This window comes from Phaethon aethereus (assembly GCF_964289735.1).
Source record: "Phaethon aethereus genome assembly, chromosome: 6".
NCBI lineage: Eukaryota > Metazoa > Chordata > Aves > Phaethontiformes > Phaethontidae > Phaethon > Phaethon aethereus.
In genome coordinates this window covers 41,769,056-41,913,234 of record NC_138580.1, presented here as the reverse complement: position 1 = coordinate 41,913,234, position 144,179 = coordinate 41,769,056, and the positions used below count along the sequence as shown (strand labels likewise).

The 144,179-nt window shown below is 46.2% G+C and overlaps 2 protein-coding genes across 2 annotated transcripts; both read right to left on the bottom strand.

Annotated features, from left to right (window-relative positions):
* Positions 1–76,594: 76,594 nt before the first annotated feature.
* SPP2 (secreted phosphoprotein 2) lies at positions 76,595–82,456 on the bottom strand (the record flags this gene model as incomplete). Its single annotated transcript, XM_082001739.1, has 6 exons — positions 76,595–76,853; positions 77,224–77,278; positions 78,967–79,077; positions 80,654–80,776; positions 82,179–82,303; positions 82,408–82,456. The coding sequence occupies 6 exons, from the start codon at positions 82,454–82,456 to the stop codon at positions 76,756–76,758; spliced, it is 561 nt and encodes a 186-aa protein (XP_081857865.1). The 3' UTR covers positions 76,595–76,755.
* An 18,987-nt stretch (positions 82,457–101,443) lies between these two features.
* On the bottom strand, positions 101,444–143,186 carry TRPM8 (transient receptor potential cation channel subfamily M member 8; the record flags this gene model as incomplete). The annotated part of the gene is made up of 24 exons (XM_082001878.1): positions 101,444–101,999; positions 103,926–103,959; positions 105,307–105,406; positions 107,690–107,880; positions 110,589–110,766; positions 111,008–111,179; positions 112,577–112,718; positions 113,741–113,832; positions 117,454–117,670; positions 118,143–118,255; positions 119,008–119,153; positions 121,681–121,810; positions 122,661–122,756; positions 123,899–124,189; positions 124,533–124,651; positions 125,429–125,531; positions 127,914–128,111; positions 130,728–130,795; positions 131,844–132,018; positions 133,195–133,367; positions 133,725–133,902; positions 138,596–138,752; positions 141,428–141,501; positions 143,088–143,186. 24 exons carry the CDS (start codon positions 143,184–143,186, stop codon positions 101,949–101,951), a joined length of 3,297 nt encoding a protein of 1,098 aa, XP_081858004.1. The 3' UTR covers positions 101,444–101,948.
* Positions 143,187–144,179: the final 993 nt, after the last annotated feature.

The window sequence follows — 144,179 nt, the reverse complement described above, 5'->3', positions numbered from 1 at the left end:
GAAAGTCGTGCAAAGAAAGGTACTCAAGGGTTTGCAGAGAAAACGGGGCTCATCAGAGCTTCACCGTAGCCCACGTCCCCCACCCTTGAGCAGGAGTCTGTAGCATTCAGGCAGCAGCGAAAGCAGGGAAGAGCTCTTACAGAGCTGCAGGAGAAAGGGGGTGGTTTCTTCCATGACACATAGAAGGTGGGATGCTCCCAGATCTGGCCTGGTGTGAATGGCAAGTACAGAATGGAATGCTTGGGTGAGGAAGAGATTACAGCTCTGATGGCACAGAAATGTTTTTGGCATGACTACTCCCATCGCACGGGAACAGCAGCTGCCTAAAGACCCTGGGAATAAAGAGCTGGAAGAAAAGCAGGACAAAAAGATATAGAGCTGCATATGATTAATATGCAGCCTGGCTCTGAAGCAGAAAATTCATGGCTGACCTTCACTCATAAGCATGGTAGACACCTCGAAGAACTATTTGGCCTGGCTTTTACGAGAAGCTTTAGTTACAGCACAGCCTTCGTAACAGTTTTCAGTGGGGAGGAGAAAGTGCCTTGGTAACCTCCAGAGCAATGACACTGTTCAGCTTGCCCGTCTCGCTTCCTGAAGGCCAGGGAAATTGCCACGGGCGTTAAATAGAAAAGGGTGGTCTGGCGGTGTGCTCCCCAGCGCAAAGTCCGTCGTTGCAAACTGGCAAGGAGATGCTAATCTGTCTGTCTTGGTTTAGCACCAAAAAACACGGATACATTTGAAGTGGTTGTACTTAACAAGCCCACACTGAACACAGCCCGCTCTTCCCTCCGATACAAGCCTTCTTGGCTTTGATGTGTCCCCAAGAAGCTGCGCCCAAGCTACCGTTCCAGCCTGTGAGGGTAGCAGCTCATTTGCCACCTCAAGAAGAAAAACAAACGTCTAGGTCTGAGCTCTCCTTGGACCACCTAAAATTCACACCTACTAACCACACACGTGCAGGAGCATTCACGCTACACCTGTACATGCCTTCGCACAAGAGAGCTGCTCAAAAGGCTTTACAGCTCCAGAGCCCAGTTACCTGTAGGTTCCCAGATGCTGCTGAACACGAACCACCAACGCGTAGCTCAATGCAGGAGTAGCTCTCGGCATATCCCTGTTGTACAGAAGATATGAAGGGCCAAGCGGGGTTTCTCAAGCTTTGTCCCACTCCTCCAGTTCTCAGCAACATGCCCTATCTATGACATGAGACTGGTTCCTCAGGGAGAACTAGAAAGCACCCGAGCAGGGGGTTCCCCAGCCACAAAGTGCTCTCGTTCCCCCCATATCGTGTCCCTGGGTTCCTGCGTAGGAAGATGTGGAGGCAGAGGAGCCCACACACGGTTTCCCAGAGCCAGCCTAGATTTCAGGCTGTGTCCCCAAGACAAACCAACCTGCAGCCGGGCAGAGAGCCCTGCCACACCTCCAGGCAGCCGTTTCAGGTTCCAGCAATACCTCCAGGATGCAAATGCGTCGTCTGCTTTTCACAAGCAGGAAAACCACGTGCCCCCTCTTCACCCAGCAACTCCCTAGTGCCGACAGGGACGGCCTGGGACAATGCGCCTGGTGCTGGGGGAGGATTATACACCACTGCTGGCAGGTATCCGTCCATCGGAAAGCAGCAGAGCAGTTACACAATTACTGAACAGGCGGCTCTGTACAGCACAGGAAAAATAAAAGGGATTAATTAAGCTATTAGCAGCACAAAGAAATCACTGACACATGCCAAGTCAAAGTACAGGACCGTGGGGCTTTAACTTTCACTATAAAGCACCCTTCACCTCTCAGTGGGATGGCAGGGCTAGCTGAGTGCTTTGCTAGCTTTTAGTAGATAGGAGACACACTTAAACAGTGTTCCCGCACAATGACGCTTTTCCAAAGGTCCCCATTTTGACTGGAAATGGACCTGAAGGTTGCTCTTGGTGTCTACCAGTCCCTCCATGGTGCCATCACTGTGCTGGATGAGTTTTCTCGTCGCTTAGGTGAAAAGTACATGTTTTGGAGCACCTTCCTCAGCTGTTCTCAGGATTAGTTTAGTTTTGTCAACACACCCAATCCTTGCGAGTGCTGACAGCCGGGACATGCCCCCAGCCACAAAGTATTTCACCTGCAGAACTTTTTCCAACATTACTTGCTCATTACTGATCCTGCTGAAGCCCGTAGATGTCTTCCTCTCTTTCTGTGAGATAAGGTTGACAACCACCTTCTTTCTTTATGTGCATTCCACCACTCCTCTATTCCTGACCTTTTCCCCTCTGTTGTCCCAATTCCATCATCCCTCATTCATACCGGAGCTCATGAAAATGGGACATAACAGTAAGCAGCACTTGAACCATGGCCCAATACTCGATATAAAAATCTAAGTCATCTGCTGTAACATCAGGCCACCTTACATTTCATCTTAACTCGAGAAGTTTAAACCCATAAACACCTAGTAGTACACTAGCTAATGCTACTAAAGCACCAGTAAAAGATCAAAACCTTGATTCCCCCCCGATCCAAGTTATGTGAACGCAAGGAAAACACGCTCTGGTCCAGGCTGGTTTGAGATGTTTTGAAAGCAGGTCCACGCAGAAAGGCTGGTCTACCTTAAAGCCTCCCCAAAGGCAGCCTGCATTGAGACTCTGCCTGGTTTTAAATTCAACTTAGCTGAATTAGTTTTAAGCCAGCTGAAGAGTGTCACAACAGCAAATGTGCCTTTTAGTGAAAATTATAACCCTGCTACTCTTCATCTGAGGGTTTCACTGCCTCAGCACGCCTCGAGTGACTCAGAAGTTGCAAAACGCCGGAGCCGGTTCAGGTTTTGCTCCAACATCCTAGAACCACCTGCCAGCGCTCGGGTTGGACTTTGCTTAACCAGGGTCACTCTCGGGAGGAACAGGCTTGATTAGACCATGCATCATCCCAGCGAGGACGCGAGTGCCCCCGATCAGACCTTGTCGTCAGCCCCAAGCAGCACCATGGATTTGTGGCACAGAGAAAAAGGCGCATCTGGAGGAAGCGTAGCTCCGTCTCATTAGCGAGAGCTACATTTAAGCACAGCAGTGACAACGCTGGTAGCATTTAAGGCCCGTGAACAGTGCTGTGAAACTCTCCTGTCCCCTCAGCCGACTCCCTAGACCTGCAGGAGGGAAAAGCCTCCTCTGGAGCCAAGCTGGCAAGATGCTCTCTGGCGCGTTAAGCATTTAACAGCCTCTGTTTATTTATTGCCCTTAAACGCGATCCGGGAGGGAGGACCTGGCCCATTTGCTCTCATTGTGCTTGCTCTTTGCTAGTCTCCCGACTGCAGCGTGGGCAAAAACGTGCCTTCATTAAAATAAAGACGCAAAGCACAAACACAAAGGTCTCTTTGTTTGAAGCCACTAGAGCGGAAACGCAACAGAGGTCCTTCGGCGTTCCACGCTGGGCAGCAACGCTGGGGCAGCCAGCGGCAAGACCCCGCAGAGTTCCTTGCTGTTGACGGCTGCTTTCACAGCGGGAGCGGAGAGGGATTTATGCCTGGCCAAGGGACACCCAGCCTGTTTTAGTCCCGTGGGGAGTCAGTCAGCAGCGATGGATGAGCGCGTGGTGTCCTTTGCAGCGAGGCATGAGAGGAGATGCTCTAGAGCTGGGCGGTGGCATCCCGGGGACCTCATGACGGTGCAGCGTGCTCTAGATTTGGGTCCAGCAGACCCAAGGCTGCTACAGAGCGACACGGGGTGTTATACCGAGGGCATGTGTGCTATCACAGCGCCCAACGCAGCTGGGCTGTGTGATTAGTGAAGGTCCGGCACCCGAGACCAGCCCTCTGCTTGCTGACAGCATGAGAGCTACCAGCAGACAATGGCTTTTTCAGCTCCTTCTAGGACAGACGTTAAGACGTGCGTGTCTTTCACTACCTTCAAATACCGTATTTTAGAGAGTGCTGCTTAATGGGTGTAGCCTGCAGTGTTTCATGATAGAATGTACAGTAAAACCAATGCAAGGAGGAGTATCGCTCAGCAGAATTGTGCCTAAATTAACGAGACTCGGAGTAGCCTCACTCACTGAAGCTGTACTCCTCGTGCACAGAAAGTAAGCTGGGGGTGGAGTTCAAAGCTATAGGCTCGGTAGCAGAGGAAAGGCTAAGATAGCTGGTTGAACACCAGCACAACTCCAAAGCGTGTCACCTTCTGCAGCACAGGCAGGAAATCACACAGAATCACTAGGTTGAAAAGGACCTTCAAGATCATCAAGTCCAACCATTAATCCAGCACCACCATGTCCCCTAAACCATGTCCTGAAGCGCCACATCCACACGGTTTTTGAACACTTCCAGAGATGGCGACTCCACCACCTCCCTGGTCAGCCTGTTCCAATGCCTGACCACTCTCTCAGTGAAGAAATTTTTCCTAATATCCAATCTAAACCTCCCCTGGCGCAACTTGAGGCCATTTCCTCTCGTCCTATCACTAGTTAGTTGGGAGAAGAGACCAACACCCTCGTCGCCACAGCCCCCTTTCAGGTAGTTTTGGAGAGCAATAAGGTCTCCTCTCAGCCTCCTCTTCTCCAGACTAAACAACCCCAGTTCCCTCAGCTGCTCCTCATCAGACTTGTGCTCCAGACCCCTCCCCAGCTTCGTTGCCCTTCTCTGGACACGCTCCAGCACCTCAACGTCCTTCTCGTAGTGAGGGGCCCAAAACTGAACACAGTATTCGAGGTGCGGCCTCACCAGTGCCGAGTACAATCACTTCCCTACTCCTGCTGGCCACACTATTCCTGATACAGGCCAGGACGCTGTTGGCCTTCTTGGCCACCTGGGCACACTGCCGGCTCATGTTCAGCCAGCTGTCAACCAGCACTCCCAGGTCCCTTTCCGCCGGGCTGCTCTCCAGCCACTCCTCCCCAAGCCTGTAGCGTTGCATGGGGTTGTTGTGACCTAAGTGCAGGACCCTGCACTTGGCCTTATTAAGCCTCATACAGTTGGCCTCTGCCCATCGATCCAGCCTGTGCAGATCCCTCTGCAGAGCCCTCCTACCCTCCAGCAGATCAACACTCCCACCCAGCTTGGTGTCATCTGCAAACTTACTGAGGGAGCACTCGATTCCCTCATCTAGGTCGTCAATACAGCACCACGGTTTGAACAGGGCTCAAGAGAGGTGCTGTGGGGTCCTACTTTGAAACAGACACATCATTGGTGTTGAAGATCCAAGATGCAGAGCTTCATCTATTAGTATCTGTAGTCATCCCTACTCGGAAGAGGCCTGCAAAGTCAGAAGGATGCTGCTGCAAGGCAGAACAGCGTAAGGGCCTTTCGCCCATATCATCTCTGTCTGCCTTTCTAGGGAGCACCACCAATGTTTTAAGATCTCAGAGGGTTTTGAGGCCAGTAGTCTTAAACACAACCTCAAAACACTGCTTTAGTCCTCAAAAAGACATGCTAGGCTGCACAAGGGCATGGAAGCCTCTGGACATTGACCTTCTTCAGGAAATAGGGCAAGGGAAGAACCAGCTAACTGAACATCCATAACCTCTCCTTCCAGCCTAGCGCACACAAAACGCCCAGGGCAACCAAAAACCTAGGCAGGAGCTGCAGCCCCATCGCCTCCTTGTCCAAGCAATGGTGGCAGTGAGGGATGCTGGTGCAGGTCTTCCCCGGGCAGAAGATGCTGTGCCCAGCTTTCCCTTCCACCAGCAGGGTCAGGAGTTGGATGTGCAGGTCTTCACTTCTTCCTCCCATCCCAGTTTTCCACATCACCCCTGCTACTTGCATTCATCTACCTTTTCTCTAAAAAAAGAACCACCCAGACATACTGCCTTGTCTTTCAGATGCCGAGATTCAAACCTGTAAGCCTACTCAGCTCTACCTTGACACATCTCCTGGTCCCTGATGGAACATTAAAGCACATGTAGAACCCCAGTCTTACAGTGGAGTTGTATAGACATCTACACTTGCAGAAACATAGCGTAAAGACCACCATTCAAAATACTATGCCAGACAAAAAGAAGTAAGAGTTCTGCAAAATCAAGGAGTGAGGGTCTTGTACTTCCTACCTAGACTTATACCAAAACGATTTTCTGGAAGAGAAATTTTTGTTGGATGATAAAATCTGAAAAGTGCTTTTCTACCTGAAAGAGCAGTTATCAGTTAAAAAATAATTTTTAAAAATTTTACTTTTAAAATTTAAAAAAATAAAATTTAAGAAAAAACAGTGAAATTTAAGCACTTCCATTGTTAACAAACTGTTTAATATAGTCATATTAAATAGGATATCCTGGTTCGCAGCACCCTTCTGAAGGCGAGGATGTCAAATCATAGTGAATTAATTTCTGAAGCTATTCAGGAGCTGGAAATGTCACAGCAAGAGCCAAGAAAATTATGGTAGAGGTCCTGCAGGAAAATCAGAGCAGTTTTCCTGCAGTAAAACTGCAATAAAATCCCTGTGCATGAGTAAAGGAAGCGCTAGCTTTGTTTTGAGATACTCGATCACTGCAATTTGTAGATATTCTTCCATCCTCACGCATTCTGCTTCTACACTGTGCAGTCTTAAAACCCACTCATCTCCATAATCCCTCTTGACTTAGAGCACAGAAATAAAACTTCTGATACCTTAAGGCTGCCCTGTTTATAGTCAGTTCACATTTGCTATAGCTGGCTATAAAAACGACAGCTTTTTTCCCACTGGATAAACAATTCAGCTGTCAGATGGTGGATATGATGATAAAAAATGAGTACTATTTTTTGCACACACAAGCTTTTAAAACCTGGCCTCTAGTTTAGGATCCTGAATTAGCGTTGACCCCAGTGACGACTGGGGAATTGCAAACATTCTATGTGCTCTAGTGAACTCACACTGCAGAGTCCTCATTCACGCCTTTCTACAAAGCACCGCCTGAAACTTCTGAAAAGGTACGTTTAACTTAGCCGGACACTCTACACGCTTACAAAGGAACAAGAATGGTGCAGATTTCAAGAGGAAGGGAAAACTTCTTGGCCTCAATCTGGAGGATACTGACTCTAATAGTCAACAGTCAAAAGCACGTTAGCCAAACCTGGACCTTGGGCAAGGACAGCAACGGAGTATTGAAGTTCAAGAAGTTACGGCTGTAGGCTTGGCTTCCCATGAAAGGCAACAGCCAGGTTTTCTTTGGAAGAAAGTTCCCTCCGTGCTCTCTTTCTGAGCTGCAGCTGTCTTCTCGGAGGGTGCACCGAGACCCAAGAACATGCAGAAGTTTAGCTCAACCAAGGGTGCTTCTGTAAAAGGAGGCTACATCACTTTATGGGTAAGTCGTCATAAACGCACCTTGAGTGCCTTTGCGTTGAAATATGATCAATCCCCAAGGAAAACTACTGATCTGTATAATTAGAGGGAACTGACACACAAGTCCGTGGCTGATGGCAAACTGAACACACAGGAATTCTTGCTCGTTCCTGCAATAATCACAGCACCACTACCATGCTGGTGCAGAACTTTAATACACAAAAGACAGCTTCTTAATGCCAATTAAATTTAGGATTAGATTTCCCCCCCTTTTTTTTTCCCCTCCCTCCAGAATCTCTTGAGGCTTCAAAGGCACCTTTCACATCACACCAGGATGTTTTCTCATTACAGGGAGAAAGCTTATCAAACAAGTGCTACTTAATTCCACACTTCAGCCCATAAGCAGTGACCCAGATTTCTGGTCTCTCTTAGGAGAAGTTGGCCCATGAGTATTTCAGGCTGGATACAAGACAGCAAGCCTGCCAGAACAAGGACATGGCACAGATCAAGGCAGAACCATACGAGTCTGAAAGAGCCCAAGAGCTTGCCTTGCGTGCTGGTCACAGCCAAGTCAGGCACATAGAGATGGGCTCATTCACTTCACTCCAAACCCAGGCAAGGGATCCTCCATACAACAGAGGAGGCACCCCTTCCTCCGAGGCTGCTGCAAGCTAAGACCTAGTTTACGAGGGCTGTAGTAAAAGCGTGTGGTGACCAGCAGACTGTTTGAAATGGGCTGGGAATGGCATCAGTTGCCTTTGGTTGGCTAAGCCCCCTCAGAGCCTAATTTCCAGGTTGACAGGCTCAGCAGGGGAACGTGGAGCCATGAAATAAAACATTGAGAAGTTGTAAAGAAACCCTAGGAGATGAGTATGTACGCAGGCAGCCAAACAGCGCAGTCACGCTGGGTTGTACAAGCTTCATCATAAATCACAATTCATTTTCCAAATGTGCATTACATACTCGAGCCAGAATCCAAATGCAGCGTTTCCTCTGTGCTGTCTCACACGAACAAAGCCAGGCTATTAGCTCTCAGACCATAACCAACATCTCTCGCTCCCAGAGAGGACTTGAACTCCACAGAGATTCAACCACACGTAACAGATGCTCCTACCTGTTGTTAGGAGAGTTTTGCAAGCCAGGTTATACCTCATGAGCCAGGTAAGCGAAGCGCACGGTTGGGCGGCCAGCGAAGGCATCTTCACGCCTGCTGTAGAACATCTTGGTTTACTCTCCAGAAGGTCCTGCTGAGCAGGTTACTGCCTTCTGTCTGTGTCAAAGCCACCTACTGCATCCCAGAGCCTGGGTCCTAACAACCTCAACTCTCCTCTGCTTCTGGCTTCAAATGAAACTAGATTTTATGAAGGCCAACACAGTATACATGTGCAACACGGCACCCAGAAAGCCAGTGACAAAGAGACCGAGTGCATAGAAGAGGCTGAACGTCAGAGGCACTGGAGTGCTCTCAGAATGTCCCCAGAAATGTAGTCATGCCCCCACCCAACTGGGCTATTTTCACCTACCTCAGCTCAGAAACTCAGAAGTACAATGCATACAAGGTGTCCTCATGTGAAGAAGAGAAGCTCTAACGACCCAGAGCAGTTTTGGTTTTTTTTCCCCTGACAGAGTCCTGGCTTATGCTCACACACACACAGAGGTTTTGGGGAAAGAAGTTTGTTATCCAGAATTAAAGGAGAGCAGTCATCAAGACTTAATAGGCCTTGATGATAGGTCACTCCAAGTAACAGGACACATGCAGAAGTACCCAAGGAGACCCCATGGGAAGGCTAGGACTCATTTTTTTCTCAGAGCAGAGATGTTTTTCTCACAAACGCATGCAAAAACACAAGAGCACGGGGATGCACTGCCCTACGCAACCCCGATGCAGGCCCTTGGTGTGGGAACTGCCTGTTTCATGCAGGGTCTGGCACAGGGGTGCCTGAAGAGAGCTGCTCCATGAGTGCTTAAAGAGCAAAAGACTGGGGACAGATGCCGCATATTTTGGGGCTTCCTGGGGGAAGAGCAGACCGTTGGAAGAGCAGACTATTCAAAGCCGGCAGATCACGGTGTTCAGCGAATGGTGAGCAGAGCCCTGTCGCATCTCCTGAGGTCCAAGCGACCCATCGCAGCGAATATAGCCATGGTTGAAATCTCTCCAACTCAACTGCTACAGGCGCCTCACCTCTCGGAAAGCAGGTCTTCAAAGTCCACACAGCCTCTTTCCACAACGCAACTGCCCTGCACAACTGGAGCATCTTCCCTTACCTTGACAAGCTGTCGTGAAGCCACTGCGACCGCAGCATCTCAGCCCTGCTGCTCGCTTCTGGACCGGGCACTGGTACCAACCAAGCATCTGTTCTACTGCGTGACCAAGCACCTCACCTCTGTCACGCTGAAAAAGGAGAAGTTCTGAGCCGTATTTTCTCCCCAAGTACCAGGCGTTACTTACTTTGAATCTATATGATCATAAAACATAGCTAGCATCAAAATATTTACCACAGTCCTTCCTAAGTCACAACAGACACGATCCTCGCCCCAAGTCACACCACATTTGCTCTCCCCTCTCGCATGCAGCGTTGCTGAGCACAGCACTGGGCAGGGATTAGAGAGGGTTTGGGACCAGTGGTATAGGGTACTGGTGTCACCTGTGCCGCACGTGTTCATGGAGGGTCACTGTTTTGGCAGGCATCATTTCAGGTAAGTGCAGGTGTGTTGAAAAAGCCACCAACAAACAGGTAACAGCCCTAGGAGTCTGCCAGCATCCCTGGAGAGGGAAGCAGGGGTGATGAGCAGCCCATCATTTCCCCTGTCTACTCCAGAGCATGGCTATAAATTCATATTTCAACAGGCAACGCAAGGACCATGAGGTCTCACAGAACATGTCACACCAGCATCCAAGACAATGAAAGCAACCACTCTGTGGTCTCTCCCAACACCTGGGGAAGTGCTAAACAAGCTGTTCCATGCATGGAAACACACCCATGGGGCTCTCCTGCCACCTTCTCTACTTAGATTTTGCTCCAGCCAGTAATTCAAAAGAATTAAAAAAGAAGAAACAAGAAATATTGGTCAAAAGAAGAAATGCCACTGCCTTTTGGGGAGCTTATCCTTGCCTTTTGAGCTGGCTTAAGAGTTTCTTAAGGAAAGAAAACAGCCTTGTGCTTAAGGACCCTGAAATAAAACTCCAGTGACAAGAAAAAAGTCCAGGAGTGGAAGGGCAGGACGCAGGCGAGCGGCTCCGTTGGGTGCCCCTCTCTCGGAATTAAATGCAAACTCGTTTTGCCCAAGACGGGGTGTTGCCCACGTGTGTCCCCCGCATACACAGGGAATAATTCACGCTAACACACAGCGCCCGATGCTCCTGGCTTTGACCCCGTAGCTGCAGAGCTGGGTCTACCAGGCAGGCACGGCTGCCCCTGCCCCAACACGCGGGCTGGAGGCATCGCAGTAGCGGTGACCCCGACTCGAATAGATCACGTCAGCCCAGCCAGGCCAAATAACAGCCAGATTTGTCAGCACAGCTAGAGCCAGGATCTAAAGAAACTAAATCCTGAATGTCCACCGTGGATCAGATCTGGGCCCTGCAGCGCAACAGATGTACGAAGCTTGGTGCAAGGGCAGGCAAGGCACATCAAAGATTTAAACGCTGCTTTTTTTTGGTTTTGTTACAAACCCAGTCAGCTGCCTAATGCCACAGGCAGCAGCATCTGCTCTGAGGCACGGGCAGTGAAATCCACCTCCCAAGAGCCAGCGGGCACAAGCTTCTCCATCCCACAGCCTCGCTGCTCATCATACTTGTATGCGTAACCAGGAGGAAAGACCCTGTTCCTTTTTAAGGTCAGGCCAAAATTGAGGGGCGGGGAGAATAAAAAAAATCTGAGCACCACAACTGCTCATGCAAAACAAAGAGGCAACTCTATTCTTGGCATCGCTTCCCCGAAGGAGCAGGTACTCCAGCTATGGTATCCATACATCAACAGAGCACACCTCACACCTAACAGCAGGCACATAAGCTCACAGCAGCGCTTCCAGAGATACTAACACTACCTGGCATTAGCCTTTAGGACTCCATCGCTTCGACCAGGCTGGGCATCCCTTGTATTAGCTGCTGTTAGAAATCTGCAAGGGGGAAACTACTCAGCAGCTCCAATTGCCCGGTTCAGTGTGGACGTAACGATACCCGGGTGCATTTGTACCAGCAAACCTTGCAGCCCTGCTCCAAGGAGAGCCTCTGATGTATCCCAGACACTTCAAATCCCCAGAAAGGCACAGATACCAGTTTCTGACACTTCATGGCTAATTTCACAGGAAAGCTGGATTTCCCTGCAGAAGGGGCTACACAGGAGGGGAGCAGGGACCAGCAATTGAAGGACTGGTCTCTTCATAACTGAGCCCCAGAGCATTTCATCCCCTTCCCTAATGGCTTGTCTACAACAGCATTTTCTATGAAGACTGCTCACTGAAAGAAGATAATTGTTTTAAAGCAGCCAAAACTATTTATTTTGAATACTCAAGTGCATAAGCCCCCTTTGAAATTTATAAAATAAAACATAAGGGCAAGAACATCATCAAGAGTAGGCAGCATGGCTTCACCAGAGGGAAGTCATGCTTGACCAGCATGATAAACTCCTACAGTGAAATGACTGGCCTGAGAGACAAGGCTAGAGCAGTGGATATTGTCTACATGGGCTTCAAGCAAGGTTTTTGACACTCTCTCCCATAAGATATGCTGGGGGCTGAGCATCCAGAAAGGAATTTTGCAGAAAAAGACCTGGGGGTGCTGGTCAACACCAAGTCGAACATGAGATAGCAGTGTGTCATCGTGGCAAAGATGGCTAATGGTATCCTGGGCTGCATTAGACAACATATTGTCAGCAGGACAATGTGTAAACTGAAACACAGGAGGTTCACTCTGAATATTAGGAAACACTTTTTTTACTCTAAGGGTGACTGAGCACTGCAACAGGTTGCCAAGGGAGGTTGTTGGGTCTCTCCTTGGAGATATTCAAAAGCCAGCTGGACATGGTTCTGGGCAACTGGCTGAGGGTCACCCAGCTTGAGCAAGGGGCATTGGATCAGATGACCTCTGGAGGTCCCTTCCAATCTCAACTATTCTGTGACCATCCAATTCCCAGCAATGGCATATCACCGAGATGGAAAAAGTAGAACCAGATCTGCCATATCTTGAACGGGGTTCTTAAGAAGAGAAAACATGCACTAGCTCTTTGATCTTCATGCATTCAACTTGCCAATCTACCAGCCAGTGTAGTTATCAATGGCGAGACATAAAAAGACAAACTGTTCAAAAGCGTGACACTTCACGCCTAGAGGCAAAGTCAGCCAGGACATCAGAATTTTCTTCAACAGTGGATTTACCATGTTTTCAATGGTTGCACTAAATCATTAACGGAGGTTAGTGCTGAATTCATCTGAGGAGTGCTGAGCTGAGTCAGTGTTATTCTCCCACTTAAGTTTATCCTTGCAAATCAGCTCAACTTGAATGGATCCCTTATTCTGCACCCAAAAATAAATCACATGTAGTGGCTCATTCTGGGACTTTGTTGAGCAGGTGCTGATTTGTGGAATCAAGTACATTCAAGTCAATATGATGCATTCAGCCCTTTGCAGGCAAAACACTCCATGAGAAGCAAAGGTTTCTAAGCAAGAGGGAAAATTTCATATTGGGAATTAACTTCAGCCTCTGGAATTCACTTTGAGTCATGCAGCTCCCTCCCATCCCCACTGGTGCCAAGGAAGGAATAACTCCCTCTTCAAGGAGCTCCTAAAGGGCTTGGCATTACCCATCCACACTCCATGGCCAATGAAGAGGGCCCTCTCCAGGAAAAATCCACTCCAGATGATAAAAGAATGGTGATGAACACCATAACAGTTGATGGAACAAGTTAACCATTGCCCTCCCTGTATGTGGGGACAGGTAAGTTCATCTGGAGAAATCAGCCATAGATAGGAAAGGAGATATGAGCCGAGGCATTAGCCCACCCCTGTAAAGCCAGCTGTGAAATGCAGACAGTATAGTTGATGCAACCAAAGCCAACAAATAGTTCTGATAGGGGAGAGTATGGCGTAATACGAATTCCCTTAGCTGCATGCAGTTACTGCAAATTAAGCTACCATCCATTGTGTCCTGCAAAGGACTCATTGCATTTAGCCTTTCAACATTGCTGATGTAGAGGCTCTGCCCCCCGGTTTACGCATCTCTCCCTACCCCAGAGACAACTTCAACGGCCTGAAGGGCGGAAATCACAACAGCTTCCCCAATAATGACTTTACAATCCCTTGAAGGCCTGTGGCCCACGTGGGAAACAACTTATCATTTGCGCAGCTGGAAGAGTTGTCCCACCAGGAGAGTGGCAAGGCTGCAGAGAAGGGGTGCCCAGCACCTTCAGGCAGATGTCACACTGCCCATTAAGGGCAGGGGGAAAGCCTTGGAGTAAGGCTAGAAGGTCTCCCCTACTTACTTTCGGGATGGAGAGCTTGCTTGCAAAAAGCTGGGCATTTCAAAACACTTTGGTAACTTTCCCTTAAACCCAGATAAATGACAACTATGTGATGGCAGGTCTAATCTGGAAACGAGGTTTTGCTGTAAAGCACCAGAGATGACATTAAAGAGATAAGCATCAACAAAACTATCACCAGTCTCAGCAAAAAGGCGGTAACCCTTGGCATCCCCCAACAAAGAGCAAATCAGACTGAAACAGAAACCTCCTCCTCCGTGTTCCAGCACAAAGCTTCATTGCAGCAGGCTGCTGTGGGCAGACAGCAAGGCAGACTGCCTGGTTATCTACTGCGGTTTGAACCTGGAAGAGCCCACAGCAGCTTGCAGGCTCCAGGGACAACAGCTGAGAACTAGTACAGACCCATTCGTTCATGCAAACGTGGGCTCCTGCTTCTGCACAAGTTGCTCTGAAGAGGACCAAGTCCTTTTCCCACGGGGAAAAAAAACATTAAAATTAAACACAAGGACTTGTAAGAGAAAGGCATGCCAGATTTGTCCCAAAAATTCATGTCGTGACATGGATCATCTTACATCAGCATCATTTTGAAACGCTGCTAGGGAGCAGCTGGAGCTGCTTCGGTTGTGTTCAGAACACACGGCAGACTAGCTCTAGTCCTTATGACTTGTCAACCTTTAAACAGCTCCAGCGAGGTCGTGTTGCCATTGCTCCTTGACTGGAGTCCCGACTCGGCACAAGGCAACCCACCAGCAGATCCCGCTCTTTCAGCGTCTGTCAGGGGCAAAGAGCCTTTGGGGGGGGGGGGGGGGAAAGAGCTTTAATATTCCCCACAAGAAAATCCAGAAGGATATCTTGCTGTGAAATCACTCCCAGCATGAGTGATATTATGAAATAAGCAATCCGAAGCCAAGAATTACCGCATGGAAGTTACTGATTATGCAAATATCCTGACATTCTCAAACAGTATTTGTATAGACGCAGTTACACGTAGTTTTCTCTATGAAGAGCAGCTCTGCAGTTTTCATAGCTGCTTCTCTGTCACTTATAAGTTTCTCTTTTGTGCAGCTGTCAGAGCAGGAGTCTGTAGCAGGACAAAGACAAAGATCTGCCTTCAAAGACTTGTAAGAACAGGAAACAGCCCAGCGATGGGGCAGATTGTGGTAGCCGATAGGCAAGCAATCCTGCAAACTCCGTCCTGTTTGTCTGACTCACCCTTCTGTAAGCCCAGCTTATTTTTCCACTCCTCATAAAACAAAAAAACCCAACGCCAAAACAAACCAAGACAAGCAAGCTTCAAGTGATTTTTCCCACCAGGCAAAAGCTCTTAAGACACGGAGGAGTTGATGAGAGCCCAGCAGCAGGATGCCTGTGGCTCCGCAAGCGAGCTCCTGTGCCTGGAGAGCTCCTGCGCCTGGAAGGACGCGCAGAGGACCATCCGCTGAACAGATGGAGCGCAACTCCAACCCCACCGTTGAGTGGTCTGGCCTGCAGGCAAGTTCACAAGGACGGAGTCGCAACAGAGTCCACCACTCTCTGCACGGTCCTCTGGAAGCAGGGTCACGGGAAGGGAAAGCTTTCCAGGAAAACGGGCACTGCTGGAGGGTCAGGACAAGCGGTTCTTCTTCTTCTCCACAATCTCCACCTCCTGGCTAGCGCGTGTTCTGGAGCACCATCTGCTGGCATTTCCTCCGTGAGCTAGCTGTTCGGAGACCCAGGCGGCTGTCGCCCAAGGTCAGGGGATTTGGGCCGCGGGCAGCAGCCCCGGCACAGCACAGTGTGAGCACGACTCCCGTATTGCACAGGCAAGTCCGCACCAAGAGCGGCTTCACCTGCTCTCCAGCGGAGCTGAGGCCAACGTGCTGCGGATCCGTGCAGAACCAGCCCAGACGCTACAGCCCCAGAGCCATGAGCCGAGGTCTCCGCAGAAGCCCCTGGGTTGGGACAGCTTCCGACAGCAGCGACAAAAACAGATAGGAGCACAGCCACTGGGGAACCCTAGCAACTTAAGAAGTCCCACGTAGACATCCCGAGTCCCTGTGACTTTGGCTCACCTTGTTCCCCAGGCTCAGTATGACACCAGTTTCATTAATTTTAAAATCAGCCCATCATTAATTTGAAAAAGGATGAGTAGCAGGATAGAGTTTGCTGCCTTGGAAGGTGGGAGCCTGTTCCCTCCACCCTCCCTGAAGCCCATCTCCACGTAGCACCCACACTGCCCTTGGAGGACAGGCTCATACCAAGCTTCTGCAAGGAAGCTCTGCTCCCTGCCTTGGCTGCTGGACGGTTGCAGGAGCAAAAGACATCCCTGTGATGCAGGAAAAGAAAAAACCAACCCAAAACCCTGTGCTCAGCCTGGCAGTGCAATCGCCGATACGCTGCTCTGCGCAACAGCCGGAGTTAAACCACAACCAGGCGCTTCCCCGTTACAGCCAAAGCTGCTGCTGCTTTCCACCGAATACAGCTGCATTTATTTTTATTTTCTTTGAGAGTGATGCTCAGAATTCAGCGCACGGTGCAGATGAAGAGCCCGCTGCATGACTACGTGTGGGCCTCTGAACCACACAGAAGCGCCGGGGAATCTCTTCTCTGCGATTAACCAACACAGCCTGGGAGAACACCAAAATATAAGCGTGTTCCCAAAGGGAACAAGTAGCCCCGTGTTTCAGGAGTAAAACACCTTTGAGAGGTTGCAATAAAAGAAAAAGTCAGGCAGCCTGAAGGAGGAAGGGGAGACATGCTTCCTTTCCTGGTTGTCTTGACTATTTTAATCGTGATCCTACTGAGATAATTCAGAACTCCTAATTAGGATATTTCGGGACTACAATTTATACAACGGTTGGGTTTTTTTTTCCAGATGACTTTCTGAATATACCCAGCTGATTACTGCCCTTTGCGTTCGGTGTTCCCCACACCCACTAGGCTTACCCCCAGCCTCTTCCTTTTACACACCCACGTAAGGTTGTTGTCCAAAGAGAAGAGACCTACAGCCTGCAGGATTACGGCCTTGGGGACTGCTTATGAACAAGCCAAACATCACCAGCTTTCCAGCAGACTGTTCCACCAGCAAGGCTTCTGCTGCCATGGGGGAGCAACACGAGGACAGAGACAACAGAGAACGCACCAATAACCATCTCCTCCCCCACGTTAATTGCCCATACAGCCAAATTGCTACCGAGACCGGGAAGTTTTAGTTGACTTCGCAGTAGTCGTATCGGAGAGGCTCATCAGAGCAGCGTGGTCCTTGCCTTCCAAACAGTGTGGTCCTTGCACCATGAGGTTACCCATCAGGGGCTTCTCTCCATCAGCCTTTGGGGGAACAGTTCGTGCCTGCTTCACGCATCCCGAGGCTCCATTCCTCTTCACACATTTGTTTTCTGGAAATACGCCTTTGTGAGGCAGAGTCTGCTGTGCCTGTTCCCTTGTGATCTGCATGTAGTGCTAAGACCAAGGCAGTTAAATGCAGCTTGGACTTGCCCAGCCATAAACATCCTCCCTTCCTTTGGAAGGCAGAGAAGGTCCTCTCCACCCTCCTCACCTCACACACTTTACTGACAAAACCACAAGCACCTGTTGAGGTCTGAAGCAGCACCCACAGATTTGAGAGCACATATACAACCCCGGCCCAAGTCCTGCTGCTCCAGCAGCTCCATTGTAGACTTCCGTGCTCCCACACAGACAGTGTTCCCCTGGTTTTTGACCCCATTGTGTCCTCTGGATGGCATGAGGCTGCTGAGGCTGGAGCAAAACTCTGTACGCTATAGCTGGTTGTGCATCTCCCTCCACCTCAGCAATAATTCACAATCCTTGGCTTGTATCTTGTGTCATAGCAATTATTGATGAAAAGACAGGTAGGTGTGTGATGAGGAGGTTAAGGTCTCAGGAAGAACCACAACAATCACAGACCCTGTATTTTTTCCTACCATTGTTCTAATTCCCCAGGCATTTACCATACATCCATGGCCAATAAGGTCTTGTATTCCAGTTCTTGTCAACTCTTGTTATTGACTTGAGGCAAACCCATGTGTGAATGGGTGTAACCTAAGTAACTGAAAATCACTGCGCTCTCTTGTGGTGATTTCCACAAGATACCTCTGAACTTCCATAAAAAGAATAAACGAGCCATCCAAATGGAAAATATTGCTGAATGACTGCTACATACAATAAAAATAAAGATAACAGAATTTAAATTGCAGAGCAGGAAAACCTGCACATCTTATCAGCTTCTAGAAAGCTCTAGAAACAAAAAAACCCACAACTCTAGAAACACTACCCTAGAAACATATAAAAATGGAGAAGTATTGTGATCCAAATGATCACACCAGTCAAATCTGAGCCACACTTGCTGGGTGCTTGTCCTCTCTGCTGAAGCCGTGTGGGAAAATATTCACCTGTCAACACTATGAAAAAGCTGGAAAGAGACCCTGTGAGAAGAGCTCCACTCGCACTCCCTGAATAAACAACGGCCCCGAGCAAACAGACCTGGCCTCGGTTGCTAAATGATACATCTTGTTCATCAAATGGAAAGAGGCCACGAGAGAAAAACATTGCTTCCAGCTCATTATTTCCAGGCTGTTTCAGCTGTCAAAACACTGTGCAATATCCCCATAACCTGGGAAAAGGGCTCGAGAGTTTAGATCCGAGGTCCAGGCTCCCTAGCCATCCAAAGCCGGAGCCCCAGGCGTCGGGAGCATCCCGTCCCCTGCGCCTCCCTGGCTAGCAGGGATGTACTTGCCTACATGCTAGCCCTGGTAATGCTTGTTCAGTAGGATGCTCGATTTCCTGCCCCGGAGGGTCACTGCTATAACATCTCTCAAGGTCTCAGCAGAGACAATTTCTCAACAAGAAAAAAAAAAAAGGAGAAAAACTCGAAAGGATGCTTAAGCAACACATGATTTTCTACAAATCCACCGAGTTATTTTTAGTCTCTCCTTTAGGATGGTATCACAACAGCCAGATTCAGTGCTGAGTCCTCCTCCTCTGTTGGGAACAGGCCTGCAAGGTACAGGCAGGTAAGAGTTTTGTGAGCTGAGAGCTAACAAAACTTGGGCTCTGATAGATGGTCTTTCACAGCTCGTTACAGATGACAGCTTCACATGGATGGGGTGCTTCTGGTCTCTTCTCTGTACGGACTTGCAGGCATGGAAAAAGAGTGGAGTCAGTAGGAAATCAGGGAAGGATTTATTCAAGGGTGGCAAAGACAAGCAGCACGGTTATCCTGAGCTCGTTCATTCAGACTCTTTAGTTATGAAGTTCTCTGTGGATGGTACCAGTTTTCTGCAGTCAGGAGAGACACCAGGTGGGATGAGACCCACAACCTTCTCAGTCTTGCAGCCTGGTGCTGTTCCTAGAGCAGCTCCCCACCACAGACAGGAGCTTCTCCATCCTCCCCTGCACCTAAGTACCAGAGTGGGCACAAACAAGATGGTATTCGACAGCTACCTGCCTGACCCAAAGGTGTGCTGCTCTTCCCACTCCCCACGCTCCCGGAACACATCTGGAGCCCCCAAAGGCACGCTCTGCTCCCCCCATGCTGCACTATGAACCGTGCCTACGCCAAACACGGGTGCAAAACAGCGACAATGAGCATGGAGCAAGCAGAGCAGCTACCTCAAATGGAAAACACCACTCAGCAAATATTTGCCAGGCTTGAGGAAAAAGAGAAAAGTGAGTTTCTCAAAGCAGCGAACCAAAAACGCAACCAGGGAGAGGAGATGTACTGCACTCGCCTTCATTAGCTTCTACAGGCTGATCACTCTCCCAGGACTTCCAGGCAGCACGAGCTGCCGCAGTCCTCCAACAGCACATGGAAGGAGCCTTGTTTTTCCCAAGGACTCTGCGGGAGAAAGGCAGGGGTGTCGTGGGATGAATGCTGAGCACGTCTCTTCCCAAAGCTATAACTGTGAATCATTTCTCCATTATCATGGTCTGAGGGAAGTAAGTGTGCCCGCCTGGAATTTATGTCGCCAGATCTCTGCACCAGAAAGGCTCTGAGCAATCATCTGCCAGAGCACAAGCTAGGAAAAAGAGATTGTAAAGATACAGAAGGGGTTGCATTTGACCAGTTGGTTCTTCCCCAGATCCATCCTCTTTAGGCTGTGATGGCACCAGCAGTAAGAGTTGGCAAGGATCAGGGAGATCTCTAGGGAAACAGCGATGCAGCAGGAGGTTGACTCCAGCTACATGATAGACACAAGACTATAAAAGAAGGGCTCTGGGATAGGAATTGCAGGCATTTACTCTTTCCCACTGGTGAGAAGGGCAATAGTGGACCATCTGGAGAGGGACATCTTAATTTGTGTTTCTAGCTCAGAAATCATCAGTTCAGGAGGTGTTTACTCCCTGGAAATACGTGTCTGAAGTTTACACCCAGATGTTGAGACACAACAAGCCTTGTATTAGCTTAGGATTAACGTGCACCATTTGTCAGAGAGCAAAACAGCAACTGTTCTCCCATCGGGTTGGATTGCTTCACCACTGGTCTGGCTGGATTGGTTTGCCGAAGTGAAAATCATGGTCCTGTATCATGAGTATTTCTGATAGCTCCAATGAAGCAGCCAATCCATTCTTTAAGAGGTCTTCAAAGGCTTCATCTCTTACATATAGCTACTTTGACAGGAAGGAACAGAGGAGCAGATGCCCGGACGCAGAGCAGCATTTACAGACTTCTGACTTCAGGTTCTTGCAAGGAACAGGGGCAGCCATACCAGGCTTTTCTATGAACAATCCTCCCCACTGAAGTGGGGGGACTAGAGTTAAAATCTCAAAACACAGATGAAGATCTTGTGTCCTTATGGAGCAAGAGGGATGCCTAGAAGGTTTTCAATCCATAGGACCTACTCAACAATTCCCATGTCCCACCTCAGTCAGTTTTCTACCAAAGAAAAGGGAACCCTACAAATCTTCCAGCACAGATGGCTCTAAGCCATGTGGGCCTGGAGAGAAAAAGTGAGCAAAGAGGTCAGGTAACAGCAAAACCAGTCCCTCTCTCCTGACAAGCATTCTTGCCACAAGAAAAACAGCAAAACCAAGCTGTTCCATATGGATACCGAGATATTCTTGCCCTTCTGAGGGCTCTGGACCCAGGACCTCCTTATCTGCCAGTGTTTCTCCTCCAGGCAGTATCCAGCCAAATCCACCTATTAAAAGCAGCTATTTTAGGCTTTATCACCTTGGATTCACAAATGCTTCCACCAGCCTCCTTCTCCCACGAATCTGTCCTCCCCTGAACCGCTCCATCCATACTTCAGGACATCATCCTGAAATGGCAACCAGCTGCAAGACCAAGCTATCTGCATCTCCCTGCATGTCAGCCAACCATAGTCACAGTGCGGGTCCGAAAACGTCCTTCAAGCATCACTCAGCAGGTTACTCATCTCTAGCCGCAGACCTGCATAGCATTTCAAGCAAGGCAGCCTCCAACTGGGTTCTGTGCTCCCTGGCTGAAGCGAGAGCTCCTATTTCTATGCTTGCCCTAGTTTCTGGTCATAATTCAGTGGTGCGTTAAGATCAAGGCTGCTCTGACTACCTGTATGCGTTTAGAGGGAGGATTTCTCCAGAGAAATCTTTTAAAAGCAGCAGTTCGCTTGGGTCAGAAGCCAGTTCAGGTGTTAAAAAAAACATAAAATCTCAACCACTAAGTTACAAACCAGCAAAATAAAAAATTGGAGGAGGTTGTAAAGAGCAATGGAAACATTTCTAGTATTGGTCAAGTTGAAGACGTTCCTGAATCTAGTCGAAGATGTCCCTGCTCATTGCAGGGGGCTTGGACTCTGTGACCTTTAAAAGGTCCCTTCCAACCCAAATTATTCTATGATAAGTGCATACCAAAAACTGGCTGGAGTTCTCCAAGCAGTTTAAAATGCCAAGATCAGCACGGGGTACTGCATCGCATGTGACTGCACCCTGCGAAGTAATTTGAACAGAAGAAAACAGGAGGAAGGTTCCAGCAACCTGCCGGTAACTCGTCCTGCGCAAAGACACGCTGGTGTGGGGTTGTGGAGGACAGGCTGGGCTCGTGGGCCCTTCTAGAGGACTGTCAAGCTGCTTGAGGGAGGAAGGAAGATTTTTAAATAGTGAGAAGCAAGGAATAAAAAGAGGAGGTGGGGAGGGGAGGGGAAGGAGGAGGAAGAGACGAGACAACAAATGACTATTCATTCAGCACAAAGAAACCAAGATGTCAAGAACAACATTAATCAAGTCACCAAGGGATGAGACAAAATTCTGTAATCGCCTCTACACTGATGCGAGAAACCTGGGTAGTAAACAAGAGAAACGGGAACTGCTCATTTACAGAGCATAAATCTGACGTAGTTGGTATCACTGAAGCCTTCCGGGAGGAATTTACATGATTGGAATATTTAAGAGTAGTCAGCGTTCATAACCTGTTTGGGAAAGGGAGGGGTGCTCTGCGACAGCATTATCTGCGGGAGTCACGGGTGGCTGGAGGGACATTACCACCAGCGCGTAGGGAGAGCAGAGCTCCGTCTGCTCCTGAACTGACGGGAGGGTCATTAAGCTCCTTTTCTGCAAAATGCAAAGTAAATTCTTACCAGGGGAGCAGTCCGAGTGATTCATCCCGACATTTCCAAAGCCTCCCCAGAACTAGAAGTCTTATCTAAAGATTTTTCAGAATTTACCAGAAGCATCTCTAAGGCTGGCCCCCCTGCAGAGCCATGCCAACGCAGACCTTTGTCTGGGCAGAGAAATACGGGAAGACAGCTGAACTGAAAGGCAGCCTTTGCTTCAGCGCAAGCCATCACGCTAATCTTTTAACGCACAGACAAAGCAAATGCCAAACTAATGAAATACCGGCTTACGTGTTCAAAGGGGAAAATTTCAGGCTGAACATAGTCAAGGGAAAAAAGTTGAGAGAAGTTAACAAAAGTCAAAGTGAAGATATTTTCCCTAAAAAAAAAATGCTAGATAACCACAAATATCATCATTCAAGGAAGACTGGTGTTTTAAAAAGCCTAGGGATGAAAGACCAGTGTAAGTGATGTGAGACATGTAATCTTCATGAAGGGAGGGAAAAGTAAGGAAGGATTTGATGCAAATCAGTTATTTCATTCCTAGTTTATATTCATTGGGAAGGGAGGGGAACTCCAGTAATCCAACGTCCAGCCGACTTCACATGAGCTTAAAGAATCCTAGCAATAGCAGTGCTATTTCTGGTATGCCAAGAATACTACAGAGATTAATTACTTGTTCTGCATTTGAGAAAAGGCACAGGCATTGCCTTCTACCTTACCTCCTTTTGGCTGACATCCCTGGGAATAGCCACCATGCTCTGTGCCTTTCGCACCCTCCAAAGAACAGCCACAGGTTTTCTACTTACTTTGGGGTCATTTCCATCCCACAAACACCATGCAATTTCTTGGTAGGAACCAAACTCACTTTCTGCACCACAGCCTCAGGGTCCCAAGCCTGGTACACCACATACAAACACTCCCAGCTTTTCAAGAAAGTCCACAGAGAAACACCCCCCCCCCAACATTGACAGGTCTGAGGTACAGCTCAAGCATTTATTAAGCCTTTGTGTCGAAAATCCATCTCTCAGCAGTTTCTTGCTATCTCCATCTCTCAGCAGTTTCTTGCTATCTCCATCTCTCAGCAGTTTCTTGCTATCTCCATCTCTCAGCAGTTTCTTGCTATCTCCATCAGAAACTCCTAAAGGTCTCCACCACAAAGGTGTCTTTCTCTGGCCAAAGCAGCTCCCAGTTAAGAACCTCTGAATTTCTTTGCATTTCTTTTTCCCAGTCTATTTCATGGAGAAAAAAGAGCTGGTAGGTTCTCCCAGCAACCTCCTATCTTAATCTTCGTTGTGGCTTAGTAATCAGGAAGCCACCTCTTCTGCTAATTTCCCCTCCACTCTCTCAGAAGGGTAAACAGGCAAGTCTGCTCCAGCTCCACGTTCCCCTAAAATTCTTGCAGTTCTCCAGCAAGGTCTTATCTACTGATAGAAATCTCCCTCTGCTTCCCCCTTAGCTTAAGAAACTAGTAGCGATGGATTTCAGTCTCATGGTTGAATTCTGCAGAGATCTAAAGAGAGTCTGCCTAATGTCTCTCATGCTTGGAGCATGCCCAAACCCACTTTGGGTTACATTGTGTGGGAAAGTGCATCTCAATGGTGAGCCCACACCACAGTTCCCCTCTGTGAAAGTTACTTGATAAGGTTTTCCTCCTCTACACAGGAGCCCAGGTTCACAACACCGGAAAGACATTCATGTCTTGGAGAAAACAACTTTTCTAACTAATTTTGACTTGACAATGGTTTTGAAAGCTATTAGTGTATAAGGAAAGGAGACAGCTTAACCACATATATCCTTAGAAAACCAGGCTAAAGGAAGCATTCAAGTCATGTTGAAAACCTTTCCATTCCATGCAGTAATGTTAAATGAAAACTACTAAGATCAGATAAGTTGGGAATCTTTCCAAAAAAGAATCCTCTGGACTGTTCAGATTGGCTCTTGAAAAGCCTTTGAACAAAGGTAGTCCTAAGATAACTGGAAGATTACATTTTTCATGTGGTCTTCAGTTCAAGGTTTTATAGATTCTCAGAATCAATCCTGGATACACTGCAGTAGTTAGGATGAAACCAAATTAATAAGTGTTTAAAGGATGGTAGTATTTATTGACATTAATTACACGAGTTCTATTAGGATAACATGTATTTTCTAAGTTCTTATAAGTTTGATTGAGATTTCTCATGTTGTTCTGAGCATCAAAGGTCTGGGAAGAATGACAGAGTCAGGTATCATCTTTTCAGTTACTATTATGTTACAACACTAATGCTAACATAAGCCACAGAACAAATTTAAATTGGTTAATCAACAGGTCTCAAAGTTTAATGATCAACAGGGAATTCGTACTTGCAAGGAATATGTCCAGGGAATCTTGTGGGATTAACCTGTGTTATGATAACCAAAACCAAGGTACAGCTGAGTTTGCAGACAATGGAAACCATTGGAAAAGGCTAAATAGCAAGAACAATTTCAAAGAGATCAGACTGCTAGACAGCAGCAAGTTCAAATACAGCCAGATAAGGTCATATCTATAGGAACTAGAAAAGCAGACCTTTCTCACAAAGTGAGACTGTCCTAGCCACCATAACAGAAGAACACACAGGTGTAAATCGTCAGCCAAAACCAAGTTCTCCATAAAGCTCCCTAGCTAAAAGAGTTTTTAGTCATTTCACACATAACCTCAGCACAAGGAAGAGACAGCTCTCTTTCCCCGCCCCATGGCATAACTGTCCCAAGGAAGCCATGCCCGAGAGTGACAAAGTTTGGAGAAGAACTTTATGAGTTATTGGGAGACCTGGAAAACAAGCTGCAGAATAGCAATGTTAAAGGGCATCGCTGATAGAGCACACATTGATAGGAAGAAGAGACGGAATTATTATATTGAAGATTTTCTCAATACAAAGCAGCAGCAAAAGCCATCAGATAGAAGCTCAATAAAGGAAAATGCAAGACTAGGGAAAAATATGTGTTGATGACATCTCAGAGATAAGAAAACCCACACCAGAGCAAGTCATCTCAAACCTGTGCTTTATTTTCCGCTGCTTGACATCTACAATGCGCTCTAGCAGAACCTCAAGGCACAAGTTTGACAACGGCCAGTCAGACCGAGCTGTCCAGGCTATGTAAAAGAGGTGCCTGTGCTGGAAGATGGCAGTTACAGATATTCCCAGCACACAGCACGTGAAACCTTAACAAGAACTTGGTCATAAACCCTGGGCTGGACTCTGTGCCACAACAGCCAGTTCCCCTGTATGCAGCTAGCCATCACCAGACAGAAAATAATTTTAGGTTTCAGCCACCCTTTAGTAGGGGAAAAACCCACCAGAGAGACAATTGACCAAAGCAAGGACTCATACATTCATCACAGAAGCTACCTAGACTGTGAGTTATCTGGCTTAAGATGCATCTATACAGGGACAAGCTCTGCACAGTAAAGCAATTCCAACCATCCCGGTAAAGCTGCACAACTGCAAGACAGTTACATCGTCAAGACTGCCTTCTCTCCTGCTTTCCAGCCTTTCATTAGAGCCAGGGTGACAGACCAGGGAACCCCAGCACGTTCATGGGACTTGTGAGCTTGTCAGGTGCAAGATCTTCTTTCTTAACCATCAAACTGATTTCACTGTGAATCTACTTTGCTTCCTCTGAAGCTTAAGACCAATCTAAGATAACACTGTGTCATAGTCATTCCAAGAGCAATCAGAAATCCTTTGATACTTCCATTCAAGTAGGAATATTCTTAGAAAAATGCTGGCTTTAGCTTAAAAAAAAAAGTCCAGCCAATATACTAATAGTGAACTGATCAGATAGTATCATAGTATCTTATCTCTAAATAATGCTGATCTGCAGAGAGACTCCAACTTTACAAAAAGACTCTTGCCAGCAGATTTAAAGATGCAAAAGTGAACCCAAGCAGAACTAGCTGAAGGAAAGACAGACAACTACATCAGCTCAAAAGAAACAACACTAAGAAAAAAGCAAAAGCTCTGCGTGTCAGAGGGAAAAAAAAAAGTTCTCATAGATTCATCAAGCTAATATACCACAGCAGAGAAGCGTGGTTTAAAGTTTTAGAGTGGCTTCTGAGTCTGGATCTCCCAGGATGGAGAGTTCCTATTTGGCAGACAGCTGTTAAAGACCGGGGTACCGCAGGTTCCCAAAAGAATCAACTGTAAAAGAATATCCCCATAAAAACTGAGCCCAGGTCTTGGTAGCTGGGCCACAAGTGTCCCACAGCTGTAAAGGAACAACTGAAGACATGCTCTGGAGAAGCACCAGAAACGACAAAGGAAAACTTAAAAATATTTGGCCCCATGCGCTAGACTTGGCACAACTGACATGAGGCATGCTACAACTAGAATGAAACATCCCATTGATAATCAGGATAACCTCCACAGGTAATTCAGGCATATCTACCATGTCTCTGGAAGATGCACGTTTCCAAAACTTACTCATGTTCTTGTGGACTCTGCAGCAGGCACACGGAGAGCATACCTTAAACCTAGCTGCATTTTCGGGATGCATTGAGCTGGTCGCTCTGGTCTCTTGTTTTGGAAGGGTACTGAAATGCTGCCAGCCACAGACTCATTGCAAAAATACAAACTCAAAGCCTTCCACACATCAGACTGTGACGCCAAACATTATTCACCCCAAAACACCCCGTCTCACATTTAAGCATTTCCAGCAGGGACGACCCTGTTGCCCACGTCATCCTAGGACAGACTTTGTTACAAGCAGAGGAAAATTTATTTGCCCCTCTCCCAAGAACAGCATATGCTAGAGTCCGCTTTAAAAATCACTCACAGCCTCTACACTCATGAGCCACCCTCGCTGCAATCACATCCTGTCTTGCTGCAGACTTTACTCAGTGATGGGTGGGCTGTAACTTATGTTGTCCAAGGGATCAAACTAGATTCCTTAGCAGCTTCAGAACTGCAATTTAGACACCCTCCTGGCCTGAAGATTTTCCACTGTAGAGTCAAGAAAAAGAGCGAAGAGAATACAGCAAAGACACTCTCCTTTTTCCTTCAGGTCTCTCTCATTATGCTGTTACTGCAGTTATATGTTTGGTGCTTCATTGTTCGTCTCCAGAAAGACCACCTACTGTCTCCTCACATAAAGAGCCAATGACATCAAGGAGGTCTATTGCTTTAATGACTTGTAGAAAAAAGTTACTGCACATGCCCTTACTACTCAATTTGTATTATGCAAGTTGTCTATGAGCTTGATCATCTCTTTCATCTACAAGCTTGTTTAAAGTGCACTTATCTCTTCTACTCCAGTTGTTTTTTTTTTAAATTCTATTTCAGTAACACTGTCAAAGATGTTTACTCCCAGAAAGCTTAGCAAGTGTTTTTCTACAAAGCCATGCAGTGTTCAGCCTCTTAACCACATTCATTCATTTGAAGAAGAAACAGGGGTGCAGTTATTCCTGGACGTGACCCATAACGTTGTTACGTATAAAGACCAAGCTTCTCTATTAACAGGCAGCACATCTTAAAACATTTGTCCCAGAGAATTATATGTAGAATTACCATAAATTTGTTACAATGCAAAAGAAAAAAAAAATCCCTTAAACATGTCAGACAAGTACACCTTTTTCTTTGCATGCAGGCAAGGATGGTCCCACATTGGCCACCGGGCATCAGAGAGGAGTGATGACTTCTGAGCAAGAGCAGCAACATCTTTTGGCTTCAGTAGATTTACTTGCAATCACCTATTGCTCTCCAACTCTACACTCACATCCTCTGCTACTGCAAAAAGTCTTTCCTTGCAGGTTGGACTTCTCCCAGGTGTAAAAGGTCACATTATGCTGAGGCTAGAGACTGTGCTAGGCAAATTTAAACGGCAGAGCCATGTGTTGTGCCTTCTTTCAGGAAAAGAGTACCCCATCACCCCCAGGCAGAAGGCTGTAGGATAGCAAGATGATGACACACTATTTCAAGTAGAAACGCACAGTCACTGTGGCTTGTGGCACAAAGACCCACAAACTTATTCAGCACACAAAGCTTTCCAAGTGCATGATAACTATGATTAAAGATGTCAGCAATGCAACAATAAGGTCTGCATCATGAGCACCCATAGCAGGGCAGCCAGGAGAAAAAGATAAATACATACTTGTCATGATCTCTAATTCAGGATATCTGCTTACTAAGAAAATGTGGAAGCAGTTAAAAAAAAAGGGACAGGACAGGGAAAACAAAAAAAACCTCAAGACACACAGTGGCTTCAGGTGGAAGACAGAGAGATTAAACCTACTCAGGTGCCGCTCTGCCAAATTGGCTGTCAAAGAAAGTTTTAGAGTAGTTTCTAATGCTGGTCTGCCAGACATGAAATGAAGACCAGGGAGCTACACAGCTACACCCGCTTCCAATCTTCCCAGAGAAAAGGCCTGATCCATTCCCTAAAAAAATTGTTTTCAAAAGTGCTTTGCAAAGAGAAAGGTCAAGGAAGAAGCAAGCACTCCTAGCAGGAGGAACATAAACATGCTCACCCAACTTTTATTTTAGGCACCCATGTTCAGAGGTAAAGGAAGCGCAGAACTGGCTTTTCTTTGACCACTACACAGAGCCAGCAGTCTGATCTCATAGCTGGAGGCAGGTGGCAGATCTCCTGAAACTGAGGGGCACATCCAACGTGCCTCAGATGAGGCATCTGTCACGAAGGATTGTGCTGATGAGTTTGAGGTGCTTGCGCTAATTATCTCATCATAGTGACATTCACCACGCAATGCATTCAGCTTCCAGCTAATTGCAGAATATCCCCGATGACTTCAATAACAACACAGAAGCCATGTGAGACAAAGCATTTCCATTAAAGCCCTCAGGCAGTACAAGCCCCCCCATCTTTGAACAGCTGGAGGGTGGCCAGGCAGGTCCTTGGGGAAGGGGCAAAGAGTGGAAAAGTCCCCAGTGGGAAGGGCAGAGCCTTGGCCAAGTCCAATGGGTGCCGTGGCACAGAGAGAAGGATGTAAGAGGAAGGCTTCCCAGAAATACACCCCTCCTCGGCATTTTGTTAGAGAGCTGACTGGCTCCCCGCTCACTGCACCAACTCTTACAATTCCTGCTCACAGGCATTGCTGGTAGGCACTCAACTCCATCCTTGGTGATGGCAGTTCCCCAAGAGAACAAAGAGTAGTTCAGAGGCAGCAGCAGCTTTTTGGGGATCTCTTGCGTCTTAGGGTGGTGAAACCCTGGCCCAGGTTGCCCAGAGAGGTGGTAGATGCCCCGTCCCTGGGAACATCCCAGGTCAGGCTGGACGGGGCTCTGAGCAACCTGCTCTAGTTGAGGATGTCCCTGCTCATGGCAGGAGGGTTGGACTAGATGGCCTGGAAAGGTCCCTTCCAGCCCAAACTATTCTGTGATTCTTACCAAAAAGACAACTAAGAGAATGAATCCTGAATTACTGTCCCTGTTACCCTGCTTGTCCTGGGAATGCTACTGACAGACCCCTAACTCCTGCAGTTTATCATCAGCATCACAGTTTCTCAGCTCCTGACAAGTAATACCCAGTTTCTCTGATGCCTTTATACCATGAATGCAAGAGGATGAGGTGAGTTCTTCTATTCTAGTCATCATACAGCAAGTCAAATTCATCCGTGCATCAGCAGCTGATAACTCTGTGCCTTTCCCCCTCCCAAGACAGTGTTTGGCTGTATACTCATTTCTCCATCAAGACATAAAATGAAATAGTGAGGTTTTTGGATATGTAATGCATGTTAAATTCTCCCACTGAAATTCACTGCTCCCCAACCCCACCTCTGTGGTGTTTTATGGGGCAGTTGCTTTGAGATACAGCGGTGTAGAAGCAAGCACAGCACGACACCAAGATTTACAAAGAATTAAAAACAAATCTCAACAAGAAAGCTCCTTAGAGGAATGCAATTGATTTTCCAGTCCTTCTACAAGTCTTTCCGACCAAGTATTTTAATTAATATTTATCCCATCTACTTAAATGCAATAATCTGTTGCAATGTTAAAATGGCAGCATTCAACAGTCGACGCTGTTAATTCTACCCACCATGGCATCTCCCTCTTCCAGGTGCAAAGTAAAGCACACAGCAGAGAACGGATATATTTTTGCAACCTTTCACACGTGCTGAAAAGGCAACAACAGCTGCAATAATGTGCTGAAGCAGATAATCACAACACAGGAAAGCTTCCCACATACAACAACGCTTCTTTAAAGCATCAGTTTTGTCTTCCCCTCATTTGCAAGAACCTGCTGTCAGCCTAACTCAACAGCTATTTAAGTCAGCGCTTTGCAGAGCAAACAGCTAACAGGCCACCGCAAAGAGCTCTGAAGAGATTCAGCTTGCAATGGTCCACAGCTGAGCTGAAGCCCTATCATCCCTGGAAATACGGAGCTAGCATGATCTGTCAAACCGTCCGTCCTCAGAAAGCACCGGCAGCCATTTGGCCATGGCGTGCTGACCACAAAAAGACAAAAGAAGAAGTTATATTGCCACAGGAGAAGTTTCAGTAGAGAACCAGCTCATTTGGGAACTATTAAGAACCAGAAACATTGACTCTGCTTTCACCGGCTGTGGCTGTAGGTCAAAACTGGCGGAGGAAGCAGGTTTCCACATAGACCGAGCAGAGCAGACATGGGGGACGGAACAGCAAAATTGTACTTTGTGCACCCAGGGAGACCAGACCCCTCCAGCATCCTAGGAGAGCTGACAGGAGACAGCCATTCGCGACAGCAACCTCCATCCCTGACAGTGGCTGCAAAGAAAAAGGGTCAACCCAAAGCACCAAGGATCAACCCTTAAATTTGATAGGAAACGGGACTCAGACAGAAGCATCCCTCAACCCTTCCTCAAACTCCCTGGGGCAGCAGGGGATAAAGTAAAGGAGGAAGAGCCCTTTCAAGCCCCTGGGGGGCTGCAGGCTGCCAGGTGCAGGACCGCTGCTCTGGTCCGTCAGCTCCTACCCCATCACGTACAGCAAGCTCCAAGGTACAGCAGTCCACAGCTCTAGGACGCAGCACCTCGTGGGCTGCTGGTTAAGGAGAGGAGCTTCATCCCACAGGAAGGGAATTTGCTCCTCTAACCTTTCATACAACACTTGCTTTCTGTCTCAGCCAGGTCAGCAACCTAAGCCGTACTGGGTGCTCATGGCAAAGAGCCATCTCCGCCACGGAGAAATAACATGATTTCTGCCTGGGAAAGACTTGGGGAGGATGAAGGGTTAAACTTCCCCATCACTGCACAGCTTTTGCAGCAAACTCACCTTTGAGGGAAGGTCTTGTCTGACTCAAATTCAATTACCCTACACCAAGAGGTGGTCATCACTTGGCGGAAGGAAAAAACCCCACGAACCTTCTTCCAAGCTTCAAGCTGCAGAGCATTAGAAATGGAAGAATCCCGATAGGTATCAGGGGGCCCTATTAATATCATTATTTGCTGTCAGCCAGCGTGCAGCCTGTTCCAAATATAGACCCATTTAGAGCTTTTCTAGGGAAAAAAGGGGGGAAAACCCAAAGTAACTTAGAGTGAGGCATGGCATGAGAACAGACCCACAGCAGAGAGAAGACTCTATCAAGGTCATTTTCAAAAGCAAACCTCTGCCCCTGCATGCAGAAGACCTGCACACATGTACTCCGCGTGACGTGAAGATTTTTCAGTAGGGAGCTATATCTCCAGTGCTCCCTTGCCTTGGGTGACATACGCCTGGCACAAAAAGAGGTTCCTGGCTTTCTGCACTCCCTACCAATTCCTCTGCACCACGGCAGTGCCAACAGCGGGTGCCTACCTGTTACAGCCGAGCCTGCAGGAGCGTGAAGTCTCATGGACTGCCCTTGGAGGCAGTTGTTATAGGGAGAGGACAGCAGACCGCTGGCAGGGAAGTTAGGAAGGGTGTCAGCAAACATTGCCAGAAAGCCCCAGTCCCTGAACTACTGTGCTTCTTCAGAGCTGCGGCACAGCCAAGGGCATTGCTGCACACGCAGCAGATGCGCAAGAGACTGAAGATGCACAACACAGAACAGCCCCCTCCACCCACAAACACCTTTCTCTCCTTGGGTAGCTACAAGAGCCACAAGCTTGGGTCTCCAGGGCCTTCCCTCCCTTTCTGGGACAGAACCAGCCTGGTCATCCAGCCTTAGGGCAGCAAAATTCAGTGTTGCTCAAGCTGCTGAAAGGCATCGAGCCAGCTCTGACATGCTGGTGCCGAAGGACGAGCCCCACATTTCAGACACTGAAGAGAGACCACCCCGCAGCCAATGTGCTACAAAGCCACGGGTTCCTCCCATTCCCTTCGGGCCACAAACCATGACCTTCAGGCTGGAAAGGACCATTTTGGGCGAGATCCAGCACAAGCTGTGCCGACTGACGGACACTGCCATCCAGGCTTGGGCAACCAGCCCATGTGGTCCCCAGTCCCACCAGCAGCCGCAGTCCATCCCAGCCCTTCTCGTTTCGAGAGGCTGGTGTCTTGTGCATGGAGAATTCCCATCAGTCTGCTTATGCACGGGCAGTTACAGGTGGCAGAGCCCCAGACATGAAGGCTTATATCCTTTTCAAAACCTCAGCTCGCTTTAATATTTACTCCGGGGAATGTTGTCATTTGTGCACATAAACCCCTCGGGAATCCTGAAGCCCCAGCTTGTCAGAGATTCTTACAGCAATAAATCCCTGGGGCTGGTTATAAAATGCAGAAGTGCTTTTGATCTCCAGCATGCAATGGTGAGTTTGGGCTCTTTGTTCTCCTGGCAGAAGGGAATACAAACACAGAATTCTCTTTTCCTTCTCTAAGCTGTTGACGGCGCCGTAGACTTTTTTCCGCACTCGTTAAACCGAAGGCGTAGAGGAGATGACCTCCCCGCGTCGGGGCACCGAGAACATCTCCTGTGCTCCCGCTGCGGAGGAATGCGTTGTCTGCAGCGGTCACCTCGTACAGCATCCCGGCTGAGCGCCAGCCCGCGGGGCAGGTCTCCTCATTGACGCGGTCCAACGCTGTCGATACAGCTCCGTTCACAGTCAACTCTAAAGGAGAGACAGCGGAGGGTTTGTTCAGAGCATAGGCTTCCATGGACAGCACTGGTATGAACACCCTTTCAAGAACAGCCACTTAACTCCTGTAAGCCAATTAAACTAAAATCAAATAAAAAGCTACTCTGAATCCCAAAGACTGACTTTAATCATGTTTAGTTTCATCAAATTAATCCAGATTAATTTCCACTGCACGCATAAGATACAGTATTCTTACATCAATATATTGTCCCTCCTAGCAAAAAGGTCTTTGTTAACATGTTCATGGTAAAGCTCATTCTTTTCTCGCATCTACGTAACCGTTTAAGCTCTTCCTGGGTGTTGGGAACTTGCAGAGAGGCTGTAACTGGACTCCAACCCCTTGCATGCTGAACATCCACCCAGCTCAGAGACACTGGGGCCTTCCTCTGCATACCCACCTGCTGTTTGTTTTTAAGTCCTGTAAAAATCACCTGGCATTCCAGCAGCCACCTCTCTTGCAGAGGGCTGTTTGTTTTACCTTTAAAAACACACGCACACCCTGAAACGAGCAGGCTTGCCTGCCCTCAGGCTAGCAGAGCACATGGTGTGAAGTTCACCCAGAGCTCTACCCCAAGTAGAAACATAAGGAAAAAAAGAAAAAAAAAAATCATCAATATCCATTTGACCCAGCACCAAACAGAAGTTTAGCAGCAGACCAAGCCACCTCGCACCCATCTATGAGGCTGGCTCCAGCGCAGGACAGACTTGCAGCGGGATTAGCGATGCTCTGGAGGGCTTTAGGAAGACAGAGTCAGCTCTCGCCTCTTCTGAGGGGGACAAACAATTCTGATTCGGAAGCTGCTTTTTAATACAAGTTGGTTTTTCTCCTGCTTTTTAGAAGCCTGTTTTGAGGCTAAGCGAAAGCTTTGAAGCGGCACTGAATCTTAATCGGCCTTGCACATGCACGGGCAGCTGCTCCCTGCCAGGCTATAGCTGCTTTTGGGAGCTGCTCAGAAACGTGTGCATACCCTTTTCTACAAAAGATAGTTAAAGCAGCCTTAAATGCCCTTTTTTTTCTTGTTGTTGCATTTGAAACAACTAACTCCAGCAGATGCTGTGCTGCTAACACTGCAGCTTAGGAGATGCCTCCCATACGCAACCCTATGGCTCCATAGGTCTCCTGAAGGATTCTGGCACACGGTTGCTCCAAGGAGCTGCGAGGAGCCTCTTCTTTAGCCCCAGTCCCCTGGAAACAGCCGTCGGCAAGTAAGACGGTGAGGGGACACCATGCACCTTAGGCTGAGGTTAAGTGCTCGTACAGGCAGAGGGGTGCCGCTGGCTAGGCAGCTACTTCTCAGCTGGGTGGTGGAGGAAGGGGAGAAGTCTGGCTGGAGGTCTAGGCAGGACACATGGCTCTATCTACACCTAAACCAAGCCAAATCTGGCAGAGCTAAACTGAAGAAAAAAGAAACAATTGTATTTTTGGTTTCTGACATCAAGGTCTGCAAGAGACCACACAATGCTACCGAGCACCTACCTGCCCCACAGCAGGATGCCTTCCACTTTGAAGTGTCCTGGCAAGCATTTCTCCTAAAACTGTTCTCCTAACGGTTCTTACAAAATGTCCTAACGCAATGTTGGCATGCTCTCACCAGGAGTCGTTCTAGTACCATACTCTCACTACCATACTATTACAACCCAGTTTTGAACTTGTTTTGGCAGCCTGATCTATGTTGTTGGACGTTTTGGATTCTCTTGCAGTCAATCAAGCTTAGCTAAAGGTACTGGGGGCTCAGCGAGGCAGGGGGATACTGCAGCATGAGCAGCGCCATGACAAGGTACCACCACCGCGCTCACTCCACGTGCAGGGACCGTCCACACCTACGCACAAGCAGATTTCCATTGTCCAGTCACTGAAATCTGGATGACTATGCATTTATCACAGCCTTCATCTCACTCATGAAAACCTCAAAAAAAACCCCACAACAAAAACCACACCAACTTTTAAGATCCCTCCAAAACAGCCCAGTAGTGCAAGAAGTTCGTTTCGGCCAAGTATGTTAACGTGACTGACGCTAAAGATCCACCTTGCTATACAAGCCCACAAAGACTCTTACAACCACGATCTCCATCTCCCACACAGAAGAAACTGTTCCCCAGATGACAAGTGTATCTGATTCCACCTCAATCAAAAAAAACCCAAAAGGTCTTCTCTTGCCCATCTCTCAACAGGCACAATGCCAATCCATAGACAGGCCAAGCTTTCCAAGCAAACACCGTAGTTGTTTAAAAGGAAGAATTTGGACAGATTTTTTCTCCCCAAGAGCTCGGACACCACCATAAGTTTAGAACAGAAATGCATACAGCATCTGTTGCTCAAACTAACATATTCAAGGCCATCGTAAAACTATGTATGATACACGCTGACCAGCTCTTTTTTCCTGGTACCACCTTAATGGAAAGTGTCTATAGTCACATAGACTAGTATAGGGTGCTTCTTGGTTTAAAGAAAAATGCTACCTTATAAGCTAGATGTAGGGAAGAGATCAGGTGATCCAAGAAATCATAAGTCCACTCTTCACACTGAACACAACTGCCAAAGGTTGAAGAAGCAAGTGGCAGCTCAAGTTCAAAGCCCCCTGCAAGTCAACTTGAGTGTAAATGACACCCTAAGCTCTATTTCTGAGCCAAATCCCAGAGCTAGTACTGGATGACATTCAATTCATCCTCAGAGAAAGAGAGTCTAATATCACATTTTAAAACCCCCAAAATATGAGATGACTGAATATTTTCTAATACTTGTACACAGTAAAATTTATGAAACAGATAACAAAAGCCATCCATCTTCATTTATAAGTCACAGCTTTTGCCTTTGTTAAATTTAATTGCCTCCCCTGTGGCTTTAAATCAAGGGCAGATTCTATTAAAAGTAATTACTTTGCCATGCAGCTGGCACAGCAAAGTTGCTTGATAAAGGTTAATCTACTAAGTGATGGCAGCTACTAAATGAGGGTGATGATTTCCATTAATAACTTCATGGTAACAGTGATGCTAGACTTTACGCATACATTGACACGATAGCCACAGCGACAGCTCCAGAGTGTCTTGTCAGCTCTTGTATCCAGAGGTCACGGCCCCAGCTAACCACTGAATCGGGACACACACGACACTTACCATGGGGGTCTTGCTGCAGACGCCAAGCTACCTGCTGAGGACAACCACGGACCAAGTACTGGCAGCTTGCTCATTGCCCACATGGTTGCCACTCACACTTAGTCCCAAGGATGTGCAGACTGGTCCGTAGTCTGTCGGGCTAAGGGATTAGTACCTTGCTGCTGGTCCAGCATAGAAGGAGCATGACGAGTTCGGTCCGAGGCATTTGGTTTTTGGGTGGTTTTTTAATGGGACCAAGTCAAGTTTCTGCTGCAAGGAGGCTCCTAATAATCATGAGATGAAGTGGGACAAAAATGCAGGAGGAAAGGGGAAGTTATACTGCTTTAAAAAAAAAACCACACAAACACAACTAATTTTTCTCTCTGTTCTTCCTCCCATTTCATGTCTTCTCCCTACAGACCAACAGCCCTGAAATACAGCCCATCCAAATGCTGCAGCATTCTGGGCAGAAGGCCACTCATGGTGCACAAATAATGGGAGAAAGGCTAGAAGACCAAAAAACGACACTTTTCCTAATGCCAACTTTTGGCAGTTCGACTCTCTACTGGGGGATTTTGCCACTTCTCCCACTCATGACCAGAGCGTCCAATTATGCACCCACAATACTGCCATTCACTCCGGACTAAGTCTGGATTAGTTCATCATCAGCATTCAACCCAGGATATAGTTGTCCAGTGTCCACTCTGGCAGTTTTAGAATAAGTCAAGCCTCTTCATGATCACCTCCTGAAAACACCGAACCCTGTTTTAGAAGAAAGCTGTAGACATTTCATAGAAAGCTCTCCCAACCACAGAGAAGTTTTACACTGTAAATCACTAATTACTCTGAAATCAGGAGTGCAAGCAAAAAGGTGAGAATTAGAAGCTTCACAGTAGCTATTTTTAATATAATACTGAGTGTAACACCCTGTGACACATACACACCTTCTATGAATAAAGTAAAAATACAGCCTTATGCACATGCCTGCCCCTTTGCAAAGGGAGCCGCCATCTGCATGTTGAAAGAATTATTTTCTATGTGGGAGGCCAGAGGAAGAAAAAAAAAAAATCGCAGAAACCTGCTAGCAAATGCAGTCAAAAGGGCAGGTGGTCACCCGTCTCAGCAAGCAGAGGTGGTCTGCGGGGAATGGCTCTGGCAGCGGGAAGCGCTGGCTTTCCAGGCGTATGTCCCTCACTGCCCATCCAGCGCCCGCTCCACACACCCCAGCGGCTTCCCGACAGCACCCTCGGGCAGCGCGTGACTCGGGAAGAACAGGGAGAGTGCATCTCCCGCTCAGACTTACCCAACGCTCAAAAGCGCAGGTTCCCACCATGGGTCAAGCCCTTGTACAGGTGGCCATAGACCTCCAGAAGTTGGACTGAAGAGCAAGGAGTGCTACCAAAGAGAAGGCAGAGCCTCTCCACAGGGATCATGTTCTCCCAGTCACCCCAAGGAAACAACAAGACTTACAGACCTAGAAGTGCCCATGAGCTTTTGTAGAAAACCAAGCGCTCCCCTGAACTGGAAGTGCATGGGGGGGTTTCTTGGGTGTTTTTTTTTTTTAGGGGAGCACAAGGAGTGCAAGCACAGGTGGTCTTGCACCTCCCGAAGGCAGAGAAAACAAGCGTATCTAAACCAGCAAACACTCATCTGTTCTTGAAATGCAAGTTCCAGGATTAGGTGCACCTTCAGGGCAAGGGTTGGGGCTGCAGAGACTGAAAGCAACCTTGCCAAGCCACTAGCTCCCTCGTGGAGACCCCACTGAGGCCTCCTCGGTCCTTGGTTTCCCCACAGAAACAAACCTCTCTGCCCTTGCGACAAGGGATGAGCCGGGACTCGTGTGCTGGGGGTTTCAGTTTCCCATTGTAGTTACCACTCCAGAGCAATAAAAACCTCCTCAGGTCAGACGCAAACACCTGGTGACAACTACCCACAGATCAAGTTCTACTGAAGAGTCATGGGAAGCTCAAATATTCCTGGGACCAGAAAGAAAAAGCAGTTCTTCATTCCTGCAGTTACACCAAGCGGGAGCCGAGGAGGTGTCACATCGCTGCCAGCTTAGCTACACATTCAAAAATAAATCTGTTTTCTTGGTGGTGGCGAGAGGGCAAGTCACTGGGGAAAGCAGGAGGAGAACGGAAAGCTGGCGAGGAAGAGAGATTTAGTCAGACTACGGCTGTCAGAAGGGTCTATTCTGATTACGAGCCGCACGGTTGCCCACGGGCCACCCGGGAGACGCGAGTGGCCCCGTCTGCAACCAGCAGGAGTAAAAAGCACAGATGCTCGCCAGGCGAAGCGGCAACTCGCTTCCAGCACGCGCGGGACACCCAGGCTCGAACCTCCGCTTGTGCCGCCCGGCGGCGCTTGCTAGCGGCCTCAAAGGGCTCCCGACGAGCACTTGGCTGCGTAATTACACGCGAGAACAAGAAGCAATTTCACCAGGATCCTCTCGAGTTTAACTGAGCCTCCAGCAGGTAAACGAAGCGGCCGCCACCGTCCCGCCGCGGTGCCGCTGCTCTGGCGCGGCTGCGCCGGGGGAGACTAGTAATTGCTTGGGGAGGCGAGAAGAGGATGTTTTCAGAGGGAAAGGATCAGGGCTCATTGCGCCGGTCAAGCGACTGAAGCAATCCTCGGTGCGGCGATTGAGTTTAAAGGCCAGGCAGAACGGTCAGGTCAACGTATAGGCTGAGTCAAGCTGCAGCCTCTGGAAATAGTAAATAGGTATTTTTAAGCCAGAGTTTTTGTGTGGCCAGTTGCATGGCTAAGAGTCACACCATTAGAGTCAGCACACAAGTATATCCCACCACCCTGCCCAAGGTTTGGGTTTTGGGTTGGGTTTTTTTTCCTTTTGGTTTTTTGTTTTTTCTTTCCTTTAGCAATAATGCTAAGAAAAATCAGCCCCTGGGCTTCTCAAAACAGAGATCCATAAGAGACAGGAGGAGGGAAGTGGTAGAATCACCATCACTGGAAGTGTTCAAAAAAACATGTGGACGTGGTGCTTCAGGACATGGTTCAGTGGGCATGGTGGTGTTGGGTTGATGGTTGGACTTGATGATGTTAAAGGTCTTTTCCAACCTTAGCGATTCTGTGAAAGCAGGAGCTTAATTGCTCCTGACAAATGCAAGGAGCAGGAGCAAAAGCACAGAACAGCCTACACCGCGCATTTCGCCTCGCTGCGGCAGCGTGCAGGAGGTAAGTGGCCAAAGAAGGCCAGTGGAGCAGAAGTGCTTCTTTTCTGCCAGGCTGGGGAAAAAAAAAAAATTTAAAAAATCGATGTCACCTTTTCAAGCTCAGCTGCGCGTTCAGGTCAAAAGGCAAATCACAGGACAACAGGGGAGGAAGAGGAAGATGAGTTGACCCACCGCTAGTAACTCCTGCGACACTGATGAAAGCTTTCCCGAGGACTGTGGGGTCGTACTTCTTCCTCTCCTCCGGCACTGCTAGAAGCAGGAGTTTGAAACTACGCAGGCTGGGACCAGGCTGAAAGTAGCTGCAGAAGCAGCTGGAGTTTGACTGAACCAAGCCAAGGCTGCCGTAAGCTCTCAGGTGCTGCCAGTGCGAGCTGGCGACGCCGGCTCAGCTGCACAGCTGCCAAAGGCATTCGACCGGCACGCGGCAGAAACGCCGGACGCCGCGCTGGGCTTCGCGTACGGCTGGGGAAGCAAGCCGCCGTAAAGAGGCTCCAGCCTAGCAGCGCGTGCCCTTCCGCAGCGTTTCGGGTTCGCAACGTTGCGTTACGACTCACGCCGGTGCGGTGCTGCCAAAACTGAGGCACACCGGTTTTCTTCTCGCAGTCACAAATATACCAAAGAACTGCCGCGCGCCGGATCTCGCCCCAGCTTCGTGGGTCCAGGAGTTCACCCCGCCTCAGCACATCCCAGACATCACTTACCAAGAGGATGCCTTAAAATATTCTCAACTCTCTCTCAGACTCCAGTTTTCTGTATGCACGTTGTCTAAAAGGTAGAAGATCTATGGGAACTATTCCTAGTGCCTCAAACCTGAAGAGATTTTACATTTTCAAAGGAATCTGATGTTAAGACCTTTAACATAAGAGGGAAAAGCTAAAAAAACCTGAACTTTGTTTTTTATTTTTATGGCCACTTTATCTTTAAAGCTCTTGGAAGGCCTATTAATGAAGAGCAATCACTAGTAGGAGTGGAATATGATTTTTGTACCATTTACCGTGTCCCGTATATTTCATCCCACTGTTCCCTAGTGCAGAGAGTGAATTGCTGTGCCTGCACGATAGCTGGGGAAGGGAAGGCAAGAACTACAACGCGTTACTGCAACCTCCAAAATAAATACCTACATTCCCACACAGTATTCCTAGCAAGAAGGAAACGGTCTTGTTCCAGTGCTTATGGGGGCATCTGCTGCTGCCCTCCGATTCCACTGGAGATCAAGTAGGGACTGACTTTAATGCAGGAGTAGACCCCAAAACCAGCAGTGCTGGGCGTATGGTATCCACATGAGCTTTGACATTCTCCGTTTGTAGATACGTGTTAAACCCTCTCTGTTTCTACAGCCAGAACAAGCTACACCAAGACAATGCCTCTTCACCAAGGTCTCCTAGGGACAGGCTGGAGGCTTCTGTAGCTGCACACAGGTTTGCAGGACTGCAGCTCCAGCCAAGCCCTGCAGATGGACAGCCAGCCCACCCAAGGTCATGCCAAAACACGAGCAGGTCCAACTCCATTTTCTCAACACGCCCAAGGTCACCAAGGGCTGACTGGAAACCAGCTGCAGATGTCAGAGAAGGAGGAAAGGAATTCAGAGGGGAAACAAGTGCAAATACTTGAAACAAAACAAACTACATTATTTCATGCAAAGAATAGCTCCATTTCCTGACACAGGCATCCAGTTTAAAATCTCCCTGGAGAAAATGTAAGACTAATTGCAGCCCAGTACTTCAGTCTCTCTAACAGAGCCCTGAGGCTGGACCTCACCAGGGAAGCGTCAGCAAAAGATGACACTTTAGTAGTGTCTACCACAGGAAAAAACCCACTACACACAATAACGCAACAACCCTTCAGATCTTCAGCTAGAAACAGAATATTAGATGTCAACAGAGCTCCGTCTCTGTAAAAATGAAAATGAGGAAGAATACAACCAACCTCACAGTAACCTGTGAGGTGGGACGCTCACGAACGTGAAGCCAAAGTTTAGAGCTAACCCAAAAACAGAACCTCTAATTTTTGACAGTTTTAGTTGTTTCCAATCCCAAAAGAAATACTTCAGTAAGTGTGACCTGAACCTGGCAGCCACAGAGGGATAGAAAAGAGGCACACAGCAGTTCTGGAGAAAGATCTTTAAGCCACAAGACTAAGCCTTGGACACTTGAATTGGTTTCTGTGGAAAAGCAGTAATGAAATTTTATGGCTCCTTTATGGCCACAATAGGACTGGTTGAATTTGAGCAACCTTCAGCAAAAAACATACATAAAACAATTTTTTTTTTCCCCTCCTTTTTAAAATAAAAAGCTTTCTACTTTAAAAATGAGGCAGGGAGGAGAAGTTAAAGAGAAACCAGAATAAATGGCTCCTCCCTCCCCCCCCTTTTTTTTTTTTTAAATCAAAGGGGTTTTTCCTCCCTCGAGGCACCAGAAAGTACAGATAATTCTGAAAAAGCTGAATGAAGCAAAAGTTTCATGGAGGTTCAGATGTGAATTTGACCTAGATACAGTTAACTTTCTTGTGATTAATTCATGGGTTATAATTTTATACTACAGTGCTCAGACTCTAGCTCTAAAACAAACTGGACAGTGCCATTTTACGCTCATACACTTTGATAGATCACTAAATATCTGAACATTTCAATTATTTGAAACAGACCACAATTCATTATTTTCCCTCTGAATCCTGCCACGAAGCTGGGTTTTCTTTCACACCCTGCAAACCGCATTAGACTATAAAGGGACTGGGATACTAAAGGAATATTAAAACCTTTGCCAACATGTGAAAGCCTGCGGGAGGCAGCCAGGTGCTTATGCCCACACTGCATGCTCCACTCCACCTGAAAGATTGTTTAAAGCTTAAAAAATAACCAGGTGAACAGGGATTTAAAAATAAAAGGCAGGTGAATAGGGATATTGCTTCTTGAGTTTCAGACCCATGGGTTGCTTGTCCCAAAGCAGGGCGTCAAAGTAAAAAATCTCCAAAAGCTCACCGAGACCCAAATTGACATTACTTTTCCACTTCTGCTCCCATCCAGAGCTGGGTTTCTTATTTTCAACAGGCTGCTTCTCATCTCACACCCCTTTCCTATGCCACCTCAGATGCCCCCAGGACCTCCTACCCATGAGAAGGCATCTCCTGGGTGTCTCTGTCCTGGCCTAACTGCACCTTAGCTCACCGGTAAACAGAAGTTACAGCATTTAAGTGACGACGTATGTCTTCATGACATGAGTTGGCACGTGTACCCTCACAGGACATCTCCCAGCACCTGAATTTATTTGGCTCCTAACACAGCTACACAAGATAGGCATAGCCAGCTTCTCTTACCAAGAGGACCGGCAGCAGGCCAAAGATAAACGCCTGCAGTAGACTGAAGAAGTAGGAAGAAGTGAAGTAGGTTTTTATTAGAAAAATTGAGCCTCCTTAGGCATATATTGATTTCCTAAAAGACACAGTCTCCAAGACCTGAAAGTCGGGAAAATGCTCTGCCCTCCCCAACAGGGAGGATATGTTCTTGCCCCACTTTAGGCAACCGTCTCACTCAATTAGATAAAAAAAAAATAAAGTTACAGCATCTCTGCCAGGGCAGAGCTAATCTGAAGGCTGGTTTGAAGATTAAAAACCCTGCTCTGGCTTGACAGATGTGAGCATCTAATCACACTGTGATTCTTAACCCTACTTGAGCTGGCTGCTGAGGTTCCCTTCATTTTCACCAATTAAACTTTCCCAGCTGACCTTTTCTCAGCTTTGATTGCTTCATGAATATTCTCCCAGTTACCTGAGCAGCCAGGGCTAATTTGTGATTGCTTGCAGATTTCTGCAGGCAATTAGTCCTCTGATGCCAGCCTCAACAACCAGGAGAGCCAAAGCCTGGACAGCCTTACATTATAGGCTCAGCTAGTTCCCTGCAGCAGATCAGTGTCGTCACTGCTCATCTTCCAAACACACTCACTTACTCTGATCACTGAACATGCCAGCAAGGAAACAAGCCTCTGCCCAAGCGCTGACGGCAAGGGGGTCTTCCCTCAACACATCGGTTCTTCTGGCAACCTTAGGTTTGATAAAACTCAAGGTTTTCCTTGCTAGCCCAGCCATTTCAGTGGGCTGGGCCACTTGCAGTAGTGCTAGCAGAAAAAAACAAGCGAAATAAAAAACACAAACCAGATGCTAGACTCACAAGCATCTCTTCTTCCCACAGCATCCCAACACCCGCTTTGTGAATGGGGCCTCCCACTGGCCAGAATGACACTGCTTCTGTAGCGTGAAAAATAGGGCAGACGACTTCACCTCCAGATACCTCTTGAGTGGTTAAGAGTAAGCAGCTGTAGACAGGGCTCATCCCTACTCCTCTAGCAGAAGGCAAGAGGGAGAAGAGTCCTATAAAAATTAATGTTATGTTAATGACCTTAGTGGCTCTGGTTCAGTTACCACCAGCCTCACCCTCCAGGTCTGCACATACCTGCCTGATCTCAGTGCAGTCTCACACAGCCCTATCTGCTCTGCCAACATACCGCTGAAGTCATCGTTGCTGCCATTTCAAAGCCCAGACATTATTTTATGTGGTCTAGGAAGTGCGAGCCAAAGAAGGGGAATCCAAAAACTTCTACACAGTGAAGCAGTAACACAGCTCTCCGTGGTTTCCCGAGCCTTGCCTCGGTGTTTGAGCTTGCCTTTTGCAAGATGCTGCACGCGACCCTCCTCAGAAAACACTGTACAAGGAGTTTAAACAAGTTTCTGGCAAGTGTCTGCTAGCTTAGAGAGTGCCACTCCACCATGTCAAGCTGCTGTAAAAAGAGTCTTAAACACAAGAGCATTTGCAGATTCGTTTCAAAATCCCTCTTTCCCAGCCCAACAGTTTTCTCATGGCCATTTGTGGGGACAAAACAAGATTTCTTTGGGGAGAAGGAGGCAACACAGCACCTTAGCAACAGGCAAGGTACGTAAACATCTATAGTATCTCCTGGGTGCTTCGCAGGACCAGCTGGTACTGCTTAAAAACACCACAGCCACCACCTTTGTCCACTTCGGCTGTTGTCACCGATGAAACAAGACAGGGCTCATTCCTACCACTGGCTGAAGCTCTGAAGTTTTTTCCCTGTATTATGGCTTGATTATTTGCTCAGCCTCAAGTAGAGGTTCCCGAGCAAGAAATGCCACAGAAAGTCCATAAGGCCAAGGAAGATTTTGTCCTGCAGTTAGCAGCTTCAATTACGAAGGCACTCATTGCAAGACACAGGAGAAAGGAGAGGTGATGTTCTCTGCTGCTGACTCCAGCACAGAAAGCGGTATTTCCTTCTCTACGCTGCCTCCTGCGCTGCTTGGCTTTCCTTCTTCAGGTCAAGAGCCTGGTGGCTATCTCCCCCCCCCAAGGCTCTAATGGTAAAGGTTCTTCAGCACTACTCTCCCTCTTTCCATGGGGAGCTCAAAGCCTTTCTAATCCTCCTAGCCCACCACCTGCACTGCTATCTGGCTGGGAAAGAGAGGTCTCCAGGCAAGACACAAAGGTCTCCAGCTATTTCCTTAAGGAGGGAGGAAAGCAATGGGGAGGAGACACCGATATCAAAGACAACCAGCTCACATAGGCATCTCCCTCCATTTCATGCTTTAGGTATTCACCCGATACAAATTTGTTCAGCATTTTCAATAGAATAGAGGAGAAAGTTTTTATTCTTACTACTTTGTGCCCAGAAGGCCAAAATCAACATATCCCTGAAAACAGACTGGGACAGGTACTAAACAGCTGAAGACTGTACTTTTCCCCTAGGCTATATACGTCTAAATGACATTCGATTCTACTAATGGCAGACTCATTAGTATTTAGAAAAGCAAGTGTGGAATGTGAGCTTATTTTGAACAGAATCAGCGCTGTGGTAGCCAGTGCTCATTAATTATGTATTTTATCAACTGCTCACTGCAATTTGTCTGCTAGCACGGTGTAATTGCCTGCAAAAGCGATGCTTTTGACTGAAGAAATACCACGCTACGAAATAACCCGCACCCTGCTTTTTCCAGCAGATATCCTCTATTCATTCCAGAAGTACCGGGAGAATCCTCGAGGATTCTTTAAGCATCTCATCCAAGTAACCATTCCAACAGGAAAGGGCATCGTTTGGCAAAACGTGAACACGGAGCACGGGAATGAGCTTCCCCGGTTGCAGGGGAACTGCTGCCCAGATGTGCCGCACGCAGACCCTGCGGGGAGCCGGGGTCTCAAACACAGCGCTCCGAGGAACTCCTCCCTCAGCCCTCCCAGATTTTAAGCAGCAGGGGATATTTTCTGCCGCTCTGCCACAGCTGGGCTTTGATACAAGGACCATACGCAATACCACCCTGGGCTAGGGACAGCGAGTTAGCCACCACTCAGAACGTCACGCTCGCTCCTAAGACTCCTGTTCAAGTGCTGAACCGACAGAAAGCATCAACTGACAACCCTGCAGGGCACAGGCAAGCATTTAACAGTAGAATTATTTATAGACACTGATTTTCATCAGCAAGCAAACCCTCTCTGCTTAATTTCATTTTACATGCACACACAGAGGCATATACACATACACGCACAAACTTACCTTTACAAAAGGAGATCAGCATTTTAGTACCAATGAAGAAGATCGCCCTTACAGAACAGCATCCTTACATCAGGTACTTTGTAAACACACAAGTACAGAGCTTACACATATACATGCTCTTTAGGTAGTTTCAGTTGAACAAGTTACCAGCACCTAGAAACTCTGCAGTAAAGCTATCTCACCAAACCCTTGTTCCTTACACACAGGCCGCTAATATATTAGCTTTTTTCACACCCCCTCACTCCCCACCCCTCCAGCCCTTACTGCTCTCTGGTGTGGTTGCCCTTGCTTAAATACCATTTTCCCAGAGGTGCCCCACCTGTGGCTGATGGGCTCGGCTGTGCCCTGCGATGGGTCCATTGGAGACAGCTGGGACCTTCACAGAGACCCCCCCTGCAGCCCCCCCACCCCGGGCCAGCTCCTGGGCACCTGCACCCAGTTCTAATCGCTTATCACAAAGGGATCAATAAACGATTCATCTGTATTTGAAGAGCAGCTGTTGGGCTAAAACAAACTACTTCCACCTGGGAAGCAACAAAGGACATTAAGGGTTATCCCAACAGGTGCCAGTGAATTAAAACTAACCTGGGTGACGATGACGTGGGAGTCGTGGAGGAGCTGGCCGAGACCTTCATTGTCCATGTAGGGTCTTAACACCAGGAAAGCTCTGAAGTGCCTCGCTGACGTTATAGCACCGTTCGATTAGGCAACAGAGATGATGACCTTCGCAGTTACACTTCTGTTAGAGACACTGAAAATGTGCTGTGAGATTTGACTTGCCTCCTTTGTTACCCTGATGAAAGCATTAACACAGCTGATTATTAGAGAGGCCTCAGTCAGGTATGTTAATGACTATGTAAAGAGCTTCTGTTAATTATTGTCAATAAACAATAGTATTTCTAGGATCATTTCCAGATGCAAAGCTGTTAAAGAATATTTTCATCGATGATGTGCATTACATTTCCTCCTAACCAAGTTCCCAGTGATATTTTGATTGGGATGAAAGGAGATACACAAGTATTACTCAAGCTGAGAGAGATCTGTTTCTCTTGTTAAGCAGAGCCCCTTCAAATAAAAGACATTTAAATGGGATGGGATGCCAGCCACAAGGACCCACATCCTACCCCAACATGGGAGGGAAGTGCAGTGGGGAATCAAATCGGAGCTGCTGGTTCAGTGTCACTGTAGAGGAGAACTATGGCAGTCCTTGCCTGGAGAGAGCATAAGACATAAAACGTGCTAAAATGAGATAGATTCACAAGATACCACCAAGCTACAAATAATGGCAAGTTCCTACTTGAATGGAGCGACTGCAGAATGGGCAGCCATCTGTGCTTGGCTTCAAATACCCAGCCTGCCAAAGACTCTGATTAACGCTGCCCGGACAGATCTTCTCCCGTCTGCTGTCAGCAGCGCTGTCTGTTCCAGAGCCTGCCCATGGCACTAACAACAGACGTCCCTAGCAGTTCAAAAGCTCACACGAAGCTCCAAGTTTGCATTTCCATTTCCATGGTGTAAGCTGTATCACTGGAAGGTATCAGAATGCTGCATCAAAAAAAAAAAAAATTATAAATCCTCTTCCTAGTATTTTAATAAATAAGCTAAAAATGTCCACTTGGCAGCTTCTCTACACTGGAGAAAACCTCAGCAGAGTTACCACCAGGTGAGACACTGAAGAAAGCGGCACAGAAAGGCAGACATGGCTAGAGCCGAGCCATCATCTTGAAGCCCGGATCTGGCACGCGTTGGATCCTCGCTCGCAGACAGCTCTCGGCAATGCTCCCTACTGCTATTTTGTTAAGATTACAACAGTTGTGCCTCTGCTTTTCCATCTAGGATTTCTTGCAGTTATTCCTATAAGGTACCGTACATCCCATTGGCATTGCTGTTAAAATATAGGAAGCATTCTGAAAAATCTCCCAGGACATATTTTTCTAACTACAGTGCTTTCAATTAGTGCTTTCCAGTTTGTTGACACAGAGCTGTATTTGTTGACACAGCCTCAAGCCCAGCCAGGTTAGATGACTTGTTCAAGCCCATATATTGAGTCAGGGATGGGCAGAGTTAAGATTCTCCACTTGCTCTTTTCCAGTGAGAATTTCACAACCTCCCAAATAAATAAAAAAGACGACAAAGAAAAAATCCACCACAAAACAGACAGTTGAGTAGGAAATAAATAGCCCAGAAGTACGGCAACAGCTTATGCGTATTTGAAATACCCAACAGCTACAGACTCCAAGTTGCGTGAACGGCCTCGGAAAGACCTTGGGGAAGACTCGCAGTTGTATTAGCTCAGAGGAGCAATCATCACAGAAGCGTGACCACAAACATTCACACGAAAAAGCCTCTACAAAGCCACTGGTAGCTGTCAAGTTGGAGAGAAAGCAGCAGGAAAACCAGGGGCAAGCTAGAGTTGATGTAAAAGTTGAGAGTTCCTGGAAAGTGTTTTGTTATTGGGCAAAATAATTATCTTACCGTGCAATTGGTTATTGCTGTTAATTAATACTTCATAAGTAGTGCACCTAATATAAAGCTCTAATTTGAGGAGCAAGTCAGAGCATTAAACAATTATTTGGCAAGTGGAAAAGCATCTCTAGCCACTTGCATTACAGAGGTGTCATTCTTCAGGTACACAGATAGGTGGCCACGTTAATCTCATCCCACCCAGGTCCTCAGTAGATACTATCATTTTGGTGCTAAATTAATTTGAAAGGACACAAAGAGCGCCAGGGATGCTGAGTTTTGTTCTTTCCTTAGTGATGTCTCTTGGAAACCTGCTGCAAATGATATCAAAACCCTGGTTACTGTCTGCCAAAACACCCACGGGACACACAAAACATCTTCCCATCATTTGCGAGGTACCACACTAGAAGACAACTGTAGGAGGCAAAGGTCTCAATATTGAATGAAATGAAGGAAAGAACAAGGATCTCCAAAACTCTTACTGAAAACTGTGGGAAAGGCTGGACTTAGGCATGTAGTCCAGAGGTTTCTACTCAGCAAGTGCTTTTCCTAGGTAGGAAAGAAGGATTTGTGGACCATGAGCTGACTTTGTTCAATGCTCTTTGGGGATCCATGCCTTAAGCATGCAACTCCCACTGGGATTTGTTACAGCCCACACAAGGTGACAAGAGCATACAGCATCCTGCCTGCTTGCCAAGTTCCGCTTGGAAAAACTGCACTGCCTTAAAGATCGGCACAGCAGGTTCGCAAAGCAAGCTTAATCTTAAAAACAAAAAACCCCCAAAAAACCCAAACAAAACAGGTTGATGTCTCAGGAAGATTTTGCAACCTTTCAAGTAGAAGGAGCCCTAGCATATCAAAGATTATTTCAAGACCCCTTGCAGGCTGCTCGGCATTCGGGTCCTGCAGAATCCACGTTCCCACCATTCCTGCTGCAAAGAAAGCTTTCAAAATCCCTGGCCAAGCACATTTTATCACCTTGGCTGAAAAGCGACAGGCAGCAAAGCTGACCCTGATTTTGGAATTGCTAGTCAAGTTTGAAGTGTAAAACTAGGGTAGCTTTTTTTCCACTTCACTGTGACTTACTGGAAAATCCACATTCAGTCACATAACCCAAAGTAGAGAGTTTACATGTGGCAAAAAGTGATTTGCTTTCAGAAAGCTGAAGTGGAATTGGGACTGTAATGGATATTTGACAGTCACCCCTCAACAGCATTTCCAGATAAGAGTAATGATAAGTATTACAGCTGGTTAAAGCTTGGCTTGACTCATCCTTCACAGTCAGACATGAGCCAGGCATGTCAGCATAGGATGGTGTTGGGTTTGTCCACAGGAATCAGCATCTCTGCCACCACACCACCATTACTGGCTTGCATTGCAAAGTCCTAGCGTTTCTTGGTTTATAGAGAGGGAAACAAGCCTGGTTTTGCAGAGGTAAGTTTTAAGTGCTACATCGCTGCGTGGTGAAAACAATTCTGGGAAATGAACTAATTAAAGGGTGAAACAGGAATTTCAGAAACTTCTGTATGCATGGTTACTCTCCGTATGATCTTGACACTTTACAGAAAGTCTCCTGCCAGGAGGATGGGGAGCCCTGGCAGCCTCCCCGTACATCCCTGAACCTCCCAACAGGACTAAACTGAGCAGCAGGGCTGGTAGATGCAAGGGATGTTTTGCCCCATCCGACAGCCACTCGTATTGGCCTTAGCAGGAGATGACCGAAGGCCAGGAGCGATGACTCAGATTTTGTGGGTTTGCTTGCTTTTTTAAGGCTACAACTGATGCACACTCCAAGATAAAAATTTATCTTGGGGCAGAAAAATCCTGAAGGTTGCTGAAGACAGACAACCCGTATACTTGATAGCTCTAGTGGTATTCTTCCATCTCTGTCCCAGCTATTTCCTGAAGTCACACCATTTACAGTAGCCTCTATCATCCACCCCCAAAAGTTTGAGACACGACCACTATTTAAACAGACTGTTAATGCTATGAAGAGCGTGGAGAAAATTAACTATGGCAGGAGACTTCTGGGGGCTGTACTAGGTCAGACCCGAAACCCACCCATTGCTGCACACATTTGGTGTGAAAAGGCTGGAAATAAGAGACGCTGCTACTGTGCAGTTGGAGACCAGCAGCTGATGCTCACTGCCATCGACTCTCACCGAGATGGTGAGCGGCAGTTTTCCAAACACAGGGCTTCCACAGCGTCTCCCAAGCCACATCCCACACCCACATGCAACCAAGGTCAAGCAGACACACTACGCATATAGCCCAAATCCTCCTGCGAGCACAGCAGATCCTTTCTCAGGTCACAGGCTGAACTAAATATTGGAAAAAGTGAGTCCTAGCAGCCCTGGTTGGCAACGCCGAAGTAAATGCCACTGTTCACACTGTTACAATCACGGTCTCTCATTGACAGTTAAGGAAGGGTGAGGGGAAGAGAGGGTCCTTCTCTCCACTTCTGACTCAAGCAATCAACAAAATTTCCACTTTCATGCGAGACTGTTCAGTTTTTAACTCTGATGAATGCAGAGAAAGTTAAACACACACATTTAGGCTCATCTACTTCTGAAGTTTGTGAGCCATGGGTCAAACTGTATTGTCTGCTTAAGTCATTCACAGGGTAATGAAACAGGAACCAAGGGGTCTGGAGCACAAGTCTTATGAGGAGCGGCTGAGGGAACTGGGGGTGTCCAGTCTGGAGAAGAGGAAGCTGAGAGGAGACCTTATCGCTCTCTACAACTACCTGAAAGGGGGTTGTGGTGAGGTGGGTGTTGGTCTCTTCTCCCAAGTAACCAGCGATAGGACGAGAGGAAATGGCCTCAAGTTGCTCCAGGGGAGGTTTAGACTGGGTATTAGGAAACACTTCTTCACCGAGAGAGTGGTCAAGCATTGGAACAGGCTGCCCAGGGAGGTGGTGGAGTCGCCATCACTGGAGGTGTTCAAAAAACGTGTGGATGTGGCGCTTCAGGACATGGTTTAGCGGGCATGGTGGTGTTGGGTTGACAGTTGGGCTTGGTGATCTTAAAGGTCTTTTCCAACCTTAATGATTCTGTGATTTCTGGATGGGCAGGAGTGGTAACACTGCAGCAGCAGTGGTTTCTGCTAGAGACGGGCATTGATTGCTCCAGGGGAGCAAATGGGGGAAGGCTGTGGCAAGGATGTGGACAGCCTTGGACCTTCACAATTCCACCCCATGTCCTTGTACCAAGGTCAGGATCAAAGCCGTTTTAAGGAGCCAACACAGCTCCAGCCGTCCTCTCCCTCTGCCTCCTTCCAAGCACATCTCGCTTTCTAACAGGCTCCTTGTTTAACAAGCTGCTATTCCAGTCAGCCTGAATAATTTAAAACCAGAGAACACAAACAGCAGCAAACACACACAGGCAAGGTAGGATACACGCTTCAAGCCTCTCTATTTCGGCAAAGGCTTTGCACGCGTGCTCAAACGATAAGGTGGGAGCTGTTTCCAAAACTGTCACCTCACTTCAACTTTCACCAGCTTCCCATCCCTGCCCCGTGAGCGGCTCTGGATCAGCGGCATTCTTGCACGCCACATTCATTTCAGCATCTCATTAGCTCATTCATTTCCGCTTTTCAGCTGGATGCCAGCGATGCTCAGCCTTCGTTTACATTTGGCATGACGAAAGGGTATTCTTGTTTTCCTTCTCCACGTTCCTCCAACTGCTGGCTTCACCTTCCCTTGCCTCGCTCTGCCCTTACTCTCTGAATTCCAGGAGCCTCCGGCGACACCACCAATTCACAGTTGCTATTACCATCCTCCTAACACATTAGCAGGGAGAATTTTCCTGTGGAAATCCTAAGAAATCTCCTTCGTCACAGCTGGTGCAAAGTGAAGTGTCAAGTTTCCACCCAGCAAAAAAACCCCCACCAAACTTCTTGAAGAGTATTGAATCTGATATCGGCTCAGCAGGATATTTTGAGGGCGAGATTAAGCTAAAGTGTCTCCAAAAATAAAAGGACTGGTTTTAAAAGAGCTCTCGGAAAGATTTTTCACAGGTGGGAAAATTGTCAGGAAACAAGACTACAAATGGGCTCTATCAGCGGTGTTCTGACTGGGCACCCGCTGTCTCCTAGAAATAAGCTAGCAACTAGAAGAGTTTAAGGAATCTGCCTTACAGTAAGAAAAGTACCTATACATTTGCATCAGAAGACCAAATAAAAATGATTACTGTGGATTTTAGAATAACCTAGATAAGACTAGTTACATCAATAGCAATGCAGCATAGCAAGAGATAACAGGGACGGGGGAAAGAGGGCTGTACGCTTCTAAAGCTCACGGCTGGGTAGTCAGGGCTTTGGGAAAGAAGTTCTTCTCTAAGGTTTAGAAACCAGCTTACAAAGGAGATCTTGGGACAATTACAGATGAGAAAATCTGCATGAACAGGAGCTCAACATCCGTTCCGTCACCGAGGTCTTTTTTCATCATCTTCTGGCAGGCAGAAGGCATCTCAGGCTCTGAGAGACAGACGTACCCCTGCGTCACTGTTTGGAGTCCAGCTTCTTTTGGACTCTGGCTATGAAAACTCCCAGTTGACTTTGCCTCCAGCATTTTCCTGGTATTCTACTCCCTGTTATTTCAGCAGTACTACTGACAAGCTGAGCACTCTGTGGTCTCATCCAGGCTCCACCAAGAAGTAATTACAAATTGTTTTTTCTGCTGTCTAATATGCTTTTGAAACCTTTGTGCAATTTGAGATGCCCAGAGTGTGCATCTTGCATTGCATATGCCTGGTTTTTGTTCTATGCGTTTTCTGATTTTAAATCAGGGCACTGTGTGGTTATTTTAGGCGTTTACAAATCTTTTGGAAAAGGAACCTCAGACAGTTCTGACTGGCATATCCAAAAATCTCCTTCCAAACCAAAAGCTAGGTCTATATCCAAGATATCGCAGACTGTGTTCTTAAACCACATTTTCCTGAGAAAACGTGGCTGACGGCTCATGGGGAACAACAAAAGCAGGAGGAGGGCAAAAAGGTTCTTTACTCCAGATACCCAACTGACGTACTGGCGAGTTGCAGAGACTTGGAGGTTTCGTTCAATGAGCCATCCAGCTCAACGCGCTATGATGCGACGTGGGGGCATTTAACACAGATGATGGATTGGGCCCAGATTTTTTCTGTTCTGGAACAAGATCTCAGCCGCCTGGACCGAAGCAGCAGCTCGTACAGCTAAGGCCCATCAGCAGCTGTTACTGCTGTACGAGCTGCCAGGAAAGAGGAGAAGTGGGAGGACCGCAGATCTGAGTTTGCTTCAGCTCCGCCAGCCTGGCTGAACTAAAAGCAGCCTATTTCTACCAGCATGGAGAACGCTCCTGCTCACCCCACAAGAAAACCAACCCTTGCAATCTACCCCCAACCCTGCTTTCTGTTGCTGGGTGAGCCAAGAAGCTAGAACTTCTGCGGTGGCTTCTGGTTAAGTGCCAAAATCATGAATGCAGTTATGCAAATGCTAAAGTAACATAAACTTGAAGTGACAACCTATTAAATTGTCTTTAATTCTCAGTGTTGTAAAGCATTTATTAAAGAATACATTGCAAGGCCAGAACGAACAGGGAAGTAGGAATTTTAAGTAACTTGGCAATCTCACTACACCCTCAATTAGAACAGTTATCAATTAAGCCCCAAATATTTCACAAGAGAAGGTCAACGTTGTTTCCTGCATTGGACTTAGAAATTAAAGCCCCAAGGACAGATTCATTTGCCCACCGTCCAGATTTCTGATGTCTCAGACCATCATTCTCCGCCGTTGTAGCTGCTCTACTGGCCTCTACCCAGTACCCAGCAAGCGCAATTGTAAGAGCACGTCGTCTGGGTCAACAACGCGACAGAGGCTGACATGCAAAACCATTTCAGTAAGGCTGAGAGGCCGTCACTGATGCAGGTGCAATGGGGAATCTTGCACTGAAGCAATTATTGCAGCTACGGTGTATTGGGTGTAAGCGGCAAGGCACTCGACCCGCTGCCGGACACAGCTCAGCCCGTCGGCAGAGCTGGTGGTGCCTCTGGGATGACATATTCACAAATGGGCAAAAAAATGTCAGAGAGCAGCGAGGAGTGAGGAAAAAAAGCATGTGAACACCAGGGCCAGAGAATAAGGAGGGCGAAAAGGTGCAGCCCATCGAGAGACCACAGGGGAGCAGGTAATTCCCTGCAGGCCACGGAGGGGGCCTTGGTGGAGCACGTGTTCACACTGCAGTCCATGGAGGACCCCACGCCAGCGCAGCTGGATATTGCCTGAAGGAACTGAAGCCCACGTAGAGGCAAGTTTATCCTGAAGGACAGTGGCCTGTGGGAATGATCAACACTGGAGCAGGGCAAAAGCGTGAGGAGGAAGGAGCAGCAGAGAAGAGCTGTTACAAGTTGACCACAACCATCCCCAGCGCCTCGGGGGCCAGGGGAGGCAGAGGAGTAGGGAATGAAGGAGCCAAGTTGAGTTTGCAAAAAAGGGGGGTGGGGAGAAGGTGGTGTTTTAAGTTTTGTCTTTGTTTCTCCCTACCCAAATATATTTTAATTGGCAAGAAATTAAATTAATTTTCCCCAAGGCCCACGACAGTAACTGGTAAACGATCTCCCTGTCTTTATCTTGACCCATGAGCTTTTCCATCTTATTTTCTTCCCCTGTCCTGCCAAGGAGGAGCAGCGCACGAGCATCTGGGAGGGTGTCTGGCAGCTGGCCAAGGTCAACCTACCACATGTGGCGAGAAAGGGACCCCTCGATCAGAAAACCACTTCCGGAGGTAGGCCTGCCTTTGGCTCGGAGCTCAGTTTTTGTCTGTCCTATCTTACCCCCCCACCCCCCGCATATTATTTCATGTAAGGTGAAAGCAATGGCAGTTGATTTTTCAAGTCTTGAGATACTCTTCTGATATTTGCACAACACCTTTTACCTGGGAATCTGCAGGCAGCAGAACTGGCTCGTTTGCTGCCGCTTTCCGGGGAGCAGTCATTCACTGCCTTTCACTTACACCAAGACAAGACAAGGTGCAGCATGCTGCAGTGAAGACACCTTTCACTTGGAAAAGCTTCTGGGGTTTTTTTGATAAAAAAGTATACGCTTATTGTGAGAGCAAGCAGCTGATGAAACCACCCTGTCAGTCTCTTTCAGTATGCCGTTTTATTTTGCTCTGCATGATTTTCTTCTTATAAAATATCCTTTAAAAAAAACAATTTTTTTTTTCAATCCTTCACTTTACTCCAAGAAACACCAAGTCGCAAGTACAGTCCTGCTTCTGAAACCGAATTCAGCAACTGTCAGGATTCCCAGTGCCCCGAGATGGGCATGTCATATCCAGCAGAATGAAAGGAGGACAGGCATGGAAAGGAGCATGAAGAGCAGCTGAGCGTTACCCGCTGTATTCCCAGCACGCCAGTAAGCCTGCAAGATGTGCCCTTGCGGAAGCCAGTGGATGGTTGCAGATGAGTCTGAGAGCAAGAAATCGGGCTATAACATTTCTCCAAACGCTTCCCAGCTTCTAAGACCTTGAAGGAAAGTAGTCCTGGAAAAAAGGAAGAAAGATGGCTTTCTTGTGTCACAAACTCTCTACGGGTACCATCCAAGAAGACGCCAGTGCATTTGGCTTCTTTACAGCTCTTTTTTCTCTCTCTGTCTCGTGATGGCGACACATCTTAGAGATCTTTGGACTCAAGGGCTTTCCAGCCTACTCAGCAGGGCAAGACAGCAATCCAACATTAGACTGTTGGTCTTGATGACATGGCATTTGGTAACTTTCCATGCCCTGGAGGTTTCAGTTGAAGGCAGTTACCTGGTTGTTTCAGCAAGGAACACCTTTGCAGCAAAGGAAAGCCTGCAAGGTCTGGCTTTCCTGAGGACAAAAGTAAGTCACACAACTCCTCTGCAGCATCAAGGACAGCGCAGACTACATGGAGTGACCACCCTGAGATCTCATTTCTGCTTCCTTGTTTTAATCCTTTCATTTAAAAAAGATTTAGATTGTGTACATGGGAAAAAACTTGACATTTGGATGCGTGCCTCTTGATGTTCAGCCAAAAAGAAGCATAGCCGCAGTGCCCCACCGCTATTTAACCATAACATAGCCTAAGTGTACGGCAGGAATCACAGTAAGTTTCCTCAGAGGTAAACCAATATGGGTAATTGCTCACAAAAGTCCCACAAAGTTTTGTAAAGGGGCCACCCAAACAGCCTTGGTGTCAGCAGGAGCAAGAGAAGGCAACGGCTCTTGTGCAACACCTCAATGGTTTCACAAGAGGTCCTTATCTCCTGATGTCAATGCCTCGCAGAAGGTCAGCCAAATTCACTGGCTCATGACTTTGTGCTTGCCAAATTAACAAGTGCCTGAAACCCACCTCAGCATTTAAATGGTGATGTCACCCAGCCCAAGAGTCCCATCCAAGCCTTTTAAAGAGAGTGCGTTCCCCAAAACGCGGTCTTGCTGCTGAGAAGAAGAAAAAAATGAGCAAAGGACAGACACACAGAAATACTTTTTTTTTTCCTTAACCTTTCTCCAAGTCAGACCAGAGCTTACATCTTAGCCGAGCGAGTAACCAACACTACAAGCTCTCCACCCGCGCAGTTACGAAAGACTGAGCACACCTCATCTCTGCAGCACAACTACCCAGAACTAAATTTGGGACTGCTTAAAAATCCAACTTCTAGTCCTTTGACAACCCATTCCTTGTACGTTTATTGCCCTTGGAGAAATAAAAATGACCTTCATACAGAGCTGTTTTTCCCTGTGAAGCTCTTGGAGTCAATACTGGGCTGCAAAGTTAGCTGCCTCTTTATTTAGCAGCAAAAGCAGGAACAGAGCCCAGACCTGCATTGCTCGGAACACCACCTCAGCTGCTAGGCTGTGCTGAAGAAGTCGCTTATATCAGAAAGCAAAAGGTGAAGAAATCTGACATTTCTATACTGTATGCTTTCTATACGACGGGCTCCTAATCAACAACAGCTGAAGAACTGCGCAGCAAAGGGGGAGAAGATAATCTTCTAGATATCAAAGACAACCACATTTCTATCTACATATACATATACGTGTATGTGTGTACAAGCACATACATATTTAGTCTCCAGCCATCCCAGTCAGTCGCCATTAAGTGGCCAGAAGGTGCTGCAATGTCTGGGAGAAACGGTATCTTCCCAGTACGGCTTTTGCTGTAAGCTTGTACAGTAGGAGGTAGCCATTTGTTAGGACACGCTAGCCATGGAAAGCCAATGCATGTGTCTGCAGTTCTGGAAATATAGAAGTCATGTGATGGGTCCAAAGAGACTGGTTCTTCAAGCTGACTCCTAATGAACAAGAGTTTGATTGGCAGTATTTTGCACTGTAAACATTTGGATTACAGCAACAGTGATGTATTTGTGTTTTTAACTAGCAAAAAAAACCCTTGGGGGCATAGTTATGTCATTCCAAAATCTGAATCTATTAATCTAACGGCAGATGCAACGAGTTCCCACAAGCCACTCTCCAAGCTCTGAAATCTTCCATCTCCAAGAAGTTGGCGGGGAGGGGGGGGTGTAAACATAGATCGATCTCTTCTTTAGACTGCACTGACACAACTATCAGTATGACAGATTAGCTGCTGTTTGAACAACTCACACCAACATTCTGCTTTCCTGACATAAGTATCTGCCAGGAAAAAGCAGAACGAGATCTGAACCCCCAAGGTTGCTACTGCCCCTATCCAGAAAGCCTTTGGAAGCCCAGGAGACCCAATACACACCAAAAAAACCTGCTCTGCCCACGTGTTCGGTGGATGGCAGCGAGGGTAAGAGCAAATACCACTGTGTAAAATGAAATGCTTTCTTTTGGAGCCACCTGAACAGAGAAAGGATCGCTGTGCAGATGGTAAATCCCAATACCAAATGATGAGTCAATCCACTCAACAGGGTAGTTGCGAGGGGCATGTTTTAGGCCCCGCGGAGGTGCAATACAGCCAGCGTGAGGTTGCCTTTGAGAGATCTACTTGCCTTCTGGGGGATGCTGCTCTTGCACTCTCTCCTCCGCATCATTCACACCCACATGGCTCCTCTCAGTTTCTGTCTTTGGGATCCAAACAGTAATGCAATCCCGTGATAGGCTAATCACACCATTTCATTAATCATTTATTTCATCAATCATTTTGAGCCATTTCCCTAGGGCCACCCAGCCTTGCCTACAGCTGCCAAATTTCAGGCTCGTTTCATCTCTAACCTAGTTTCAGAGCCGCCTTGTCTCCCTGCCTTTCATGTTTTCAGCTTGCATTTTACTTGCACATTTGAACTGGCTGTCCCTGATCAGTGAAGAGTAGGATGAGGGGGGAGAAAAGAGAGGAGCCAGACTCTTCTTATTGTTTTTGCTAAACTCAGTGTTTTGGAACCAGATGGTGGCTGACTTGTTTAATTCTACTCTAAAAGTGGACTCAAAAGAGCAAGTAACCACAAACCGGGCAGCACTCCACACTAGCAAGTATCTACGGGTCCCGAATAATTGCAAAGTGTTTTCATGCAACAGCATGTCCTGTGGTTACGTTATATGGGATTAGTGCAAGGGAAACTGGCAAAGAGTGTTGGCCCGCGCTAGGCTCAGCCATTCAGAACATCATTTCCCAACTCTGTAATGAGTAGCTGCAATATTTTTTAACACATTAGGGGCTGGGGAGGTGTATTTTCAGGACATCGGCAGCACAGCAGTTACGTCATACACCCAGGGATGGCAGGTAAGAGATAAGACATTTGGAGAAGGACAAGAGAAAGTGCTTACAAGGTTTTCAGCTTAGCCTTTACTGAACTCTGCCATATGTCGTGGGCTGCTAAAGAGTAGATTTCCCACTTGGGCAAACCACACATACGAGCAGAGAAAGCCTTCATGCCTTCCTTTAGTTGGGATCTGAAAAGCAGCTCTTCCATGCAAACACAGATCTCTTCTGTGAAAAACAGATCCTTCTCTCTAGAAGGAAAGAAGAGGCACAAGAACGAGAATGAGAAACCCCTTCCTTTGCCAAATTGGTCCTTGGCTCCGACAGCTCCTAGGTGGAACAAGCCCACTTCCTTCCACCGCTGCTCTATGGCAGATCCAAGAGCACTCAAGGTTGGAAAAACCCACTAACACACAGATGCCTTAACCTTAAATGAATAGCAGGACTTGATGCCCTGGCATTCAAGTACCCTAGACAAAGAGTCTAGGCCTGAGTCTTGCAATTTCTAGACTAGACTCTAGTCTACCCTAGACCTGCATCTTGCAATTTCTCTGGCTGCTCAGAGGTGCACATTGCAGAGATCACACTCCACGCCTATAAGCCAGGCTCCTGGGCACTTTGGCTTTTGAAGCCCCTGCAGAGCTGGAGTGTCATCAGAGCATGGGTACGAATACAAAACAGATGGAGTCTCCTGCGTCGCCGGCAGCAGACTCCAGCCCACCAGCGTGTCCCTATGGAACTCCAGCCCTCTGCTCCAAGTTGCTCTTCTCCAGGAGAGCCAACACCGCAAATGTCAATTGACGACAGGCATGAGCGCCCACACTGAGTACCTGTGCTTTTGTTCACAGTGGGACCCTGCAACATTTTCAATAAATAGTAAGTTCTCCTAAAAATAGGATTTTTAGGGAAACTAGATTATTGGCAACTTTTTGCACAGCTGTTTCAGCCAGAAAGGGACAAGAAATTCCGAAGTGTCAGAACGTAGCCGGTTGTGCAAAGGCAGATAGCAACAAAATAGTCATTTCATTATGAAATAGTCATAATGAATAGTCATTTTAAAGAAGATTCAGTCATGCAATTGGGGCAGAGAGCCAAGGCTTAATGTTTCAGCTTCAGGCTTTTGTTCCATCCTCTTTCAGTGAAAGAACTAAACCTGTGACACTCTTCGAACCACGGGCGAACAGCACCCAACCATGCACTTCTGGTCTTTCCCCAAACACCCCCACTTCAGAAAGTGTATTTGCAGACTTGGCCTGCAAGCTTTCCGGAGAAAAGGCTGTGTTCTGGTTCACTGAACACATTGCAGATGCACAAACCCTTTGAAAGAGGCAGGCTTCAAACGCTGCTCCTGTTCTTGTGTCTCGATGTAATAACCTCATCTATTTGGAACATTTTATTCCTCCTAGGAAAAATGATGTGGGGCCTGAGTTATCTTTTGATACTGCCTGTCCCAGAAAATTCACCATCAGGACCTGGCACTCCTTTAAAAGCATTTAGGAGCTCAAGAAGCTCAGAACAATTCCATGGAAAAGTGTTTGTTTCAGTTCCTTCCAAGAGGATAAAAAGCTTGCAATCAATAAAACAGTTTTTAACCCACTTGGAAAACCAAACAGGTCAAAGGCTTTTGCAGTCAGTTCTAGCATTTCCTATAGTCAGTGCTTCTTCCCATCAAAATACCCTGCAAGACCATTCCACTAAGCAGGAAAGGTATAAAAATATCCCTAGTAGTCCCTGCATCCAAGACCGGCCCAGAGTTTTCTGGGTTTTTTCCCCCTCTAGATCTCACACAATATCTGGCAGGCCTGCTCAATGGAGATTTCTCACCGTTGAACAAGACTGCCTTCAGTATTCAAATAAGAAGGAAAATTAAAGACCTTTAAAGCAGGCACAGAAAAAATGGTTGGGCCTTCCCTGCCCCACCTCAGTAACCCACAGGTGTCATGTAGCCCTTTTCTAGAAGCCTGATGCTTGTAAGGGCATCAACAAAACTATTCACCACGGTCTCAGAGGTTGTCGGCAACAACCAGCTCTGCACCAGCTGCACTCGTTGAGTGCCGTCCACTCACTCTGTAATTTTGTCCGTGACGGTTTTTGAGCTGTGACACTTCTTCACCTTGCGTCATGCCCATTTCACTCCTCTAGTATTCTCTTTAGGAAGGCCCGTGGAAGGGTTTTGGGAAGTCTAGATCAGACCTCTACTTTCCTGACGCATCCCAAACGCTTCTGCACTTTCCTCTGCAGAAACAGCACTGGCGAGACGCCACCACATTGCTATACTCCGAGCACACTTTCAAGATCATATCAATTGATATGCTTGGTGTGGACATGAGGCTTACTGCTTTAATATTTCCAGATTTAAATGTTTCTGGCCCCCAGTCCTCTGCATAGTGCCTATTTTTTATAAGGGCTTTTTTTTCATTTAAACCAACAGCCTTCAATTTGGGAGGCTGTTATTTTTTTCTCCATTATTCATTCCAGATCAGGAGGCTTAGCCAGCAGCACCTCCCCACTGCTCAGAAAAAGATTCAGTCTCCAAAAGCACATAAGATTCTTTTTAAGTTCTCATTAATCATGGCCTGTAATCCCTGGGATCCTGCCAGGCACTGCGGTTTTCCTGGTGGTCTCCTTCTTCAACTCCGTCTCACAGATAGCTAATGCCCTAAACCAGTTCGGTCTGTAGGGCCAACAAGAAATCCCAATTTCCTTCTTGCTCTCCACTTCTTCCAGCTTCACCTCCCTCCAACTTAATCTGCAGTGAACATCTAGATCAATTCCAGAAGCCTGACAGCCTTCAAAGAGTTGAGACTCATGTTTTAAGCTTCCCTTTCTAGCACCGGTCTAACACTGGTTTTCTAGCACAGACTCCCTGCTTGTCACAGAGAACAAGCAACGCCCATAGACACACCACCAGCACCTTTTCGGAAGCTTTCACCACATGGAGGATTGCCAAGTGCGCTATCAGGCATCTGATGTTGCCTGGATTGAAGCTGCTGCCACACATGTCAACAATCAAGGCAGATACGCACAGCTGGATCTGGCTTCAGTATCAAACTCTGAAAAACAAACACTATTTGGAAGATGGGGAGGGACACGTGCCTAAGTACTTCGTGATCAACAAATCTGGTAGGAATCAAACAGGACTAGAGCAACAAACTGAGAAAAAAAAAAAAGATAGAAAAGTGTTCTCCTAATGCTATTAGCCTCTCGGTAAAGGACTGACTCCTAGTTTGCTGCTTCCTCATACCCAGAAAAACGTTTTGTTTGGCTGCTTCTAAAGATTCAGACTTACAGCTCAGTCAGAAAGAAGTAACAAAATCAGGGCTGGACTCTGAAGTGCTGCAAACATCGCTGATGGTAACTTCTTGTTTCACCAAGCACGTGAGACAGAGACAGTATGAAGAAAACCCAAGGTAAGTGAGAAAGGAACATCACATTCTGGGAAGAGAAGAACCAGCTAAGGCCAAGACAAGCACATTCAACAAGTCACTCAACATAGTGCTTCCTTCCATGAGAGATGTTTTGAGCCACCCTTGGCTGAGACCATCAGCCAGCAAGGCATGTAAGAACATCATAAAGGAGAATGAGCTTTCCCCACCAATGCCACAGGAAGAAAACTACAAGAACACGTCCCCTTGGCCAAGAGCTGACGGGAAGACCTTCTTGGGTCTTCACCTGGCAGCTCTGATTGCTGAATCACCAAATCCCACCAGCAGTATGCACAGACGCTCATTCAAGAAAACCAGTCTGAGGTTTCAGTGATCCGATGATGCTCTGTTTCCTGCAGAGTCCCCGCTGCACCGTGGGACCGAGGCAACAATTTGTCCTGAGAAGAGGGGAAAAAAAAAAGAGGATTTTAAAGCCAGTAAAAAGTCTGAAAGGAGAAAATGCAGTGGCAGCCGTGAAGTGTCAGACAGCAGCAAATTTCTTCCTGGTTCTGCAAGCATTATTTAGTGCAACTAATCTTCAGAGCCATTATGATGTCCTTGCTAATGTTAATCAGCTGCAGTGAATGAGCTGAGCTCTTGAATGAGAGGAGAGCTAGGAGCAGGGCTGAGGGGGACAGGCAGCAAACAGGGATACTCAGAAGGAGAGGATACGTGAGCAGCTCTGAGGTATTGCAGCAGGAGTACAAAGAGCTCAAGGTTAGTAGCGATAAGGGGTCTGTAGATGCCTCTACAGACTGCAGAAACCTCCACCAACCCGTACGAGAAAATCTCCAAGTCCTACGGCTCTATATTAAACTCACTGCACTAGTAACTACAACAATAAAGTTAAATCCTCTCCACAACCAGCATTTCTCTAGCTTTCCTCTTACCAAAGGTACCTTACAGCCGGTAGTCCAAGGCAAGGGATGGCTGGGAAATTTGATTAAAAGCCATTTTATCAAAAAAGATAAATTTGTCATGCAGGAGGGAGAAAATTCTACTGTCCCTACGAGTAAAAAGCAAAATCATCCTTGTGCCTGAATTTAAGCTCTAGGCTCCCACGTGTAAAACAAGCACTCTAACCTGGCCAGGACTTTTTTCTCTCTGTTATTTCTCCTCCTTGTCCCCTGTTCCCCTAACCATTTAAACAAACAGATCCTCCTTCCCCAAAAGTCATTTTATTGCAAGCAGACCAGAAAAAAAAAAGCAGAGTAATTTGAAAACTGGGATCCTGTCTCCCCTGTGCCAGCATTTGCATTTATTCAATTCTGACACCTAGTGGGCATCGCCACCAGTGGGAAGCAGGAGCAGAAGTGGCCAGCCACGCTCACAAACAGCCCTAGCAGTAATGCTGATGCTCAGCGTTAGCTACTGGCTAATTTGGCCACGAAGGATGTTCTCCACCCTTAGCACAGCAGGATGTCTCCTTAAAACACTCCCAAGCCTCCATGCTGAACTTGCACTTGCAGACATACCAACAACTGCACGTTCTACGGTAGAGTCAAGACTGGGAAACGCTCAGGTCCTGATCCCAACACCTCACTACTCTGAATCAGGACACGGGTTTGGCAATTAAGGCCTATCCTTCATTGCGGAGAGATCATCCAGGGGTCAGTCCAGTTTGTCACCCACCTGAGATTAGGTTGCTGACAGGAGGGTGTATGCCAGGAAATCTCCACATTCCTTCAGGATGAGCAATAACCTTCTTTCTAACATGGGCTAGGCTCCATCCAGCTTTCACTCGAGATGATCTCTGCCCTTTGAGAAAATTTTTAGACTAGTTTCACATAGCACTGTACCCCTCTTAGTCGCTGGTAGCTCTACCCATTGGTTGGGGCTACCAAAGCACCAGCACGCTTCCCATGGTAGCACAAACCATACCAGCGTCAAGCACTATATGCACCAGTTACCACTGAGCACCCGTGGCGCGATGGCAAAGAGAGGGTCTGGGGACCGAAACGCTGTGGCACCCTGGAGCCCAAATACTGCCGTGTTTCCCCAAGCATTGACAGAAGGGCAAGAAGGGAACTGGGCCCAGTTTTTCTGCAACACCACTGTACGGTGGTGTCCTTCATCCATACCACACCATGGGAATTCCCGCTTAGGCATTGCAAGCTTAAAAAGTGTCGGGATGCAAACAAAAAAAGAGAAAATGCATATAAAATGACTGATTCTGCCATGAATGCAGGTTTTACTACCTTTTCATAGAGAGTAAGAAGTCAGCAGTTTCCCTCCTGCCATAGGGACAAACTGAGGTGCTGAAGGTCTGCGTAGGACACGCTCTCCGTGTGCGGGGACGGATCTCCCGACGCCGCCCCAGCCGCAGCGGGCAGCTGCAGTTACTCCTACTTGTTCCCAAATTATTGTACGAGTCCAAATCAATATAAGTCCTCGCTTCTTTCCTCATCCTACAACTACTGCAGATGCTCTGCACTGAAAGGGTGACTACATTTCTACCTTCTAGTGAGGCAAGGCTCAAACAAACTGCCATGAATCCCTGTATGGAGCAAGCCCCAGTCTAATACCTCATGGTTTCGCTGTCTCCCTTCAGACATAGCTCCCTTTTTTTCTGTCTCAGGGATTCTGAACAACCTCAAAGTCTACAAGAGGAGAACTTCTATGCTGCACGTTCCTCCCACTGCAAGTAGTGTCTCTAAGCGGTGCGGGCAAAGCTCCCTCCCTGTCCCTGCTGCTGCATAGATCTTCACTCTCCAAGCAAAATCCAACAACAAAACCAGTGGCCCGCTTAACAGAGCCTGCCTCCTCCTGGGTGTAGTGCTCTGCATCTTGCTCTTCGCAGCATTCCTCCTTTCCGCGCTGAACGCAGGATGCCGATGTCCCTCGTCCAACACAGAAGGAAGGCGGTATCTCACCTAACGAAGCCCTGGTTCTCGCTTAGCAAAGCTACTGTAACTCACAGCTCCAGGAGAGTGGCCATGGAGAACACAGCACGCAAATGGATAACGAATCAAAGTATTTCTCAGCGCAGGAGTGCAAAAAGGGTTTGATGACAAGTCTCCATTTGAGCTTGCTCCCTCCAAGAAAGGCAGTTTTGGAGCCTGGCAGTGTGCTTGGAGGCTGGGAGTCCGTAAGTGTGAGGACGTGGCTGAATACGAACAGAACCAGGATTTCAGGCTTCAGTCACAGTGAGGAGAGATTTGCTCTTGGATGCGGTAGTGCTATTTCAGTCCAAACTCCCAAACATGGGAGTTGGAAGGGAACATCCGTAGCAACTATCATCGGTATGTTGGAGCAACAAGTGCTCGAGTCAGCGATTTGAGACCGCAAAAGACTTGAGTAATGCGGACAAAGAAAATACTGCTCCCCAGCGCCAGATAAACATCTGTACAGCAGATGCCACATCAGCTTCTAGGTGTGAAGGTACTTGCACACATGCAGCAAGGAGCTTAAAGTACTTGTAATCCATTTTACTGGTGGGGAAAAAAAAAAAAAAGAGTTTTCTTTGCCTTTTTTTTTTAAGAGAAGTGCAGGTGTGATTAGCATAGAGGTGTCCCAGGCATACTGGAGAGGCCTGGCCTTTCACTGCATTCACTGTGTCTATCAAAAGGAGATGGTACAGCCCACGTATGCGCTACAATGGTGCTTGCCTGCAGACACGCTCCTGTCCTCATTCCCAAGTGACATGACTGCAAAGTCCTGCCTTCTGAGAAGTTTTTGCTTGTGGGACAACTGTGTTAGCAATGCTAGGAGATCAGAAGATCTTTTCTATACAAGGGTCACAGCTGGGGGTCAGAGGCAACCCCAGTTTTCACTCTTTAACAGTAGTAAGATTTTTTTAGCTCAGACAATAACTATGTATGTATAATAATCTAAACGTCCAGGCATTGCTAGTGACAATGTACTGGCCGCGTATCCCGTGAGCGATGGAAATCGCTGCAGGGACAGATCCCCGCCACTGAACTTCTGTCTGCAGAGGGCAGATAAGGTAAACTAATGATGATGAAAGTAGCCTCCTGAAGGAAAGCGGTGCTCCCCTCTTGCTTGCTTCACAGATGGTTGTTTCCCCAAGCACACTGCACCCGAAAGAGCAACGGACAGGCTCTGTTCGTCATTCCAGCATCACTAGCCCGCCCTTAGCTCAAAGACAAGTTTTCTTATTCAGGTCTTGAAAGACCCACTATCAAACTCAGTGGTCTCTTCTCTCCCAGACATACAGAGCCTCGATATAAGGATTTTGTAGTGAACATGCTCCCCTCCTCTTCAGCTGATGCAGAGGCCTGCCACTACTCTCAGCCAGCAAAACAAGACTGCTTTTAGGCCAACAGCACTGTCTGTTGGGAACTGGGAAAAGCAAGAGTGAAATAGGAAGAGTATAAGCACAATTGAAGCTGTATCAACCCACCTCATCCCTTCCAGGAGAAAAAGTCAGGTCTTAGAGGAACAGTCCAAGAAGTTCTTCTGCTCACCCATGCCCTTGTCTAGGACAGGAAGACATACATATCTACATGAGAAGACAAAGGCCACCGTTGGTTTTGCTCAGGAGTTTCAGAAAGCAGCTACGCTTTCTTTCCACCAGCTTTTGAATGAAGAGTCGTGGTTCTACCTAAAATCAGCACAAAGGTGTGAAGTCACGCCTATTAGGAAGAAGATGCTCAGCAAAAATTAATTGACTGCAGCAGAGAAACAGATTATGCAAGTGTGCTGGGTCCCAAGAGCTGTGGAAACAAAGGAAGGAACAAAAGAAGAGGTGATTTTCCCAGTCCTGTTGACACAGGCAAAGCAAACGCACCATGAGAAAGGAAAACAGCCCTTCTTCTGCTGGACCTCTACACCTAATCAGCACCTTCCACTCCCTTCTGCTCTCCACTCCTGCTATGGGTAATCGTCAAGGGCTCCTCTGACTACATGCTGTCACACTTACAAGAGAGAAATCCCTACAAATCAGGTTACCTTGCTGCAGTCAGTAGGGAAAATGAACTGAGAGTCAAACTGGGTGGGAGAGTTGTTTTAGAGAGAAAAATCAGTTTAGTTTGAAAGGACAGACAGTTGCATAACTGACGAAAAGCCAACGATCAATTCTCCAGCTCCCATGAGTACAGCAGCTGAGTACTAGGGAGTGCAGCAGCAAAACTGCAAACCAAGCCAGTGGGCTCTGTGGTGGGAATGAAGGGATGGAAATAGATTTTAAAACCCAGCTGATGCTTTTAGCTAAAGACGACAGCTCTATGATGTCCATGTGTCTTAAGGATTTCTTTGGCACTAAATGGCACTGTTGTATTCCACCAGATAGCCAACTAATTTGACTTGTTCTGTCTCAGAAAACACATCTGTTGCTTTGATCCAGCTTGGCACAAATTCATCATGAGCATGCAGAAAACACCTATCTGGATCTCCAGTGCTCAGGCAACAGGCACCTCTTCCCCAGAGGCCTCTTCGCCCTTGTACCAGAAAAACGGAGCTGTAAACAGGGAAGGAAAGGCATAGAGGAACACAAGGAGAAAAGCACATTTGGTCCCAAAACTGCAAAGTCCTCACCTCGTTTTTTTCCATGGCAACCAGAAGCAGTGCCATGCTTCATCAAGTGCTTGGTAAGAGAAAAACTATTTCACTGGGATCTTGGATCAGGTAACATGCAGAGAACCAAGTAATCCAAAGAAATCAGCTGCAACAAGAGTCTCCAGTGCACAGTTTGAAGCAGGGTCTGCAGCTCAGTTGGGAGCGACGACCCGCACCGCAGCGGAGCTCAGTCCTTATAACCCTGCTGATCCTGGCACCAGCATGACCAACCCAGCGCAGGGATGAACCTTCACTCTTACCCCACCTATACAGAATCATAGAACAGTTTGGGCTGGAAGGGACCTTTCAAGGCCATCTAGTCCAACCCCCTGCCATGAGCAGGGACATCTTCAACTCGAGCAGGTTGCTCAGAGCCCCGTCCAGCCTGACCTGGGGTGTTTCCAGGGATGGGGCATCAACCACCTCTCTGGGCAACCTGGGCCAGGGTTTCACCATCCTCATAGTGGAAAATGTCTTCCATGTATCTAGTCTAAATCTCCCCTCTTTTAGCTTAAAATCATTTCCCCTTGTCCTATCGCTACAGGCCTTGCTAACAAGTCTGTCCCCATCTTTCTCACAGGCCCCCGTTAAGCCCTGGCAGTGGCACTAAGGTCTCCCTGGAGCCTTCTCTGCTCCAGGCTGAGCCCCCCCAGCTCTCCCAGCCTGTCCTCCCAGCAGAGCTGTTCCAGCCCTCAGAGCATTGCTGGGGCCTCCTCTGGCCCTGCTCCAGCAGGTCCGTGTCTCTCCTGTGCCGAGGGCTCCAGAGCTGGACGCAGCCCTGCAGGGGGGTCTCCCCAGAGCGGGGCAGAGGGGAAGAATGCCCACCTGCTGGCCACGTGGTTTTGGGTGCAGCCCAGGACACGGTTGGCTTCTGGGCTATGAGTGCGCATTGCCGGCTCATGGCCAGCTTTTCATCCACCAGGACCCCCAAGTCCTTCTCCATGGGGCTGCTCTCCATCCCTTCATCCCCCAGCCTGTACTGATACTGGGGGTTGCCCCAACCCAAGACCCTGCACTTGGTCTTGTTCGACCTCATGAGGTTCACATGGGCCCATTCCTTGAGCCTGTCCAGGTCCCTCTGGATGGCAGCCCCTCCCTCAGGCGTGTCACCTGCACCACTCAGCTTAGTGTCATCTGCAAACTTGCTGAGGGTGCCCTCGATCCCACTGTCTGTGCCATTGATGCAGATATTAAAGAGTACTTGTTCCAGTACGGACCCCTGAGGGACACCACTCGTCACAGACCTCCATCTGGACATTGAGCCATTGACAACCACCCTCTGGGTGTGACCATCCAACTAATTCCTCATCCACGCAACAGTCCACCCATCAAATCCATATCTCTCCAGTTTAGAGATAAGGATATTGTGGGGGACCGTGTCAAAGGCCTTACAGAAGTCCAGATGGATGACATTGGTAGCTCTTCCCTTGTACACTGATGTGGTCACTCCATCGTAGAAGGCCCCCAGGTTGGTCAGGCAGGACTTGCCCTTGGTGAAGCCATGCTGGGTGTCTCGAATCACCTCCCCATCCTCCACGTGCATCAGCATAGCTTCTAGGAGGATCTGTTCCATGATCTTGCCAGGCACAGAGGGGAGGCTGACGGGTCGGTAGTTCCCTGCATCTTCCTTGCTACCTTTTTTAAAAATGGGTGCAATGTTTCCCTTTTTCCAGTCTCCAGGGACTTCACCTGACTGCCAGGACTTTTCCAGTATCTTGGAGGGTGGCCTGGCAACTACACCAGCCAGTTCCCTCAGGACTCTGGGATGCATCTCATCCAGTCCCATAGACTGGTGCATGTTCAGAAACAAATGGAACACCTCTTCACTCTGTACAAAAGACAGTCCTACATGACTGCTTCTGTAGAAAGAGCTTCCGTTGCCTATTTACAGATGACCTGCATATGTCCCGTGTGGTCACAACTGCAGTTAGGTGAACAACGTGTGCATAGAAGCACAGCCCTAATACCAGCCTACACCGTAACCAAAGAGCAAACTTGGTGGTAAAGCCTTAAAAAGGACAAACAAAATCCACCTCAAAACTGCACAGTAACCTTCCCCTTCCTCCAAAGAGCAGGGGGAGCTCTGGAGAGGGGAGAAAGGGACAGGACTGAAAAGATCTGTTTCCCAGGAGAGGAACACATCAAAGGTCTGCTCTAACCTGGCCTTGCTCCAAAAGCTATTAGTATCTGACAATCACTGTCATTAGCTTCCCTCAGCCCTCCACATCAGTGGTCAAGTACCCATTAAAGCTAGATTGCTGGTGGGCTAAAACTCACACCTTTGGATTTGTAGCAAGACACCTTGCCCGCCCCAGAGAGAAAGGAATTAAGTGCCTTTATTACTTTGAGTGAATCAATAGTTAGCTACGAGCATTACAGAAAATTACAAGCAACCAGAGAGCAACTGCAGAACAAACAGATGGAATAATGTTCCTTTAATAGCATCATTATGAGACGGTACAACCCATACCGGACACAGTTACACCGGGTTGTCTGAGAGTCCTCGCAGCGAGCTCTAACACATCAGAAGGCAGCTGTCGAGGGACAAGTGCACACAGTTAGCACCTCATGAGCTCATCCAACGGCCATTTGACATTACAGCGGAAAGTAAATTTAGGGAAAGACTGTCACTTCATCACAGAATAGTCTTCCATGAAAAAGAAAATGGCATCGGGTTCTTTCTTGCTAGATTCTTGATTCTTCTCATTCTCCAATCTACTTTAAAAAAAGGGAGGGGGGAGAAATGTCATAGCTCAAAATTTGTCTCATACTTCACAGAACTAACCAAACGTCCGCGGCCTCAGAAAAAAATGCATTCAGCTTCACTGAGTCGCTTATTAATTTGTTTAGCGTCAGAATCGCACCGCGAGGAATCCGTAAAAAGAAACCTGTATATGCAAAGCACTTCACATGTGCAAAAATGTCACGTCAATCAATAGTTAGTGTAAACAAGACAAAAAAGAACCAGATTGCTAGAAAAATTAACAACAGTGAAATACGTAACACGGGGGACAAGTCAACACATATTGGCAGGGACAGTTGAGGTTGTAAGCTGGTGGATGGTCTTCTGAGAAACGTATCTGAATTAAGAGCTACAATATGCACAAGGAATTTGAGGTATGTTTTTCTAAGAGAACATGTGGCTGCTTCTACAGCGGTCTGTAGCCTACACTGTTTCTTCAGCAAGTTTGTCACCATGGCAACCTGAAATTTTTCTGTATGACAATTTTGTTAGTAGAATTTTAGGCATAGATTTGTGCCAGAAAGGAGTGTCCACACATGTGGTAGTGACAGATATAGCAACCCTCTGAGAGCCCCTTGTCCAGGAGCACCTGGGTCCTGCCCAGCCCTGGAGGTAAGGGATGTAGGCCAAGGGAAGCAACAGGAGCAAGTGGGAACATGGGAAATTCCAGCTCAGTTTAAGGGAAAAATCTTCCCCCCAAGAGTGCTCCAACGCTGAACCTGGAGTCCTGAAAGGATGAGGGATCTATATCATGGGATATTCAAATCTCAGCTACGTAGCCTCATGAACCTGGCCCTGCTTTGAGCAGGGGTTGGGCTTCGGAGGTCCCTCCCAACCTGCATGATTCTTTGACAAGCTCATTTCTAGTGCTTGCAAAATGCAACGTGGAGCCGTAGGCTGGAAGGCAGCTGAGTGACCCTTTTGTTCCTCCAGTGAAGTCCTGTTACTTTTCTCCACCAATTAGATTAAGGGTCTTGCAATCAGGCCTTAAAGACATAGTGAAGTCTAAGGAATCATCCAAGCTTTGCATCTTCCAGAAGCATGAACAATTTCCTCAGCGCAGCGGTGGGTGTAATCCTTCAAAACAGATCTAGAAGAGGTGGACAAAGGGCAAGGCAAAAATCACTGCTGTTCAGAATAGCAAGAAGAGACTGTCACAGCGGTTCTCCTCTTTGCTCTAACACCTTGGCTTCATCCCCGCACCACGATCAGACCTGAGCAGCAGGGAAGGTCCTGCCTGGGTCTGTTTCAGTTTCGGTTCTTCACCTCTGAACAGATGAAATCATGCTGTCTTCTCTGCCACAGCGTATCACAGATGCCAGTTGATGCCACGGACTCAGCTATCACAGACAGATTCCAAGGCAGGAGGAATATAATGGCAGCCTGTCATTTCCTCCACATTGCCTAAGCAATAAATTCCTCTAGCTCTCACTCTCAAAGCTATGCACTATGCAACAGATCCCATTCTGCAGGGGTTTTCTTCCCCTCTGATGCTTCACTTTTTTCCCCAGAAAGCAATAAAGCTGCTTTCTGAGAACTCCAAAGGTGGGGTGGGTGAACAGAGAGGAAAACACAAGGACAGAATTATAGGAAGCCATGAGAATACAAAATTGAAACCAAAACCAAGCAGCTTCTTAATGAGGACACCGGGGATAAAAGCTCTTCTTCCCATGTACTCTACTCCATTATTATTTTTAGAGAAGACAGACGAACAAGCATCCATTTCACTCTGAAGGTTGGATGCTAGATTTCCTGGGCATAAGCAGAAGAGGCCCTATGTTGCCAGTTGTTATTCCATCGAAAAAAACCCCGACCCTCATATTCAAGGATGCCAGTCTATTCACTCCTGCTTCTGCAAGGCTGCAAATCAGCTTGTAACAACTGCCACCACCATGCTCCTGCCAGCAGTGAGCCATGCCAGGTGAGAACTCGGCCAGGGAGTCATTTTAAGAAAATGTAGAAAACTCAAGGAGGAAATCACAGCCCCTTGGCTTGATGCAGAAGGAATCTGATTGTTAAAAAACACTTCCCTTGTGTGATTAATGACAGGAAGAGAAAAATCAGTATTCACAAGCTACATATATATATTGCAAGCAAAGGCAGGACCTTTCTTCTTAATTTTCCTGTTCAAGGAAATGAAGCACTGCTGGTGAGACTCCAGACATAAGTCATAGGTCGGACTCCACCCTGCACAAAAGGCAACTGCCTTAAGCAGTTGATTTTGGAAGAGGAGAGCACCAGAGCCCTTTTCTTTTGCTTTCTGGGGTTCAAGGTGTTAGGTGAGTTTGAGCCATTTTTAAGGCTCCGCTTTGCAATTCAGAGCCACAAACCCCGTAAAGCAGATTCCAGCTTCATGGAACCCATAATTCTACATACCTGTGCACACTCAAAAAGCCTTTCATACTGTGTGTGTGCTGACAGCATCCTTTCAGAGCAGGAGTCCCTCCTCCCCAAGAGTTTCAACCAGGGATTGACTGCAGGGCTTGACGTGCCCTTTGCTGATACTGCAGCAACCCACACAGCTCCAACAAGCTCTGCGCATACCTGGCAGGCCAAGCTAAGTAATGACCTTGACACTTGTTGCAGGCTCAGGTTGTTACCCCGCTGTTGTACAGCTGCTGGCTCTTCTGCTGTCGCTCGCTCATGTGCCTGAGCTATTTGTTGGAAAGACTAGTCCACAGCATGACACGTGAATTTTACAATCTCCCCAGATCTGGAGATGCATTAGGAAATAAATCCAGAAAATCTGATTAAGACTTGTCACTGCAGTAAGCTCATTAATCATTGATGTGGTTCTTTCATAAGCAATTTGCTAACTCCTGCAGGCACCAGCAGACCGGTGGGTCTGATGACTGCAGACTTGAAAAAGTTCTTCTTTATATAATAATTGCATTGATTTTTTTTCCTCTTGAATATTTAGCACATTCTGATAAATAAAGAGAGCCACAAAGCACCAGTGAGATCATTTAGCCTAGCGTCTTGCATAGAGTCAGGCACAGGACTCCCCTGAAATAATTCCTGTAGCCAAAAAGATAAGAAGATCTAGTTCAGAAAAATATAAAATCCAGCATGAAAAATTCTGTCAGCCACTTGCCTTAGTAATTTTTGCAGCAGTCAGTTACCCATACGGTTGTGTAAAAAAAAAGAATCACATTTCATTTCTTACCTGAACTTGTCTAGCTTTGCCTGTCAACAAGTTCTTTGAGGAAGAGATGAAAGTCTTCTATTATTAAATTGCTGTTTCCCCAGCCTCCCCCAAAATATTCTCAGCTAAGCTAAGCCAGCTGAGCTACTGCCATCTCAAAACACAGCACATATTTCCCATGCCCCGCCAAATGCTGCCATCACAGTACGGCTTGAAATAATGCCAGCCATGATCACACAAGTGCCAAAACGCAGGGAAAAAAAGCCGTGAATAACTTTCCCTGGCCTCAGACACATGAAATGATTTGGATACGTGTGGCTCCAAATTAAACCTGTGGATGAACCCCTCTAATTCTGGATACAGGTGAAATTGAGAAGTAAGACTTCTCTCCAGACTTTACAGCTAATAAGAAGTCAAATTGATAAAAATAAGAAAATCAAGTAGTTTTGAGGGGCTTTGAAATTATCCCTTAATGTCCTGATGTATCTGCCTCTGAGATGTCCAAAACCTAGGACACCGGTATGAAACACAGCTCCATAAACGACTTTTGCAACCCATCTCCAAGAGCAAGCAGAAAGCATTAAAACACAAACAGCGCAGGATTTCAAGAACCATAAATTTCTTCCCATTTGTTTCATGTTCTCTTTCAAGAAGAAAGCTTGCTTCTGGTTTAGAGATTTGTTAGACATTAGATACAGGAACACAAAACATTTGCGATTACTGCTTAATGGGGATAGCTCCTCCCGAGAGCCAAAGAATTAATTTCAGATACCTGGCATTTTCCAAAAGCAAAGCAAAGGATGTCTCCCCATTTCAAGCACAGAGATCTCCTTCCCCACAACTTTTCTGGAAGATTGGTTGAAGAAGGCTCAACCCAAAGTCATCCAGCCAGACTGAGACAGTTTGGTTCTCGGAAGCCAACGACGGTCAGGCATTTACAAAATTTGTCCCTCTCTTCTCTGGAACAGAAAGTCAACCTTACACTCAGTAAGCCTCGGTCTTTCCACACTACCTCCCCGGATTAAAGGTACCCAGAAGGACGCAGAGTGTGCACCACAATGCCACTGCAATACGCTTAAGAGGTTCAAAGACATTTAGAAAAGTTAGAGATTCTTACAAGAGGAAAGGCAGTGATTAAAACAGCCTATCACCTTTACTGGCTCATGGATAAACTAAAATAGCATATGGATTTAATGAAAACATTGTTACAAACAAAGACCTGACCTAGCAGAATGACTGTGCTTTCCTTTCATATCTAGTTTCTAGGAGAGTAGGGGGTATGTCTCCTTCAGCACATATAGGTTTACCACGGATATGCTTATGAGTAACATGTGTTAGTTTTTGGTGAGTCATCGGTGCTAAATTACATCTAAAACTGTCTTGTGCCACGCGGCAGGCCTGAATTGAGCTCCATGCACACGGAGCGTTCAGCTCTGGCACTCCACGGGGACAGAGACCTGCTAATGATATGTACCCAAGCGAGCGTGCGAAATCTTTTTAATCACAAAGACACAGTGCTAAGTAATTTCCTCTGCCTTTCCCAACTACTTTAAAACTGTTTAGCATGCCAAAGAATGATCTCCATTCTCTGTTGCTAAAACTCTTTCAAAACCACTTCCCTTTAGATTAACTCCATGAGACGGCAGGTAAAATATCAGCAGCAATTAGAGCTGCTCCCACATAGAGCCTCAGAAGTAGGTCAGCAAAGGTGGTTTGTGTAGGATAGGCCTTGCCAGCTCCAACAGATGACGAGTGCTTTTCATTATCATACCCATTAATTGGGGTCCAAATATCTCCGTCACAGCTTCTCTGCAACAAACATTTGCCCTGGGTAAACTACATGTTCGTTCTCTCAGATACCTTACTACCATATTTGTTTTTTGTTTGCTGAACTGTGCAGCCTCGGGGCCCTGTTGCATTAGGCTCAGCGCAAAGACATGGCCATTCCTCCAAGAGTTTGCAATATAAACAGACACAACAAGCCATGGGTGGGAGGAGAGCACCAGCAAAAAGATGGTGGGTGACTTGCTGAAGGACTGGGGCACCTGACAACTCACCTGTTTCTTTGCCAATACACAGCCAGGGCACGTTCCAGATCCCGGATCCCACAGCCAAGTGATACACCCCTGCTAAGGGCAACCAGTTTGGATAAGGTCCAAAGTATCCATGAAACGTTAGAAGGAAACATGTCTCTGCCAGCCAAGAGAGATGGAGGCAAAAAGGTGGAACTGTAGCTTAAGGCTTGAGCCCTGTGCTAAGCTCAGGCCAGCAGATTGATTTTCTTGCACACCATTCACACTACCTGCACACCAGGACACTGGTGTTTGCATGAGTATGTGGAATGGACTACTGTAGAGTGAACGAAAGCCGTGAGCTCTGTAGTTGGGATGTCTTCCTATGAGTGAAGCAACAAGAGGAAAATCAAAAACACCTTCTGCTGCCTTGACAACTGGTCAGACCCCTGTTCTGTGAGGCAACCAGAGACTGCCACTCCATCAACATTTGTCGATAGTGCCGATAGTGCTGTTTGTGTCACTGAATTTCCCCAGAAGCAAGTCCTACAAATGCCTAGAGTGATGTGGCTTTTAACACGCTCGCAGCCAGGAACCACCTTCCCAAAGAGGTCCTTTATCCTGAGCAGTCCCTTTCCCATCCTGCCGCAAAACCTGCAGACCTAGGGTGCATAAAAGCTACACTTGGAATTGTACTCACCCAAACCATATTATTCAATCTTGCCAGAGCTGAAATAGCTGGGTTTGTGCCAGTTTCCACGGCTGCCGCCTCTTCCCCTCGAAGGGAAGGCTTCAGGAGCAAATACATCTTTTAAAAAAAGAACATGGAGACGTACATGAGCGTGATATGCTTTCAAACATGTGTTCATTCAGCATTCCGCACAACATCAGGAGAACCTCAAGGATGCACCCAACTACTGCTTATGAGAGCACAAATCGGGCAATCCAGAAAATGCGTACACAAACCCCAGCATTGCCCTACTTCGCAGCCTAATGCCCTCGCCGCTTCCTCAGTGAGACACCCCTCTGCAAAGGAAAAAGCAGCTGGCCACGACCTGAGCAAACTGCTGGTCTTCCATATTTTCTTCTCCCACAGACAGATGACCTTCAGACGGTCCAAACATGATCCCAAAGGCAAACACGTGCCAGGACAGCCCAGCACGGCAGAAATGGCTTACCTTCCCTGCGCCTGCTGCCTTGCCTGTTGGGGTTCATTATCGGCATACGCATCATCTGTAAATTAAAGGCGTTTCTTTAAAAAGAAGTCAAGAAGTCTGCCTCTCCTTCATTTCCTCAGGTACTATGTGATCACTGAAGTAATTCCAAACTTCATGATTAATTTCTCTGAAAACAAGATTACTGCTGAATACTACTGCAAAGCAGTGATGTTGCTAAGGAAGTCTGCAGTTGCAGGTAGGCTCTCAGGTCAAGATCTTTCGTACTTAACGCTTTACCTGACCTTCCTGTAGCGCAGATACAGCCAGGAGAGCAGAGCCTGGAGAGCAGAGTTAGTCTGTTGCAGTCACACAGGGCATCCCTTTGACTCATTTATCCCTAATTACTCTTTTAAAAACTCTCTATCCTCTTCTTTCGTTGGTCTCTATCCAAGTAATATCATCCCAGCCTCCGCTAATCACAATTCCTTCTCCTATCCAACTGCCACCAACACTACAGGAGCTACATCAACGCCATCCACCACAGCTACACCACACCGCATCAGCCAGGCTGAGGTTAGAGCCTAGGCTCAGGCTAGAGTTAGAGCTCTAGAGCAAGAGCTACGGCACACTTGCCGCAGCCCTCTGCAGAAAGGAATACTTTCCTTTTCATGTGCAATAATTCCCTTTGGCATTTATTCCTTATTAACATTGCAGGAAATATATTCCCCAGCAGGAATATTGGCAGCAGTTACTGAATTTTAAGTGATGGTTAAAGACGACTTGCAGGAAGATGTCTGCTTGTAAAAGCAAGTGTTTATACTGAATGCCCTATTAAACAAGAGTTATGTTTAACCCACTGAGGACAGAATGAACATCCAAGGCTATGTTACATATTTCCGTACTTCACATGCAGTCTTTCTGCTCTGCAGATCAAGACTTCCTGTGGTGCATTCACTAGCTAGCTCTGAATAGAGATTCTGAACCAAAAAAAAAAAAAAAATTAAAAGTTAATTTGGCAATTCAAACCAAGAGAAGGTGACACAGAATCCTATTTGCTTCAAGTTATTCACTCAGCCACTTGCACTTTCCAATAATAAAAGCTGTCCATATCCTCTGGCACCTTGCTTGTGAAACTATCTTTGTTCCCTGCATATAATGCGCAATGCACAACACCCACTCTAGATCTGTGTTGTAAGTGCAGGCACCCAGGTTCAAGTGCCAGCTCACGGAAAAACTGGACACTGGTATGGTTTGAAAACAGCTAGCAGGAATTCACAAGTTGGGTCGGCATTTAATCACACCTTAAAAACCAAGCAAAAGCTCAAAAAGGGAACACAAATCTCAGTAGAGCACATGTTCTTCAGCTCTCCTGTGATGACATGCTCAGCTGAGAGCTGGGTTTGGTAACAGAGCCACAGTCATCGGTATTTGTTTCAGTCTAAGATGTTCCAGTCGCTGTTCTCCAGGCACATACTCTATATGTCAACGAAGAAAGAGTGGTGGGAGTTGGTGGATGTGCCAGACTGCCGCAGAGATTCGCACTCTCCCCAGGCATCCGTCAAGCAAGGTCAAACCTCTCAGCTGATGGCAAGTGAAGCATTACAGGAGACAGCTGGATTTCAAACCACATTTGGTTTTCTGATCAAAACCTCCAACTGCAACAGGAGCCGCAGTTCACACATACACACCTGACTGCTGCTTAAAAGAGGATGAGCAGAATTTTCGCTCCCCCAGGCAGCAAAAATCATTTTTCCCCTTCCTTACCTCCTCGCTGCTCATCGATTCGGAGCTGGATGTGCCGCGATGACATTGCACGATAACGTTCGAGATCAGCTCACCGGAGACTTCCACAACACTTCTGCAGAAAGTGGTTGGCTGTAACAGGTGAAAATAGAGCAAATCTCATAGAGCGAAGCTACAGTACAAACCCTCTCATGGGATATTCACTGAGGGTGGGAAGATGTACAGGGATTTATAAAACAAATTCCTGAAGGAAGAAACTCAAGCAGGATTATACACCTAACAAATTTATTGGAGCAGACTGCGGCCAGACGTATATGTTCTGGCAGCATATGACTACACACAAGTTATTGCTTCACAATTGCATGTTAGCTGTATGAAGCCTTGAGCCTGCTTGAGGTAGAAGAAAAATCTCATAATCCTTTTCATGGTTCTGGTTTGATGCACATCACCAAGTGCAAACAGAAGATGCTGATGGCAGCTACAGCTCTAAAAGTTAAACTACCTTGAAAGAAGTTGTCACTATGATTTGACAGATGCTCCATCAAAACCTGCACCCAAGTTTGAAAGACAGAGATCTTCATACTATCTTTCATACCGCATTGCTCCAAGAAGGAAAGAAGAGGGATGGTGTCTGTTTAGGATACAGTGATAACCTTGCAGCAGCCAACCCTTGCGTTTTTAAAGAAAACGTAGCAACAACCATCCATTCCATGTTGTCCCATCTACGTGCGCACACAACCTGCTTAGCTCAAGAGTAGTGATACTCAGAGACGTCTACTTGCCCTTCTTTGAGGGGTAAACTACATCCCGAGGGAGTAGCATGACTCGTAATCTATGAGGAAAGCCTTTGCTCCATCTGTTCAAGCACCTTCCCAGAATCCCTCTTCTTCCCTAAAGACTGTTTCCAGGAAGGACAGATAAATTTGGCAGCTATTCACAGAGGAAAAAGAGGCGAGAAGAGCTCAGCTTGGAGCAGCACAAAGAACCAGATATAATCTTTGTGGAAGTCTGACACACGGTATGGCATCATCGCACAGAGGGACTGAAGAGCTGCTCCACATGCTTTGTAAGATTTGTGCAAGCAGTTAGGACACAACCACTCCGAAACTTGCAATGGGAGCCATGTTTTGTCAAAAATAACCGCACAGAGAAGTCCAGATTCAAAGATGATGTTACTCCTACACCAAAGCTGGTCTTCTCAGAACCAGAGCACAGCAAGAGCCTGATCTGTGTTTATCTCAGGCTGAAGAGAGTTGAAAATCTGAAAAAGATTAGCGCTGCCAGCACAGAGCAGGAATCTGCACTACATAGGGAGATAAACCTTTCTACGGTGCCTAGATGCATGACAGACAAAAGCATGCCAAACATCATTTTTTTTCCAACACTCTTACCTTAGAAAAAACGCTGTACCTTCTTTCCAGGATTTGGTCCCGAAGGACACAAGCAACTTTCACTATGTGCTGCTCCGAGACACGCATCCTCTTTTCAACTCAGAGCAGTTCCTGTATTCCCCACTGCCCAGGCAGAAGACTTTCCCAGCACTGACCCTTCCCACCTCACACTCACTCCATGCTGTAGGTTGTATTGGTTTGGGTTTGGTTTTGTTTTCAGGAGGCCAGTCATTCTTCAGCACCCGGTACTGTTTCAACATGTCCTGAGAAGCTCCTGCACGGAGCAGGGGGTTCACGTCCACACCAGAGACACTTACCACAAAAGGGCCTAATTTGAAGTCACATGTGAACGGGTCTCTCCCGGAAGCTTTCGTGCACACAGTTTCACGAATGCTGAACTGCAGCTCTAGTCTATAAGCATCGCTGTTCCACATGTCAACCTGGTAAAAGGAAAGTCAACACAACATATAATTAGTGCCCGTCGTTCTTCCATGCCCACTACATGGCAACCTTGCTTCTTTGTCAAGCAGAAGCAAGACATAAGGGCATTACGGGTCAGTGCTCAAGTTAGAGCAGATTACTCCGTGTGAGAAAAGATATTTTATTGTGCTCAGGAGTTACTCCCTTAGGCAGATTTGGTAGCAGCAACACAGAACAGCTTCCACAGGGGTTTCACTCGAAACCCCACAGCCACAGTGGGATCATCCCACTTCTCAGTGTCGGCTGGGGGGAACTAAAGCTGTCAAAGGTAAATAAAAAGGTAAATAAGTCAAAGGTAAATAAGCATAGCATTACCCCTGTGTGCTACCCCCTCTTCTGTGGGCACCAGGGTGCTAACAGCTCTGCTGTGGGTATCTAGACTGCTGGGAAGTCTACTGCAAATACACAGCTTGGAAAGTAAATCACACAACCGCAAGCAATTGAATTAAAGCAGTTTATAGGGTCGCTCCTTGTCAGCTCAGGTGCCTCAATGGGCAGTGGCCATGCCACACTGCAAGCTTTAGAGAGTTTGGTTCCTTTTGTTGATGCATTAGGACTTTCTTTTCTCCCTCTCACAGTCTAATCAATGTTTTAGCTGAAGATGGGAGACTCAAAAGAAACCAAAAAACCAAACCAAACAACAAAACCCCCACTGCTTTCAAGCATTTTTTTCCCCCCAACTAGATGAATCCAAAAGTCATCTTGTCATTCATACTTGCAGAAGACTTGATACATGCACGCTTGATAGAGCTATAGAAACAGAATGTTTCTGAGGATGTTCAGGAACATGGACATGCTAATTTTAAATTAGGAAGCTTTAACTCCTTAATTCCGGGTAACCAATATAATTCTTAGCAACACAAATGAAAACAGATAAGGGTTTCCTGCATGCATTTAAACGCTAGTAGATTTAAAGCAGAATTGGTGTGTAGGGACAGATGATGTAAACACAGATTGGAGAAAGAATCCTGAATGCATTTGTGGTGGCATTTAATTAGGAATGCAGGTGGTCAGCTGAGACCTTCAGATGAACCAGGTTACTTCATGCCCAAAGCAAAGCAGTTAGCTGGAGGTATTTAAAGACACCGGTTTTGAACAGAATCTTACAAGAGATTCCTCAAAGATTTTTATTCTAGGGGTGGAAAATTCAAACTCCTAGAGTATTTTTAATTACAAACCAGCATACAAAGGATATTTGGGTTCCTAAAGCCAGAGCTTCAGGTAATGCCCCAAATCCACCCTCTTCCAAGCAACATCAGAAAACTCCAACTAAATATGTGTTGCCAGGGTTGGGTGAAAAAGAGTTTTCCCGCACAGCAAAGCATATTTCAGGTAAAGGATCTCCGTTGGCTGCACACTTACTCTTGTGACATGGCTCCTGACAACACCATACAGGTTTGTCCCCCATGACTGGGAATTGATCCTCGCAATGGAAGCATTGAGAGCCTCTTCTGTGACAGGGAGTTCATAGTCGTACACAGGAAACCCTGAGATGGAGGCACAGTTCCATTAGAAGTTCAGCATGGTCTTGTCCTTTTCCTCCCAGAAGCACCATAAGAAAGACGACGTGGTTCCGTTCTGAGCAACTTACCTGAACACGAGAAAACGCTCAGTGCGAGGACAAAAATTAAGATCCTCATAGCGTGACTTTCAAAATTCTCTGGTCCTTTCCCTTTCTAAGCAAGGGTTTCCCGTACATATTCCTCTGTCTTTATATAAATGTAGCCTTGATCCTACATCTGACCTTCCTGTGTCCAAGCTCCGCTACAAACATTGCACTTTAAACAGAATTGATCTGAGAGTAAATATTTGCTGTCAGCTTTTCTCCATTTAGCAGTAGTTCTCTGATAAGAGATGGGCTGCAGTGTCTTCTTCCCAGGATTGCAACTAAAAGGGAACACTGAATTCGCGGTATCTCCATAGCCAAAGGCAGAATCTAGTTATTTTGCTCACTTTTAGCCATTAGTTTTCCACGTGGTGAGTGAACTCCTTCCCTAGCACCGGACCCAGCACTTTTATGTCTCGGCAGCAACTGGAAGCACTTACAAGCAGGCGTTCCCCGAGGAGGGGATGATTCCCCAGCACGGAATGGGAATCCACCTGCGCGGACCCGCCCGACACCACCACCCTGCAGACCAAAGCACCCAACAGCAGCCTCCCAGGCACGAGGCACACGGCAGACCCTTGGGACACCCCGGTCTGTTTGCCTTGCAAGCTCCTGGGACCTCTGCTATTGGGCACACGCCAGAAGAGCTCCCACATTGCGACTCTTGCCAAGCCTGAGCCCAGCTATCCAAACAAGTGAGCGGCTGTGGACATGTGCTTTCCCCTGTCAGCTCCCCCTGATGCTCAGGCTTCAGTTTCAACACAGAAATTAATAGGATTTTTGGAAAATTAGGGCCTGACAGCAGTTCTGAAAACATCATAAGGAATGAGAGGGACAAGCTGGACGTGACACCTCAGCTCTGAGCTAATAGAAGTCAGACCGCAACGGGGCCAGACGTTCGCTACACCCTCCCCACCACATGGCACTCGGCACTTGCGAGCCTTCCTTTCCAGATACGGGCAACGTATCTTACCACTCTACCACACCCCCCCGCAATGGAGCCACTAAAACACTTGTCATAAGGTTCAGAGATGCACCTGGGTTTTAAGTGCTTAAAGGCTCTCCATGGGATCTGGGAGGGAAACTGCTGCCTTCAAACAAGTTCATCCATTGCTGACTGTTCACAAAGCAGAGATGTGTCTAGTCATATCCGTTTTGAAGATCCCGTGTGTGACACTCCTCCGTTAACCTTCAAATCGCAGTTCACGTGAATTACGTGGCACGGGGTCATTTTAAGAACTTCCCAAATGAAAAGCACTCAAGGAAAGACACGGGAGCATGCAAAGTACCAGGGCTCAGATTTAATAAGGAAGAGGATAAAGTTGCTTCCGGTTGTTAGGTTGTGAGATTGCAGGACAGCAGCCGATCACAAGGTTGCACGGTGGGGAGAACTGACTCCTCGGGTGACAGATGGAGTCGGGTAAGTACCACTCGTACTGCAAGTGCTCGAAGGCAAAGACCCATAAAGGCATTGCACTTCTAAGACACAAGAGAAACAACCGCCCAGGTGTGGGCTTTGATGGCCACTGGATTCATTCCCCATTGATGCTGCGAGATCCTACAAAAGGAACCTGTTGAGCCATGGTACGCCCCAGGAAAGAGTTTGTGTGCCAGTTGGTAGAGCTGCCCATGAGCACAGACTGTGCTAGGAACAAGCCGTGCCTGGGGGGGACGAGCAGACACGGCGCCAAACAGGAACCTCGCCGGGGCCACCTTACTGGCTAGTGCCACACCACGTGCGTGCCATCCCACCCAAGCCCTGCTTTGAGAGAGGTGGGTGTGGGTGCATTTTCCAAAAAAGGGGTGGGCATTTTTTAGCAGCCAAGTTGGATTTCAGCATTGGGAACGTGATCAAAAACGCCGATTGAAACTTTGCCCAGTCAAAAGCCAGAGCCCTCTTCTGTACCTCCATTCTCCTTGTTCACTGCAGCTGAAGACGCTCTCTCCTGGCTCTCGGACATGCTCATCTGTAGCAGGGTCTGCCCTTCCTGCTTCCCAGCTCTCCTTGACTGCTGTCTGTGCCACGGGGAGGCCCCTGATATTCTTCCATGCCTACAACCATGCCAAAGCACAACGTGGAGGATTTAAACTGAGCTGGAGATTCTCAAGAACAGTCTCTGTTGTGCTATGCTTGATCTTTCTGCAACCTGAGCCAAGACCATGCACCCTCAGATGAAGGAGGAAACCTTCCAATACGCTGTTCGACCTGCTTCTACAGTGGTTTCTCTGCAATCAGTCGTGCTGCTGCTGCGGTAATGGAACACAAGAAACGAGACGGCTCTAACCACTTGAATGGAAAGAACTTGGCATTCGGAGCCCCAGGATCCTTATTGTTTTTCGGCATGCTTCACCACCAACTTGCTGCGGTAGTTTGGGTAACATTCAGCTTTCGACTTCACCCGTAGAAAAGGAACCATCTGCCTCTCATATGCTGGGACCAGTTAATATTCCACCAGAACCTGAATATGTCAAGCTGCTTCCTAACTGCCGAGCCAGAATGTTGTAGCTGGTCCAATAGTAATTTTAACTATTGAACCAACTGCAGGGTTTAAAGATTTTCCTCTTAGACTAGCTACTAGGAAATGCTGCCAGCAGTAATGCTGAGTGGGGCTAGAAAATAAAATTTTTTAATGAAATGAAAATTCCTCTGCAGAGCTCTGGCTTGGCTTTGCAGCATCCAGAGAACGGAGATGTTTGCTATTCCACCTCTCTGAATCCTGGCTCATTAAGTCTGTAATGAACTTGGTAAATATTTCTCCTATCTCTCCACAGATACATTATACACTCCAGTAGATTCAATGTTACAGCAAAATTGGTTTCATCCACTGTCCATGTCAGAGGTGCATCTGGGTTGAGGGTGCTCAACCCAGAGACAGGACCTGGGCAAGAGGTAGAAACTGGGGGTGAGCAGGATGGGAACAGGGAGAAGATAAAGTCTGTGAAGAAAACAGGCTCAGGCATGTGCTGGTAGGAGGAAAGGCAAGTCTGAGCAGGGTGCAGTGTTGTCTCTACTCACAGGTGATGTATCTCCATGAGTAGCACCTGCCTAGTGCTAATGGGCACAGCCAACAGGAGAAGGATGGGGTATTTTCCTTTGGGACAAGGGCTTGAAAAGAAGCATTCTTGGGAAACCTCTGCTTTCAGTAGATCTAAGCAGTGGAACCAATTTTACAGTTTCAGAGTCAAAGTGCCCCAAGTTCTGGGTTTCTGAAGAGGTCTGAGGTCTACTTTGGACTGGAAACTGTAACTGAAGCTTCAGGCTAGGCAACACCACTAAACTTGTGAAGAGCGACTGGACTTCAACCTGAAATTCAATACTTTGCAGAAGGCCTCCGAGGTCAAATTCCTGAACTCAAGAGACTCTTCATTTATTGCCACATTCAAAACAGAAAGTTGTTGTTTCACTTATGCTTAAGGAAACAGCAGGCATGGCCATGCAGACCGAGGACAACACGTTCTTGGAAGAGCAATGCATCCTCCCCTTCCTCTAGAGACCAGCTCCCAGCATTTGCCAGTAAGGACCCTGCCACGAATTACTAGGTGCTACAAGCCATTTTGGTGAATGGTGCCATGGCACACGGAGAAGTGACAAAAGGTGAAGCCTTTGCCTCAGAACCAAAACCAGGGCAGAACAAAATGGAGAAGGTGCAAAAAATGAGACAATAAGCGTTTCTGCCATGTTGCCTGCTGCCTTCCACATCCTTGGGAATTATACAAGCTTTCACGGGAAGACAACCCAGACACCACACAGCACTGGGGAGAAGCCACAAATTTCGTCTGCAGCTTTATGAAGGCTCCTGGCTGCAGCAGCAGCAACAGAGCTCACAACGTCCCTGATCAGGATAACATTTTTATCCCCCCCGATTAACCAGACTGAAGAACTTTGAGACGACTTTTAGGAAGAGCTTGCACATACATACACATCTTTTTAGAAAGCACAAATGTTATAGTTAAACCCCCCAAAATACAAAACTTCTTGAAACTCGAGGGGCACTCTTCACAATTTAAGGGCAAAACTTTGACTCTACTACTAGCAAGTTCCAGATGCCAAGCACCTTGAGGCAGAGGGAGGGGGGTTGTATGCAGCTTAATCTACACAGCACAGATATGCACCATTTCAGAAAAGAAGAAATTAAAGAGCTTCTGTTAGATGACTATTTTCAGACCACTTTCACTCCCAGCAATCAAGTCAGCTCTGTTCCCAGACAACTGGGAGAACAGTAATTTCTCTTTGTGAGTGAAATTTTGGTAACTACAAGATGTCTTTTAATTTAAAATGTAAATGGCCCAGCATCATCACATGTCTGTTTTCTGAAAACAGGTGAAACAGCATCCCAGGCATCAAGGAGCTATTCCTGATCCCTTGTTTCCTGGACAGTCAGATGACAGATGAAAGTTAATGATGTCCCTTCAGATAAAAGAAAACGTGACTAACGGCAAAACAACATGTTCTTTTTTTCCCCTATAGCTCTCACGTCATGGCATTGGCAAAACCAAAAGGCTCTCCCTGAAAGTTCTTCTCCATGAGTAACTTCTTCCTCACACATGCAGAAGACTAACCATTGTATTGACATCAGCAGATACAGATAGGAAGAAGGCTTCTAGATTTTGCTCAGACTAACAGAGGCTTTGTGACCTGATCCATAGTTCAGAGACATCACAGAATCACTAAGGTTGGAAAGGACCTTCAAGATCATCAAGTCCAACCATTAATCCAGCGCCACCATGTCCTCACCAACAGAGACTCAGCCTGGATTCCCTTCAGATCTTGCCTACCTGTCCCTTGAGAAACTAGCAGACGATCATACAGCCAGTCCAGACACCTCCTGGGGGCTGCTGAACGTTCTCCAGCTCTTGACCGCCTGGGATGGAGAATAAGTCTTTATCCTTCCAATTCCTCTAATTGCTCTCACGCTCTCCTAAGATGGTACCCTCTGCCATGCTGGCTGCCTTTCTCAACCCTTTTCCACTGTAAAGCACTTGAAGATGTGATGGTCGAAAGGAGAGTAAAGTGAAGTCAATGTAGTGTCACCTCAGATTCCCACACCTACGGTATTAAGGATGAAACCAGCTGCATTTCGTAAGTCTGGAGTTTATACCGTGGCAGTTTCACACTCTGCAAGGTTTGCAGATGCTCCAGGAGAACTCACCGAGCTGTTCTACGTCAATACTGAAAACCATTGGAACTGATGTCTTTAACAGGAATTTCACAAAGGCTAAAGGAAACATTTCAGCAGGCGTGCAGAGGCAGTGCCTAAACCCTTTTGCTCCGTGCTTCTGAGGCGCCCCGTACACGCTGCTCTAACCAACGCGACCTAAACCTACACGGTTTCTACCGCAGTTGCTGGAAGTGGACTTTGAGAGTGAAGCAACCCAAAGCACACATTACAGCAAACAGAACCTCCATAACACACACTGGGTGCTTGTTCTGAAACATCACAGCCTGCACCAGCATCTCAGAGGTCTCACTTCATTGCTTTGGACCTTTGAAACTTTAAATATCTATATTTCCTGTGCCTGCCAGGTCAGCAGTAATAGCTCTTATGGGGGTCACTGGCACAACTTTGTAGCTGATGCAAGGCAAACACTACCTCCAGACCCAAAGATTGTTACCTGAAAAGCCAAAGAGCTATGTCTCTTTTTAATTTTTATTGCTTTTAATAAGTTTTGCTGACCATACTGATAATTTTCAAGATTTTCTCCCTATCCCTAGGGCACATTCTCAGATAGTTCAGCTGTTACATCCTTCTGTATTCTTAGTGCAAGCTACTTGCAACCACCGGTCAAACCAAGCCCTGGTAAATCTTGAAATCCCAGGGGAAACCAGGCAAAATATTTGAAGCCATCAGCTGCCAAGTGCAGCCACCAGTGTCACACCCCATCCCTCGTGAGCCTGATGCTGCCGTTTATTGAAAGTGGCTTGCGCTGCTGAAGTGGGCTCAGCCTTTCAGGCATGCAGTCAAATTACCAGCATTTTCTTTTAATGCTATTTCAGCCTCAGCGTCGGTGTAATTCAGCACACAAAGGGTTGTTTCTGGCTGCAAGTCACGAGAAGGTGCGTAATCAGAGGAACACGAATCATAAATTTTTAGCATGAATTGATTTTTTTTTAAGAGTTAGTTCTTCAAGTTGTAATCTTTCTCTCAATAAAAAAAAGAAGTAGAATATTCTTTTAATTTCACAGAGGCGTTAAGATCTATAACCAGAAAAATCAGTAAGCCAAACAAATTTCAAGGATCCTTAAATACTAAAGCTGTCATTTTCATTTCTGTTTTTTAGAGTCTCTGAGTAGTTACACAAGGTTTTAGACATTAGATAAAAGTCACTAGCGGTGAGCTCAAGCTTTAAATCAGCATGTATTTTAGATAATTACTTTAGTCGTGAGCAGCAAAAACAAGAATTAGCCAAACAGGCAATTCCAGGCACTGTTTTGTCTCATGTCCTGCACAGCAGCAGCCCGGCTTTTAGGAAGGGATCCAGAAGTCTCAAGGTACACATGAAACCACAAAGACTTTCAGATGCTGAAAGGCACCATTCTGCCGCCTGAGGTTGGACTGTACAGGGGTGAGCTCAATATAATGAAGAAAAGAAGAACCCAAGAAATCAATTCTGGTCCTGGTTCCGCAGATGGTGCGTAGCCACAGTTTGTGTTAAAAAAAAAAAAGTCAAAACCAGGGACACAGGCAGCCCTCACGCTCTTTAGAGACACTCCTAGAAACAGCTCAGTTGTGATCACACTAAGAGGCAGAGAAACCGACTGCAGAAGTTGTTTGCCTGAGATTATAGAGAACAAATAAGTGCAAATAGTAGCAGAAGGATCAAGGTAAGACGTACAGGGACGGAGCACCACGGCATGCCAGTCCCGTGGTGAGCGCACACCACACGATGAGGTCCTCTGCAAACCCACCTCTTGAGGGGAAGCCCTCAAACATAAAAATCGGGTTCCCAACCTGCGCACGTACCTCCAGGCAAGCACTCAGCAGAAGCCCACTTGGGAGTGGACACGAAACTCAGGAACAGCTTGGTAGCTCCTTCTGCTCTATCTGACCTACTCTGGGTCCCACCACCAAGCCTTGTCCTAATCACCCCTTCCTCGTGGCACCGAGCACAACACAGACCCTGCTCTCCCAGATTGGACGTGGCATGAGCACCTGTGTCCTCTCTGTTGAAAAGATACAGCTAAGTGGTGTATTTTTTAATTTTTTTTTTTTTAAGTAGGACTCATTTAATGACTTGGAGCAATTCGTTTTATGAATTCATTCAAGGGCCGTGCTTGGGTATTTGACAACTGCTTAAATGAAACAGCCTAAAAGGAACTTTTCTTGCACGTCTGCTGACGCTTTTTTCCTATGAATTGCTGAGGACCACACAGCTGAATCAATTCTGATTCCAAGTACGCTGCTCTCAGAATAGGCATTATCAGCCCAATCTCATTATTCGAGCCACACTACCTAAGCTCACATTTTACAGCAGAATTACAGCCCAAAGCTAGGATAAGACCTCTCCTCCCCCAGACACACCCCAAACCCAGACCCTTCAGGAGACAGCCCACAGCTGGTCATGTTCTCCTTACAGCAAAGGTGAATTCCAAGCAGTCTAAAATTTACTTTTCATTTTTCACGTTACATTTTCCCCACCAGGAGCACAGCTCAGCCCTGGCAAGCCTCGTTCATTCAGAGATTCCCTATTGACATCAATACACACCAGTCCCAGCTGCCATCTTCTACCTGTGCTACAGCCTCCTCCGGCCCACCCGTTGCCGAGATCGTTAGCCACAGTGGGGAGGCAAGTGTCCTGGCTGCTAGCCCGTTCGCAGCCGGAGCACAGAGCACTAATCCTGCGCGGTACCTGTAGCCTGTGGCCCACCCGGGGACCCAGAGTAGATCCTGGTTGATCACAGTCGGTAGGCATAGTAGAGTAGGCTCAGTCACCCCTCTTCCGAGACAGAGACTTCGCAGCACTATCTTAACTTCTTGTAGTTCTACTGTTTTCATCAACCCCCCTTGTAGGTGCATCGCAAAGCTTAAAACCCCATCTCCTGTGGCAGCACGACGGGAACAGGAATTGAACCTGCGTTCCCTTTTTGCTCTGCAAAAGCTAACTGATCCTCCCTGCTTCGCAGAGTTACTGCAACGCTTCTTCCATCAACTTGCGCTTGGAGGAAACCCTTTAAATGCTTGCTTTGATTCCGCAATAGACTCACAAAAGTTCATCTGCGAGCATCTGTCAGCATCTTCAAGCATCATTCACCACCCTCTTCAGCTCTGCTTCCAGCCAAACCGAGTAACCCTTTCCAAGTGCATTCTCCGTTTCATCGCTCGCGGTCTCTTCCTAGGTGTAGCATTATTTTGTCGAGTTTATTTAAACGTCCAGCTAGCTGTTCCAAATCATAACTTGCTGTACTGGGTTTGGCTGGGATAGAGTGAAGTATTCTTCATCGCAGCCGGCACAGCGCTGCGTTTCAGATTAGTGACCAAAAGAGTGTTGGGGAACACGTGGATGTTTCAGTTGTTTTATAGTTCAAGTTTATGTCTCACTGACTATTTTATGGGCTTGCAGCAAGCTTTTGGGTTATTTCTTGCTTTTAAGCGGAGATTCCCAAACTGCAAGAGGTAAGGCCTTAAGGGAAATACGCTGTCGCAGGACTTAGAGCAAAAGTCATCCAAAGCAAATAATTCTACAGAAGTACACCTCCAGCAAGGTAGGAATGCTTCGTGTGTTCAAGGTTTCCCGAAGAAGACATTTGTGGGAGTCAGCTATCAAGTGTTCCCAATCTAAGCCCATCAGCAAGTATTTACAGGTGATTAGGTTTTACAGTTACACTCCAGCGTAAGTACTAGGACCCCACCAGCACACGTACACAAGCAAAGTAGAAAACACTGCACAAACATCCTGAATACTTCATAGTTAAATTCTACACCGATGGCAACCGCAAAGAAAAAAAAATTCTACTATCCAAACAAAACCTCTTAGAAATAATGTCTATTTACTCACTATTTTGCGAGCAGAAAAGGAAAGAAAGATGAAGTTTGTGAATAAATTATTTATTACAAATTGGCCCTTTCTTTTAGCGACTGGCTGCACTCCAGCCAAAAGGGAGCAAAGGGTTTCTTCTAGAAACCAAGAAACACTTCACCTCTAGCAGTCCTGCTGCAGCCCCGTGGTTACAACCTCATTCTGCCTTTTTGCTCCTGCTGAAACAATCCTGAACTTACAAATCTGAGATTTCACAGAAAGCAAATTTATTGCAGTCAAGGTTTAATTACAGCCTATGATTAATTTCTGAACTGCATAAATCTTTTTTCACAATACCTGCATACCAGGCACCAGCCTAGGAAGCAGAATACTTTCAGCCTTCACTTACTTGTCTATCTGTGCTTGAGCCAGTATTTTTAACTGTATGTCATTTTAGTGCCTCCCAGACCAAGCCCACGTTGCAGATAAACCACAACATTTTTCAGCTATTTACCATGAAGCGCAAATATACATCTTTTAAGAAAAAACCTCTTTAAAAAAAAAAAAAAAGAGGCATCTTATATGACCTCATTAATATCCCTTTTCACAAGAGAGATTTCCTGATAGCAGAAAACTCATATCATAAATCAACGGGGAGATTATGAGATTTACATGTTTCTTAGATGACAGTTTTACAATGTTGTTATTGGAAATACATTAACATCCTACGGAAAAAAAGAATAGGAATGACACAAAGCAAGAGCTACTACTCGCTTACACTGGGGATGCAGGAAAATAACTACACAAAGTCGCCTTGAGACAGTCTCCTATCAATGTTTTAAATCAAATTAATAATGGAAAAGCAGGAGACAGCCAGGGGCAAAAACCAGCCAGGGCAAGCCACCTCCTCCGCGAGGAAATACAGACCGGCTCATTCACAACACCCCGGCACCGCTTTCGTGCTGAGGTTCCTACGGCAGGCTCCAGCGGTGCACGCGTCCCTCCTGACCGAGGAGCACAGCCTCAGGAGGTGCCCACTCCCCTGCAGCCTCCAACATCAGCCGTGGGCCGTGAGGTATCTGCGGTTCTCCATCCCGTGCCAGGACCCCCACCCCTGCGGACAGATGCAGGACGTTTCCACGGGAAAGCAATTTGTCCCACGAGGTGTGGAAGGGCAGGGAAGACCCAGCAGGACAGGTATATTCTGCAGGATATCTGAAGGAACATCGTTGTGCTTGACGTGTAGGTATCCATGCAAGCTTAAAATCAGCTGCCTCAATTTCCAGGAGAGCCCAGTCTTGACCAGCCACCCACAGGTGGACGGAGGACCACTAGGAGGTTTTGCTGGGACCCAGGGTGACAGGACCGGCCATCTAAAGGCCAACTTGTGTACACGTAGTACCCCCTCACACACCCGCACAACAGTCTAGTGTCATCCTGAAACCAGGCAAACCCTCGCACGCCAACAGAGAACAGCAGAGAGCATCCAGCTCCTCTCAAGATGTCTGAGTTATGCTTGTTCAAGAACGTGCCCTGATTTTAAAGTCTGCTAATGTCCAGTGGCAACAGCTGCCAAAACCGCCTACCTCATTCTCTCCAAGAGGCACAGCAAGGGCCAATTAGCAGGGAGCTTTGGGAGCCAAACCTTCCAACCCTCTCCTGAGGTCAGTGACATGTGAAGATCAGCTGGTGCCACCAGAGGAGGACTCTCCAAGGTGCACGGCCCATGCACCTCAGCTCTGCGTTGGCCCTGGGCCACCAAGGACGAGGCTGTGACCAACTCTCCATCTGTCTGCAACCACCTCCATCTCCACAGAAGAGGCAGCACAGGCCTGGAGAGATCAGGCGCTAGAACACCATGGCGCTAAATTTATGCGTTCCCAGCTTAGATGAGAGTGCAAAGGGAGTAAAGAGCAGGATAGATCCATCACCTCTTGGGGCACAGCAGCAAAAGCCAGGCAAATGCATATTGCCATGGATTAAAGCAGCCTAAATAGGCGAGATGTGCGTAAGCGTGCAGGTAAAGGCTTTTTCCTTCACAGCGCTCGCTGCTGTGTGGCACTGGCCGCCACCCAAGAGCTAGCCAGCCACCTCGACAACGCATTTAATGTTGAACAATTCACCGACAACAAAGCAGACACTCCACCCGGCAGGATTTCTTTCATTGCGACAGGGGTGGTGTGCCCCCCTTGCTGATGCTCCCACTCAGACCTCAGCTGAAAGGGGGGTAACAGACCCTGCCAGCGGGCGCTTGGGACGGACCATGTTTAGGGTTGGGCTCTGGCGCTGCAGGGAGAACCCAAGACTGATTTTCTCAGCAGCAACTTCTCCCCTGCCCCTCTCTGAAGTGCAACGGGCCAGGAGAGTGAAAGGACCACAGCGAGATCCAAGAGAGACATTTGTACCTAACTCACTAGGAACTTTTTGGGAAGCACGTTCCTTGGGAAGTAATCCCCTTTTGCCCCAAAGGGATTTACTTGTCTTTTTAAATTAGTAAAATAAGTAATTTTCTTGGGGAGAACAAACACACGCTTAAGAAAGCCTGGCAAGACTGAATTACTCATGGTCTTTTCAGAACAGGCACTCAAGCTCTTATTTCTCCAAGTGTGTTCCCAGGTGTAGGTTCAGACTTAAAGCCCCAGGCCCGCTGCAAACACAAGATGGCTGCTGTCTTCTTCACAGCTCTGAACTCCTGCCTCCAACCATGAGAGCAAAACCAGCCTGTTCTCAGTGAGAGACCAGATTCCTGTTCCTACAGGAGGCTCTTTTAAGCAATGTCCAGGACTCTTGGCCGTGCTATATAGCGTTTTTCATGTTTGCTCTGAACAGTCTTTGGACGATGGAGCACAACCTGGCTCAGATGCAGTGGGGCGGATTCTGCCCAGGCCCACACATTTATGTGGGTTTATCTATTTTATTTGTCTAGTCCTTACAAGAGCCCGCAGACCAGCCCTTCCCATAGTGACTGGTGGGTCGACACATGCGCTTGATCTTGCAATCCAGGGTCCAGCTATGCCGGTAAAGACAAAGAAGGCATTGGGAATGTCTGTCTTTACAGCATTATTAGTGACTAGCTTCCCTGCCATGTTTAGTAAGGGGTCTACATCTTTCCTGTGTTTCTGCTTACTGCTCATGCGTCTGAAGAACCCTCTCTTGTTCTTGACATCTTTGGCCAATTTTGTAGCTGAGCCTTAGCCTTCCTGATTGCACCTCTGCATGGCTTAGCAAGGTTCTTTAGTCCTCAATAGCTATCTGACTGCCTTTTCACAGCCAGTATGCTTCTTGTTTTGCTTTTAAGCATACCCAAAACTCATTGTTAAGCCAGGGTGGTCTCTTGTTCTGTCCTTTCCCTTTGTAGGGGATGGACTGTTCTGTGCTTTCAGGAGGCTGTTCTTGAATAACTCCCAGCATTCACAAGCTCCTTTGCCCCCTGTGGATGCTTCCCATGGAATCCCTTGCAGCTGGGCTCTGAGCTTATTGAAGTTGGCTCTTCTGAGATCCAGGGTCTTCATCCTAGTACTGGTCTTCAGTGTGCTCAGCAAGATCTTGAACTTTGCAATGCTGTGGTTGCTGTATCCAAGGATAACATGGGTGGTTATGTTGTCGAGTAAGTCTTCATGGTTTGTGAGCAATAAATCTAGCAATGCACTGTTCCTAGTCAGCATGTCCAGCATCTGTAGCAGGACACAGTCCTCAATGCATTCCAGGAACCTCCTGGATGGCTTGTACAGAGCTGTATTGCTTTCCCAACAGATGACCGAGTAACTGAAGTCACATTGGAAGACAAGGTTCTGTTGGCTGACATGGAAAAAGAAGTAGGGGACAACAGTCTATGCTTTTTTACCAGTTGTTGCAGTCTCTCTGTGACATCCCAGATCTTGACTCCTGGCAAGCAGCAAACTTCCCTTGACCATACATCAGGCCAAGAGAGAGGTGCCTCAGTGCCTCTCAGCAGGGAGTCATCCACTACTAGCACTCGATGCTTCCTTTTGCAGCTTTCAGTATGTGCTGCCGGTGCCGTTTCTTCCTGGGAATCTTGTTCATTGGTTTTGGCTGGTGCCAAGGCTTCAAATCTTTTGCTGGTTGGTACCATATGAGGAAGAGGAGTGAAGTGATGATATCCTGGTTCCACAGGCCACCAGAGACCATGGCACCTCCTTCTCCAAGGTGCCGTCTGTTTGCAGTCGAAGCTCTTTGTCTGGTGGTCCTTGGACATCGATGCCAAAGGGCCCTAGCATTTCTTCTCACAAAGCCTTGACTAATACTCTTATTTCTTGTTCATTCTCCCTAATACAGCATAACCTGCTAACTGCCTCCTGCAGCTCCTCCACCCAAGCACACCTTGCAAGGTGGAGCAGAAGGAGGCTCCAGAAGCTCTCCTCCAGCCAGGAGGAAGGGTGCAGTTTCTGCAGCCGTCCACCTGGAGAGTAGCTCCCTTGACAGAAAGCTCTGTCTGGGTGGCCACCAGATGAGAAGGTTTGGGGGATACACACCTCATCACAGAACTTAAAGGGTCATCACAAAGAGGATGCAGGCCCTCCCTTCCCAAGCAGACAAGGGGCAATGGGTACAAGTTGCACCGGGAAAGGTTTCGTCTCTGTGGAGCTGCCCTGGGGACCTGGGGTGGCCGCTGCTCAGGGGTAGGCCCTGTCTCCTGAGAACTCTGAGACAGCCCTGCCCTCTGCTGATCCCTGCAGCAGCAAGGCAGGGGCTGAGGAAGGGGCCAGGAGCCACCAGCCTAGCTGGGCTCCCGGGCAATGAATGCTCTCTGCGGCTCCAGCTGCCGCCTGAGATGATGGCCCCAACCAGCTGGTGGAGGAGTGGGCAGGAGATGAAATAGCAGTTATTCTCAGCAAGGAACAGCAGGAATAAAGCTCTAGGACTCCCTTCTCCAAGGCCAACATCCCTTTGCTCAGCACCCCAACCCATCTGCCCCTGTGTGAAGAAGGCAATTCTCCCAAAATCCGTTGCCAGCTTTCTCCTCTGCAGCACTGAGATCCAGGCCAGATGGAGAAAGAGCCTCTTGTGTCTGTGAAGGTGACAGGACCTTCAGAACAGGGATTGACCCTACTGGAGGACCTTTCCACCGTGAACTGCCCTTGTTCCTCTCCATCTCTGCATACAGCACAGGGGGCAAAAGAAAGGCAGAACCAGGGCCAGTGTGCTTCAGGGACCACATTTTCCACAATATCTTTTCCACAAAGAAAAGACACACAGGTAAGGTGAAGAAGCTGGACTCATTATTTGTGGAAGGCCAAGCGGAGGGATGACCTGGGAGCAGGCGAAGAGGACGGGCAGAGAGGCCAGCAGCCACCCAGCCTCCCCAACAGGCTCCGCTGTGCCCAGGATCAGCTCTGCGCAGAGTTCCAGCAGCACAGAAAGCTGGTGAAGGGGAAGAGAAGGTCGTCTCCTCCTCCACGTCCTCTGGAGCACTGCTAGTCTAAATCCAGATGACTTTCTCTCCGCAGTCTTTAGGACAAACAGGGTTTGAACCACCACGTTTGATATGGAGCAGCTGGTGTCATCCTTTATGCCTAAAGGGCCGGGACAGAGAGGAACAGAGCTGAGCTCAGAGCCTGGATCTGGAGGGACCCAGAGGGAACCCCTCCTGCCAGGGCCACTCCACCCAGCTCTTCCCACGGCCAGGAGGGAGCAGGGGCCAGAGGCATCAGGGGGAAGATGCTGGCCACCAACTCTTCACGTGGCCCTGAAACCTCTGTCTACTCTGCCCACGCCGGCCCTTGTCCGCGCAGGGAGCAGAGCCCTCCCTGGCCAGGGCAGGGAGTGCAGCTCCCTTCCCCGGGTCTTTCCTCCTCCCGCCAGCCCCTGCTGACACCCCGCTGCCCACACTCACCCTCGTAGATGGTCTGGAGCTTCTCCTGCTGACCCCTCGTGTGCCGCCCGGCCAGCCCTAGGAACACACAGCCCATCGCAAACCCCGCCAGCCTCAGCAGCGCGGCTGCCCCACATCAGCCCAGCAACACGCTTTCCGGCCCTTGGCAGGGCTGAGCCCAGGACCTTCCCCACACGTGACGCCCAAGGGCAGGGGTGGGTGAGGGCGGCAGGGAGCCCCATGGGCGCCCTGGCCCCGCGTCGGCCAGTCGGGGCTCCGCAGCCTCTGGGCCGAACCCAGCTGCTGGTGCAGCAGCCGGGGCTGGGGCCGAGCTGCAGCGGGGCAGGGAGGGACCCCCGGGGATCGTAGCTTACCAATGAACCTGACGGCCGCCTCCCGCATGGACTCCTGCGAGCTCTGCAGGTAGCGCAGGGACTGGCGCAGGTACTCGTCTGCTGCTGCGCTCTGCCAGCTGGAGAGAGCGCAAGGGGATGGAGGGAAGGGTTGGCACAGGCTCTCCCCCTTGGCCGGGCGGTCCCTGCGCCCAGGACTGGCCTCCTCAGCCAGGACAGCCACAATCCTCAGCCAGCAGCCGGCTGGTGCCGGGCTTTGGAGGGAGCAGGGGCTGGGTGCTCCCAGCTGGGCCGGGGCTCCGTCGGCACCCCAGGGATCCGGAAGGGAGAGGAGCCTGGAGAAGAACCCACGGGGCCACATGTCCGAGGGAAGGGAGCCTGTGTGGCATGCAGGCTGTCGGTGACAGGCTGCAGCAGTGAGCAGGGGCAGACTCCAGGGTTGTGGTTTTTCAGAACACGGTTCAAAGTTACATTCACCGTTTTACAAGAGAACAGATCACTAGAACTGCTGGCAAGTACACTGCAGGTTTTATATACGAAAGGAATGAACTAAAAGCACAATTTTCACATTCAAGGCTTACAAATGACATAGGAAAAAATAATTTCTAGAAAGGCAACTTATCTCAATAATTTATGATGCAAACTAACTGCCCTGGAAGTCAATGAAAGCGTGAGCCCTTTATAAACTTTTTAACAGGAAAACACAAATATTTCCACATGTAACAAATAACGCTGCTATTGGTAGTGCTGTATCCTCCAGGATCATGTAATGCACAGCATACAGTACAGTCAGGGAGTGTGAAGCAGCAAAAGAACAGCAACCTTTCTGGTAACGCCTTACCACAGTTTTCCATGTAAAACTATTCCATTTTCAGCTACAAAGACAGACAGACAGCAGCTCCAGTAAACAGTGCGTGCATGTGCTGGCCTCCTCAGTCAGTAAACTGCACCTCAATCAGCAGCATCCTAAGTAGAGACAGTCCCTACATACAACAGTGCTTCATATCCTGTACTTCAGGAAACACCACAACACACAAAACAGTCTCATCTTGTCTTCACCATCTTGGACCAACATGTTTTCACAGCAGACAGGGACTGGAACATGCTCTTGTGCACAGAGTCAGGCCTGTGCACAGGCTTTGGTGTCTACCCAGGCAGCAGGTGGGTGTATTTCCACTGGTGAAGGTGACTCACATGGGGAGTGGGGAGTGTTCTGCTTCAGCAGAAGGTCCCCCTCCATCTCCCTAATTACTCATCTGGAGACCTCATGTGGCACCCATATATTCTGCCTGAGCACCCTCAGACTAGCTGCAAGCCATGGTAAAGTGGACGGACTATGGCAGCCATCGTCAGCAAAAGGAAAACATCTAAACCTACAAATTCAAACATCTTGGGAGATAGCTCCTAGACACTGGGGATGAAGACGGATACAATGCTTTCAAGGTAAATAAATGCCATTTGTAGTAGTTTCCCTTCAGCTGGTAACGCATCCAGTTATACCACATAAAATGCCACAAGATTCAGCTGCTATTTTAGACAGAAAGAGCAGTCTCACCATAGCAATTGTCACAGTATTTAAAGCTGGCCAACAGTCTCTTCTCCATTTCAAAATGCAAACAGACATTTGAAAAAAAGTAAATGAATTGCAATGCTCCAAGTATACAAATTATCACTAAAGAAACAAGCAAGGATTGCACACGAGGCTTTCAGAAACACTTTCTAGATGAATTAAGTCTCTCCCATGCAGGGTTGTAATAGATGAGCTTCTGCATTGCTGCACAGTTCCAGGTAGAGTGGGAAGAAGTCCACACTGTTCACGTAGAGTCCAAGACGTGGGTGCAGGGTTGGACCAAAGGCTGTCTTTCCTACATGGGATGATGCTGAAATGCATTGTATTTTGGCATGCCAGGATCACAGACTTTAGCAGGTCTGACAGGCAGACCGTGCAAGTAACAAGCTAGATCTGGCTACTACACGACGGAGAGGCAGGAAGATTGATTCATTAAGACAAGAAATTAGTGGCTAAAGGAAACCCATGAACAGGCGCCTTTGAGTGAAATTGAAAAGCAAAGTGATTTTGGCAGCAGCAGCACAACTCTTGGAATTAGGAGTGCTTTTTAACAGCAGCTGACAAGACTAATTGCTGCCATTGAACAACAGGGGAGATGAGGAAAAAGGAGAGCTTGGGTAACGTGGGAGTTCTGCCAGGAGATAAACAGTCGTCTTAATGTTTTACTATCATCTTGCAACAAGCCGAAAGGGCTGTTCTATCAAAAAAAAAAAAAAATCATCCTAGTAATTCCTGCTGAGACACTGACACTCTGGTGGATCAGTTACCATTTGCTTGGTGGTTACTGCCAGCTCTGAGAAATTATTCTTGATGAATCAGTACCTGCATGAACGAAAGAAAAAATTTTAGAGTAGAGCTCCCAGCACACCCCAACATTTTGCTTTCATCCTCGTGACATCAGCTCAGAAAATTGGATGTCTCGTGCAACACTCGGGATCAAGAAGCTCTTTGCAGCACCCATCCAGAACATGGTGTCTTAGTGGAGTAGCGGAGATAGTAGGTGTTGGGAAGTGAAAGCAAAAGAAACACCTGCATGCAAAGCACCTGGAACGGCCAATCCAGCATCTCCTATCGAAGATGGTCAGCGCAGATGCAAGTACTCCCTTTCAGATGAGATAGCATAATACACACATCTGCTTCCCGTGAGACACTAACCTCTCTGTTCACACCGGGACGTTAGTACTGTGGACTGCCAAGGATCAGCTTCAGAGTCAGGACAGCTCACACGCCAAACAGTTTGACCACAACCGAAATGCCATCTAGACAGTTTACCAGGCATAAACTGGAAAAGGACTCCATTTTTTCCAAGGGACTGATTGTATATAATGAGAGGTCATTTCCACAAGCTCCATCATAAACAGGTATCTTCTTTCCCAGGCTAGCTAGCCGTAATTCATTTGCTCCTTTCTACAGATTATGCTGTTCTGACTTGCATTTTCTCTCGTCGCTGTTCCGAACACTCTTCAGCCACTCCATCACCTTCCTTGAAGCTTAGTGCTAACACTGGATGCTGTACGCAACAGAGGATTCCTTGCCCTATAAGCAGCAGGAGGATTACCGCATACAGCTCTCAGACAACAAAACACCAGCTATTTAATATTCTATTTCAGACACCTTTCTGCAGAACTGCTGTTTCATCAGATTCTGCCCCTCCCCCCCCCCCCATTTTCTGCCTGTGTAGCCAGTAATTCCCAGGTAACTGTGAAATTTGCATTTGTTCTCACTGAATTGCAACCTATTTTTCAGCCAAGCCACAGCTACCTTTGATCTGAGCCGGTGCTGCTTTGAGCAGGGACAGATTAGATGACCTCCAGGGTTCCGTTATTCAACAGCCTATCCTCTAGGTGACTCGGAGTTTACTGCATCCAAGAAAATGCCCAGTAACTGGTGATCCTTGTAGATTTTATTAGGTGGTTGCAAGTCATTCATAACTGAACTGAACTTCAGGTCAAGCAAATGTGAAGTTATCCTCGGAAAAATGGTGAAAGAACTGATTCAAGTACGTTTGGCACAGCTATCTTGCAGAAAAACCTTCTGTGGGAGAAGGAGACAGGCTCTGATGTCCAGGCTGATGAAGTCGTGCCAGATTATCCTTGTCAACAATTACACTGCTTAACCTGCTCTCTTCAAAGATGACAAGAATTCTCTGCATCCATCAATATTCTGCCTGAGTTTCACATCCCACCGGTACCTGTGGCTCCAACCCAGTTCTTCTGCAGAACTTGATGAAAAAGGACACAAGGCTCATGACTAGACACTGAACTGCAGCTCTGGAGACTTTGGGTCAGCCCTCTTCACTCTGCAGTTTATCATTTAACACAGGAAGGGATCTGCCATAATGCCCCACTTTGACAAAGGGAAAATAAACCTTATTCCTACCCACAATTCTGTCTTTGCTATTTGGTTTTTATGTTCTTCAGAGTTAAAATGAACCAACTGCAAAGGACCCAGCACAGCCGCTCTTAATTTTCCAGCGGACCTCCAGCACAAAGACAACTAAAATAACTTTGGGTTATTCACAGTTTTTCAAAGGCAAGGGAGCAAAATAAGATATTTTAAATCCTGCCAAAAATTGTTAGAAACACCAGATGGAAAACTGTATTTTTCAGAAAAAACAAATGAGGACGGGAATTTAGCTCTTATTTCTTTTACGATATTAGACAATATCAATACAAGCATCAATAATTAATACTAACTCTTCTTCCAGAGACATACCAATTTAACATCACAGATGCTGAAAACTTATCCAAGTCAGAGAATGGATTTAAAGAGGGCTTACCCTGCTCAGGTGGCTGCTCTTGGCTTTCAGCTGCATTCATTTGATTTTGATGGAAACTTCTTTCAGCAGGCCTTTCAAATCAGAGAGCTTAAAAATTAAAAAAAAAAAAAAAAAAGCAGCTTTATTTATATAATGTCAATCTAACTCATTCCAACAGATGATCACAGCTTGGGATGAAGGAGAAGGAAGAGAACAAAACAAGCAAGCAATAGTAAGTACCTTAAAATACCCTAGAACATACATACCCCAGAAAATACTGTATAACATCAGCAACAACAGGCATAAAACCCCTTACCTGAACTCCTGGCTACCCTGTGGCTACTTCAGAAGCAGTAACTGACTGCTTTTTGTATTCAGTAGTCACACTGTGGTGGCAAATGAAGCAGTTTTAACATTGCTTTTCAGAGGAAAGCAATGCTAGTAAGTAATATGAGTAACGAGTAATTGCCTCTCCAAATATTAGACGAAATGCAACAGCGCTTGAAAGGACACTCCCAATTACAGTTTTCATCAATGCAATTAAAGCAGTGAGCCCTAATGCATATGTGTTTCACCTAGTTAACAGGCATTATGACAGCTACAAGCTCCCATCCATACTGCATCTCCGTGTGCTCCTTCAAAGCAGAGACTGCAGATCAGTGGGGTTTTGTGGAGCATTCACTCTGACACACGGAGCTGCCTTTAAACCCTGCCCAGGTCATGATCAAAGTCCATTATTCCTCAGAACATCCACATCAGGTTTAAAGGAAAGTCTACCCCATGATCAAGGCTCATGCCTAGGACTCAATGACACCCTCAGACTTGTTTTAGGACGTCATCTCAAGCGAAAGGCAGCGAGATATCCCTGGAGCGCCTTGCGCTCAAGCTCTCATAAGCACTGGCCTCAGTACATTTCTGTCATTAAAGCTCAAGGCACGAACAGATAAAACAGCCTGCTGTAAGGTATTCCCTCACAGAATAAGAGGTATGGTTTGGGTATTACTTTTCACTACAGAATTAAAGTTATCTTATTTCCTTTCAGTTTCAAGAGGAGCATCACTAGACACATACTTGGTTGCTCACCATTTGCATTTCAGTCTTGAAAGCAAGCTATTATTTTGTAATCTGAATTATTTGACAGCATTCAAAAGAAACAGTTTGAAGTATATCTGGGCCTTGGACTTTTTAAAAGTCAGTTCTCCACACCAAAGCAACTCCCCACTTCAGAGGAAAAATGTGTAATTCAATCAAGACCTCAAAAAATACCCATTATGAAGGTCTTCTCAGTATCACGGTCACAAAAGGTGTACTTGTATGGCAATTCTGACAATGATGTGCTCTCTAGCAGATTGGTACCTTTAAATTGCTTCAACACAGGATGTTTCTGTGAATCAGATCAGAATTGGTCATTTTAATCGTAATTAAAGGTCCTCCTACCCTGCAATATGTATGGAGTATCCTTGTTTACCTAGCAGGTGTTGCCTGTGCCATCTGAAGCATCACCAGGCTTTCCACAATATATCTAAACTGCCACTTCATTTTATAAGCAGAAGTTAAACGAACACAAAACAGTAGGATTAATTACCTCATGCCATCAGCACTAGAGGCTAAACTTGCTAGAACAGATGTTTGAGAAGGGCACACTCTAAGTGTGTAATACCCCTTCCTCCCATTAGTGTTCCACAGGCTTGTGGCATAACAGAATATTGCAGTTTTATAAGATAGAAGCTATTTTTCCTTCTATTCCATCCGATAACGAATACTGAGAAACACTTCTTCAATGCTAAGCAAGCATCTTTCTACTTCATTTTCCAGCACAATACGAAGCTACATATGGAATCAAAGGTGCGAAGGAGCACATTAAAAAAGCCCAATTAAAATGGGGTCCTGGCAATAGTAACAAAGACTGACATGACTCCCTGATGCTTATTTTCCTTGTGGACCACTGCCTGCTTTACCAGAGAAGTCTGAAACATCCCCCAGAGAAGTCTGAAACTTCAGCACATCCCCCAGAGAAGTCTGAAACACAAGTACCTTTGCATCCAGTTGTCTAAATCGATGCACCATCCTGAAAATGGAAAGAGAACATGGAGGTGAAGACTGAGCCCAGGTATTCGAGAAGCCCTGGCTAACGCCCCTCCCCGCTTTGCACACTGCAGAACCACTTTGCAGAAGTCTAGCTGGAGCCGAGAGATCTAGTCCTTGCCTTTGGCCAAAGAGTGGAGCTAAGGGCAACTACAGAGTCCAAAATTGTCGGAAAACTGCCCTCTTTGCATGTACTCAGAGGTCAGTTAGGAAACAGATTGTCTGCAGACCCCCCTGTTTGGGAACACCAGCCTTTCATCCTTCCAGGAAGGCAGGGCTGCAGGTGGTTTGGCATCGTTTCTATTACAAGTATATTAACTAACATACGAATTACTGTTAGTGCTGCATTATTCCATTTTCCTTGTCAAGACTCTTCTGCTTCCAGTATAAAAGCTATTTTTTTGTATTTGCTTGGCTTCTTATTGAATGCTGAGTGCCTCTGGGTAGTCTTAACAAACACTTACTTGTGGACAACAATGTCCTCAGCAGGGGCAAAGGGGCATGGAAGAGTCTGGTCTTTCCTCCCCATTCTTATCAGTTCTTCCCTTACACTTGATTTAGGGAAATACTCAAGCTACTGGAAGCTAGTTACAAAATTAAGGCATCATACAGAGCAGGTTACTGTTGCTTGCTCTTTTCTAGCTTTCTTTATATTTCTCTTTCCTCTTACACTATTACTCTGAAAACCGTGAGAGAGATCCCAAAAATAAAGTGTCATGATCTGGCAGTCAGAGCAGTCCAAGTCTGCAACCTTCAAATACCATCACTCCAAATAACATCTTCCCCTCTCCCGAAGTCTTTCCTACTCACGCTGCTAAGTACAGACCTCCATAGAGATTGATGCTGTGGGAATGCTTAATACTCCAGGTCTAACACTAAACATTCTCTGCTAACTGCATAATGTTACACAACTAGTCAGCTATAGCACTGGTTTCCACAATGAGACCTCAGAACACTGTAGGAAGACATTTTCTCCTCTGGTGGTAAAATGGAAAGACTGAAGTACAGAAAAGTGAAATCATTTGAGAAACAGTGTGACAGATACTTGGAACAAGTTGTGTTTAATACATCAACCCAGCTATGCCATTATAGCCCTTGCAATATCGCCATTAGTATTTTACTAGCCCAATCAACTATTTCTGAAGACAGCCTGCAGCACCTGACAAAAAAAGCCATCATTTTACTTAAGAAAATAAAAAGAAATGGCACATTTATGATTTTATTTATCTACCTATTAGTCTGCAAACACTTAGAGCTGCTGAAAACTTGACTCCACTAAAAATATTCAACAGAAAGTTAAGAGACTGAAGACAAAGAAGGGCAGACGTACTCTTCTGATGAATCATTTGCTTTGGTATTGATTTTGACAAGGTAATTTTCCTTCATGACAGCTTCCCATGCCAGAATTTCATTGTCTTCATTTTTTGAGCCTGAGAAACGTATGTGAAGAAAAACAACAATGCTAGGTTCAGTTAATTTGTCTTTTGAATGTTAAATTGCAAAAAGGCTGGGTTAGTGCTTGGATTCAGAGGCTGAAGATTCCTTTCCCTGCATCCAGAGCACTCGCAGCCCCACTTCCCACCTGTGACACAGCTTCGATAAACACGACATCAATGCATTTTACTGTATGCTCCTGGCAACTGGACTTGGTTAAAAAAAGAAAATATGAACAAAAAACCCTAACAAGCTCTAAGTGTCTTTCTGGAATTTTTTGAGGCTGGGTTAACACAAGTGCTTTGTGAAATGGCAGCCGCTTCAACAGGCATAGGATGTTCCAGAAAGTTCCCATCTGGGTTTGAGCTTTCCATTCGTTTCTACTTTATCCCATATTGGATCATGAAGAGTAACACATGTTAAGAACCATGTTGTATGACTTATCATTGAACTAAAACATCTCAAAATGATGAAGCATTGCCTTCTCTATAAAGTATCTCCTGTTGGTGCTGTAAATTAGAGTGACACAGCAAATGACTTTGAGGCACCAACGTCCTCCAGGGTAGTACTTCTGCATTTTATCCTGTTCCAACAGGACAGCACAAACCACGTTTTAAATGGGTTTTAATTAAAAAAATTAGCCGAGACAAAAGAAGACCACAGCTGGCAAATGACTGAAGTCCCATTTCCCCCACCCGGTGCTCCTCTGACCTCATACAGCCTCAGTTGTTCTCCCAGATACCGGCAAGCACATAAGCACCCAAATCCCAACCATTTCCATCAAGTTCAGTGGGGAAGCCAGGATTTTACAATAGTCGACACATTAGTGTGCTTTCTCCATGCAGTCCTCAGCTCCTGTCACCAGCCCAACCAGAATGATATTCTGGCTCTAATTAATTCTTCCCTTTGCCTTTAGAACTGCAACGCCAACTGTGCATCACACTTGGGCAGAAGTATCTGCCGTTAAACCACCTCCCCAGCAAGGAAACCAAACAGTGATTTGGACAGCCAAAACAATTTAGTCAGCGCAAAGGAATTTTATACCCCAAAGCAGGCATCTTTCTCCTAAACTAACAACAAATCCAGCCGGTGCTGCAGGGCAACAGTCAGGTTGTTGATGGATGGGAATAGGTCTGTCAATTAACTTATCCTCTCTCATCTGTTTCTGAATGGCACTTAAAAAAAAAGAAAACACTCCATTTGTTGGAGGGAAAAGCTTGTTAAAACAATTCCTATCTGTGCTCTCTGACAGAGTAAATAAAGGGGAAATAGCTAGAGGACTGACACAGCCACTCCTGCATTTTTGAGGCAGTTTGCCCATTTGGCCATGCCCAGAGGGCCAGGAGACTCTCTCTTCTCAGGCAGAAGAGCCTCTGAAGACAATTGTGCTCTACTAGGCTGCCCTAGCAGCGACTAGCTGTATTAGCTGGGAGATTGTAATGGAAGGACAAAAAAAAAGCAATTCCAGAAGGCTGAGTGGCAAGCAGAAGCTAAAACCACCTCTTGTACTAGTCACCTAGAGCATTTAGAGCATGTGAGATCAGGGATCTCTGCCACTGGGTAACAGTGCAGGAGGGATGCACTACCAGATGTTAATGACAAATGGGATGGTTCACATTTTTCATGCAGGCCATGAAGATGATTTTTCAGCTGCTGCAGGCTCTGGATGAATTTATTCAGAGCTCTAATACATAAAAAAACCCCCAACTTTTCAAAGCTAGGAAGCAGCATAGGCAGCCCTAAACTGATAGGATTAATTTGAAGATGTAATTGATTTACATACACAAGGTAATTCTGCCTCAAAATGGCTTGGACAAGAAAGCACTGGGTAACTCCGCACAGCACTCAAGTACAGCAGGTCTCATGGTAGAACATAAAACCTCTCTAACAGACCAAAACCAAAGCTTGCTGAGGGGCAGGGATCATAGCAATGCTCAATTAGAGTTTTAGCGTAAGGAGTTAGGAGTGTAATTCCCCATATCCCAGAGAGAGCGCACCTTGAGTACTGAATGAAGATTACGGCTGAGAAGCAGCCAGGGTTTTTGATTTGAATCTTACTCAAGAGATTTCCAGCAAGATACTGGATTTGCATTCAATAGAGAACACGAATGAGCTGCTCTTCATTTCCAGTACAACCACCTCCTCCAACGTCTACACTGCCCTTGAAAATTTCCCACCAAAACACTAACTGCCTGGTTTAAGCACAGTGTGCCAAGGAAGAGTTGCAATGCACCTGCCACACAGCTGACTTTTAGGCAGTAAGGAATAATCCAACTCACAACAAATAGATGGCTCTTCACTTTCTTTCTTACAGCAGCATTTGAAACATTTCCTCATCACCATGAATATGTAGGCAAAGATCACGAATGGGAAGGGGATAGTCAAGCGACTGCAGTATTCTTGGACCAAGAAGTAACGCTGGAACTTCCACACCTGGTCGTTGTTCTCTTGTACTGATCCAACAGTGTAACTAACAGGTGAAGAAAGAGAAAATACATACAGCGTTAGTTATTCACCAAAGACCTCCATCCGAGCGTTTCTCTTTGTTATACCAGCGCATGTTTTTCTAAAATCATGCTGGAACAGGTAATTTTTGCTGATTAGGAGGTAATAGAGTTTGTCCTCCCTTTTACAGAGAAATTTAAAAACAGGAGGAACGAAGACAGTAGAAAAAACATCCCTGATGTTACAAATAAACTGGAAAAAATAGGAACAGGGAGAAAATACTCCACGTACTTTCACTACCTTAGCTCTAGGCAATTTTCTTCCCGCCTAGACACACAAGAACAGGATGCTTCTTTGCAAGATACTCTCTCTCATTAATTCATCAGCTAACTTCTTTCTAAGCAAAAAAAAAACCCCTAAAAATAGAACATTTGCAAAAAATGAAAAGCTCCTGAGATTTTTAGTAGAGGCATTAAGAATGCTCCAGGCACGGGTCAAACCTACTGTACTAAGCCCTGTACGAATCCAGCAAAACAACCACCACAGGAGCAAACAGCTCACAGAGTGCCTGACCTTTCATTGCTGACATTAAATAGCAGATGGCTGCTTCCAAAATGCCTGTGTTAAGATCCTAACGGACCTTTACATGAGATAAGCTAAAACCTTCACCTGGTGGAAATTATCTTCTGTTTTAGAAGATAAATCCTGAATTTCGGAAGTATCTAAAATGTAATATTCACCCTTTTCAGCTAATGCATACCGCATGCAAAGAAAAAGTGGGATATGCTGTTGCTAAAATTAATATAAAATTGTAATTACAACATACAGAGACATTGATTGGACTAGTGCCTAATAGACATCAGCATTATTAGACATAGGCATGTACACTCTACTCATAGGAGGAGCCATCACAGAGTTCACACGTTTCTAACTGGATCAAGAAAAAACCATCTCGGATCGCTGTTTGCCCACTGGGCTTCCTGACTTCAGTATAACCCAGCGCTCCTGCTTGGTTAAGATGTTCAAGCTACTGTCAGAATGAACTATGCAAAGCTCCGAGAGTGTCGTTAAAGAATTCATTGCGGGTCCTTCCACAAAATAAGCTGAACTGGCAAAAACCAGGTTTTCACCAGCATAACTGTATAAACCAGAGCATTTACCATTAGGTGCTGTTAAAATAAGTGTTCTAACAAATATCAAAGGCTTCTAGGGTAGAGCTGGCTTCCTGTTATACTTTCCTTGATTAACGTGAATTGCTTTCACCCTTTCTAGGCAGTACAATCATTGTTTCCTGTCCCCAGGTCCTGTGCAGGTTAGGAAAACACATGTACAATAAATAGATATGCTGCACCAGTCCTAGCTGCCTTGCCAAAAATCACATTTCTGACTCTCTTTGGAGTCCAGCTCAGCATGGGAAGAAAGGTTCAGAGCAGAGGGGAGAGCAGTTCCCAAAGCTGAGGCGTTCTCAACTCATTACACTAATAAGTCTCATCTCAGGCCAGGAAAAACTGGCACTGTCATTTGGAGGGAAGATCCTCTGAGGCAAACCGAGAGTTCTCAGCAGTTCCTGTAAATACTCTTGTTGCCAAAGGAAATTCCTGCCAAGCCTGTCACTGCCAAGGTACCACCAAAAAAACACAAAAATAAACATAGCGGACCTCAAGAATGATGCCCAGGGGTTGTAAGTATTTTTGTTATGCTGCAAGGGAGCATAAAGCAGAAAAGAAGCAGAGCTGGGAAGGAGAACAGAGCCACAGCACCAATCCAACTGTATTCACAAGTCAGAAGTGAGACAGGAGGGCAACACACTCCTGAAGTCTGATATGAAGGTCTTCCCATTATTAACTCAACCCTGTGTCAGTGTAAACAACAAAAATTTATGGAAGGAGTTGAGGAAAATTTTCCCTGCTCTTGCTGGTCCCAACGCGGTCAACGTATATTAGATAATGTGCGCAACAGCCACCATTTTTATTTGGCAAATCAGTGCTGGCTATATGATACAGTAAGCAGTTGCCAGCACCACATTTCAGGTGTCTGAGCCATCTGCATGGTGTAACACCTCACAAGATGCCCAAATAGGCCTCCTGACCGGTAGACCCACAGACAGATAAGTTACCATATGAAAACAGAAGCGATGGCATTTTTCAAGACAATATCTTTTTGTATGTCCCAAGGAGATGCGGCCCATTGCCTGTGGTACAAGTCAGAACAATAAATAGGAGGTCCACCGGAGCAGTAACAGACCCATCACCACCACGCAGCAGTTCTGGTTAATAAAACCATAGTGTCATAAAAAGACAATAACAACTCATTTATTCAGTCTGGCAAGGTCAGCTGTGCAGCAACTCATACTTGGTAAAGCACTGACCCAGCTATCACCCCCTGTGCGAACACAGGGATCTGTACTAAGCCCACTGTGCAAAGGATGCTTAGAGAAGTAGTAAAAGGACTGGCGGCAATCCATCCCCAGGACTTTGTACCAGTTCTGATCAGACTGCTGTGAGAAATGCTGAATAACCTTGCCTTTGTTCAACTTCCCACAGCACACCCTCAATGTGACAGGTCTGGTTCTAGCTAGGAACCCTGTCCAGACTACTCCCTGCAATTCCTCTGCAAAATACCCAGGCAGGGTCCAAGGGCTAGCTTCCTGCTGTTTTCCAGGACTTCATTCCCTTTCTCAGAGGGATATTGATACAGGGATCAGAAGCAAGTGATCTCTCCTTTATTACGTACCCAAACATGGCCACGAGCAGGTTCACGAGGAGGATGTTTGTTGAGAGCATGTAAATGCAGACAAGGGGAATGGTAATCCACTCTGGGAAGCGGGGCTGGTTGTTGGCATCCAGCTCCACGCACAAGGGCTTGGACTCGTTCCCAGAAAAGGTGCAGCGGTCAAAGTTGTAGGTGGTACCTCAGAGGAAGAAAGCAAGAGAGCAACTAGTGAGCCTTCTCTCCCTCCTTCTGTTGGTTCCAGCCCCAGGTACTGCCACTGACCACAATACACGTGACCTCCTCCTTCCCTGACTCCTCATCAGACATAAAACCTTGCCTTGTTGCTGCTTGGAGGAAAGGGATCAACACAGGACTGGACAACCACTGAAAGGACAGAGCCTTCCACCCACCCGGGAGAGATTCCCATGGAAGATAACTACCGTCAACATCATCAGGGTAATGGCCAAACATAGCCAGGTACGGCTCGTAGATGACGGATCGAAATATCCACTCCCAACGGTGCTCATTCTTCCTTAGGATGCCTTGTCTGGCCACACCAAAAGCCACCATCCACACAGCAAAGAGGAAGAGGAAGAAGAAGACATCTATCATCTGAAAAAGGACAACAAGCAAACGCATCAGTGCCCCGCTGCATGCCTGTTGCAAGCCACACGTGGCTTTTTTTCTCCTTGATCTGATATTAGGTTGGAGAACAAATATTAGAAAAGCCTACACAAGCTAGCACCATTTTAATGCAAGTTTTCAGATCACTGCTCCATAACTTTATAGTCACCAACACACATACACAAATAATTGACCACTCCCACTCGGGGAACTCCAAAAATGTTTACACAACCATAAAACCAAGGCATATTTTGGAACATACAATATCTCCCCGGTATCAGACAGGCTCCACCCACAAAAGCCAGATCCACATACAAAGACACATGCAACAACTGTAGCTGCAGACCCTGCAGCCCAGTGTCAGGTGAAAGCAGCCACCACTTCTGAAAATGCCACTCCAGATGACTTCAAAGCAGCATTTATAGTCCAGACACTGGCTGACACTTTCATGAATTGGCAATATCCCAGTTGAGCTTCCCCATTTGTTGCAGACCCACCTCCAGCAAGATCTGCCCTTCCACTAGCCCCAAACACCTTTATTTTTAGACTTACTCAAAGATTCATCCCTTTTGCAGAAGGCCAAACAAGAGAAAGATGTACAGGAAACAATCCTGTGTTGTTGCTTCCATACCCTAAGGGACCCTAGGACGACGTAATCTCTAGACTTCAGCTTTACAGCGGTGGTACATGGCAAAAAAAAGGCTTCCTGGGTAAGCTGCAGACCACGCTGTTACTCCCCTCGACACCACACAGCTGGGTTTTAAATTCCATGTACAAAATCGGCTCCAAGTGACACGCACAAATTCAAGCAGACATACTGCAGCCCTCCCACGCTCCTCATTCCCGCACCTACAGTAAGCCACATCTGTATCATATGGAACCCCCCTCTCTTCCTATTACCTTTCCCAGTCTGCTAGCAAACATCCCCTCCAGCTACGAAGGGTAGAATTAGCCTGGCCACTCCATGAGAGGCTCCTCACCGCCCAATTCTCCAGTTCCTTGTGTGATGGTGCAGTGGAAGAGAGAAATCCTCTTCCTGTACCATTTATCATCATCGTCTTGTTTGGGGAACGCTTATGTGAGCAACAAGAGTGATGGAATAAACCACTGAAACTTCTAAGATGTAAGAAAAAAGCTACCAGGAAGCAAATTCCCTTTTCTGTTCTTCAGCCTGATCTTTATTTTCTCCCTGTGCAGAGGGAGAGAAAAAGGCCCTGCTCTTAATTAGGTCCTATTTAAATCTTAATTAATCCTGTTTAACAGATTTAAGAGGAGGAGAGAACTTGCTGCCATCATCAGAACGCTGGGGATTTTCACTCTTGAGGAAAAAAGAAAAGTGTCGCATCATTTATCTAGACTCTCTCGAATAGCTGCCAGAATCTTACCATCCTCTGCAGCATAATAATTTTGGGTCCTAGATTCCTGCTAACTGTGAAAATATGGATCAGCCTCAGAGTAAAAACTATGTAGTCCAAACAGAAAATGACTCTCCCAGAATACCAAGAGCTTTCATCAGATGAGCGAAGCCTGATGGAGACAGTAAAAGAAAAATGAAGAGAAGCGTTGGGTAAAGCATGCAGAAGTCAGGTAAAAATACATTGAAATGGGGAGTAGAAAGTGAGCAACTGGAAAAACAGAACACGGCTACCCAGGGCCCCATGCCCCCTCCCACCCAGTCCCACCTGATGACAAGTGGTAGAACTGGTTAATGCACACCTTGTTTTCACCCTTCCTATCTTAGCTACTTCATCACTGTATCTCCCCTTCCCCTCTAAAACCGTTAACAGCAAAGACATCTCGTACCTTTAGCTATTCCCACAGCCCTCCAAAAACATCACAGTGCAATGACTGCTGCGCTGCACTGAGGCAACAAGAACCAAGTTACAGCTGAACAATTACACTGTAAAATGTGTTTTTATCATTCCTTTGTCATGGATGTTAACTCACCCATTCATGTAGAACAGCTTATGTGAGCTAATGATGTTCTGTTAGACCATTGTAGGTACAATTACAGTCCCCTTAAACAGAACACACTAAAGCTCAGAGAATCCAGATTACCACACTAAACAGCCAATAATAGGAGCCAGGGAAAATCCCAAAGAACTTCTGACTCTCTGAGATATTAACTCTGCAACTTTGTCTGATAAGCTCTATATAGCCTGCCTTGAAGGCATTGTCATGAAATGTAAGCCTATTTCAATCATCATTTTCTAAATATGCTCATCCAAACCTAAACATTAGGAAGGGCTGTCCTGCTGGCCTACAAAGATCCGAGTTTAGGAAAGCCACCTTTGTCTCCAGGGATAGACTCAACTTACATTAAACCAAAAAGAGAAAATATTGCATGCAGATGTTCCTTAATCACTTTAATTTATTTTTTAATTTGCTTTTACAGATTTAGAGTCAAGACTTGGCAGTGCTTGGGGCCTTCACAGAGAACAGGGAATTTCACGAACACATCATTTCCGAAAAATCTCATTACAGATTGTAGTCAAAACCCAGAAGGGAAGCAAAGCCGCAACAGGGCCACAAGAAAGGATACTACTCACCTGAACACAATGCCTGCTATGAAGTAGAAGATTGCTAGTGTATCCATAACATTCCACAGATCTGAGAAATACTTACTGCCGTTCATGTACCACTGGGAAGGAAAAAGAGCACAAAGTAACCACAGCTGTCACTGGCCAGTTACACAGTGATCCATCTTCCCCTCATCTCTCCCCACTGGATGTCCTCATGGGTAAATATTCCACCCACTGCAATAGTAAGGATTGCTTCCTTGCCAAATTAATTTTTTGTCACACATAATAGGTACACCAGAGTTCAGATTGCTTTTAATTTCCCCCTCAAATTATATTTTCAATATATTTTATTTTTTAATATATCCAGCAATGCCAGAAATCTGGCAATGGGAAACATGTTTTTACCATTAACTTCTAATAGGACTATGGGTCAAGATTTTCTATGTTCAGAGCACCTTAACACATTTTCTCCTGCAGTCCAGATGTCCTAAGCTAATGTTCTTGCACTGGGACCAGTTCAGCACGTGGGTGACACAAGCATTCCACCACAGTGCGTGTTGCTGGGCTCAAAGGACATAACCCAACCACACGGGTGCTTCTGCATGGGGAGAGGAAGGAACAGTCCTGCCAAGAGCCGAGACTGATGTACTTAGTGCTCCCACATGTATGCATATGCTGCCAGGGGACCTCAGGGTAGATCATGGTATGCTCCAGCAGAACTGCTGCCAAAGGGGTCAAGGGAGTCTTGGTGTGACCCCCTAAGAGCAGATGAAACACTGCGGGGAGGCAGGAGGGTCACTGTTTTGGGGCAGTTGAAGTATTCTGGCTTCTCTTTCTTCACAGAGCTCATTCAGTAATCTGTCCCCGGCTACATGCACATGCTTTTGACCAAAGATGCAGATTTAATTTATTCTTTTAATTACTTGGCTCTCTATTTCTGAATTGCAAGTCTAGTGAGAATCTCTGCCCCTTCTCAGCTGACTGGTACTGCACCCTGGATCCAAAGTTTGTGCAAGAATCAACTTCTGGATCCAATTCAGAGGTGACTCATTAGGACAAGAAGCTTAACCAGGAGAAACCTCCACCAGACCTGAAGAAATAGACTGAGTCCCTGATCATAATTCTTTTTAATTTTCACTGAAATAATCAAAGCTTAGTGGAGTACTGATGAGTGAATCTCTAACTGGCGTATCCAAGGAAGGCAGTTCTGCTCTCGATACTATTACGGGAAATGGACATCAAGGGGAGTTTTCTTCTACATGCAGAAACAGCTGTAAGTGGAGCGCCCGACTTTGCTATTCCAGTTGTACAATTGTTGCATTTTCTTCACGAGGGGATGCATTGCTGAAGATGGAGAGTTGTGGCAGCTAGCAGGGTGTCAGGCTCACGATATTACCAGACACTATTTCAGCATCTTGGGACCCACACCCAACTTTCTTACTACTTAAGGTACCAAAGGCACTGAGTGGGGACAACATGTCTGACACTCATAATGTCGGGTTGTCTCTATCTAGTAAATCCCTAAATCAAACATAAGTTTTCTTGCTATACATGACAGTGAAGCGGTGTTTTATGTGAACAGCTAGGCACATATCGTCCAAAGGTCTTTCACAAAGCAATAAGCATATCACCGCGCTATAGCTGTATTAAATGTAGCAGGTTTAAGCCTGATGCCTCTTCTATTGAGGGCACAATTGTGGATGGGGGAATGGAAACAGGTTTTGGTCTAAAGCGGAAACAGAGAGAAAATGGAGGCAGATGTATGTAAACGAGTGAGACCAACCAAGACTGCAGCACAGTTCAGTCCTTCAAATATCAAGCAGTTTCCACTGCCAGGAGTTAACATGCACAGAGGTTCTGTCCAGGTTCCTTCTCCATTTGAGAAAACGGGGTTTTCCTGCTCACCCCACAGGTCTACCCACTCACCTGGCTGGAGACTACATCCATGTGGCTAAGAAGATAGCAGGAAAAAGGCATCTCCGATTTCACTATTGCCATGACAGCTCTAAACAGGATATGAGAGAGTAGCTCCAGCTAGTTAAAAATCTCTAGGACCATCAGAAATCAACACAGGGCTGAGCCCGTGGCTTACGGTTCAGGTACAGTTCAGTTCTCCTGAACTTTGAAACAATCTGCTTTAAATTTGGAACAATGTCTAGTAGCTGTCACTTCCACAGACACACCACTCTGATTAGAGGGCTGAGCTTTCCCCAAAACTAGTTATCTGCCTGCAGCAGCTACAATGGGACCCCAGGCAACGTTACTCTTCCTTGTCCTCTGATGTGAAAACAGAATCTGAGCCATCCCTCTTTTTTTTTCTTTTTTAAATTTAAGGACACAAATACTATTTTGACTGCAGAGTTAGACCAATGCACACACAATCTATCTTGGAGGAAGCCAGGGAGAATTTTTCCTGAGAAGCTTAGAGGACTGGGACACTACTCTGCAGTCTGCTCCTTAGTAAAGTAAGTTTGAGGCCAGGACACTGGCCTAAGGTAACTTTAAATCATCAAAAAATTCTCTGGTTTAGATGCCTCCACTCCCACAGTCAAATTGGAACAGTCTGGCCACCAGCTATTAATGAGATGACTGGGACCTGAAGCTGTTCTACCTACTCAGGGTAGTGAGAAATAGTGACATTAGTAGGAAAAAAGGTTTCTATCCCTAAGTCTTTCCCCAGGACTTTTGCTGGGTATACACGGGAAGTGCAAGGACAGGTCCAGAGACACCAGAACCTAAATCAGCAGAAACAAACACTCCATTAGCGTTTTCATTGCAACAGAGTCTTTTACTTTTTCCCCCATTTTCTTTAGCAAGTAAAGTTGCCTTAAGCAGGGTACCACCTTGACTATCAAAAAAGAAAGACCACACAGCAAGTTAAGCACAGTAATATCAACACTCAGCAACGTCATTTGAGCTCATGCAAGAAATGTTATTGCAGGGTGGTCTGATCCTGCAGATCACCCACACTCATGTGGAGACTGATGCCTTACAGGACAATCAGAAAGCAGCACTGCGTTGAAATCACACACCCATTTCTCTTCTGATTTCCCCAGCACCTTTCCACTTTTCTGAACGCTGACTGGTACAGACCAGCTCGCCTGAAAAACAATATATTTCATATGTCCCCTTACATATGAAGTGAGAAGAGTATCAGCTATGCAGCTGGCTATAAAGGCAGCCCTGTACGCTGTTAACCACACCACACCAGCACAAGCAATGCAGAAAGTCCAAAGCCGGTCCTTGGGACTAGGTGAAACTAACAAAAACTGTATTTATGATTAAAAGATAAACAGAAAAACATCATTATATGTTGCTCATTGGTAAAAAAAAAAAGGGGGGGGGTGGGATGTGGAGAAGAGAGGCAGAAATCACTTGATCTAGAGGTACACACCCAGATAAACATGTTAAATCCAACCTATTCTCAACTGCTTTGGCAATCCAAGCCAAGCATTCCTGAGAAATATCTCACTGGCATCAGATTATCTACACAGCCTCAAAGTCAATACACATTCCTCTTGTTGCATGGACACTGCACCTATTGGGGCACAGGCAGGACTTGCACATCAGGGAGTGGGGGGAAATATTCATTGTGCTTCGAGTTGCCTGAACATATCTCCCAAGAAGTGGTTCCCCTCTAACGTAGATGCAGTCTGCACTGCCTTACACTACTAGGAGGGAAAAAACCACAAGGTTTTTAATCTAGCACTAAATGTTTTTGGTTTGCAAGCGCTGCCTACTTGTCTCACTTCATCACAAAGAAGAATGAAGACCAGCACATAAAGGATTATCTCCAGGACGGTAGGTTCCTTCTGGAAATCCATAAGCAACACGTAGGCGAAGAGCAGCAGGAAAGCGATGTAGAAGATGACATTCCAGGAGAAGACCACAAAGGGGGAGGTGAAGAAAGACACATAATACAAGAAGAGTTTCTTACTCTTCTCCACAGGCTTTTTCCTGAGGAATTAAAAGAGGGAAAAGGTCTCAAAGCATAACTTTTATGCCTGGAAATATTTGTGCTCTTCATCAAAGTGAAAATGAGAAAGGTGCAAAGTCTAGCACAGTCTAACACTTTAAAGGTAATGCCATTCTGCATCCACTGACTTCAGGCACACAAGTAAATTGGCATATCTTAACTCCAGATAGAGTGAGGATACGATCTGTCAAAAGCCCATTTAGCCATTAAATATCTGTATTTGAGAGTGACTGAACGCTGGAACAGGTTCCCCGAGTGGCTGTGGAGTCTCCATCCTTGGAGATACTCAAACCCAACTGGACACAGTCCTGGGCAACCTGCTCTAGCTGACCCTGCTTTGAGCAGGAGGTTGGACCAGATGATCTCCAGAGGTCCCTTCCAGCCTGAATTGCCCTATGATGCCATGATTAATTGACTTGCTTCGCTTCTGCTAATGAGAAGACAGTTTATTACCTGAATGAGATGAAACCACAGCCTATTAAAGGGAAAAAGAACAGACACAGTATAATCTTCCAGTTCTTAGTATCTCTTGAAATCTCTCCATACCACTGCTTGGAAAGGAAATTCTGTAGGGGAGAAGAAAATATTCCTATTTGTTCTAACAGCAACAAAATAACCTAGGAATGCTATTGAAAGACATTTGATTTAGTACAAAACCCCAAAACTTTGGAGCTTTCAATCAAAATAACTGGCATTCCCGTTTCAACAATACAGAAAGCTTTCTGCACCAGTAACAGTGCGCTGGTTCCTTAGTCCAGCCATCTGCCAGTCTCCATGACGAGGAGTGCAAAGTGAGGCCAAGCAGGGCTCAACCTGATTTATAAGGCACTTCACACCGGGCAGTACATCCACACTGTGCATACATGGGAGCTGTGCCAAGGGCAAAGTCACTTCAGGCAGTTCGATCATCCAGCTCATTATGATTTACAGCTCTAAATCAAGTCTTCCCCTCCTGACTTAGCATTTGGGGGCAAATCAGCCACCTCCTATTTCATGGAGAGGAGCCACACACCCTGTTGGCCCACCAGCCACAGTCAGTGCTCTCTGGGATGCATTTCACAGCGCTGCAGACACCGGTTTGGTGAGCATGCTGCAGGACACAGCTACGCTGCCGTCGTGCAAAGCTCAGCGTTCACAGGGCTGCGAAACCTCACCCAGAGGCTCTCACTTCCACGAGGACAGTGTCTGAGCATTGGCCTTTCACAGACTGTTCGCGTGGATGTAGCATTTTCACAGCAAGAATATTCAGGGTTTTCTTTAACCTGCCCAGATCACAAGAGTTACGCTAATCTGTGCACTTTCTTTTCACGGCCATTACCTGCACCCCTGGCTGTGCAATGAATTGCTGGTCTTTAGCTTCCACTGCTAGTTCCAGACAGTTGCTCCCTCCCCAGGCTTCACAGGAATAAGTCAGTAGTTGCTCAGCTAGGTCTTCGTCATTGCTGTAGCACTCGGTGAACAGCTCTGGAGGAAAGAGGTAGTGCCACACTGAGCTCCAACTTCCCACCAACTTGGGTGCAATTATCTTCAGTGACTTCCAGAGTATAATATTTGTAATATTAAAGCATGCAGATACAAAAACTCTTTCCACGTTTTCAGCACGGTAAAATGATGTGTGCGTTGCTTTACAACCCCACTTGCACGTATTAAGCTTTCATACAGAATTCATGTCTGGATGGAAAACTCTAATACTAAATCAACTCACACAGAGAGAGCATTAAGTTGAGTGTTTGCACTAAAAAACAGAGTAAAAAATATTAACTTCTCCTACTCAAATGACTCTATATATCTGCTTGTTTCATCTTCTTTTCAGTCATTTAGCACTGATCTAATGACTTGGAGTCAATCTCAGCAGTCCCATATTAACAGCAGGGTTGAACAATAAGGGCAGAATCTGATGCTTTTTTCATGGGGAAATGCATGGCAAACAGAGTTGTTTTAGAAAAGCCACGAGCATCTTATTCTGCCCATAGATTTTTGCCATTAACAATGCACACAGAGTGAAAAAAGAAATCTTTTTCCAGCTCTGGACATTTCCCACTCGAAGGCCCTTCTGTCGGTGTATGTGTGACAGAGCACAACTGCCCTGAAGAGCGGTCCAGCCTCTTATAAAACACACCAGCCTCCACTAGAAGCTCTTCTCTCCAACAGCGCATTTTCCCAGGCAATTCACAAACAGCCGTGTTACCGTAGCTGCAGGGGTGCACACATACAGCAATAATTTCAGCTGGTGTTACCACATACACTGCAATATGCAGATAGATCTTGATAGACAGACTTCAATGGGACCTGTTCACTTCTCAGTGTCTTGCTAAATAACCAGGCCTGAGGGATGTAGAGATCTTTAAGAAAGTCTCTTTAAGCAGTTTTCGCCTTGTGACGTAGGAGATACTTTCTGGTAACAAGCAAGATACTTTCAGTGTGGCTTTGCGCCACTCCTTAGCAGATAGTGAAATAGCTCTGCTGATACACACACAAATAAAAATAAGGCTCAAGCTCAACAGGTCAATCTAGTCTCCATTAAGTCCCAGAAAAGGGACGAACATGGTCTGCTTTCAGGAGCAATAAAACAATATCCATCTGCGGAGATTTTCAAGATTTGGCTAAATGAAGCCATGCCTGACCTGATTTAGTCCTGATGGTACCACCACCACAACGAGAAGATTGGACTAGAGGCCTCCAGAAGCCCTTTCCAGCAATGTTCCTATGGTTTCCTGTTCAACCTGCAAGGCTATGACTCTTCAGCTGCCACCTAATCCAACTTAGGGTGGTGACAGCAAATTGCTGGGCAGCAATGCAGGTAGAGATCCACTGTTTTCTGCACCAGGCAAGAGAACAAGGCCATAGCCTGTAATAAAGCCCCAGAATGCAACACTGTGTTGTATCTCCTTCCAAGTTTAGGAACCAAGGTCCTGCACCACTGGGGGCACCACAGATAAGCTTGACTTTGTCAAGTTGTGAGTGCTACGAATTAATCCCTGCTCTGGTATCTGCCAACTGTACTGACTTTCATTTGTGTGTTTCTCTGAATAATTTGCAGAATAACTAGACACCGCGGAAATGTCAGCATTATGGCTCCAGAAAATAGAAGTCCTAAAAAAAAAAAAAAAACCAACAAACCAACATCCCCCTGCTCTCTGGTCACTCATTACCCTCATTAAATAAGAAACTATTAGGTCACTCCAGCCCATGAGATGCAGAGCTCAATTCTGAATCACTGACAATCCTTGAAAATGAAGAAACTGAAGATCACACACAAAAGAAAAAAACTTGAGCGAGATCTGCATTCTCAGTGAGTGACAGTATTGCTTGTCATCTTGGAATAAGGACGGTACATGATTTTGCAGTTCAGAATTCAGGAATTCAATCCACTTGTTACCTGCAATTTGCTCTCACTCCCCAAAAGTACTCCCGCAAATTTGAAAGGTGGCTTATTCCCAACTCATGCAGAAAGCTTCTCTTATTCTATATTCTCCTTCCTATTTCTGGGCACCCTTCTTCTTCAGCCTCGCCATTAGAGCTAGGTAGCTTAATTCCCAATGAAAGAAATTCTCCACCCAGAAAAACCCCCACAACATCCACTCTTGGAGGCAAGCTGTTCAGACAGGACACACAGTTGCTACTGGGAACAGATGGTGTGGAAGAGATTTCCAAGCAGTAAAACCACATTTTGACATTGAAGGGAAACATTTAATATTGGCTATCTAGTTTTCTAAATAAAGCTTGCTTTCTACTTCCTTTTGAGATGTCATTTCTCTTCTTTCAAAATCAGGCTGGATTTCTGGGCAGCATTTCAGGCCTGGCATTTTGCTGAACAAAACCAGCACGTTATCAGATTTCCTTTGCAGAAAATAAAAACATCACTACACAATCATTGCTATACATCAGACCTGGAGATCATTAAAACCAGTAACGTTCCAAGAAAGGAAACCATTTCCTGATCTCTGACCCCTCCTATTAAATTTCTAAAGGACTTAAAGAAGGCACTTACCTACTGCTCTTGTCTCATACTCATTAGCGAGTTCCTCAGACTCACCAGCAGCATTTATATCATTCTTCACCTTTGCCATGCTTTTCAGGAGCTTACTGGCTCCCAGGGCTGCCAAAGTGCAACCTCTGGTCTATGGAGAGAGAAAGTTAAGTCATGCAAAGCTCTCTGCAAAGGGAACGTGACACAGTCTTTAAAAATGTGCCTTTTTTTTTGCAGCTGCTCAGTTTCCAGTCAAGACTAGGAAATGAAGATCCAGTTCCACAAAACGAATGGTAAAACCAGTGTACGGGTTCGATAACAACCTTGAGAGCAGCCTGACAAAGGTCTTGTGTTTAATACTTATATATCAGCTTTGCATCTCCAGCTGAAGATTCACAAAGAAGGTCTGCTCTGTCACGAGCTACACTACCATTTTCACTGTCCACCAGTCTGGACCAGTTGGGTGTACCCAGAACTGCCCAGACTACGTTAGTCCATTCCATTCAGAACACCTACACGTGCAGAGAGTAAGCACTCTGATTTCAGACACGAAGACCAATGTGAGCAGGGGCATCCATTAGCTTTGCTTGCATCAATCTCACATTTACAGCCTGCAAATTACGTATTTGCTACAGTCATCACTAAATGTACCGTCAAATCAAAATTAGAAGTGGATTTCAGTCAAATACCTGTGATCAGAACACATCCATATTGTGGAATGGGTGGGAACTCAGCATCCAAGCTTGAGCACAGATGAGAACATAGCACTATAGGTAAATGCTAGCTTGGACTGCTGACTCACACGTGACATTACGGAAGTATGAAATCCACACCCAAACACAAAATGGGTAATATTAAACCTACTTACAGAGTCATCTAGCAATTATCTCTTGTGGTTTTGTGTTTGAAGACAGATCCAGAGCCTTCAAAGGCCTACAGACCAAAGACAAGGAACACTACTGTACTGTTTGCAAAGAGGAATAAAGGAGAATTCAACTTACTTGCTCCCAAATGACTTTAGACAACTCTTTCTTGTTCTGAAGAACTGACCAAATAAACAGAACTTGCAACGGGTGCTTTGTGATAGGACACTCATCCTGAAAGGAAGAACAACTCCTCAGACCTAAGCTCACCAAACTGTTTTCAACTGGAACAAATCCCAGCCTGCCACTCTCCTGTTTTCGTATTTTCTTCCTTTTACAGCCAGCCCACCGATCCTCTCTCTTGGCTATCTGGCACTTGTCACACACTAGTGTAAGTTAGGTTACATTTTATGTTTATATTAAAGCTTTGTATTTTCCTATTTGATGTGGAAGAATCAGCTTCCCTGTTTTTCCTGAAGTTGGCATTAAAGGACATTTGGGTCAAAGTCACTTTCTGCTTTAATCCATGCAGTTCAGATAGCTTCATTCACAGCTTGACTTTGTATTTAGAGAACACAGATTAACATTCTCTAAAAGGAATACTAACTTTATATCGATATGCCTTTTGTGTTTAAGCAAGACCCTGAACTCCACAAAAACTTAAACAGAGAGCAATTTCTATACCACCATCTTCTTTGCATTAGAGCAATGAGCACCTGGGGATGGCAAAGTCATCACAAAACTACTCCTGAGCAACAAAACTTTTAAGAACCAGAACCTTTAGTGGATATTCTCAAAGCTAACGAGCATTTTCAAATCAAGCTTCCCCTGAATGTCACATCTGTGGCACTGCATCTCCAAAGTCAACAACGGATTTCAAAATTTTCCTATCCGATGCCCAAGCTCCAGTTTTGAAACTCAGATGTGGATCTGATGTTTGGACCTACTCTGCTGTGATAACTAAGAAGTCTGGTTCTACCTGGCAATGAAATAAAGGTCAGAAGGTGCTTGACTTACCCTTGCAACAAGCAAGGTTTAACATGCAAGGGTCTGTACCAAAATATAAGAGTCCGAATTCCTCATGCCCAGGTGGCACCTCTGTATCCGACTCTGAATTTACATTGGTATAAATTACAACATAACTAGAGCATCGATTGCTCTGATAGAAAATATTTTAACTCAACACCCAAATAAACTCAGCCATTTTTCTTATAGTTAAACAACCCTTACATGCATTTGTAAAATGGGACAGTACGTTAAATGTAAAACAAGACTGAGACTATTAAAGCAAATCCTGCTGTAACAGAAACAAAACATAATTTTTGGTTTTTTTCTTTCAGGGGATGCACAGTGGAATCAACCTGTTCATCACTTACTGAAAGATTTATCTCCATCTCATCCTTGCTATTTTTGTCATCTCTTTTGAGACCTCTTCGGAACTCTTCAACCATCTTCCACACAAATGTGAGGAGTGCATCATTATAGGAGTTCTTTGCAATATGCAGGTTCTTGAAGACCAGGCTGCTGAAGTTGTTGGTGTACAGCTCTCTAAGGACCTCTGTGGTAAGGAACTTCTTCAGATTCAAGCCATTTTCCAGGAAGAGGCGGACAAATTTGGGCCTGTCTTTCACTAGGGCTGTGAACATGACGTCCTGAAGGTCAGCAGACTAGGGAAAAATGGAAAAGCAAATATTAGGGAGCATGCAAGACATGTAAAGCTTACCTAAGGGCCTGACATATGTGGCTTACTGCCACACTTTCCTTCATGCTCCCACATTTTCATCAGAATCAGTTTTTTCTGTATGCAGTTGCCTTTGTTGGGTGGTCTAGAGTACTTCTGGCAAGGGCAGATAACCTTTGCAATCAGTGGTGTCAGTACAAGGAGGAGAAGACACTCTTACTTATCATTACAGAGGTTAGGGTGCTGAGATAGTGGCTGCTCTTACGATGTCTCTCTTCCCACTGATCCCCTGTCCCGTGTCACTGTACTCAGACAGAAGTGGTCTGTACCTCCCAGTTTCGGTCATTGGTGAAGATCTCATCACTGGCCAGGTCCAACTGGTTCCACTCCAGCAGCAGCTTTAGCTGCCCGTTCCAGTTATCTCTATCATGTTCATTGGTGCTGAAAGCTGCAGAGGAACAATCCTCTAGGTAAAAGGCTAGAGACAGAAGAGCTTCTTGGCATTCTTATTCATCTCTGCTTTTCACACTCGACCCAACAAGACCCCTATCAAGTGTCTTTCTCCAGATTCCTGCACATCATCTTGATTAGGTTTCAGAGGATGCTGGAGCCTTAGACACATAGTTATGGTCCAAGATGGGCGACAAACAAGCTGCTAGGGGCACATCATCAACCAAAATCAGCACAACGTTTCCTTCAGACTCCTCAGTGTCCTGCATACTCTACACAGAAGAAATTCTGCAGGATTCCCAACGGAGCCCGACACAAGAAGTGTTATGAGAAGCTGCAAGGCTTATGGGCTCTCTCCGTGCACGGACAAGAAAATTAGGTCTGCCCAACAACCTTCACTACTCTGGAGTAGTAGAGAGCCCTGATCTGAATTACTCACATTAGCAAGTCACTAGGGTTGCTCAGCTTCCTGACCAACTCCCTGTCGTGTTTCATACTGGCATGTTACTCTCAGAGACGCTATCCCAGCATCTCCAAAGCTCTGCTGAATGCCATCTCGATTATCTGGACCGCATTCTGATCTCACCCACTAAGAGATCCCATAATGCTGCTGCGGGCTGTCCACACCACTGCAGATGAAGACAAGCTCCACACTGTGTCAGGAGCTTAAACTCCAGAGAAATGGCACTACTCTAGGGAAGGATATTCTTGAGAAAATATATAGCCATCTTCTTCCATCTATTAAAACACAAGACACAGAAAAACAATTACTTGCCTTTGTACAGAGCAAAAGAAATGGCATTGCTCACAATTTCATCTCCAGCCTCTTCTATTTTGATAACTGTCAGTAAGTGAGGGTTCTCAAGGACTTCTTTGATCTACAAAAAGGAAAAGTTCCATTTCAAAGCAATCTAGGCTGTTTAGCAGTTCATCTAGAGCATCTTTTAAAGGAAATTTCTCCTCACATTGCAGCAGAGCTGCTTCTCATGAGTCCTATTTCCACGTACAGTTAAAATTTAATCAAGTCCAGATAGAAGTAGATAATGAGATTTATTTTAAAGTCACCAAAGTACAAGATTAATTATCCTCTGAACACACAGCAAATAACTGTGATTCCCTATATGCAGAACACCATAACCAAAAAGATACAATCTCAGTAACAGAAACTACTCCAAGAAAAAACAGATTGTGACAGCCCAAGTTTCAACAAAAGTCTATCAGTGTATTACAGACCAGCTTCTACTATCTTGTGCTTTCTCAAAAATGGAGATCATTTCTCACATAACCAAGCCTCATGAAGTTAATTTCATTCTAGGACATAGAAAACAAATAATCTTCGCCGTTCTTGACTGCAGGATGAGGTATGTTCCAAGGCAGCTCAGCAGAAATTGTGAAGATTGTGGCCATGTTTCCCAAACAGGGAAAACTGCCTTCAGCACCTCCACATTCCCCAGTGAAGAGCTCCTGCTGGAAACCAGAGGCTCATGGTCTGCTCAGAAGGCAGTTCTTCCTCTTCAGGTTGGGACACCATAGCCCCCAGGGTCAAAGTGCAAGTTCAGACTCAGTTTCTGCAGGACTGTCTCTGCAAAAGGCCATGCTCCATTTCTGCCCTTTTTCCTGTAAGCTTCTTATTATAGAAGTAGAAAATTGTTGAGGTTGGAAGACAGCTCTGGAGAGCTAGTCCAAGCCCACTACTCAAAATAAGGTCAAGTGGGGCAGGTTGCCCAGTGGAACTTGCAGGTTGCCCCGAGACTTGCTCTGCCAAGCTCTGACCAAGAGCTTTGACTCAGACCTTACCAGTAACAATAGCTCCTGAAACTTCAATAGCACAAGCTTTGTTTGGCTCATATAAAAGAAAATACAGATGGAAGTTTCAGTGTCTGAATTCCTCTCTGGGGCCTGCAAACAATTTGCAATGGTACATTCATTAAGAAAAAAAAAAAGTGAAGGGGGGAAAAAAGCTGAGAGAAGGGGCCTTCAGCGTACAGGAAGCAATATAACATTTTCCATCCCCCATTATGAACTTCGACTGAGGTTTGAACATGCAATCAGTTCCCACTCCCTGCTCCCCCCTGTGAGCAGGGGTAGGAGATAATTAAGCAAGAGAGGAAAACAGAATCAGACCCCAGGATAAAGCATTGGGCAGTTAATTGAGAAAGTCAATTAGCTCAAGTTAATGGATTGTTCAGTGAGCTGAAGTGTTGTTGGAACTAAGACTTCTAAAAAAATAACAGAACATTAAGATTTTTCTGGAGCTCCATTTTCTTCTGTCTCTATTAAGAACAGAAGTAGATCTAAAACCAGGTCCATCCAAAGGTCAGGTAACCAAAGAGTTGCAAGAGTTTCCTGAGACTGGCCCATGCAACCCAAGGCAGCAGGTGCTCTCGTCACTTCTCCGGTTTTCCCAGTCTCCAGAAAACTCTCTCATAATAAACAGTTACATGTGGGATCACAACAGTGACTACATCTGAAGGCTCTGCCTCTGGTCAAAGAGGCATAGAAAAGCAAAAGAAGAATTTGCTGGTGTATGTACGATGTTGTACCTTCAACTGCATCCCACGTGCACAGTACTAGTAAGTCAACGCTAACAGAGTCCCGGTGGAGATGCTGCTGTGGCGAAATACTGACCCAGTAAGCCTCTAGTCCTAAACATCCCACTCCTAGTCCATATGGGAAATCTGTCTTGCCCAGTATCTTTAAGGGATGCAGAAAGAAAGACAAGAACTTTTGGAACAAATGAGAGAATCCTGAATTTAAATTGCTACAATTTGGAAGGCCATGGGGTAGCAGCAATGACCCTTTGTCCCTGAGCAATCCAGCAGGATTTAGCAGCATGAGGCCCAATTCAGCAAATATCCAATTTCTCCAGGAACTGCAACACCAACCAGCACATCAGCCGAAAGACACATCCAGCAGGAATTGCAAGCATCCAGGGAGCAGACCGTTAAAAAACATCTGGCCTTAGCTCTCCTGTGCCCAGACCTAAACTGAGACACGTGCTGCCTTTCCAAATCAGCATGATCCCCCATGCCTTTTGTTCCAATCCCTGTAAAACAGAAGAGTTCGGAATTTTTCTTTTTCAAATCCCATTAAATGCACACCTCAGGGATATGTCAAGGCAAGGAGCCCTTTACATCCTATAGGAATCACCAGAGAGCAACATCCCTGATTTGGAAGTCACTGGCTGCTCCTGACCTCCTGTTTCCTCCACCCTTCTCCTACTTTCAGCGCCATAGCTCTCTGCAGTCGCATACTCTTACCCATTTGATCCAGCTTTCAGTCTCCTCTTCCGAGAGCCTTGAAATGGTGCGAGGCAGATACCTGAGCAAGCTCTCCTTGACACATGAAGAAGCAAGAGTGCCTTCTGCCTCCATCAAGCTAGCGATAACGTCAGCGATCCGGCCAGAGCCTTCCACCACAACACAGGGAATCTTACTCTTGATGGCCACGTTGATAGACTGGGGAGCCAGAGAGGGGGAGTTGACCACTTGAAGCATGACTGTGTCATTAGAGCCTACTATTCATTGAGAAAGCCTAGAGATTTTAGGTTTGACTTAAGTGAGTAAAACAGAAACCCACAGTCCAGAGCAGTATTTTTATTCCTACCCACTGATAACTTGTGCTAACTCTTTAAAACAGCATTCAACTAATTAAAGAGGGCTGTGAAGAGTCCCACAGAAACTGAGGGACAGAAATCACCGTCTGGCAAATTTTAGAGCTGATTAGCAGATCAGGAAAATTGCCAAGCAGAAATGGCACTCAGGACACATTACAACACTGCCTAGCTACAGTCACAGCTGTTTTATGGCACAGCGTTGTTCAACTAACACCACAGCTGAGCGCAAGGCTCTGGCTTCATTTGCTGGAGATGCAAGCTGCAGTCTTTTAGACAGAGATCACTTCTGTTACACCATAAGAATTTTGAACTCCAATGTTACTGAATGTCTCCAAGTAGCTACTTAGGTGATTTCTCACATAGCAATGTTGTACACAGCTTGTCAGCAAGAAAAAAAAAAAAAGGGTGCTGAAATAACAGTGGAAGGACCATTAGCCTTCCTGTTGCAAAGACCGTAACAGGAGAAAATGACTTAATTTGCATCACTACCATTGAGAACAGTCACCAGAACAGAAGCTGTCTGCCAGCAAGTTGTACAAAAGGAGTCAGTGCAAGTTATGGTCAGCCACTGGAAAGACAGAACATCTACTACCTACCTGAAGAGAAAGCTTCATGAGAACAAAAAAAACCAACCAACCAAAAAAAAAAAAAATTCAACTCTGATTGACTCAAAATCAGCTTTGAGTCATCAAAACTGTGAGCACGTTATTCCTGTCATTTGGACAATGGGACCATGACAAAAACAAGATATTTTTTCTTGACAGCTAGATCAAAGTGGTCTTCTTAAGAAGGGCCCAGCTAAAGTGGATGTTTTACATCACAGGAAGTTTAAAACAGAAGCTTGAAACAAGTTTACTTCTCCTCTGCTAAAGCGAATTCCTGTCTTCATGCACCAGTCACAGAAGCTGAGAAAGGAGTCTTTCCTGGCCAACACTGCTAAGATTAAGGCAAGGACAGACATCCACAGCACAGAACCTGCCGTGTCACTTTGGGCCGATCAGAGACTCAATTTACTCTTTGAGAAAATGGCTTCACCTACAAATGAGCGAGAAGGCAGACACAAATGTCTCTGTGTACTAGTAACACCGATAAATAGCCAAGACACTGACATGAACCCTTAACTGAACTATTATCCAGTTACTTTTCAGAGGAACCTCTTGCTAGGAATTATGCATTTGATTTAACAAGGCTTTAATCCATTCTGATTAGATAGCTAGTAAGTCTGTGTTGTGTATCATTTCTTAACAGTGGGTTTGAGGTCTCCATAATATCCCTGTAATCACAAGGCTGCCCAAGTCACTACACCACATGGCGTATAGAAACAGCTCCTTCTGTGATGACCAAATCCTCTCTTAAACACTGGTAATTTGGAACTAAAAGGAGAAATGGGCAATTCAACATGTCACTTTCAGTAAAGCTTTGCTCCAAAACCTGAATGGATGCTTTCATTTCATCTTGGGACCTCTGATTAACAAAGCGAACTCAGCATCTGTATTCACCTACAATCTCTCTGTGGACAAAGTGAAAATTAATCATGTGAATGGAACCAAAACACCCAGCAAACGTACAGGGAGGCTGGGATAATGATCTGAAATTAGAGTGGTTCAGACTAATTGATTAACGTTAGCAATGAAATGGTAACAGAGACTGTGCTTTGAATTCACATTGTTTGTCATTCTGACAGGTAGAACCTCAATTAGCCCCAAAATTAACAACATAGCTCTGGTCAGAACACAGAGTACCAAGATCACCTCTTCAAAGGAGATCATTAGTAACATCACCCTGCTTCAGTTTTGCCGACTCAGACACCGACATACTCCTTTCATTGAACCCTACCCTCTTGCAAAACCCAGACCCTTTCCCAGCTCCTTCATCCCAGGCTACGGACCTCCTCTCGCTGCTAGTCAGAGCCATCACGTCCTCACTGCTGCTGTCAAAAGTCAGTTTAGAGCAAGCTCTGAGCTGGAGCATCTCCAGCACAAGCTGATCTTCCCTGTATATTACAAGAAAGCACTAATCCCCACTGAACATGGGCAAGCCAAGTTTTCCCAAACATAAGTTTAGGCAAATTTGTACAAAAAGGATCAAGAGATACATGGCCGATGAAGACTCTTCTGATTGCTGCTCAAATAAACATAAGAAAAACATTGTTGTGCTGGATTTGTTATGGAAAAATTGAGACAAGTGAACTGTCTCAGCCAAAAGTTTTCCAGGATGTCAGCCTGAGGTAGAAACTTTGCACAGAAAACTTTAACTGAAACAAACTTTGTAAGCTTAAATGCAATTGCCAGCTTAAATGCAATTGCCAGCAAGGTCTTTTTATAGCAAGTGCTGGGCAACCTTCAGTAAATAATAGGACTGGCTACTTTATCACGTGGTTTATGGAGTAATCTGTCTTGAATATTAGACCAATGTCCCTACTGTCACTCCTGGAAATACATAAAAGAAACAAACTTACTTTCAAAGTCTCTTTCCCTCCACCTTGGGCAAAACACACAATTGGAATCTTCCCACCATAATTAGATTCTGTGAAACAAGTCAAAAGAAAAAGGGAGAAAGATTCAGTCCATTAATGCAATTTGAACAACTTATTTTTCCTGAGTACAATGAAAGAATTTCCAAGCAGCTCATGCAGACACTCCAATACTAGTTTGCTGTTGATTTTGCCCAATCTATTAACAGCTTTTCCTGGTTTTAATGAAACTCAGTTTTGCCTAACACTGCATAGCTGGCTTCAGACACCCTTCTCCACCAGATGTGTTTTATCTCCTCACAGTCATAATTTTTACTAACTGCAAAGTCCCCAAAACATGTGATTTTATTCTATTTACCTACTGCTTTGACCATTTTGAGTTTAGACGCAAGATTCTTATCACAGGTTGAAGATTCAGAACCTCTGACTTCACATTTTCAATTTTAGAGGAAAGGTAAGAATTCCATAAATCTAGGAGCTAGTGTTTAAGAGACATAGCAAGTTTCATAATGATTCGGGGTGTTTCGTCATGACAAACAGCAATTATGCTTCAGCTAAGGTACACAGTAAAAAAACCCAAACTCTTCAACTAAGGATTTCCTGACAAGGCTTTTGATTGTTTTCCTTTTTAGGCAAAGGATCGGAAAGAGAAATTTTTTAGGAGCAGGTTTCAGATGGATCAATCACTCTCACAAATGAAAATTTTGGAAAAAGCCTAGTTTCAGCTCCTGTGTAGTTGTGCTTCAGCTACCTGGAATTCAGTGCCAGGTGGGAAATATGTAGATGGGTCAGCTTCCAACAGTGAGCCCAGCAGGAAGGGAGGGAGGGATGGGCTGTATAGCTGAAACGGAACATTTGCTGTGTCCCACAAAGGACTATTCTCACATACAGAAAGGAAGATGAGGGGAGGGGTATTGCTCTGAAGAAGCCCGGTTGCTCCTGAAAGTGCTCAAGATGCAACACAGTTAACACATCCCTTCCAGCTCGGCATCCAAGGGATGCTACCACAACTCTTTTGTTCCTGGAAAATCACCATGTATCAGCCCTAAAGCGTGCAAGGACTAAGGAGAAGGAGGTCTGCAACCTGATGCCCACACCTACCTGGGATAACCCGCTCCGAAATGTACTTTTCTAACTGAGTTCGTACTTTTGCTTCTATCGTCGGGTGCCCATGGGTGCCATTATCAACCAGTAAGAGATGGGTGTGATTATTATCCAGGCAATACAGGGGGTCTCTCTTGAGATCATCCATTATGTAGTGGGCCAAGTAGTACCCCTAGAAGCACAAGCACAGCGCTTAACAGAGATCCAAGGGCAGAGCACGCACAGGCCTTCAAGGACAAGCCAGTGACAGCTGAACCCTTAGCCACCAACTATTCCTCCTTAGGAGTCTGATGTCCTGACTCATCGCTCATGGCTGTCCCAACAGCAACAAAAGACAGTGAGAGAAACCCCACACAAGATCACAGCGTAATCATTTGCAGGGCAAGTTTTTCTTTGCAAGAGCAGCCTGACGTGAGGTGATCCTCTCAAAACTTCACCGCAGCCAAGGGAGCAGTGGGAGTTACTTGCAACAGTTTAGTCAGAGATCCCGTTAAGCAACGCATGCTTCCTTCAGCCACCAGAAACATTAAATCTGTGGCAAAGTTCCTTCAAAACATCACAGAATCATAGAATTTTTTAGGTTGGAAGGGACCTCCTGAGACCATCTAGTTCAACCCTCAAACCTCCTTAGAACCCTCAGTAAATTAAACTGCTTTTCTTTATCTAGCAGGATGGTTTTTAGACATGTTCTGTAACATCTAGTGGACAAAATACAAGGTTATCTGACAGACAGGACAACAGTAGCGATAAGCAAGATCCGTTACAGCAGCAGCACGTACGTGTCTTACTCAGGTGTGAATCCCCACTACAGGCTACTGCGTAGGGATTTCACAGCAGCTAAAATAACCGTGGAAGGGGTTATTCCCTAATTCTCTGTCAGATACGAAATTGGAGCAGCTGAACTTCCACACAGACATGCTAAGCCCATAGCTAAAAACACATCCTGGTCCCCCCACCAGGCCTGACACATGTGACCATCTCAAACTTGAGAAGACTTTAGTTTCCTCCTGTTCTGAGAAGAGTGCCTGATGTTTCTTCTCACTGCTGCCTACACTGAGGAAAAGCTGATCCCAGGTTGAATTGTTTAGGACACAGTAGATCAGGCTAAGTAGACAGACATGCTTCTACATTAACATTGCCCTGGAAAGCATTTTGCTGAGCTCTGCTTTACCACAACGTACAAGCAGAGCTTGACTGACCGCCCAAGTCAGTCTTCACATCGCTGATAGCATCAGCCTAGCACGGACACTGTTACTGCTGAGAGCAGTGGTCAGTCTGGGACACAATGTGTAGAATTGACAGCCAAGCCTCCTCTTTGTTTCCCCACCAACCCACATGCATTTCTTACGTCATTATCACCACTGCGGATCAGACTCTCTCGGTTGGAAATCATGCCCCAGGCTGCTATGCCAATAGCCACCACATTCTCCTCTGAGCTCCGACTGATGGTGTTGTCTCTGACCACCTCCCCGATGTACTTCATCAGCCCGTAATGCGTGCCTCCTGTGAAAATCCAGGCCCCTGGGGACAACATGCAATAACCGGGGAAAATGTAGTGGAATACTCACCCTTCTAATGCATTACCTTTAAAACACAACAACTCAATCCCATCTCAAGACCTTACCTCAGAAGAGGCATTTATTCTTCAGTTAAACACGAAGGATATGCTACACAATTAACCTCATGTTATCATGGGCACCCTGATGACTAGCTCTCGACTCTGTGACTTCCAAACGGTTAGGTCACATTTGCCCCAAGTGAACCAGCCAAGCAGAAGCAAACCGAATACTCTACTTCCCTGCTGATCCTTCGAGCTGCTACCTCTCCAAAAATATTATGCAGCAATAAAATAATACAGACACATACGCAGGTTTTTACCTTTGGACTGGGCAATGTAGATCAACCTGCTGAATATCTTGCGCATCCGGGGCTTGAGTGCAAAGTTCTTTGCACCCCCAGTGACAGAGATGACAAGGTTAGGGGTTTTCAGGTGCCAGTGCTGGGTCATGAGATCATAGAGTGTCTCGGAGTCTGTGTCGCATGATAAACGGATGTACTTGGGTGAGAGAAAAGAGGAGAAACAAATACACAAGAGATAAATAGTGACAGCTGGGAACAGACCAGGAATTGCATTATTTTCCTCTAATGTACACTCTTATTCCAACATCAGGTAGACAAAGGGTAAAGTGATGATGAACCAGAGCTTAACTCTTTGTTTCTTACTCTAAAGTATCTTTATCCTCCCCTTACAACCAAACACCCATTACTAGAACTTGCAAGGTGATCTCCTCTCTTGACAGATCTCACATCTGGAGATAAGGCACAGTCTTACTGCAAGCAGAAGTGCTAGTGTCAGACCCGCAGCATAGTGAAAAACATAACTGCTGGCCCTAAGATCTCCCAGTTCCACCATTTCCAGGCTCAGCCCAAAACTGCAAACTGCACCTCCAGCATGCTGGGCGGCGGGGTCAGGCGGTAGTGCGGTGCTCAGGTTGCACTATCATGTTCTGCCACACATGTTTTTAATTTGGCAGAAGCTAAATTGCGTAGCCCCAGAAATATGGGTTTTGCCATTATTAGTAAAATTCCACAGGTTTTGTACTGAACTGAGAGTACAGATTCTCAGGATCTCTTTGGCCTGAGCTGAGTATAGTTGTGATAGCAGCTGTCTAGCAGTGTAATAACTATTGTCTACATTTGATTTGCTTTAGGTTATAACAGTAACAAATAGTTAGTCTGTACGGACTGAACAATTTCTGACCAGAATAAAAGGTGGCATGGAAGAATGCAGGCACCAAACGACAGAGGTCTCAGCTAGTAAAAACAAACCACAATGGCCAATAATGGTCACTATTTGAGTGCAACTTTGTGAATCAGGTAGAATTATTTTTAGAAATAAATAAAACCAAAAGAACTGTCTAATTCAGAACCACTGAAAAGAAAGAGCATAAGCAGACTGTCTTGAGATAAATCTATAGAAATAACTCCAGGCACACCAGGACAAAGGAGGATGGGATCCCCATGATCGGTACAGAAATTGTCCCTCCAAAGACCTCAGGAATCAGCATAAAGCTTCCAAACCCTCCTTCCACTAGAGGAAGGCAGGCAAGACTCCCAAGACTGACCCTGGGATTCAGATGAACACAACACTGAGGAAGTTTACGGTATAACAATTTTAACTCTAACAAAGCTACTTATAGCTTGGATTATGGATTAGTAGTAGCATTGTTGTAAGTGAACTGCTAATAATTACAGTCTTATTTTGATCATACTATTAAAGCTTTAATGTGAATAGCTACAAATTCCAGGCTCCCATGAGCATGGTGTCCCTATCATAAAATATACCCATAACAGCATCTTCAGTTAACACATCACAACTTTATCAAACTTGTAGTAAAGCTTGAACACTGTACGAGGATGCCATAAAGCACACAAGATGGATAAACTGGCTTCAGGTGGACCTGCCATCTCTCCATTTATGTAAAAAGCTCTCTGGCTGTTTTGCTATGCTATTTAACAGCCCCTTTGCAACTTCATCACTGTTTAGTGTGATGGACTTTTGGGAGACAGCCATGGCTACCCAACCCATACCAGGGGATGAAAAGGAGTAACTTGGACTTGAATCACAGTGGATTTTGTATAGATCGCTCAGTATTCACAGGAGAGCAAAACCAGGGGATTCATTTGGGGAAGAAATGTCCTATCTTGAGAGGCATTTAACTTGAAGTAAAGAACACATTCATCTGTTCCATGATAGGTTCCCAGGAGTAGTTATTGCATCTGGCTCAGAACAGCACATCACAGAGGAAGCCTAGCAGGCTCCAGCCCTACACAGGAGACCTAAGGGACTCCCACAGCTTCTGCTCTCAGAAGCATCAGCCACATGAAGCCCTGGGTGTTTTTCAGGAGAAGGCTGCCTCACAGGGGAGGGGAGCCTGCCAGAAACATTAACTGCTCCACAGAACCGGTAAGCCATCCCCACAGCAAGTCTGTGTTATCAGTAGGGTTTACAGAGCAAGTTACTTTACACAAGTACTGTGTACCTGTATGACTACCTTTGTTCCAGCAACAGTTAAGGTTTCCAGTTGTTTTCATCTATCCAAGTCGTTTTCACCTGTATAAAGCAAGTACCAAATAAAAGATGCTGAAGCTGCCTTGCCCATGCTGCTTATCTCGTTCTCTCATGCATCATCACGGTGTATAACTGCAAACACTTCAGTTACACCTAGGTTTTATTCGATGTACCAGCAACTATACATCTGACACTTGCTACCTCCAGAGCCCTTTGCGGGCTCCACTGAAGCAGGTGAACCCCTCGGTTCAGCCACTTTCTTTCTCCGAAGTACAACGGTGCCATCTCCTGGTACAGCCGGCTGGTGCACCCCAACCATCACCGATCCAACCCTCAAACACAGGCGATGCCAAGTATTTCAGCAGCTGATCTCAGAACGGTATTCAGGAGAAGCATTTTTTCCAGATTGCGGGCTACCAGAACATAAAACACAGCAACTGCCACGTCCTTGGATGTTACAGAATCTGAGCAACACTGCAAAAATAAGAGTGCAAGCAGGATTCACTAAATGTACAGATTTTATTGGTGTGTTCACATCTAATATTTCTGCTCAGGACTTTTTAGGACTCATCTATCCTAACAAATACAATGAGGGGTATAAAACTTCCCATCCCTCATTGATAATAGTCTGTAACTCTTACGTTACCTTGGGTTTGAAGTTCTCCCCACTGTGCAGAAGATCAAGAGAAAACATTTTGCAATGCTTAAGACCAGCAGGTACCTTGCAATATAGGGAATGAGAATACGGACTAGAGATGTAACTCCAGCCAACGTGCTGATTGGATGGATTAGCAGACTTGCAAACAGCATTTGAACAAAGTATGCTCTGAAACATGCACAGTGGCCTTAAGAGTCCTCACGAAAAAACCTATGGGCACCCAAACCAACTTCCAGGGTAGGAAGGGGGACACAGCGTGAGGAAAGAACATTTAAGCTCTGACAGCTCAGAAGTTTTGCAATAGAGCAAATCATTTCTTCATTCAGTAAAGGTACACAGCAGCTTAAAACACAGCAGCATGAAGCTAAAATATGCATATCAACAAATGTGTGAAGTACTTGGATCTGTTTAAGCGTGGTTCAAAACCTTCAGTCTTACTTCCCACCCAGATGCCTCGTTTCTGCTGCTTTGCATAAAACAAACCCAATTAATTTACATAGCATGCTTTGATTTTCCTCATTTATTTTGATTGTCTCAAGCAAGCTGCACTGGCAGTAAATATCAGTCATTTAGAAGAGGCAGATGAGCTCAGCCACATGTGACTCCTCACACAGTATCAGTATAAATCATTGGAAACAGCAGCACCAGCTATTCTCTTCTTTCCATCCCTCCACTTGTCCCCACACCAAGTAAAAACACAGGCTAAAAAAAAACGAAACAGAATAAACCCTCTAAAGTTCCACTGATACCTTACATCCCCATCAAATCCACCGTCATTGTAGGATCTCCACCCATGGAAATACTCAATGTTCAATTGGTTATGGGCCTGAGCAAGCTGGTCTATGCAGATATGCTTTGAGCAAGAGTTTTGGCTAGAGAACTCTGGAGAGCCCTTCCAAACAAAATTACTCTATGAGGGTACAGGGCATACAAGCCCCATTTCCAACATCTCACAACATCCTTCAGAGTGTCCAATCCAAGGCATAAGATACAACTGTATGGAAAGGAGCACTGTATATCTGCAGACTGCAATGATCTGCACATAGAGCAGCTAGGGAGGAAGGGAATATAGGTCACCAAGCTCTGTAGGCAAGCGTTGAATGACATACTGTGCAATGTTAAAGCCATCACGAAGCACGAGTGATTTTTTTCATGGAGTATCAAGCAGGTAGGTGCAGCTCCTGCACGGAAGAGTACAGATCCTCTGAAGAAAGGTCTTACACCCCTAAAGATATGAAATCCCTATAGTCATGGATCCTGCTGTGCCTTCAAAGGCAAAGCATGTTACACATGCTCCTGTCCCAAGAGTTACACTGGTGTGCACTCTCACACCATTTTCTTTCCAAAGCATAAGTTAGTCCACACTAGAAAGGTGCAACGCTCCGAAAACCAGCCTTGTCTTGGCGTTCAAGTCAGACAGTCAGGAACAAAGCATCTTTATCAGGGGCTTGATCATTCAGGCACTGGAGCTTATCATGTTGGTTTCACCAGTAAAGTAACTTTCACTAAGTTGCTCCTCAACACCATGACATTTCAGTACAGACGGGGACTACAAAATGGCCACTGTAACTGCACACTGATATAGTCAGGGTACAGAGTCCCAGTGAGAGACAGATCTAGTTTAAAATTACTTCCTCCCAGCCCAAGACCTTCAGAATTGTATTACAGGGCAATTACAATAAAACTACCTACAAGAAAAAAAGAAAAACAATAACTGAGCATCACCCACATTCACCCATTCTTCTGCCATGCCTGGAAACAGATCATCTCTTTTGATTCCCATCATTGGCCTATGAAACAAACAACACGGAAGAAATTATTCTTTGTTACCTATTAGCAGGGCTTGAGAAATCAGCTTGTATCCTTTGTAGCCTAACTCCTCCCATTCCCATGAGAATAAAATCTACTTTAGCTTCACCTTCCCTGCGTTTCAGGGGCTTCCATTGGCGCTGGATTCAGGACTCTGAATACGGCACATCCAGCAGGGGCCTGACGCATACCCTTAATACAATCACTTACCTTTCCTCTTTTTCCCATGTTTTCAAACTGAATGTCCCCAAAGGCGTCAGTAGGAAGTTCTTTAGTGTGCTTCTTGTAATTCCATTTTTCATTGGTGTTAACCTGAGTACCCTCTATGTGTTGATTTTCAGGGTATCCACATTTACATAAGTTGCCCCTGAAAGACAAGTGAATAGGCACAAAACCCCATGGTTATCATCCTGAGCAGAGAAAAGTAAGCTTTGATAAGTTTAACAAGAGACAGAAATTTTTCACAGCTGAAACCACCTTCAAAACCTCTGCTCAGTCAGGACATTTCCAAGAAGTGTTATTCTGCAGCAAACCTGGAGCCAGTAGAATATAGGGTGCCTAGCATAGCAATGACATCAACTGCAAAGTCTGGGATCACGGTTGTACAAACACAACAAGCCAAGCAAGCAGGTGGAGCTATGGACCCCATTGTGCCTGGGACTCTACTTGGATTTGCCACCTGACAAGAGAACAGCTAAGAGGAACCAACTCTCAGCTGAGACCAGCACCTAGTCATGCTTCCTCCTCCCACAGTCTGCTTCTGCCTAGCTCCGGGCAATGGAGCGGAGTACACCTCAGGAACCAGTCTGTGCTGAGAGATGAGCTGACACTCCTGGATGGCCCTTACCTATGTGGCCTCTTACATTATCACAAACCAAGCTGGGTCACCAGGAGCTTCATTTGAAACCCTACAACTCTGCACACAGATGAAGAAAATGAACCAGAACTCACTACTAAATGTAATAATCTTCCATGGAAACCCAGGGCCTAACTGGTGTCTAAGCACACCCAAGACATATTCACATCAAGACAGAATGGATGTCTGGTCTCTGAGCAGATTTTGCAGGCAGTTTTCTGTGTCCCTAGCACACTTGCCCCACCAGCACCCCTGTCCGCTTCACGGCATGGTGTGCGGTCACTACCGATGCCCTCTTCACCAACACTGAAATTGCATCAAGGGGAGGAAGACTCTGTACTTGAGTTGTGCAGGTCTAGTTGGGAAAGCTAGGGGAATTCTTTTTCTAGGAAAAGGTGCAGCACAGACCATGAAACCTTATCCATAGCCTACATCCCTGCTTCCTCAAGATGGGGTCCTTGCTTTTGAGGGGACTGTCCGATAAGCACAGGAAACCAAGAGCAATAAGCAGCATCAGCAGCAATAGGAGGGAGCAAGTGTGGCCCCCACACTCTAAGGTAACAAGCAACATCAGGTGAACACTTGCACAACGTTAATTTTGCTAACAGCAAAAAAAAAGTAGATGGGGAGACAAAGCAAGAGGAAGAACGCTTTTAACAGTACTGTGCAATTCAGCAATATAGCGGGGCGGGGGGGGAGGGAATGCATCAGCCAAAAAGGATTAAGAGGAGTACATTAATTTGTGTGCCTACAGTGACCTTTATAGTTAGCCTCCAGACTGCACATAGGAGATGGAGCAATGCTCTCCTGTGAAGACTGCTGCAAAGGTAAATCACAGCATGCCTCTCTGAACAAGAGAAACCTTACATGGTTTCTTCTACTCAGCTGTAGCTTGCATATAAAACCAGCTTACCCTAAAATAGACAAAAACCCAGCAACTTAAGAAGTATGGCGTGCAAGCCTTTCCCAGTGGGCTTGCAGGTAGAGAAGCTGCTAAGAACCATCTCTCCATCTTTTGTTGGTCCTTTGCCAGACATCCCATTTCAGATGGCTGAAGAGGACCCTAAGTAAGACTTTCTGAAATGAGACTCATTTCCCTTCCTCTCTCCAAGGCATTTTTCCTCCCTGCTTCAGAGGAGAATGGAGTTACTGAGATCCCTCAGAGCTCTATATTAGGACTTCTGCAGCTGCATTCATTCGATCACTTTTCTCCTCAGATTACAGAAACACCAAGAAAACCAAAAGTAATGTTATGGTCCTCAAACTTACATTGCATAAGTACTTGTCCCTGAATACGGAGCATGTATAATAGCCTGTATTAAGAGAACATCAGCCTGAGCAAAACCTAGCGGCTATATCTCTCTGCTGCAAAGGCTTGTGCATGGAATTTGTGATTTGGGTTTAAAAGGAGAATTTAAAGTATGCAAAGCCCGACACATCCATACATTGTTATACACCAATACCAGTCCTGGAACTGAATCCTTAAAAGCACTTATGTATTGCCATGATTATGTTTGAAACAGGGTATTTGATGTTAAATCCCCTTAACAGAGCTGCTGGAAGGCATGCTGACAGAGTCAGCGTGAAGGTCAGACCCCTACTTTTGCAGCAAGTTAGTTGTGGAGCAACTCAAATGGATGTGTTTCCAGTTTTTACACAAACTCCTGAGACTCTAGAGCAGCTGAAACTGAATCAGATGAGACTTCTAAAAGAATAAAAATAGCGTTTATTTAATCCTTTTTTTAATTGCTCTTTTTTGTGTATGTTTTATATTCTGCAGAATATTAGTACACTAGTAGATGTACATAGTCTGTAAACAAACATATATTGCGGGTAATGCTCAAAAATGTTTTGCTGATGGGGTGTGCAATCAAGTGGTTCAGAAAGCACTGGTCTAGAGCTGGGAGAAGCACCCCAGGGTGCCTGGCTGACCATTAGACTTCCAGCTTTTTTAACCATGACTGTAGAAAAGCCCAGGCATATACAAACGAGCCAAACAAGCAGTGACAAGGAAAGGAGCTGCACAAGCAAGACTGAGGTGAGGCTGCATTGCTGGATTCAGACTCTTAACAAAACGCCAAAAATTTTGCTCCCTGCCCAACCCCTGCCACACGGCTTCGCAGGCAGAAATAGCCTCAGTTCCCAATTCCCCATGCCTGTAAAACAAGAGAAAAATGTCTGCTTACGTTGACTTGGTGTCTTTTGTAAAAAAGACACATTCTCTCTTCTTAAAGTTTTCTTGGATGAAGTTGACCAAATCCTTGAAAATAATTTTTTAAAAAAGTTTACTTCCGATAACTCATAAAACAGAAGAAACTTCTGTAACAGCACAGCCCGGTTAAACACAAAGAAAACTGCTGCAACAAGTCTCCTTTTTCAAAGTGGATGGTGAGAGGCAACCAGAAAGCACTGAGGGGAGTTGACAGGACACAGAAGACTACTAAAAATCACAAATAGGCATTCCAAAAAATATGCGATATCAGTATTTTTATATCAAGCACAATATATACTAAAGAGGCAAAAGGTACGGCTTCCCCCTCCAGAAGAAAAAACTTTGAACAGCAAAACAGATTTGATGTGCTAGGAGCTGCTGGAGAGCCTATTTTAATTTCAGGTTTTAATCCAAAAGACCCACATCGAAAATGTCTTATTTGAATTCAGTGCCACAATACAGGCATCTGTAGATTACAGAGCATTTCCATTTGCATGCTGAATCACTTAGAGTACTGACAATATTTTTTAAATAGTGCTTAAGTGGTCCAGATACTGCTTGAAAGACTATGGCAAACACTGTTTCTTCCCCGGGGAAAAAAAAACAACATTAACGTCCTCTTGGGTAGGGGTTATTTTAATTTGACACAAAAAGACCCCAGCAGGAGACCTGAACAACTTGAACAAAACAGTCATGCTTTATGTGAGCCGAGAGGAATGCAAAGTCTCTCCATTTGGCTTGTTTAACCATTAACTCTCATATTAACCTTGAGACTCCACAAGCGCAGGGGAAGCTTTCAAACTTGGGAAATGCAAATTCCTTCCTAATCTGCCTCTGAAAGCTAGGAAAGCAAAAAAAAAAAAATTCTCACTTGCTGATAAAGGTTTGAAGGTTTGGGGTGGTTTTTGTTTTGTTTTTAAGCACAGCTTGGATTTGCAAGCCAAGATTTAGCTTGGGATGAAAATGGAAGACATAGAGCTATAGTTTAGGTTACCATTTTGACAGAACACTTGCAGTTAAACAGCAGTTAAAAGAAGTTATTCCAGGTAGAAAAGCATAAAAAGTGTAATATCCAAAACAAAGAAAATGGAAGGGAATATAATTAGCCAGTAAAAGCCACAAGGATGCAAAGACCAAAAAAATAAAAGGGAGGGGGAACCACTTGCTAAAGACCTAAGAGCTAGTCATTAGGCCTCTCGCAAGCCCATCAGAAGCAAGAAATCTGCCAGACAATCGCTGCGATCAGCAAATCATTAAGGATTGAAAGGGACGTTCAACATAATTATATGTTGTCTGCCTTTACCATCAAGTTGAGTGAAGAGATTGGGGTTGTTCTTTATAAAGACAGAGGATTTGTCTCTAACTGAAATGTGAAAAGGGATTTAAAACCAGAAGTGACCAAGAACGGACAACAAAGAGTTACGGGGATCAAAAGGAATGCAGTGCATCCTTCAACTTTTACCATGCCAACAAAGCATCGCTACTGCTGGAAGGGTCACTGGCTAGGAAAACTTCTCTATAAAGGGAAAACTGATATATCAATCATCCTTCTCCTGATATGACCTAATTCATAACCACCTTGGCCCACTCCCAAGACAACCCCCAAGTGTATCAAGGATGTACCAGATACTCACGGCATCACTGCAGGACACATCTATGCTGCGAGACATGCTGGAATACAGGAGTCTGGAACTCTCAAAATTGCCATTTCTTCGGTGTCGCATGGTGCCCATCGAAACCTGAAAGAACGTGGTGGAAGAGAAGAGGAAGGAGCAATGGTCATTTCTTCCACCACATAAAAAACAAGCAAGGACACTTAGTGTCCTAGGAAGGCAAGGGAGAGGCTGTTTGAATCCAGCATAAAGAATTGGGAAGCGCATTGATTCCTAAAACATGAAACTAACATTCAGGGAAGATACTTTCCCTTTTTTCATACCACAAAGAGACTTTCCACTTTCTTTCCCCACTCCCAAAAGAACTCTAACATGCTTGGAAAAAGGAACATACCTTATATGCCATCCCATTCAATTCATTGCCATATCTTAACTCTCTTTCCCTTTCCATCTCCGATAGGTGTGCAAGGACTTGTGCTATTCAACATTTGCATACAATGAGCAGTCCCTAATCTAGTGTGTTTACAAATTAAAGGGGATATTAAGAAGAAACACTTCAATCACAGAGCAAAACTGCCGTGTAGAAAGAAGCTGGTCTGGCAGTATGCCAGAAGCCCAGAGTAGATGCAGCACCTCAACACAGATCCCTCAGGTCTATGTCCACCCCTGGAACAAGGATAGTCAACATGCATGACCTGAAGAGTAAGTGGATTTAAAGTTTGTTGGATCCAAAAGTTAACAGGTCACCTTTGGAAGCAAATACACTTCAGTTGCCCTGTAGAGCAGATACCTGTACGGACCATAATGTGCTTGAAGGAGCATCGCTTCATTTGCATCCAGGCACAAAACAAAGTTTTGTTTATTTATTAGCTAACAGCTAATACTTCAATTCCCTTTACATTTCTTTGCCAAATAATACTGGAAAAGGTCTCTTCCTGAAAGGAAGGCTGCCAGCCAGCTAACATGCTGAGCTCAAATTCTACTTCTCCTTCCAACACCGTTTTCTCTTCTGCCTTTTCCTCCCCTGTGTACACTGGGCATGCTCTCAGGTGATAACTACCACTGCATGGCAAAAAGCATTCCTCCCAGACACAGGAGCACGCATGCTCCAGC